General features: G+C 43.2%; 1 long non-coding RNA gene across 2 annotated transcripts; it reads right to left on the bottom strand.

The window, feature by feature from the left end:
- Positions 1–26,064: 26,064 nt before the first annotated feature.
- LOC142492132 (uncharacterized) lies at positions 26,065–86,559 on the bottom strand. Of its 2 annotated transcripts, XR_012800765.1 has the most exons (5): positions 86,428–86,559; positions 85,735–85,855; positions 38,462–38,598; positions 34,829–34,889; positions 26,065–27,187 (listed from the first exon to the last, which is right to left on the bottom strand). It is a non-coding gene; the product is annotated as an uncharacterized LOC142492132 (long non-coding RNA). The 2 variants fall into 2 exon arrangements; XR_012800766.1 differs by lacking the exon at positions 34,829–34,889.
- Between the last annotated feature and the right edge of the window lie 50,920 nt (positions 86,560–137,479).

Genomic DNA, 137,479 nt, shown 5'->3' with positions numbered 1-137,479 from the left:
TACATTGTAAAAAAAAAATTCCCCCCAAACAGAAACTTATTTGATTTAATGCAATGTTCCATTTCAACGTGGATATAATTGAACAAAAAATATTTGTTGTGCAATAACTCATTGTCTTGGCATTGAGTGTTCAAGACACAACTCCTAGAGGTAAGAAAGATCAACCAATAGTTGTTTTAGATGAAAGTTTAGCACTTGCAATGTCAACCACACAAAATGGGCAATGCAAACACAATATATGGGCAGAACATGGTAGCCATTGATGATTTTCTTCTAGGTGTGAAATTTATATTAGAAATATATAGAGACCATAGGCAGCTCTAAAGACACTTAAATCCCAGCACATGTGGAAGGGATAGTGGTTATATGAGGCAATAAACGTAGTATGAAATGGCTTGTTGTCAGCAGCCTTCACGTGCAGGGGTATTATAATGACCAGGAGACAGTGTATATAAGCGTGGCAGTCTGTATATCTCTCCGTGGAAGCGAGTAAACCTATCTCGCTCTGTACAAATTGCTGGCAAGAAAATATCTCATAGTGGGTTAATGATTTGAAATTACCTCTGTTTGTCCTGCGCGATGTTGCAATCTTTGTGTCACAGTGATCCAGGGAAAAGTGTGCCATAACACATACGCTGTATCTCCAAAGCTGTATACCAACAATGAAGCAAGAAGCCAGTCCTGCACTGCTGCTGCGGGTCCGTCCAATCAGAAAGCAGAATCAAGAACACTGTAGATGATTGGTTAGACACTCGAACAAGCCCTAAGCACTCACAACTCACCGGGTAGGAACAAAAATAAAATACATTTTATTAAACTACATAATAAAAGTGACAAACTGGGGACATACTGGGACAAAACAAACAAAACTCTCCTCCCATATGTTTCACGCTCTAACAGCGCTTTCTCCTTGAGCCGGGCTCTGGAGCTCTGCGCAATCGGGAGTGTTGGGGTGGCCATCTTGATTTGGTGCGCATGCACAGTACGGCGAGGTGTGCAGTCAGGGAGTGCGGTGGCCATTTTAGGTTTGGCTCCGCATACACTGCACAGGGACTACATGTCCCAGAATCCTTGGGAGGGAGGTCAGGTGGACGATGCAGTGAATAGGGCTATGTGAGCAGGAGAAAGAGGATATCCTCCATGCGCTGAGAGCCCACGAATCAGTTGGACGGAGGGCGGCAAGATCGCAGGTAGTGTCCAGAGAACAGTGCCTCTGGACTAGGCCTAGGCTTGCCCCTTAGGCCCCAGCTAGACCCTGAGTCACCCCAATGGAGAGTTGCATGGAAGGCCCGAGGTAGGGACTCTTCCCCTTAGCGTTATAGTAGTGCTGTTGCACCGGTGACTGGATGGCCACGCATTGCCCTGCGGCCTAGTAACAGACCACAGGAGCTAGAGACATTCTGGTGAGACACAACAGCTGGAGCTCACCCCACGAGGTGGATCCGGACACCTAAGGAGTGAGGGGATTTATGTTGGAGGCCCGCTGCGTGTGACCTGACCCAACATTGCTTCTCAAGTATTCCCTGGTCGGGCGTTGACCAGGAAGGTACCCACCATGCACCGGCACTTAACGGGATAGCGCTACCTCATATTTGGGTGTGGGTTTAGTCTGTGGACACCGGGTGGTTAGGTGCCCAGGGCATCCTCAGTACTTTGGGGGAACCACAAAGGGGTGTTGGGTATTGTACAACTGTATTGTACTATTGTTGATGTATATTTGAGTGTGGTGTACTGTATGTTCTATGCATTATAGGAAAGCACAGTTATAATTAGAGTGTGGTATTGTAATTGCTGAGAGTATTGAGTCCTGTGAGGGGTTATCCCACCCATGATTGGATCCCTCATAGGTGGAGCCGCTGCACTGCAGAGAGAGGGAGCTCACCCCAGGCTCCCAGCGGCGGAGGCTTAGGCCTCCTGAGAGCGTACAGGTATAGCCAGTATGCAAAAATGACACAGACTTAAGCATGAATTCATTTAATGTGCCATATAACCGACGTTCGGTAATAAGACACTGCCATTTTCTAGGTGAGGGCTATAATACTAAACAATCAAAGCATATTTATACCCTGGTACTCACCCCACCACGCTCCAACCGTCCATCTCCTACGACACTGACAACCCCTGGTGATGTAGATGCATCGACGTGATGCGTCGCACTGACGTCAGACATGGGAGCACCAGACCAAACATGCAAAGTTAATAAACACACAGATACTCAGCAAGCTCTAAGGAACCCCAAAAATTACCACATAATATATATGTATATGTGTCAATTGGAGTGCTAGTGGGCATGGCTATCTGTGTTTATTAACTTTGTCCAGCTGGTCTCAGCTGTTTTGGAGGTCAGTGGCCCCTCCCACCCAGGGTTTAAGTTCGCCCCTCCCCACTTTCCAAGTGAGCAGGTCTTGCAGGCAGTTGGTTGTGACAGATCCAATGCGATCATTCTTCCTCTAATTGTAGAGATAATTAAGAACTTTAATCAGTTAGTTTTAGGACCTGCTAATGGTCATGCCTTGATGTGGCTTAGCAGGCTTAGGCCTGGGTCCCGCTGCATCCGACGGCGCGCGCAGCCGCATGTGCGCCACTCACCAGCTCCCGACTTCCTCCCGAGCGGGCCCCAGTCCTTCCTCACTGCAAGGCTCACTACGCACTCTGACGCGTCAGCCAGCAGGGGATTGCAATAGGATTGTGATCCCGAGTGCTGAAGCGTCACGTGGTGTGGCATGGTGCCAATGAGGAGGGGAGATCGCCGATAGGGGGGTGGAAGTCAGAGGGAAGATGCAGGATAATCCCATTTTGCTGACGGAGTGAGTAACACACATTACATTACTGAGAAGTAAAAAAAGTTGTTATGGTACGTCAGGAGGCATTAGTAAGGGTAGGCAGCTTTCTCCTTCAGTAAAGAAAGGATACACCTGCATTTCTCTTGTTCAATATTTGTTTCAGGACAACAGAATGAAAGCTATGGCCGTGCACCCCCCCCCCCGTCAGGCCGTGCCCCCGTCATGGCCCCGCCCACCTGACCCATTTTGGCCACACCCTTGCGCCTAAAAACGGCTCCCTAAAGACAGCAGAACGCGGTGAAGTGCCGTGCACGCGCCGCCTGGATGCAGTGCGGGCGCACCGGCACGTGCAACAGGGCTTTATAATGCTTTTGCCAAAGGGTTTAACTAAATAACCCTTTTTCAAGAGATATACTGTATAGGTACTTCACTGTGTATTTTTGTCATATTGGATGTAGCTTTTGGCTTCTTTGTTTTTTGTTGTAACCATGGTATTGTCATGGGAGAGGGGGTTTGGCCCGGTATTAAAGGGGTTACACCCCATTTGGCCACCCCCTGCTCTCACCTGGGAGGCGAGGGGTTAACTGGAATGATGTCCAGTACGTAGTTATGCCCCTGCTTCAGCACCAACTGTGTATCCCCCTGTGAATATGTATTGTTCCCATTCCAGTGTCTGCACCAACACATACACTGGGATCTATGCGGGAGGGAAAGGGTTAATGCTAATTCTGTGTTTATGGCCCTTTGTCCCTTTTCCCGCCATTGCAGGCTCCATTTTGCAGTTTCTCATAGGTCGCCATTGGGGCTCAATACAATCCTATAGAGATTCCGGCGATTTGGGCCCGTTTCCATAGAAGACCTGCGGGTGGCGCTCGAGAGGAGGAGCGGCGGTTCCTCATTGTAGGTCAATTGAGCCATTCATTTCAATAGGGATTCCTCGACGCCGACCTCCAGGAACGAGTTGGCAGCCATCCAAACCGCAGACCACAGAAGCGGATACAATATCTAAAACAGAGCTTTTGATCACACTAGTTCAAGTTCAAATACAATTGGCGTGGGAAGCTTAGGTTCTAGGGCACCCAGGAATAAAATTATTTTTGCCCCTAGACCCTAGGAACCCCCACACTCGACCACCACTGGGTCCGAGAATTAAGGACCCCCGTAAAGGGTCTAATGGTAGCAAAGGTCCCATTGAATCCTATGGCGGCGCCGGCCCATGCATTTCCTATGGAGGCACCGGACATATTGATTCTAATGGAGGAAAGCCGCGTGGCTTTGAAACGGCTAAGTCCGAAAGTGTGTAAAGGTAAAACCCATATCTCTGGTTCTGTGAGTACCAGAGGGCTGGGATTTTGGTCGCATGTAGTCACTGCTCCGGCATGACTTCATTGCCATTTCCAGCCCTCTCCGATCAACCAGATGGAGTATGGGCAAATGTGAAAATTGTGATTTCCCCATTGACTTCAATGGCGGAGTTGCTCCCTTGAAAGCCTATAGCGGCGGAGCCCATTGATTTCAATGGGAGAGTGAACTGCAGTGATTTCATTTAGCTTATAGCGGAGAATCCTGCATTAAAGTTAATTTTAACTTGTTTTTAACTTGTTTTTTGTATCTCCGGTTCTGGGGGTCGTGGAAGGCTGATATTTGGCCACTATGGCAAGGGTCCTCTGGCATGAGGACCTGGCAAATTTCAGCCCGCTCAGACCCACAGAACGGATTATTTTAATATGTGTAGATATTAAAGAATATACTGTTTTGCAAGGCTGGTATAAAAGCTCGGGAAAGTTACTGGCTCTGCTTTATGTTAATGTTCAGGAGGGCGACTCTTTGTCTACAACAGCCCCCCTGATCAAAGACTTGACCACTCTGATTGTGTACAATAGGGTGGAGAAACGCAGAGCCTGAGTGGTCTGTAAGTGCCATAATTCACACCTACAGACAAACGGGTTTCCTGACTAGATACAAATCTGGTAGACTTTCAGGCGCCCAAGGTTAGGATATGGGGCTGAAACTCCATATAAACGAGTGTAAGCCCTATACCCAGTGTCTTTCGTGATGTCTTCATTTGAACTTGTATTGCTGAATGAATTGCCAATCCTGTACCTGATTGCTTCATTGTCCAACCCCTAAGTAAGTGCTATTTCTTGTCTTTTATTTGTATCATCTTGTGTGTTCTCCTTCTTTAAGGAATAAACTATATTTATTATATCTAAGTCATGTTCAATTCAACCCAGATATTTGGTGTATATTATAACCACAAGTTACCGTGACAGGTATCACCTCTACTAAATCTGTACACAAGCACTTGAACCATGTACTAGCACATTGTTTTTAATACTGTACCTAAAGTGAGAAGTACAACCAAAGATAATTAATCATTGTATATGGATCTCTGTTTACATTCCTTATTTATAAAGTAAAAGGTGCAAACCAATGTAAACGAACAAATGTAATGGCTAAACTTCTAACATTTTAATGATTGGTACATTCAAAAAGTATTTTATACAATTTTTGAAAGTATGAATGTGTATGTACAGTATAGACTCCGAGCAGGGCCGGACCGAGACAGTACCGACCCCCGGGAAGGCTAATAATTTGTCGCCCTCCTACAGCATTGCAGCATCAACATTCTTTACTTTTTGCTGCACACGCTTTGACCCTGGTGCCATCTTTAAATGTCTGAGTCCTGCGCACCCTAGTCAATATCGAGGGACATTTAAAGATGGTGCGTTGAAGCGGCGACAAGGGACATTGGCGCTCAGCCACACGGGAATGGTCCTGCGCGCCCTTTCCCATGCCGTCCCTGTCAAAATCCAGTGTGTCCAAACGTGCTCACGTCTGCTGCTCTCGCACACACCCACCACACCATCTTTAAATGTCCTTCAACATTGACGAGGCTGTTCAGGGCTTGGACATTTAGGCTACAATTATACCAGCTCCAGCTGGGCGTGGGCACATTCTCGTGACGTCATCATAATGATGCGTCCGAGCAACATGTGAACTGCAGGCAGGAGGCAGCCGAACGAGCCGGGGAGTTCATTGGCTGAACTGCTCATGTGACGCGGCCTTTGGTATAATCACAGCCTTAAAGATGCCGCCGGGGTTGGGGTCACCTCTTTTTTGTTGGTGCCCTCGGCAAGTGCCCGTTCAGCCCGCCCCTTAATCCGGCCCTGACTCCGAGGGTTATTGGTCATTATTTTTAATTCACCTCAATGTGCAGTTACTGAATCTAAACATGAGTATTCCCTGTTCAACAAGGAGAGGGGAAAGCCAATTAAGGTAAAGGAAGATAAATAAAAGGCAGAAGAGAAAGGGGGGAAAAAGCAGGTAATGCAAAATGTATACGGTCTGCAAAAACGTCCGGGACATCATTTTTTTTAATAGGCTTTAATGGCCATGTCTCTTCCTATAAAACATATCACTGCAATTCGTTCATATTGCTTTAATGGAACAGTCACACAACTACTTAAAGTAACTGGTTTTCTTGGAGCAATTAAATCACCTGTATGCTAAAACTTTCCTTTATTTGTTTCCTGTATAAAAAAAAATGTCCTTTAATTTTCTTTGAGTGCATTTAAATCTAAACTCAAGAAATTGATCAAATCTCATATGCCAGGATTCTGATATAGTGCAAAGAGATTGTGCCAACACCTATCATAAGATAAATATTATTAGCAATTGCCCTCTTGGGTACCTCACAACATATAAAACTCAGTTTTTAAATGAAGATTAAAATTGCGACTAATAAAAGATATATGATAGAATTATATGTATGATGTTTTCTTCAATCCATGTTTCTAGAAAAAGAGGGTACTCCTTAGGCCGTGTCATTGACCCCATGGATCTAAAATTGTCTGGTATGTATCAAACAAATGGTGCTTCAGTAGATCTCTGTATAGAAAGGTACACGGTCCTGTTCCTGATTATTTATCCTCCGACGAAGGTTACACGCAAAATGCGTTGTCATATCAGAAACACACAAGTACATTGTGATGTCTGAGTGCAGACACTTCCGCTTTGATGTTCAGGGAATGCAGTGTGTGCTGTCCTGTGCTGAATTAGATCTTTGATACTCTTTTTGTATCGATACAAACCCTTTTACCTACCTCCAGTGTGATCTTTTGTCTCGTTATATGTTTCTTGATGCTCCAGTGAGGAGGATTCCACGTGGGAAAGGTGGATTACCCATTTAAAAGGTGCTGCAAGGAGGAATAAGCATTTGGTTTGGAATTCATTTACTTTTTATAGAGCAGTGTGTGCAGATTGACTTGATACACAGCTCTCTGTATATGTAGATAGAACTTAATAAAACTGCTCTAAATAAATACTGTCTGATGACTTGTATATATAACCCTTACTGTATATTAAGTGATCAGTATCTCACCCAGGGCCAATGCAGGATATTGCGCCCTGATCCGAGCCATTCAAGTCAATGGCAGTTAACATTGGAATTGGATGCGATACTCTGCATCACACTCTGTGAATCCCGGCATATATATTCAGCTCCAGAGTTTTGCAGTTTACAGGTGCTCCTGCACTACCTGGGCATCCTAAGATGATGTCACAGTAGGAGACAAACCCAATGTGTGTTTCGCTCAAATTTAAAGCAGCAATCCTGTTTTTAAGCCTTTATGTTACATGATGGGACTCAAGGTCCCAAAGATCTGAACCATGCTATTTGCTGCTCTGTGGACCCCTCAGTACCAAAATACTTAAGGCTAAAATGACCCACGTTATTCCCAGAGAATTTAAATGGTTATAAAATAGGAAGCTGTGGCAAATGATGATGCGGCTTTATATTGGCTCACAGGAACTGCAATATTTCAGGAGATTTTACACTGATAACTTCATTGGTAAGAATCTCAGGAACCGGATTCACCAGAGCTGAAAATAGTGCCGCTGTGCTGCAGACGACTCCCCTGTTCCTATGAGTGCAATTAAAGCAGCAAAACATCCAAACCCCTATATGCTTTTTTTTTTTTTTTTTTTTTTTATTATTACTTAGATTTTTTTATTAACCATTTTTCAAAAGTAAGAGGGGTACAAAAAAAAAAAAAAAGGAGGGGAACAATACAACGGTATAATATTGCAAATATTCTGATTACACATTAGGAGGGGGAGAGTATGGGAAGGGGGAGGGGGACAGCATTTGAAATCATGTAACATATTAAATAACAGGTTAAATACAACATAGATCATAAATCTTAAGTCACTCTGTTCGGAATAATCTAGTCTAAATATGGGGATAGACCTGCATGTCTAAACCAAGGAGCCCATGTCTCTGAGAATTGTGAAGTGGAACCAGTTAGGTAGGCAGTGAGTTTTTCCATGTAGACTATATGCCAGATTTTGTTATTGATTTGGTTTAAGGATGGGGGAGTCGGTTGTGAATCTAGTAGCATTTAGAATTTGGGAGATAACTTTAATTTCTTTTTTGTTACAATTGGCCATTGGCTTTCCCAGTACTATATATATATATATATATATATATATATATATATATATATATATATATATATATATATATATATATATATATATATATATATACTGGGTCCTGAGGGACAGTGATGCCCAAAACCCTGTGTATTAAAGCAATCACTTCCCTCCATGTTTGCTGAATTTTTGGGCACGACCAGAATATGTGCAGTATATTCCCCATTTCGCCACAACCACGCCAACATAAAGGAGAAACACCTGGGAGAAAAGAGTTAAACCTGGTAGGAGTCATATACCATCTAAATATTAGCTTGTAAATATTCTCCTTAATCACCACACAGGAAGAATTTTTGGAGGCGGGTTCCCAAATATCTTTCCAGACATCAAGGTCCAAATTGGTATTTAACTCCTCCTCTCAGGACACCATATATTTATCAGGAGTTTGGCAATTTTTGACGGGAGTCAAACTATGGTATAGCCTGGAAGTAATGCCCTTCAGAAGAGGCTGACGCACACACCAGTCTTCATATAGTGTTAACACATGTGGTTGGTTTGGCTTGTAAATGGATTGGATATAGTGCCTAATTTGGAGAAATCTGAAAATTTCAGAGGAGGGAATGTCGTGGCTCGTTTGTAACGAGGTGAATGGAGGGACTTTAGCTTTGATGAGAATATCATTAACTCTTAGGAGTCCTTTTTGAACCCAAAGGTTAGATTGTTGGTTATTAGTGTAAAAAGGGAGGGAAGGATCTGAAATCAGGGGTTGCATGAGGGATGGGGTACCAGTAAGTTGGAACCTAACTTTAAGGGTGTCCCAAAGATTACATTTGAAAGATAGCACCGGATTTGTGTAAACCTCAGCTGGTCTGGATTTTCTATTAAGCCAGAGGAGTCTTAATTTTGAATGGGGAGCAGATCAATTCTTCTAGTTCGACCCATCTTTTTTCGGCTGGGTTTGAATGCCAACTAACTAGTTGCCCTAGTTGTGCCGCTCTATAGTACTTTTGTAGGTTTGGAAGGGCTAAGCCTCCTTCTAACTTAGATTTATAGAGGATATCTTTGCGGACTCTAGGACGTCTATTTTGCCATACAAATTTCAGAATTTTATTTTGAATATTATTGAGGTCCTTCTGACAAATCTTTACTGGGAGAGTTTGGAAGAGGTACAGTATTCTAGGTAAGATGTTCATTTTGATAGTGGCGATCCTTCCGAACCAAGAGATGATGTATGGATTCCAGGTGGACAAGTCCTTTGCAACTTGGTTGAATAAAGGTTTAAAGTTTATTTTGTATAGGGATGAGTAATCTTTTGTTATTTGAACCCCTAAATATTTAATGTGGGTCTGATTCCACTTGAAGTCAAAATTAAGTTGAAGTAATTTTACCATATCCTTGGGAATGTTTAAGCCAAGAGCCACAGATTTAGAGTGGTTAATTTTGTATCCTGAAAGGGAGCCAAACTCAAATAGAGCTTGTAAAAGGTTGGGGAGTGAGATAAGCGGATTTGAGAGCGTCAATAGGATGTCATCCGCATAGAGAGCTATCTTAAATTCCTTCTGCCCAACATTGATACCCGTGATATTGGGGTTCATTCTTATCTGGCAGGCTAATGGTTCTATTGCCAAAGCAAACCACAAGGGGGACAGTGGGCACCCCTGTCTGGTTCCGTTCGATATTGGGAAAGGGTCAGACAAGGAGTTATTTGTTTTTACTATGGCTGTCGGAGTCGAGTATAGCGTGTTTATGCTGCTTAAGATTTTGGGAGTAAATCCCATTTGTGAGAGTGTGGCGTTCATAAACTGCCAATCCAGCCGATCAAAAGCTTTTTCAGCGTCTAGTGAAAGTAATAATGATGAGCGTGTGGTTTGTTTTGCTACATGTACTAAGTTCACCGTCCTTCTTGTGTTGTCAAGGGCTTGCCTACCCAGAACAAAGCAAACCTGGTCCGGATGGATCAATCGTGGAAGAATATTGTTTAATCTAGTGGCCAGGATTTTTGCGTATAATTTTAGATCTGTATTTAACAAAGATATAGGTCTGTAGCTAGAGCACATCATGGGATCTTTTCCATCTTTTGGGATTACGACTATGGTTGCTCGTAGCATATCTCTGGGTGGGGGGAGGCCTAAAAGCATCTCATTAAATACTTTGGTTAAGTGTGGGAGGAGTATTGTGGAGAATTTTTTGTAGTAAAGGTTTGAAAATTCATCCAGACCAGGGGCCTTCCCATTTTTCAAAGATTTGATAGCCTCCAGGATTTCAGGGGGTTCTATAGTTTTTTCAGGATTTATTATATCTTCTGGTTCCAGCGTGGGGAGCCGGCATTGAGTTAGAAAGTTTGATTTTTTTTCGCTTTTTTGTTCTTAGCCGATTCTCCCACTGGGCCAGGCAGATTGTAAAGAGATGCATAATATTCCTTAAAAGCGTCACTTATAACTTTGGGGCTATGAGATATCTTTTCATTTTTAGTATAAATATTATGGATCTTAGCTTTAACCTGCTTTTGTTTTAGTTTACGTGCCAGCATCTTATCTGCCTTATTACTTTTTTCGTAGTATTTCTGTTGGGTCCATCGTATAGCTCTCTCTGCGTTTGTCACTAACAAAAAATGTAATTGCCCTCTAACTGAGTTTATTTGTCTATAGTTTTTTCGGGAGGGATTTGCTTTATGGATACTTTCTAGTTCTGATAACTTTTGTATTAATGTCACAATGTGTTCCGCTTTTTCCTTCTTTTTTCGAGAAGCCAGAGCAATCAGTTTACCTCTAAGCACAGATTTATGGGCCTCCCAATGGGTAAAAGAGGAAACGTCTGGGCTGTTATTTATATCAAAATATTGGACTAGTTCCTCTTCCAATAGTTGGAGATTTTGTGGGATCGACAATAATGATTCATTTAAAGACCACTGCCTTGTTTTGTTTTTGGTTGTGAGGCCAGCTAGTTTAGTTATGATTGTAGAGTGGTCTGACCAAGCAGAGGGGGCAATTGTTGCTGCGGAAATGTTATCGCTAACTTGTTGGTCAATTAAAATATAGTCTATGCGTGAATAACTATTATGGGGATGAGAGAAGAAGAAAAAATCTTTTCCTTATTGTTCATTAATCTCCAGGAGTCCACTACCATCAGGTCCTTGGTCATGGATACGAGACCATGAGTTGAGAGAACTATCTTTTGTGGTGGTGGAAGACTGGGAAATTTATCTAAATTTGGATCCATGATTGCGTTTAAATCCCCTGCAAGAATTAGAAAACCTTTCTGGACAGAGTTTATTAAATTTGTGAGCTCCTGGAAAAAGGATTCTTGATTTTCGTTAGGGGCATATACTGTATGTTAGCTATTGTCAGATGGGTAGAGTCTAGTAATCCTGTAACAATTAAAATTCTCCCAGCCGGGTCATTTTTAATTTTGTCTACTTTGAAATTTAGATTTTTGTGGAAAAGTGTAGCCACCCCATTTTTTTTTGTATGGGATGATGAGTGATAGATTAGAGGGTAGTCGCTACTGTACAGCAGTGATTGATCCTCCTTTTACAGATGCGTTTCTTGTAACATAATGATATCTCCTGCTAGTCTTTTAGCCTCTGAAAGGGCTATTCGTCTCTTACGGGGGGTATTGAGGCCCTTGGTGTTTGGGAAATTATATTAATCGGTATAGTGATGCTTGAAAGGTCTATGATACAGGTGAACAGAGTGATGACTTATATATAGCAGAAGAAACAGAATCTTAACTATTGTAAACAGTCTGTGTCGTGAACATACACCTTGAGAGATACACATATTAACTTTCTGCAGTAACAAATGCTTGTAGAACTGGGTGTGGTGGGAGGGTGGACAAGGTAGGATGGGGTAAAAAGAGGACCCCGGTTTCCAAACTGTGTTTGGGGGGACCAACCCTTTCATTTATTTAAAGAAAATAAGCGCATTATTAAGATCTGGGAAATGTTGGGGGCGGGTCGCAGCCCAACGGCTTAATGCCACAGTGCTCCTGTGTTTGGGAGCCAAATCTTCAGAGATCAAAAGCAAAAGCAACACCCCGGAAAGTACGGAGCGGATTGTATGTGTAGTCTTACCCATCTATTGTTTCTCAGTGTGTTTGGGATCTGTGCGAACATTTTACGCTTGTTCAACGTGATTTGAGCCAAATCTGGGAAAATGAGAAGCTGAACGTTGTCTTGTTCTATCCGTGGAGCAGATCTAGCGGCTCTCAGTATCTCCTCTTTACTACGAAAGTAGTGTAGACGTGTAATCACATCTCGTGTTTTTTTTGGGTCCAGGCCTCTAGGTCTAGGCAGTCTATGTGCTCTGTCCATCTGGAGTTTGTCTTCCGTCATTTCTGGTAACAAAGACCCGAAGAGCTGGATGAGATATGCGTCCAATTGAGCATTGTCCACTTCCTCCGGGACACCCCTGATCCGCAGATTATTGCGTCTTCACCGGTTTTCCGTATCTTCCAATTTTTCGAAAATTGTTTTAACTTGTGTTTTAAATTCGTGGATTTCTTGGGCTTGGGTCTCCTGGGCAGAGGCGGTGGTGTCCACTTTCTCCTCCAAGTCCACGATACGGTCTCCTATAGACGCTATTTCCTCTCTGACACTGTGATGAAAACTCTGCATCTCGGAGCGGAAGGAGCTTTTAATGTCTTGGACAAACAGCAGCATTTCTTTGCGAGTAAGCGGAGTATCTGTCTCTTCTTCAGAGTCTGGTTCTGGTTCTGCGTCTTCGCCTGCGATAGACGCTTCTTGATCTTTAGTTCTTGTCTTTGTTTTTTTAAAGAAGAGTGCGGCCTCCCGTGGGTTTTTTTTTGGTGTTTTGGTAGGTAGCATATTTGTTGTTATTGGTCGTTTTGATACATATAATTGAAGCTGATATTGTTTGGGTGATGTAAGTTTCGTTTTTTTCTTTTTACATTGACATAAGCCCCCTCATTCCTGAAGCACCATGATCATTCACATTTTTTTATTATTAGGATTAGGGATGGGGAGAGAGTGTGTTGGAAAACAACTCAGAGCCGTTTTTCAATTTTTCAGTTGCTGCATTTGTTTGTGTGTTCTGTGCCTTTAACTCTGGCCAGCAAGGGGGGGGGGGGGCAGGCAAGAGAAGTCTTTATTGCGTTGCTTCAGGGCAGAATGAGGACTGCTATCCACTTTATTTTCGAATGAGGACCCCTGGACTGGCTAACCTCCAGATCCTCTCTCAGGAATTCTCCCCCCAGCCGCACAACCAGGGGAGCCTGCTCCTCTAAGCTGTTGTACCTCTCTCTACAGGGCGACGGCAGCCATCTTGTTGGAGGTCCCACGCCCCGCAGTTGCTGCCCGCCGGAGCCGATCCCGATCACCGGGGAGGGGTGTGTGTGTGTGGGGGGAGGAAGGGGTGTCCTCTCGGGTGGTGTAGGCGCAAAGCTGGTAACAGAGCGGACCCCACTGCAGGAGCACTCTCCCCGCGTGTCCCCAGGAGCCCAGTCAAGATGGCCGCTCCAGTTCTTCTCCCTCGCAGCCCGGCAGCCGTGCTAGGGCAAGGCTCCGACCAGGCAGGACAGGGAGCTCCCCGCGAAGCCTCCCCAGCTCGACAGCGCTCCCAACCCGGTACAATTGTTTATTTATTTATTTTGTATTGTGTGCAGGGAGGGAGCGGAGCCCACAGCATTGATGACAGGGCTGCCTCCTTCTTACCTTGAGGTTGTTGATCTTTAGCTGGAGCTTTTAAGCTCCACTGTTTACCGCAGCTGTCCTTACGCTCAGTCCAATCCCCACCGGACTCCCGAAGTTCAGCTGTTCTTTTCTTTCTTTTAGGTGTATCGCGCGGCCCCGGCGGCCATTTACAGATTTGGAGCAGGGGGGGAAATCATCTCCGGTGCTTATGAGCCCCAAACGACCCTTTGGGGTGATAGCGAAGTCTTTTTTGCGACCAGGGGGTCTTGCTCAGTTGGTTGATTTGATTTTGAATTTCTTTTTAATCTTTGATCTGTTCTTACTATTTGTTAATGTATTCCCCTTGAAGGAGCAGAGGTGCCCTGCGACTTTCCCGCTCTGCGTCCAGGCCACGCCCCCTATATGCTTTTTTTTAAAATACATCTGTTCTGTAGTATTAGACAATACTGACTTCCTTTTCTTTTCAAACTCCTGTAATTTTTAATTTTTCTAAATGTAAGGACATCTTTTGGTTGCTATGGCAACCATTTAAAAAAAAGTCCCATTCAATTCCTCTTTTGAAACGGGCTGACACACATTTTTTAGCTATGCCCTTTGGCAACAAAGTATCACAAACAGATCTGTTGCAGTTTTTCCAGCAGCATACAGTCTATTGCCAAGCTGAAAAATCTAACAATAATGTGTTACTTGTAATATAATGTTACATTGCAGCTGTAGCATTTCACAGACAGCAGCACAGGATCAGAAGGCGGCCATTTCGATAGCACCATGAGTAGGATATATGCTGATCGATCACAGAAGGCTTGTTTTGCAGTTTAGGTAATTATTTCTCATTAACGCTTCTCACATGTTGCATAGAGTAAAAAAAAAGCAAAAAAGGTGGATGCAGGACTGCTACTTAAAATCTTCCCTCTCCTTATTTTCTTTGAAATCTAACATTATTTGACAATTATTGTTCTTTACCTTTATATCTTTGGCTAAAGACGGCAGCATAATTTGTTGACAATAAATAACAAAGGGAGTAAACTGGGGATGAACAATTTAGAAGAAAACACAAAAAACAGCTTTGGTAAAGATCATTAAACCCTCCAAAGCATTTGGTGATGACAGAGAGATTAAGGGGGTTATTTATCAAGCTCCGCAAGGTTTAAGGCCCCTTTATGGGTGATAACTCCAATTGGCTTGAATGGGAGGTAACATCCATTTGGATGCGTTAACCTGTTATAGACCTTGATGAATCTGGGGGTATGTTTAAAAGAAATAAAAATAAAGTGCAAGCATTTTAATATTTAACTGTCAATTGCTTTAATGCACCACTGCCATTAGCGCAGTCTGGTGTATTATTTTGTTTTTGCCGGGAAAGCAGGGTATTTAAAGTCCCGACGAGGCTAGCTCAGAAGGGACCTTGAGAAAGCGCCGTAAGCGCAAAACATGTCGGTCTACATGCCTATGATCTATTAAAGTTATTTTTGTATCCAAGCTACCCTCCTTCTTCATTCTTGGTGGTGTGTCACCACCTCTTCGTTTCTCTTTATCAATACACCACTGCCATTAGCGCTATTAAATGGCTACATGAAATTGATTTGGCAGACTGATTTTGTGTGGTACCCCAAGCTCAACAGGGGGGAGGGGTGTTCCTTCCCTCGGGAAGGGACAATGCGCTCCCTTGCCTTCCGTCTCTCCCTTCCCCCTGGATGCCCACGCAGGGCGGGAGATGGGCACAGGGGGGGGGGCAGGGCAGTGGCAGTGCGCCGTCGGCTGGCCTCTGGGGCGGGTGGTGGGTTTAGTGGGAGGCGAGGAGCCGCCTGCTTGGATCACCAGCCTTTTCTCTCTTCTCTTCTCCCCCCCCCCCCCCCGGTACTGTCACTCACACCCGCTGCTGCCTCTCATACTCCACTTTATGAGAGTGTGTGTGTATATGGGAGAGGGTGTGTATGTGTGGGAGAGTTTGTGCACAGGACACCAGAAGTACCGCCCCAGTCAGTCATCCCCCTGTCAGTCACCCCCCAGTCAGTCACCCCCCCCAGTCAGTCACCTCACCCAGTCAGTCAGTCACCAACTGTGGCGTGAAGGGGTACCCAGGCCAATAATAAATGTATTATGCCCGGCTGGGTGCCCTTGAGCCATATTGGGGAATTGTAGATTGCCAGCTCTGCAATCCAGTAATGGCAGTAACACTGTTATTTTATTAAAAATGTCTGTGTCTCCCACCAGGTATAAAGTGGCGGGAATAATGTCATTTCTAAATGTAATACCGTAGCAGTGTTTCCCTGTAAACCGCGCAAAGGAAAAATGGTTAAAAAACTCAGGAGCTCGCAGCATAGCAAGCGGCGTGTTGCTATCTTCTGCTAGGAAGCTCCTAGCACGCTGAGATTTGCTGTGAGCGCTGGTTGGGATAAATCATGAAAAGTTTATAGCGCAATTTTTATAAAGTTATGTAAAAAATTGATGAATGAAAGTCCTCCTATTTTAAATGTTCCAACAGTATAGGAATAAAGGAATTTTCATTCAGACAGCCGGAACAGAGGAAACACTGAATTTGTAATCACTGTACTTTAGAAATGCATAGCAGGAAATTCCTGTGAAGTAAGCGACGCATATTTAGCCTTTTAACTGGGGAGGGGTAATGCAAGTATCCCCACCATAGTAAATGTCCGGGCAAATGAGCCAGATGTCCAGCCAGCTCAGACAAAATGTAGCCAGGTAAGGTGGACGGGTCTGGTATTCCAAGCAGCAAAGGTGCAAGGTTCGCGCATGCCCTTGGCAAACTAAGAAGCCCCCTGCCAGGTTTTGCCAAGTTTGGGCAACTCTGGGATAGGTGGGAATATTTGTTCCCACAGAGAGATGGGCTGCAGAGGTTAAAGATAGGGGTTTTTACTGCATAAGAATCCCTGCAGACGATCGGGAGTCAGTTCCATCTAAGATTCATGCAACTTTGTAACAAGATTTAAAAGTTCGTAAGAATTAAGGGTTCCAGATCCAATACCACAGCGGCAGAACGAAGGAAGCAGCTCCGGCGGAGTAACAGCGGTTGCGAGAGGCACCACTGTCCAAAGACTCTATCCAGCTCTATTTGCGCACAACTCCCGCTCCTGGGAAATTGTGCCCAGAAACTCTATTTCCAAAGATTTTATTTTGGGAAGATTTTTCATTTGCCCCGTCCCAGTAAGTGTAATTGTAAAATAATGTGTGTGTGTTCATTCAGTAAATAAATCACAATTTATTTTACCTCTTCGCTTTGCTCACTTAAAGGATCCGGGTATTAAGGTGTTAAAGTGCCGGTCAAACGTGACACCCACCCACTCAGTCACCCACAGTCAGTCACCCACCCTCTCCGTCACCCTCTCTCTCCCTAACTCTCACCCTGTCTCTCTCACACTCTGGATTTGGATATCTTATTTACTATATATATATATCTTAACTGCCCTATACCTACACCGAAATAACTTGTACTGCTTTCTTCCAGATCTGACTCTCAAGCTTCACACGGGAGACATCAGAATCCCCCCAATCCAGAAGACAGACAGGGAACACCTCCCCTCCAATATATAACATTGCAGGAATGAGGGTACCTGGACATTGAGGGACTGCGGATCAGGTGAGATCCCATGCGGGATTGCTGCTTTAGAAAATTGTGAAGCGGGGGCATCCAGACACTGGTTAAGGGGTTCAAGAAACTAGTCATTCATATCTGGCTTTTTTTTTTTAGATTAGTGAGGTCTATATATATATATTAACACACAAACCCAGCAAGCTCAAACGCCCACACCCACCTAATCTTGACTATATGTAATGCCACATAGAGTGCCACTGGGCTGTGGCACATGAATACAGCAAACGACAGGGGGTGCCCAGTGCTACACCCAAATGACAAAACATACATGGTAATAATTACAAGAAATAATGCTTCAGTACTAATAATAATGCTAATACTAATAATAATAAAATATGTTTTTTTAGTTAGATATTTTGGCCAAAGCATCATAAGCCTGCACACCAAATCGTCAAGGTAAACCATAATAAGTGCAAGTCCTACACTACACTGCATTTGTTCCCCATACCTCTGTATGAGGGGGAAGAACCATAATAGATTCCTTACCTGCAGCAATATGGGATCCAACATTAAAAAGGGATATATATATATATATATATATATATATATATAAATAATCTGTACCGTGTTAGCCGAGCTTAATAATCAAAAATGAATAGACGATACCGTTCTGTGGCTAACGAAATGCTTTTATTTGTGCGAGCTTTCGAGATACACTGATCTCTTCTTCCGGCGCTGTTACAATGGATCAAGCAAGGTTTCACTTAAAAACAGTGGATCCTTGAATGTATCTGACTGAAGCCTATCCCTCTCCCCTGTGCAGTATGCGATTTATGACTTAAGGTGTTAAATGGTCCCTGAATGTTAGTGATGTAAGAGAATGTGTGTAAATATAAATGTATAAAACGCCCAGTGTATATAGTGCTTTACAAAAGATGTGTGTGGGAGTGTATACCAATGGTGTAGGTAGGTGTAGAAATGAAAGAGGTGTTGCATGACTATTAATGTGTGTAGATACTATGTGATCCCTTATTGATATATATAGGGATAGAATTACATTGTGCATATGTATGTGTAAGAGAGACAGTTGTGTCCATTCATATAGCGCAGTATGTATAGACATGGCCTTCAGCACTCATGGGAAGAATTCTCGTGTCAGGGTAGTGACTCATCAAGCTGTGGTCTCGGTTTAGGCCACTGCTAAGTGTCCCGAACAGTTGCATACATTTGTATTCATGCAACATCTCTCTTTCGGTGTTTTAAGATTACCTTTGAGAATGGCCACCTTCAGATCATTCATCTTATGGCCAGTTAGAGAAATTTTTATACTGTGGCTGGGATCTTACATGGATTTGAGTTCCAGGAGATTTGGGCTGACTCCCGGTCAGGAGGGACCAAGTTCTGAGAAGAGAATGTGGCGGTGGCGTATGGAATTTCATGCCGATTTGGGTTCCAGAAGATTTGGGGCTAAGTCTCGGTCAGGGTAAAACTCTCAAGAGTTCCCTGTACCTAGGAAAGTCTAGTTTTCAACCCCAGCCCCAAAGTGTGTCTTTTCGTCTGAATTTTGCGTTTCATGGTGTTTAAACGAATTTATGCTGAATAAATTACAATTTATTTCTCTACTTGTTTTACTCAATGAATGATCCTGGTAAAAAGGTGTAAATAACCTGGTCTCCCGAGACAGGCTTATTAACTGTGTGTATGTATGTACAGTATGATATATATATATATATATATACACATATATATTGGCATCCACTTTGCCAGCCGTCTCACCCAATGCCTGTTTTACGAATGTGTAGAATGGATATTATTTGCAGCTGCCAAGAGGCAGATATGCTCAAAGACGGCTGTGACAAAATTTCATGAGATAATATTACACAGGAAAAGAATACTGTATGTGCATTATTGTGCTCCTTTCTAATGCTCAGTTTATTATTTATTTATTTTCAAGTAAAAAAAAAAAAAAATCAGTCTATCCAGAGGATTAACGTGTTCTGGTTTTTACTATTGATTAGGATTCCTTTTGTATTTATTTATTTACCATCATTCTCAGGTGTCTCCTCCTAGTCTCTCATGCATGCAATTCCACAACATAGCACCATGAGTTCAGCTAACGACATCAGTATAAATGTATACAGACTCCAGCATGGTACACAAAACAGGTAGTCATTCTTACATTTTTCAGCAAGGGTCAAAGTGTTAAGGACTGCACTGGGACTTGCAAAGCAGAATTCATCAATATGGTCTGAACCGAACCCGATGACATTGATGGTCAAATCTTGTCTCTAGACTGTGGAAGAAAATCCGAGCATGGACCCAATGGATTTTAGACATTGACATCACCCTTTATGCTCTAAATTCCAAAGAACCGGCAGTCTTGGCTGGTCCACATAGGATCCCACGGGATTCACTCCCTCTCCATGCTCTTGTGAACCCCTTTAAACTAGCTAAGTGCACCCTCCTCCATCCTATCCCTCATATCCTTGATTCAAGAACTTTGGTATACTGTACATTCTCCTTGATGGCTCCCCAACGTCATTCTCCATGTAGTTCAATCTCAACTAAACAGTGTACTTTTATGTATTTTATTGAATAATGTAGCTTTACATAAGCTGTAATCTTCCTCCTATCCCCCAGCCCCCCATTTCTTCGTTTTTTAAAACCCCCTCCCTATTTCTTGATAAGCACAATAAAATAAAAAGGTTGGCCTTTTGATTAACAACTTTGGAACTCTCAAATTACAATGGTGTATACTAAGTAAAACAATTCTATACTGACAATATTGTGATTCATGAAGTCATTGACAATATTATACAAGCTAATTAGAGTTAATTCACAATCTGAAATTGACCTGTTGCGCAATATTCCTTTTTCGTATTTATATTTTATTTACATTTTTTTGCCAGATATGGAGAGGTCAAAAATGATATTCACTAACCCATATGGAAATCATAGCAACATACCCACTTGAGATATTAAATGCCATTAGGAAAGGTATTTAAAAATATATATATATATATCTTTATTTGTTTTTTAGCTTTACATAAACAAAAAAAAAGCAAAACCAACTCGGCAAAGTACATTTCACTTTCAAAACATTGTACCGTTTGTTACAGCTTTGGTACTCAACATTTATGAATGTGTTCTCAGTTACTTTTTTCATGTATAATTACTAATACAAGAAATATTTCTAAGCTATACATGTAAACAATTGTATCCACGTGCAGTTATCCAACAATCTTGCAATTAATACATATTTTATACTATACTATAATACTATATTATGTCAAAAAAATGTTAGGCCAGTTATGTTAAAATTGAGAATATTGATCTATCTTCCATAAAGTAACATTACTCCACCCGGGACATGCTTAATGTCAGAACTCTTACATTTCTACTCTGGCTGACAGTGGTTGAGTTCGTTCCAGAATAGGACACCACAGTATACAGTATATTCTCTATTCACCTTTTAGTCTTTGATTTAATGACACGAAAGATCTATTCTCAAGATGTTTATACGGCATTCAAACTGGTATTGACTAGAAATGTAAGCGGTAACATTCCATTCCTTCCTTTTGGCTCCTTTTCTTTGACCTCGATAGAGTTTAGTATTCTGTACCTTAAGGAACAAACAACCTGCTTTGTCCTAGCCTGTGCCACCGATGTGACAGTGTTAGCTTTATCCAACACTACTTAAAGCTGACATTTAGTACAGAAAGAGGAATGAAACAGGATTCACACTTGCAAGATGATACCTCCTGACTTTTCTCCCTTTGTTCTATCAATAGAAACGGATTAACAGTTGAATAGTATAACATTCCTGCTTATTCATAGAGAGGCTACATATATGTACAATTACATTCAGTATAACATTCCTGCTTATTCATAGAGAGGCTACATATATGTGCAATTACATTCAGTATACAATTGACATGATCCTGAAAAGTTGTTCCTGGCAAATAAATGTAACTATCAAGTTGTACATTTGTTGAGTATTATTGTATACGAGTCATATAACACAGGGTTAATTAGCAGACATATACAGTTAGGTCCGGAAATAATTTGACACTGACACCATTTTCATAATTTTGGCTCTTTACGCCACCACAATGGATTTGAAATGAAACAACCGAGATGCAATAGAAGTGCAGACTTTCAGCTTTAATTCAAGTGGTTGAACAAAAATATTATATGAAACGTTTAGGAATTGCAACCATTTTCATTACATGGTCCTCTTATTTCAGGGGCTCAAATGTAATTGGACAAATTAACACAATCATAAATAAAATGTTCATTTTAATACTTTGTCGAGAATCCTTTGCAGGCAATGACTGCTTGAAGTCTGGAACTTATGGACATCACCAAACGCTGGGTTTCCTCCTTTGTAATGCTTTGCCAGGCCTTTACTGCAGCTGTCTTCAGTTGTTGTTTCTCGTTGGTCTTTCTGCCTTACGTTTTGTATTCAGCAAGTGAAATGCATGCTTGATCGGGTTGAGATCATGTGATTGACTCGGCCATTGCAGAATATTTCACTTCTTTGCCTTAAAAAACTCCTGGGTTGCTTTCACAGTATGCTTTGGGTCATTGTCCATCTGTAAAGTGAAGCGCCATCCAATCAACTTAGCTGAATTTGGCTGAATCTGAGCAGACAATATATCCCTATACACTTCAGAATTCATCCGGCTGCTTCTGTCTTCTGTCACATCATCAATAAACACTAGTGACCCGGTGCTATTGTAAGCCATGCATGCCCATGCTATCACACTGCCTCCACCGTGTTTTACAGATTATGTGGTATGCTTTGGATCATGAGTCGTTCCAAGCCTTCTCCATACTTTTTTCTTCCCATCATTCTGGTACAGGTTGATCTTAGTTTCATCTATACAAAGAATGCTGTTCCAGAACTGGACTGGCCTTTTTAGATATTGTTTGGCAAAGTCTAATCTGGCCTTTCTACTCTTGAGGCTTATGAATGGTTTGCACCTTGTGGTGAACCCTCTGTATTTGCTCTTGTGAAGTCTTCTCTTTATGGTACACTTGGATAATGATATGCCTACCTCCTGGAGAGTATTCTTCACTTGGCTGGAGTTGTGAAGGGGTTTTTCTTTACCATGGAAAGGATCCTACGATCATCCACCACTGTTGTCTTCCGTGGACGTCCAGGCCTTTTTGTGTTGCAGAGCTAACCAGTGCGTTCTTTTTTTCTCAGAATGTACCAAACTGTTGATTTGGCCACTCCAAATGTGCCTGCTATCTGTCTGATGGATTTTCTTTTTTTTGCAGCCTAAGGATGCCCTGTTTCACTTGCATTGAGAGCTCCTTTGACTGCATGTTGTGGGGTCACAGCAACAGCTTCCAAATGCGAATGCCACACCTGGAATCAACTCCAGACCTTTTACCTTCTTAATTGCTGATAAATTAACAAAGGAATAGCCCACACCTGTCCATGAAACAGCTTTTGAGTCAATTCTCCAATTACTTTTGTTCCCTTGAAAAAGAGGGGGCTACATATGAAAGAGATGTAATTCCTAAACCCTTCCTCCAATCTGCCTGTGAATACCCTCAAATTAAAGCTGATAGACTACACTTTAAGCCTATATTCATTATTTAACTGTAACTTGAATTTATTTTAGTACACAGCCGAAATAACAAAACTTGTATCAGTGTCCAATTATTTCCGGACCTAACTGTAGTCTTTTCTATTGTTGAAGGCGTAATCGCTGTTGGTTGCAAACAAACCCCCCACAAAAAAAAAAAATCATGTTTTAAAACAAGTTGATACTGCATCATCCCTTAAGTCAATGTAGTCTTACTTAAAACAATCATTTCGTCGTTTTAGCTTCTTTGTCAACTAAGAAGAATGTCCTATTAATCTAAACCCCTGAATAGCATACTGATCTAGTCCTGTCCCTCTTAGAATGCTAATAAGGATGGAGGAGGCAAAGGAGTTTTGCTTGTACAAACTTCTTTTCAGCACAGCACAAAGGGACTTTAATTAAAATTAAACCACTCCCATATTTAAATGTTTCCAAACCTTAAAAAAATGTTTACTTGCATATCTGATTTTTGTTAAATAAAAAATGTGTCAAATGTATGCAGGACACCCTGCGCTCATGCTTGGAGAGTTGGTGAGGTCACCGCTCTCAAGCATGAGCGCTCTCAGCGGCAGCGTGGACGCAGCCTTAGAGCAAACACCTTAAAGAGGCAATCCAAGCCTGCAGTGTGAGTGAGCAAGTATATATAGAATTGAAGCAGGGGGTCTCCAGAGCTGAACCCCGTTAATCTCAGCTCTGGGGGACCACCTGCTTCCGGAGATACTTACCTTCGAATTAGGTGCCGGTAGCATCTCTCCTCGGCTACGAGAGCTCACAACATGGCCATATTTGCTCATCTTCTACTGAATTTCCCAACTTACATAAAATTCAAAATAGTGTTTGTGTGAAGAAAAGCAGTGTTCATTTTTAATATGAATATTTTATTATGATTATTACGGTGTTATTCTAGGAGCAGAGCAGCACATACGGTGACATTAATAAAATGATAATTAAACTTGAACAAATGATGTTGAGGAAAACACAAATGTCTACCATGGAGCATTACATTACATTATTTATCATTTCTGCATGTATCTTATACTATATTAGTGAAAGCACTGTATGCCTGCATGCATGCCTGCCTGGATGTCCGGTGTCCCTAGGGGCAATCTCATTGGTCCCTTGGCCCGCCCGCCCCCGCACACCTCTCATTGGCCTCACACACACACACCACCCCCTTGGCCCGCCCCCCACACCTCTCATTGGCCTGAGGCGGAGTGACGGGCCAAAGGTACACACACACACACACACACACACACACACACACACACACACACACACACACACACACACACACACACCTCTCCCCCTCCCCGCTCCAAATCACCTCTCCCCGCTCCAAATCACCTCTCCCCCCTCCCCGCTCCAAAATCACCTCTCCCCCCTCCCCGCTCCAAATCACCTCTCCCCCCTCCCCGCTCCAAATCACCTCTCCCCCCTCCCCGCTCCAAATCACCTCTCCCCCCTCCCCAGCGGCATCACCTCTCCCCCTCCCCGCTCCAAATCACCTCTCCCCCCTCCCCGCTCCAAATCACCTCTCCCCCTCCCCGCTCCAAATCACCTCTCCCCCCTCCCCAGCGGCATCACCTCTCCCCCTCCCCGCTCCAAATCACCTCTCCCCCCTCCCCGCTCCAAATCACCTCTCCCCCCTCCCCAGCGGCATCACCTCTCCCCCTCCCCGCTCCAAATCACCTCTCCCCCCTCCCCGCTCCAAATCACCTCTCCCCCTCCCCGGCGGCATCACCTCTCCCCCTCCCCAGCGGCATCACCTCTCCCCCTCCCCGCTCCAAATCACCTCTCCCCCTCCCCAGCGGCATCACCTCTCCCCCTCCCCGCTCCAAATCACCTCTCCCCCCTCCCCGCTCCAAATCACCTCTCCCCCTCCCCAGCGGCGCTCAAACTGAACTCTCCCCCTCCCCAGCGGCATCACCTCTCCCCGCTCCAAATCACCTCTCCCCGCTCCAAATCACCTCTCCCCGCTCCAAATCACCTCTCCCCGCTCCAAATCACCTCTCCCGTACCCCCGGCGGGGGAACAGGCAGCTGCCACGCGGCGCGTAAGATGGCAGACCCCCTTCCTCTCTCGCGGCGCCGAGTCAGACGGTGGCGGCGCCCGGAAGTACAGGTAGGTGTCGCTCCCTCACCTCCGGCGCCAAACGGAACTGAGAAAGGGCGCATCAACAGAGACGTGTGTGTGTGTGTGTGTGTGTGTGTGTGTGTGTGTGTGTGTGCGTGCGTGTCACTGTCCACTGCCCCCCCTCCTGTCCACTGCCCCCCCCTCCTGTTCACTGCCCCCCTCCTGTCCACTGCCCCCCCTCCTGTCCACTGCCCCCCTCCTGTCCACTGCCCCCCCTCCTGTCCACTGCCCCCCCCTCCTGTCCACCTCCCCCCCCTCCTGTCCACTGCCCCCCTTCCTGTCCACTGCCCCCTCCTGTCCACCCCCCCCCCTCCCCCTCTCCTGTCTACTGCCCCCCCTCCTGTCCACTGTCCGTCCCTCCTGTCCACTGTCCCCCCCTCCTGTCTACTGTCCGTCCCCCCCTCCTGCCCCCCCCTCCTGTCCCCCCCCTCCTGTCCAGTGTCCGTCCCTCCTGTCCACTGTCCCCCCATCCTGTCCACTGTCCGTCCCCCACCTCCTGTCCACTGTCCGTCCCCACACCCTCCTGTCCACTGTCCGTCCCCACACCCTCCTGTCCACTGTTCGTCCCTCCCCTCTGGGGAACACGGAAAAAGAGGGAGAGAGAAGGGAGCGGGAAATTTTACTCACGGGCAACGCCAGGTCTCTCTCCCCCTCGCCGCTACAACTCACCTCTCTCCCTCTCCGCCGCCGCTCCAACTGGAACAGATGGCGGCGCCCGGAAGGACCCCCTTCCTCCCTCGCGGCGCCCAGTGAGAAGATGGCGGCGCCCGGAACTACAGGTAGGTGTCGCGTGTGTCGCTCCCCCACTTCCCCCCCCCTAATTCCCCCCCCCCCACTTCTCCCCACCTCTCCCCCCTCACCCCCCCCTCCTCCCCACCTACCTCCCAGAGCACGCTCTCTACGGCTCAACATCCCCGAGGAGCAGGAGGAGGGCGGCAGGGACTTAATGCTGCTAGGTGAGGAAATGCAAGGGGAGGAATCCATGCCTTTGACGCCCCCCCCCCGCCTTTGACGCCCCTCCCCCCTGCCTTTGAGGGAGGGGGGGACTGGATTGATGTGAATGGGGGACAAACAGAGAGAGGGGGGAGGAGAGAGAGAGGAACGGGAACATTACATCCCGGGCAACGCCGGGTCTCTCAGCTAGTGTGTAATATTTTGTACTAAACAGGTAGGCAGCGCTTAACAATATTTACAAACATTACAATACAATTAAAATACAGGGAATATAATAGAGAGGAGTTAAATGCATAAAGACATAAATGAAACACTAGGAGAGACGAGTCCCTGCCCTGAAGAGCTTACATTGTAATCTTATTATTTCCACTTTTGATAGAATTTTTCAGGCGTTCAAACTTGAGTAATTACACATTCAAATGCCTTTTGAAAACTGCGAAAAGGCAAATATAGCTGATGTATCATTATTCCAAGGCACCTCCTTTCAGCTGTTGTCTAAGGCAGAGAGAGTAAACAGCCTTCTCCCAGCTTTCTGTATTTCCACAGCTGAGAGTGTAGGATGTTTACAATATCTGTCACTCAGAAGGAATGGATATCAGCCGGCCAGACCCAAGAAGAAGCAGATTGTACAGCAAAAACATACAGAAATTTAGAAGTTATTGAACATTGTTAATATCGATTAGGTGTATACTGTACATAGACATTTGCATCCTTTACCTTCCATCCCAATTACTGTCAGGTACTCACTATTTATATTTTAAAACAGCTGAAAAACACAGCTTTGCAACACACCATCTGTAAACCCCTAATTCTCTCCTACACCAATTGCACTTTTTCCTTCTTTTACTCGTACGCACATAACCCAACCTAAAATAAAGTAATCTATATCCCATTGCATACTATGCACATACTGTAGTTATATTACCTCTCCATTGGTTTTCCCCCAACTGCACACAAGAAAACAGACAATATCTTAGCTAGGTGTGGCTATGTTTCGTAGTCTTCAAATCACAGCATCCATTGTACTAGAACGGCCAAATTAATCTTCTGTTAGTCTTTCAATGGAAGCCCACATTTCCTACAAAAAAAAACAAAAAACAGAAGTGACCGTCATTTTGCTTGTTTGAAATATTGAAAATGTTTACATTAAAACATTTACAGTTAGGACACAACTCATCAGTTTGTAAACCCCTGGAAATAAAGCCAATGTTCTGACAAATAATGCATGCACTCAAATAGTAAAAAATAAAATAAAAAATTGTATATCAACAGTAAGCTTTTTAGCACAGTATTTTAACAATTGTACTTAAAATACAATTCACAGTTAGTTGCTCAAGAAAGTTTGTGGTACAAATTTACACTGAAAACGCAAGGACCAAATCGTAAGTAACCACTGTTAAAAGACTATTATCCATTAAGCATACATATATAAATGGTGCTTTTATACAGTATATAAATGGGTGCATTCACCGCTAGGCTAAATCAGAGATATAAGCCGATTGTTGCAAGTACTTGCAGAATATACTTTTTCGTTTCAAAGGCACATTCCCATTTACAATTGAAGATGACTTAGCTCTTCCCACCTTCATCAAATCCTTCAGTAATCAACACTCACAACAGAAAAAAAAAATTACAATTGCAGTCTCTCTAATAACTGATTTATAAATCAACCCAGATCACTACAACCAAAGGAGATTCCCTCAGTTCAGAGCAATCAGAAATCTTCTAAAAAAAAGAGAGTTTGATAGTGTTAGGTAATAATTATTATTCTGTGAAACAGGCCCCAAATTAGACATGGTCATCAGATCACTTTTATCCTAGGTGGCACTGACCCCATATCCTACTAAATAAAAGAATCACGGTCATTGGGTCACTTTGACCAAAGAAGAGCCTGACTGACATATTAAACAGATCCCTGTCATCAGTTCACTTTTCCCTACATGGTATTGACCTTTAATACAATAAATCGTCTCCCTTCTCAACTCTATAGATTAGGTGTGGGAGAGAGAGGGGACTCATAGTATTATGAAAATAATGAAACAATGGTCTTCCTTAAACAAAATTAGTCATACTTAAATCTGTGTGTTTGGAATTTTAGAAGAATTGTGCTTGTTAATCAAGTGTTTACTTAACCTCTAGCCCACCTTGGGAGGAGAGTGATCTATGCAAACTCCTATGCAGCATTCCTGTATCACACAAAAAAATACAAAAAAAGGAGTAGCCAACGCAAATCAAACCACTGCTGTGTCTCAACTTACCTTGATTAAAAACTTCACAAAAGTATTTTAAAATGCTTATACAGGTCTGATGGTTGAGTTACATTTTGGTTATTTACCCGTTACCGATATTGGCTGATGTTGGCCCTGGAATTATCAGGGCCTTTGAACTATTAGGAGGTTCTTGCAATCAGCAGGTGAGGTGAGATATTGTGATAAAAAAATGTCTGTATGAGTTGGTCAATGTTTTAAATACAGGCATGTGGTGCTACTAAACCCTGTGAAGGGTTTATTCATAGGGAATGGCTACTAACAATTGCGGTTAATTAGCAACCCTATTTCCAAAGTGCTCAGCAAATTCAAAGTACAGTATCTCTTGAACTTGAAAGCTCCAGGAGATAAACCAGCGACACTACAGTACTGCAATCTTAATAAAAAAATAAGTATACCCTTATTTTACTGATTTGCAGCCAGGACTCGAAACGCAATGCAAAGCGTTTCAGGCACTTCTGGCAATGAAGGGGTTAACGGGCTAAATTAGTTGATATAGAATGTGAAAGCAGACTAGAATGTGTCTCCCCTAAATTAACAAGCTATTTAACTTACTGATGGTTTTTAACAATGCATCCTTCAAATGTCCCAATACCTTGCTGAAGGTACTTACTTAAAAGTTTCATTTTATTATCTCCCCGGCATTAGCAATTACAGCACAACTTTTTCACACAGACTTAAAAAGTCACGTCACTGTTCTACAATGAATATTTTAAGGTTACACGTACTTCCAACCATACACTAGGTTTAGAGATTGGCGTATCTCATAATGCAATGTTATGTACAAAGTATGCCCAACTAATTGTGAGAGAATGGCATATTAGGGCTTTTCTGAACACATTACAATAAAGTAGAAAAGAATATGCCTTTTAACATTGTGAAGACTTTTTAGGCAGTGCATACAGTATATTAACACCAACAGAGGTACTGAACGGTGCTTCCACACAATCTACATAGAATTGTGAAGTGATAATTACACGTGATCAAATTATACTAAAATAGTTACTTGGTGAATGATTATAAATGTATATACGATTTGAGTGAAAGTGCTCAAAACCTCCGGTGAGGACCTGTTTCCAAACTGTCCTTCTCCACAAAAATCCAGAGGGAGAAGGATCAACCCAAGAATAAAACAAACAGTACAGTGCACACTATTGTGACAGGTTGGTAGGTAAGTGGGATATTGGCTCTTACAGATTTTCTACTTGCAGTGTGTAAGTGTAAATAAAGCCTGTCTCCAAACCGTGGCTGCAGGTTTTTTTCTTGTGATGTATGTAGGTTTCCCTCAGGGGTAAAGGAGGAGAGACAGACAGTGTAGGTCAAAAATAGCACATTTATAGTAAAAGTATGTACTCTGATTCTGTACATGCATTAATAGCATATAGTATACAGGCATACCCCACATTAACGTACGCAATGGGACCGGAGCATGTATGTAAAGCGAAAATGTACTTAAAGTGAAACACTACCTTTTCCCCACTTATTGATGCATGTACTGTACTGCAATCGTCATATACGTGCATACCTGATGTAAATAACGCATTTGTAACAGGCTCTATAGTCACCCCGCTTGCGCACAGCTTCGGTACAGGTAGGGAGCCGGTATTGCTGTTCAGGACGTGCTGACAGGCGCATGCGTGAGCTGCCGTTTGCCTATTGGGCGATATGTACTTACTCGCGAGTGTACTTAAAGTGAGTGTCCTTAAACCGGGGTATGCCTGTACATGAGCTACCAGGACAGGAATCTGTGGCTAAACAACCAGTGGAGATAAGCTTCAAGGGATACTACACCCAAGATGTTCAGCCACAGATCCCGGTCCTGGTAGCTCATGTATACTATATGCTATTAATACATGTACAGAATGAGAGTACCCAGAGTACATACTTTTACTATAAATGTGCTATTTTTGATCTACACTATGTCTGTCTCTCCTCCTTTACCCCTGAGTGAAACCTACATACATCACAAGAAAAAAAAGTGCAGACACGGTTTGGAGAAAGGCTTTATTTACACTTACACACTGCAAGTAGAAAATCTGTAAGAGCCAAGATCCCACTTACCTACCAACCTGTCACTATACTGTAGTGTGCACTGTACTGTTTCTTTTATTCTTGGGTTGATCCTGCTCCCTCTGGATTTTTGTGGAGAGTTGCAGTGCATATATTAGTCATACCCCCTGATGAAGCATATTTTACGTGAAATGCATTGGTTTGGTGCATGAAGAAGTGACATTACACTGCTGGCATCCAAGTTTGTGAGCTCTTTCTGGAGTGGGACTCTTACGGTGGGGAACCTGTGGAAGTCTCCCCCCTTATAACATCACCCATCATCAACTTGCCTGTGTGTGCCTACTGATGTGTCTATGTACACCATATAAATGTAATTCAAGATGCAAGTCATGTTACTATTTTTGTATAAACAATATACTTTTATACTTGTACGTCTCCCCGTTGCGCTCCTTTCTTGTTTTTTTCCAAGTGAACAAAAGCTGAAGTACCAGCTGGTCCTCTTTCAATAAGGATTTCCCATTTCAGAGGTAAATATTTTATAGTCACAGTCCAAATACATTGTGGCCTAACCTGCAACATTTGTAACAATTGTGACACGCAGATAAACATCTTCCCAGCTGTGTTTATTGCTAACTCTGCCATCCCTCGACAACTGCCATAAACTATCCTGTTATTCAGATGATAGAAAATACTTAAAACATGCTATAGATAAAATTATTATAGGCTCAACTGTATACGAGTAGTTCTTAAGAGTATTTCCAATCCACCCCCCAAAAATGAGTAGAAATCTAAAGTATTTATTTCACATTACACATCCATAAATCATTCCTACTAGGAGGCGGAAAGGGAGACACTTTAAATGTGATTAGAAACCTACAATTCTACGATATTTCCAGGATACTACAGCATAGAAAAGAAAAGGACACAATCCCTGTTAACTATATTGTAAAAATTGTGTTACAAAATATCATTTTAACAAAAATGTGATTAAAAAAAAATAGAGCAGTAAAAACTGCTCCTTAAACCTTTCCTGCCGGGAAATAAATATGGAAGACGCAAAGCTGGCGGTACACAGCCTGGATGTGTAAGAAAAAACGCGTAAGAGCATTGTCCTTCATGCAAGTCTATGCTCCAACAAAATTTTTTTGTATTGAACGGTCTTGCATCCAGCATTGTGTTCTCATCCAGGCGGTGTACTGCCAGCTTTGCTACTTCCATATTTATTTCTGTTCACCTAATGCAACTATGAATTTGTAACCATGTATCTGTCACCATAACTCTGTTCCCAGGACATACTTGAAAACGAGAGGCAACTCTCAGTGTATTACTTCCTGCTAAAACATTTTATAAATAACGAACATTTCTGAGACACAGACAGGAGCACGCCAGCGGAATGTCACAAATGGTCACATGAGTACATGATCAAACCCACTGCAGATTGATTTATTGGAGGGATTGCGGGTGTAGGAGACACCAATTTGGAAATTTAAACCCAGCCATCCTCACCATAACCCTGCCTATGGATTTTACCTAAGAAATGCAAGAAAAAAAAGAAAAATAGGTGCGCTAGGGAATCAGCACCACTGATAAGAATATCGCAATGGTCTAATACTGGAAAAATGATTACAATGATTTAGATGCCTCTAATGGTGAGGAAAGTGGGTATTGATGGGAGGTGGGTGAGGTGTGAATAGGGAACTGTGGATTTTACCCGACTATGAACTTTTAAAAAAAAATGTTTTTTAAAAACAGTGTCTCTTGGAATGTTATCTGTGCTGTTCCTTCCCCCCGGTGTGGATGTGTTTTATGGCTAGAGGTGTCAAAAGGTTACTGTGAAAGCAAGTGAAGAAAGAGTGTGTATGTGTATCAGTGTGAATAAAAATGACTCTTTTTGAGGTCAGACAATTAAGCTGGCATGTCTTTTGTCCTAAAAACTTATTTTTTTGTTGTTGTCTATTTACTAACCAAGCTATTAGCTGCTCCGATAAACACTGGCAGAGGATTAATGCCCATTTTGTCTGCCTATTGTGTTTATTTCAGGAGTATAGAAAGGTTATGCTCACTTCTTTATTTGTGCAACAGATTACACCCAACGATTCATTCATTCCCCTGAATCATTTGGCTCGGCAAATATCGAGTTTCCTGAAAAGTAGTTGTACAAGATACATTTAATAGACTTCTCAATTAAGGACTTGTGGTTTTGCAACATCTACAAGGCAAACCAACATCGGCAAAATAAAAAAGTACTGTTATTACAGCCTCTGGAAAATAAGACATTTGTAGAATTTTAAGATTCAAAAAAAAGTTGAATATTGAGAACAAAAGCTTCTGTTTACATTAACTTCTCACATGGATTCACTCACAGCAGCTTAGACAGACTGGACGTGTTACTTCATAGGAGAGGAATCTTTGATGCATGGGATATGCCACTGTAATAGCTTACCAACATAGGGCTGGTATGTAACATTATACAGCATGAAAACATACTGTACATTTTAACCACGTCTTCTAATGTACAGCATGTCATTCTGTCTGAGTCGAATGGTAGATAATGGATAAGTACTAGACAAATCGTAAACCTAATATGTGGGAAGAATGAAATAGACTAAGAAATGGTTGAAGAATTGAATTTCAAGTTAAAGACAGAAGTTCGTAATCCAACACCACAAGGATTGATGACATGCGCAGATCAAGTTCTCGCAGGAGGAATCCTCCGCTTGGCAAGTATATTTCCGTTATCCCCAAGTGTGGCGACAGAAGGTAAGTGAGGTAATGGTGTATACAAATCAATATATTTATTGACATGTGCCAACAAATCACTCACATGCAGTAATAACACAGGGTAGCTCTCGTAGCAGGTAGATGTGTCCTGCAGCAGCAGATAGCCCAGTCGCCGCGTCCGGCGGGCAGGGAGATGGAAACACTGCGTGCGGCTGCGTATGGTTGCTCTCACCAACTACGGAGGCTCCCGAACAACAGACGAAATGGAGCTACGTGTTTCGCCGAGACTTCGGCTTCCTCAGGTGAGTCTCGGCGAAACGCGTAGCTCCATTTCGTCTGTTGTTCGTGAGCCACGGGAGCCTCCGCAGTTGGTGAGAGCAGCCATACGCAGCCGCACGCAGTGTTTCCATCTCCCTGCCCGCCGGACGCGGCGACTGGGCTATCTGCTGCTGCAGGATGCATCTCCCTGCTACGAGAGCTACCCTGTGTTATTACTGCATGTGAGTGATTTGTTGGCACATGTCAATAAATATATTGATTTGTATACACCATTACCTCACTTACCTTCTGTCGCCACACTTGGGGATAACGGAAATATACTTGCCAAGCGGAGGATTCCCCCTGCGAGAACTTGATCTGCGCATGTCATCAATCCTTGTGGTGTTGGATTAAGGAGAACGGGTGGGACTCCTACAGATACCCCTCTTAGTCCCCGTACTTACACAAGGCCGTGTAAGTATTGTGTAATCTATAGTTTAGATTTCCACCCCCCCCCCCCCCACTCACTTCCTTCCAGGAGGTTTATTCCTCCCTTTGGAAGCCCATTTTTTAACTAGAATTTGGGAACTGAATTGTGTTAACCCCTTGTTTTCTGTTTCCATTTTGTTCTAAGGGTCTTGGATGGTCCCTCCTGGGGTTGCAGCAGAAGGGGTTGCTTGGAGGTCTTCCTTCATCGGCTAAGGAGACCCCTTTTCCTTTAACTTAATTGTTGGTAACTTTGAACTTGTTTCTGTATATCCACTTAGAGGTTGAGGCTAGCGCCCGGTTTTCTGCTCTCAAAAACAGAAGTTCACCTGGATTGTAATATATGAAGAATGAAAACCATCGGGTCACTTTTAAGACTCACACAGTTTCCAATTAGAAAAGTTGTTTACATTGCATTCTGGCATTGTATCCCCTAGTTGTTTCAAAATAATAGGCTGCAAAACCGTAGATTATCATTAAAAAATACACATAAATTAGATGAAGTTATAACGTTCCAATTTAACATGGACTAAGAAATATGGTCTCTGAAAAGCAAAATGGCCAATATAGAGAAGCAAAAAGACCACGAGAATAGGGCTGATGCAATAAACTGAGATTTAAAAATATCCCTGAAAAACAGTTATAGATAGGAAGAGACCTTAAGTGCTGAGGGTACTTCTCCCAGATCCCATGAGAACTCCATCCAGGAACCCGCAATGAATAACTGGGCAAGATTGCAACCACCTAGTTACCAGAGGCATCTGGCGGGAACATGGTATGCCATGGTCGGGCATTCACCCTACTCCCATCCAGAGGGAACAAGGAAACTCTTTTCCCGAGCAGAACTCCCAGATAAGATGGAGTTAAAATCTTGTTATAGTTACTTTTATTCATGGGTATCTCAAGGTAGTTTCTCCCTATCTTATTGGAAGTTATGGACAGTACATTCTTAAACATATAGATGTAGCAAAGCTTACCGTTCCCGGCGACGTGACCATGCCAATTGCGGCCAGGGAGGATTAATGATGTGGAAGGTCCCTGTAATAAAAATGGCAGGTGATATTAAGTATATTTATCAACCTAGTACTTCAGGGGTTAATGTGGTTACAGTTTGACTTAGAAATACAAATAAATTGTTTTTATGACAGGTCAAGACCCTTCCCGTGCCTGTGCAGATCTACAAAGAGGGTTTAATTGGGTGGATATCACTGATGGCCCTCGAAAACTGAAATATGTACAGTGTAGAAGGCTGTGGACGATCGCCAAATCCTGGGCTGTCGGCCTCAAAGAAAATCTTAACATTCTTGAAATATCCCCTGTGCATCACAGAGAGAGGTGACAAACAGGTCACCACTTAGTTGGAGGACTATATTAAATATAAGAAATTATGGGCCCGACAGCAATCCATAAGAGTAACTAATGTATATCGGTCACCATCGTGATTAGACAAATCAAAAACATACCACACACTACATGGATAAGCAGTGCAAAAGACAGAGAACTGTTTCTCCGGCTAAAATAAGATATTAGGCTGTCAAAATTTAGATGCAAGCGTGCATATGACGAGCACAGACGCAACATTGAAGATGGTGTCCAAGTATTAAGAAAGTAACACACACAGTCCCAGCAAGCTCAAACCCCAACACCCATCACAATATATATCAAAAGGAGTGCTACTGAGCGTGGCAAATGTATACAACAAAAGACAGGGGAGCCAAATGCTACATCCAATTGACAAAACATATATGGTAGTAAGTATAAAGTTAAATACTTCAATAATAATATTTTCATGGTTATTTAGTTAAACCCTTTGGCCAAAGCATCATAAGCCTGCATACCAATGTCAAGGTATAACCAAATTTGCAGGTCCTAACACCACACTGTGAACCTTTCCTTTAACCTCTCTATGAGGGGGAACAACCATAGTAGGTCCTGTCCATTCAGCAAAATGAAAAAACCTCCCAAGTTAAAAAGGTGGGGAGGGGTGAGCACTGGGATGATGGGGCCACTTACCTCCAAACAACTGTTGCCACACTTTAACTTGGGAAGTTTTCTCATTTTGCTGTAGGGACAGGACCTACTATGGTTGTTCCCCCTCATACAGAGGTAAAAGGGAAGGTTCACAGTGTAGTGTTAGGACCTGCAAATTTGGTTATACCTTTACATTGGTATGCAGGCTTATGATGCTTTGGAAAAAGGGTTTAACTAAATAACCATGAAAATATTATTATTGAAGTATTTAACTTTATACTTATTACCATACTAGCTGATATACCCGGCGTTGCCCGGGCGTGGAAGGGCAGGGGGCATGGAGTGGAAAGGCGGGGGGGAGGGGCGTCGAAGGGAGGGGGGGGGGGGCGCCAAGGGGAGTAGAAGGGTGGGGAGGGCAAAGGGCAGGGGGGCAAAGGGCAGGGGGGCAAAGGGCAGGGAGGGGCAAAGGGCAGGGAGGGGCGGGGGGGGCAAAGGGCAGGAAGGGGCGGGGGGGGGGGCAAAGGGCAGGGAGGAGCGGGGGGGCAAAGGGCAGGGAGGGGGGCAGGGCAAAGCGCAGGCAGGCAGGGAGGGGCAAAGGGCAGGGAGGGGCAGGGGCAAAGGGGCAAAGGTCAGGGAGGAGCGGGGCAAAGGGCAGGGAGGGGCAAAGGGCTGGGGGGGCAAGGGGCAAAGGGCTGGGCGGGCAGGTGGAGGGTGGCAGAGGACAAAGGGCAGGGGGAGGGAAGGGGGCAAAGGGCAGGGGGCAAAGGGCTGGGGGGGCAGGTGGAGGGTGGCAGGGGACAAACGGCAGGGGGAGGGAGGGCAGGGGGCAAAGGCCAGGGGGAGGGAGGGCAGGGGGCAAATGGCAGGGGAGGGTAGGGGGCAAAGGGCAGGGGGAAAGGGCAGGGGGAGGGAGGGCAGTGGGAAAAGGGCAGGGGGCAAGGGGCAGGTGGGCAGGGAGGGCAGGGAGGGTAGGGGGGGCAAAAGGCAGGGGGAGACAGGGACGCGCTTAATATCCCATTCCCCTGCGTTTACTCACCTTGCACACGGCCGCGCTCCTGTTCGTCCAGGTACCGGCCGCCCTCCTCCTCCACCTCGGGCTCCTCAGCGGAGAGGCTGAGACGCTCCGGTGAGGAGGTGCTGCGCCTTTCGCGGGGAGAGGCGGAGACAGCCGGAGGAGCGGCCTCTGGGACGGGGAGCGGCCTGTGTGAAAGGAGAGCCGCAGAGAGCGTGCTCTGTGTGTGTGTGGGTGGGGGGATAAGCAGGGGGGGGTGAGCGGGGGTGGTGAGCGGGGGGGAGAGCGGGCGGGGGGGGAGAGCGGGGGTGAGCGTGTGGGGGCTGAGGGAGAGCGTCGGGTGAGGGAGTGGCCTATGGGTGGTGAGAGCCGTGGGGAGCGCTCTCGGGGATGGTCAGCTGGGGGAGCGGCCTATGTGAGGGGAGAGCCGCAGAGAGCGTGGGGGAGGGGGGGGTGGTGTGTGTGTGTCTCTCTCCATCCCTCCTTTGGCCCGTCACTCCGCCCCAGGCCAATGAGAGGTGTGCGGGGGCGGGCGGGCCAAGGGAGCAAACTCATTGGCCTGGCCCAAGGTCCAATGGGATTGCCGCTGGGGACACAGGGAGGGACACATGGAGACACATACAGACACAGAAACATATGACGCTTTCACAAATATATAGTAAGATAGGTTTTGTCAATTGGATACGCCTGTCTTTTGTTGTATACATTTGCCACGCTCAGTAGCACTCCTTTTGACATAAATAAAAAATAAAAACATTACTTCATTTTTTTTATTTATCTCTGAAAGAAATGTTTGCACTTTGCAGAGTATTTACATTTTGCTACAATAGGTGTGTGTTAAGTGCATACTTTTTTCTTTTAATAAACAGGGACCGTAGGCCCTGGCAGATACATATTTTAAAAATTGAACTTGATGGACATGTCTTTTTTCAACCTCATCTAAGATCCTACTATGTAACTATGGTCTTAATACTATGCACATAATTCCCCCCTCTCCCCTTAAAACCCCCCACAATATTAAGATAGTAAATTGTTAGAACAATATGATGAACTGCTCTCTCCAGAAGTGTAGGGTCTGAACTGCAAGAAGCTGACAGACCAAAAAGTGTGTGGGGCTAGCTATATACAGGCATGCCCACATATTCCACTAAATCAGACTGGTTGAAAAGGACCACAATTAAATGTTGTAAGAGTCCTAGGACTCTACTGTTTGCAAAAAAAATAATAATATCTATATCTATGTATACACGCATACACATAGGGAATTACTATTCCCACCGCTGCCACAAAACACATCATTATGCAATAAGTGTCTAATATTTGTGGGCAATGTGCATATCTGACAAATACTTTTGTTTATCTGGTCACAAGGACAAGATGAGTTAATAACTATACGATGTATCAAGAATTACATACTAGCTTGAGTGGCACCAGTAGTACAGTACCTTTGAAAACCCAGTGTGTTGTCCTTCAGTGTTTTTCTTTCTCCGGTTAGCGTAACCTGAAGTGTGCCATCCCAGGTTGCACCATTGTGCTTCCCCAAATAAGTGTTGTTCACTCGTGGTGAGCCGTTTAATCCAGTGAAGGGATAACTACTGGATTATTTTTTCCCATTTGATTAACCTACCTTTCCCCTTTTTTGTTTATCCTTTTTCATCACTCTCCTCTCTTGGTCTTTTTGTCTCCCCCTTCTTTAATTGTCCTCATGAAAAGGTTGCACGGGATCAATGTGTACACAAGTTCACATGAGAATCTCATCAGGGTCTGCAAACAAAAATACAGGTCACATGGGGAAATCATATATGATGCAATTTGTTCTCATTCAGTTTATGCCTAGAAGGCTAATCTTCTTTAATGTCAAAGCTATAGTATCCCCAACTTTCATTGATAGATAATCTCTCTCTATCTAGCTATCTCTGATTTGTATTGTCTATCTATCTATCTATCTATAGCTAATGCAAAAACAAACAAACAAAACAAAAAAAAGGGTGGCGATACTTACATCTATGGCTTGTCCCTTTCATATGACTAAAGTTAAAAAAAAAAAAAAAAAAAAAAGACCAAGCCGGCAGAATCTTACTAATTTCTGGTAAACATTGAGCACTATTTAACATATATGCACAAAATAAGGATAAGGGACAATATTTTTAACAACCTATTTTCATTTACAGGCAAACATCCTGATTCCAGGCCAATCCTTTCCACCCGTAGTTATCTGATACCATTAAAGGAAGAAAACATTCAAAATCCAGTGTATTATATATACAGTATATATATTGCCTATGAGGTTCGTATATATATTATATATTGCCTATGAGGTTCGCAAGATCCTAATTTGCCAGGTCTACTCAAATAAAAGGGAATTTGGGAAGCTATGTAGCTCTTTATTCCAACAGAATAAGAGATTCATGCTAGGAAATTCGGCTACTCTACGGATCTTCACAGCGGAGAGAGCTAACATTTTTACTGATGCAGGAAAAGCAGGAAAATACATCACAACTTATCTCAAAGAGATTGAATCAGGAAAACTTCTGGAGAAATTACAACTGACCATAAGGAAATAAACATGGTGTTTCAAGATCTCTACCAAAAATTATATAGTACGAGTAATAAAGAAGAAATTTCCCAAAATAATTTCCTGGCAAAAATTAAGCCCAAAGTTTTCTAGGGAAAAGGAGCAATGCTAAACGCACCAGTCACGGATGAGGAAATAGAGAATACAATAAAAACCATTAAAAATGGGAAGGCCCCAGGGCCAGATGGATTTACAGGAGCATTTTATAAAAATAAACATTTAGAGATCAGACCACTGAAAGAAATGTTCAATGAGATGTTAGAAAAGGAGCAATATATGGAAATGGGTAAAACTGCTTTTATTAAAATAATTCATAAAGAGCGAAGAGACCCAATAGCCCCAGCGTTTTAAAGGCCAATTTCCATACTAAAATCAAGATGAAAAAATATCTAAAATATTGGCTGAGAGACTCTCAAACGTATTGCGGAAACTAATATACCCAGGCCAGACCGGTTTTGTAAAAGGCTGAGACTCTATGTCAAAAACATAAGGAAGGTGTGGACAGCCATTCATTGGACGAAATCCAATTTTCAAGATAAGAATAATATAATCATCTCTGTGGATGCCGAAAAGGCTTTCAATAATGTTGGATGGGAGTACCTATTAAATATTCTACAAAAAATGGGAATCGCAAGGACCTTTTTTGGAGCCATTAGAGCATGTACAAAGCCCCCAAAGCAAAAATAATGGGGGCAGGATTACAGCCAGATGAGATCAGTTTATTCAGAGGCACAAGACAAGGTTGCCCATTATCGCCTTTGCGGTTTAATATTGCGATTGAGCCCCATGCCGAATATTTCAGGAAAATGGAGTTTAAATGTATCAAAAATCGGAGGAAAATAAACTAAAATAGCCTTGTTTGCAGATGACCTTTTGATGATGGTGGCAAACCCTGAGGTTGCGATACAAAAGATTTACTAGACTTTTGGGGAACTTGGGACATTTTCGGGATTTAAAGTAAATGCATCCAAAACAGAAATAATACTATTGACAAGCAGAAAAAAGAGGGAGTGGGGAGCCGAGTGCCCACTCAAGATCACCACAAAGCCACTTAAATACTTGGGAGTACATATTGACCCAGAACTAAACCAGCTGTACAGAAATAATTTTAGCACAATTGTTTCCAAGGTGACGAGAGTTAGAAAATTGTCAAAACCTTCCTCTAAACCTTGCAGGCAGATTATCTTTTCCATACTGATATACCCCGTGCAGATGCTGCCGATATTACTGAAGCATTCTGATATTAAAATACTGAATAAGGCAATTAGAAAATATATTTTGAAAAAGGCAGAATAAGAATTGCTCTGAAAAAGCCACCGTTAAAGGAAATAGGTGGATTAAACCTACCAGATTTAAGGAAATATAATCTGGCCTGTATAGCGAGACAAGAGACTGGATTATGGGGTATAACAATACTCTTGTATGGAACTAGAGGAACAGACGGTGTCCCCTTGGAGTCGGAAGGGGGTGCTACATCAAACCTGGTTGGAAGTACCTACAGTATAGCGGTCAAAGATAACACCTTGAGTGGGTCGTTTAGAAAATACTCAGGAGACAGTTTTGAGTCTCCTACACATGCTCAAAATGTATTTCCATTCAAGGAGGAGAAAGAGAGAAAGAAAGAGAGAAAGAGAGAAAGAAAGGAGAGAAAGAAAGAAAGATTTGTTTGAAAGATCCGACAGACCTAATTACACTATATCTGAGCAATATAATTAGATCAGAGAGAAAAAAACTACGATAGAGAATTAAAGACAATGCTTGCTACAGTAGGTGGATTAGGGACTTCTCAGAAATAGAGGGAATTTACACAAAACTGGAAGGTATGAATTTTATCAGAAAAATAGTCTTAGGAATGGAGGTAGATGCAATACAAGATTATGCATAGGGCCTATTATGATTTTGCTAATGAATATAAAGAGATAGAGACATCTATAAACAAGTGCCCGAAATGCTTCCAGGAGAGGGCTGATTTGAAACACTGTCTTTGGGATTGTGGGGCCCTCTGTGATTTCTGGGAACGAGTTCTGCAATTTATACATGACATAACTGGGGTAACTACAGTAAAAGAGTCTATGTCTCTGATATTTGGAAATATGGAGAGGTCAATCAGGGTAAGAATATTCCAAGGGTAGCAGAAATAATTTTTCTTTTCAGCCAGATAATCTGTCAAGTGGATTAAACCTGAACCCTCCAGTTAAGACACTTAAGGATTACCGGACAAGATTAATATAACTAGACAAAATGGAGGCAGGGACAAATAAAGAGCTGAAAACGGAGAAATTCTTAAAAAATGGGAATAGTTTGACACATCAAAACAAGCATTTGAACACATATCTTGGAGCCTCTTGAGGCAATTAGCAGAAGGACACAGATAAGAGTAAGGTTAAACAATTCAGCAACATGTAACGGATTGTGCAAGGCAGAAAAAAAACTCCAGAATTTTAGCTGGTATGTGAGGATGTTGGATAATGTCCATTACCGGGGATTAGGTGGGAGGTAAAATTGTAGAAGTGATAAACCTCTTGTGGCGCTAAGGTAAGGGGTGGCCTATAGGAAAAGGTAAGGTCATGGATAAAATCCTCTTCTTTTGAATGATGACCTCAAGAGAGGGAAGACAAAACATACAATACACTGCAATAGTGCATTACCCAAGGATTATATATGGTAAATGAACAGAGCAATTTATTATAACAACAATGAAAAAAATAAAATGGCATACATAAGTATATCAAGTATAAAACATTTCGGTGCGGCTGCACCTGCATGAATAAAACTTGCTCCGCCGTGAGAAAAATTGGAATCCTACTCACCAGAGGTGGCTAGGACATGCGCATTTGGTTTTTGCTTTCTTTAGCTGGTTGACATCGTTCGTCGTGGGGTGAAGTACATCAGCAACTCGAGGAGATCCGCCTTCCGTGCTTGGAGTCAGCTGCTGCCAGAGTCTCATCGATCGGCTCCTCTGCTGACGTCACCTCCGGTATCTTGCTGCTACGGTGTCCCTGCTGTACCAAAAACGTCCAACGCGTTTCGAAACTCCTAATTGTGGGTTTCTTCGTCAGGGATACTCGTCAGTATCCCTGACGAAGAAACCCACAATTAGAAGTTTCGAAACGCGTTGGACGTTTTTGGTACAGCAGGGACACCGTAGCAGCAAGATACCGGAGGTGACGTCAGCAGAGGAGCCGATCGATGAGACTCTGGCAGCAGCTGACTCCAAGCACGGAAGGCGGATCTCCTCGAGTTGCTGATGTACTTCACCCCACGACGAACGATGTCAACCAGCTAAAGAAAGCAAAAACCAAATGCGCATGTCCTAGCCACCTCTGGTGAGTAGGATTCCAATTTTTCTCACGGCGGAGCAAGTTTTATTCATGCAGGTGCAGCCGCACCGAAATGTTTTATACTTGATATACTTATGTATGCCATTTTATTTTTTTCATTGTTGTTATAATAAATTGCTCTGTTCATTTACCATATATAGTCCATGGGTAATGCACTATTGCAGTGTTTTGTATGTTTTGTCTTCCCTCTCTTGAGGTCATCATTCAAAAGAAGAGGATTTTATCCATGACCTTACCTATTCCTATAGGCCACCCCTTACCTTAGCGCCACAAGAGGTTTATCACTTCTACATCCATTCCTGGTTGTGAGATAACCAGAGAAACTTTTTGGGCAGCTCCAGGACTCTTTTTTGGACTCCAAATCACAGGTTTATTCACGGTCACATGTTCATTTATTTATTTATATTTGTATATTAATTTAAGTTGTCACGCGAGCGCTATTTGCACTTATATTTTCACTTGTTCTGGGAGGTAAAATTGGACTGAAAATTAGCCAATTCAATTTTGTACCATATATGGAAAATGTATGCTGATATATAATTTGTTTTCTTGTAATAATGCATCTTCTTTTTATTGGGGATGTTCCATGTTAACTATGTAATATGTTTGAAAATTTTAATAAAAAGATCAATGAGAACGAAAAATAAATATCTTTGCCTTATATCACAATTTTCTTCAGGCCATCGCCTCTCTACCAAGTACCCACAGCTAGAGTTCGCTACATGAATATGGCAACTGAGACAATATATAGTAAAAATGGTGCACACCGAGATGCCCTCTTTCTCTACACCTCTTTGTACTAGTGATTCAACCACTGGCAGCCCATATCAGGCTAAATAGTGCCATAAAAGGGATTCAGATTCAAGAGACAGCGTCACTATTTGCAGACGACATCCTACTCACCATCACCAAACTGTTAACCTCATAACCAAACCTATTAAGTGTACTTAATATTTAACACTTCAGATTTATCATTATTTATTTATTTGAAATCCTGATAGATTCTGAAAAAATTATTATCCCTCAGGCCCATGTAAAAATTCTCTAAATTGTATCTTTAAGTGGAAAGCTAAAGCCCTTAAATACCTTGGAGTGTTTTCAACTACTTCCCCAGACACTGCATATTGTATGCTGCAGACTTTCCAGTATTAAGATCCCGAAAACAGACCTGGATGAGTGGTGCAGGTACCAAGCATCATGGATTGGCAGAGTTAACGCAAGAAGAATGATTTACCAAAGATTTTGTACCTGTTCGATAACCTTCCTCTCCCTATAAAAATGTACGATATACAAGACTTCGTAAGCAAATTTCTCATTTAATTTGCACTAAAAAGCCAATAGTAAAATAAGTGAACTACTATATTACCCCAAAAGCAGCCATAGGTTTCAAAACAGCTGGCATGGGCAATGCATTTTCTTGCGAGTATAACCAGAAGCGCGTCAAATCTTTACATTGGATCTTATGCTTTTACCCCTACGATTATGTCCAGCTTAGCATCGGTTGGCCATTGAAGCAATGAAGAAACAAGTATTGTTTATTTGGTCAACACTGCTGCCTCAATTTTATTAAGCCATATTGCAGCAGAACCACGGTCATGTAAACACAAAAACAGAACAGCGTTTATCAGCAGTTAAACACATAGTTTACCCTCCGTCCATTCCCCTCTGTGTGAGCCTGTGTGTGGTGTGTGCTGTGTGCCCCTGTGCCCACCCCCCTGCCGGCAATCTCCCCGCCTCATTGGCTCCATGCCACACCACGTGACGCGTCGCCGCTTGGGGGTACAATCCTATTGTAGCCCCTGCTGGCTGACGCGTCACAGCGTGTAGTGAGCCTTGCAGTAAGGAGGGACTGGGACCGGCTCGGGACAATATCAGCAGATGGTGAGTAGCGCGCACCGTCGAATGCAGCGGGACTCGGGCCTTAATGTTGCCATGGTTTAAATAGCCAAGGCAGAAAGACTTGCATGTAGTTGCTCACTTATCTCAACTTGACAGAGTTGGTAGCAACTGCACCACACAAGAACTGAAAAAGGTAATATTTCTCACAGGAGAGGTCACGTAAATTGTGCAATATAATATAACAGAAATTGTGCAATATACTATAACAGATCTATGCTGCACACCATAAAAATCACATTTCATACTGTTACCGGTGCTCCTGGCTCAGTGAATACCTGTCTGTAATCCAGTCAGTAGAAGAAGGTGAATCAGGGCACTACGGATTTTCCAAAACTAATTTATTTAGCCAAATTTGTCGACGTTTCGGCCGATGCAACTGCCAGTTATACTTCAAAAAGGCCGTTGCATTGGCCGAAACGTCGAAAAAATGGGCTCAATAAATTACTTTTGGAAAATCCGTAGTGCCCCGATTCACCTTGTACATAAATTGTGCAGCCACATACAGTAGCATACTATAGTGCATTTTTCTGTGCTTCTTAGCAGAAGGGCAATAAAGGGAGTAGTTACAGGAATTCCTTTGATAAACACACCAAATATAGACAAAAATAGAAACCGTTGCTTGGGACTAAGAAGGAACCATTATTAAATGTTTCCTTTACATTTAATTGCAAAAGCACAATTTCAAGGTAAAAATACATACAAAATATGCTTACATTTGTTGCAGGAACGCAGGCAGAAGTAGCTACGAAACCAGTATCATGTGCTTGGCTACCTCTAAATAAGTGTCAGAGCGAGTTCAACTATAGAATTGGAACTGTGGTGTTCTACTCTACTGAATTTATTCAAAACTGTAGATCTTTTCTGCAGATATCATAAATACTAAATCAGAAAATAAATATTATATTCTCCCACTGCTTATGCAAGTACATGTGTAATTGAGAAAAGGGTAGCACGGCGATACCAAAAAAATGCAGGGAGGGCACAAAGCAAATATTAAAAAGTGATACTTATTCTTATATCCAACAAATGTTCTTATTTTAATTTATTTGTACTACAGACTGGTTCAAACATTAATTTGTGATCAACAGAGAGCTGGCACATGAAGAGAATTCAGTAGCATGGTACAACATAGGTACAGATGTAGTAACATTTACTGCGTCCGTAGCCACTGACCGACGGGCTGAAATCTGCAGCAGTCTGCGGCACCCGAAAGCAGTATATTTTGCGGCCTGGGAGGATTAAAGTAGTGTTAATCGTCCAGGGCCAGAGAATCTGTAATAGCTTCTCTCTGGGACTCCTCTGCTCAGCTGTCTCTGATCTCCCGGAGCAGCTGCTACAGCAATCAAATGTTTTATTATGGTTATTTCTACATACTGTATTGAATCAGGGGGTCTGGGGAGGCGAACCCCATTAATTTCAACTCTGGGGACCTCCTGCTTCTGGAGATATAAGGCGTGACGGTAACTGCTCCAGCTAGGGGGTAAAGCTAATGCATCACGTGGGCCAAGCCGGAGCGGCTCCCAGCAGCCACTACAGAGGTCTATATCTCCAGATGCAGGGGGTTCCCAGATTTGAAATTAATGGGGGATCACCTCCAGAGACACCCTGCTTCAATATAGTACATAAAAATAATGAAACGTTTGATCACTGCAAGAGCTGCTCAGGGTGACACAGAGAGAGCTCCTCTCTGGGACTCCTCTGCGTAGCTATTAGACACGTGGCTCGCCCGGTAGGATTAACTCGCTGATGGCCCCATTCAGAAGCAGGGAGACGCGCTGAGTTAATCACCCACTTTCATGGTCGTGGCCCTGCCACGCTCTGAGGCCGCAGCCCTGCGTGCCCACAGAAGCAGTAAACCCTGCTACATCTGTAGTTTGAGAGGAGAATTAGGAAGTCCAGTTAGAGTTAAAGAAATGTAATATATTATTGCTACCGAAAAACCCATAAACTTCTACTTGAAGGATGCTTCAGGAGATGCAATTGTTAGCATGGGGCAAAAATGCAGCATTGGGGTTTCTGTTCTCCAAGCCATTGGTTTGAGGTGTGTAAACCTAAGCATTTGGGGAGGGACGCGTCACACAACATTCTTCTTATGTATTTCACAGGAGTACTCACAAGAGCATTTTCTATACAGGAAAAATGTGGAATGATGCCAAAAGACGCACCCTTCTGCCACTTGGAAGAAATTCCTTAGATAAAGCTTTTGTTGTTAAAACATGCTCTAAGGTAAAGTAAACGCTACAACCCCATTTGGTAAAAGTTGGGTTATAGGCCCCTTTTTAAAAAAAAAATTTAAAACACAAAAACGAGCTATAATAAGATAATATTGCCACATTACAACTGCTCAATAAGGTCTAGTCACCAAATTAGAGGATCTCAAACTTTGCAATACTGCGGTCCACTTCAATGTTAATAATTATTTGGAGAACCATCATACTTAAAAACAGCACAGTTTATCATATGTTTAATTTACATACACTGAATGTTTCAGATCTATGTAAAAATACTGGATCTACATTGAAAAATAATCCTTTATTGATATGGAAAATCTACAAACTGCAGGAGAGAGCTGTGTCAAGTGATTTTTTAAAGGCTTTAGTCTTTGGCGCCAAAGGTGGTTAACGGACCACTTTGGGGAACAATGCACAAATAATCTTGTAAAATTCCTAGTGATTGTCTTAACAAATAGCAACAACAGTAAATACAAATCATTCATAATAAAATTGTACTAGTTATAAAAGAGGCAATACTCTTGCTTCTCAGATGTACAGGTCAAGCTACTTGTTTCCAGAAGGGACTGGTGCAAGGAAGCTTGGTTCTTAAGAAGCCAGCACCCAGCACTTGCTACTGACATCATGGCTCATACCAGACAATGATTTAACAAAAGATCTGTAGATCCAAGATCACAGCTGCAGAGACAATCATATGTAAACAATATGAAAGTAAATATAGTTCAACAGGCAATGTAAAGGATCATTCTAACAGCCCAGCAGAGAGGTACTAGAAACGACCACGGGACACACTGCTCTTCCTGGAGCTCCATGTTATTTTATGAATTGTAAGTTTTGGAAGCTACTTGTGATCGTTGAATATATTTTTTAGAATACTTAACCCTGGTGCACTTTACCTTTCTGTTCTTCGTGTGCGTCTATATCATCTTCAGTCCTGGTCGATCCACTGCTGCATGAGGCCTTCCCAATGATCTTCCTCATATTGCGGTCACATGCATTTATTCTCCATGTTGCCAAAACAAATTTACCGATTTCATCCTCCCGTCTGATTTTTGGTCGTTGTCTTGGTCTTTTAATCTCTTGGAATCCAGTCGAGTACCATCTTTGTCCAACAATGGATGATTATACAAATATACACGTCAAAAAACTGACACCCGTGAACATTTGAGTTGACCATATTACGGTTGATTTACATGACCGTAAATACGTCGCTCATCCAAAGTGAAGCAAAATCTAATTGTTTGTTTTCACTCGTATCAGAGCTCCTCTCACATTACTTCACCATTAATACAGATACACACACTTTTCACTGTCGCAATTGTGCTTCTGCTTAGGATGGCATTTGGATGGATTGGAAAGTAAAGCATAAAAAAAAAGCCTCATGTTAACTTGAAATAGCATGACTCACGTTTAATCTGTCTTACCTAAAGGCGGCGTCCCTCCTGACTGACATATTGGTTGGGAGAAAGAATACATTTTTCATCCTTATTTAAAAATATGTTTCCATAATTTGGCAAAAATCCAACTACAAAACCAAACAGAGTTTGGAGTAGAACCAAATCACACAGAACTCCAAAACCACACCCAAAACAATAATAAAATAAAAAAACAACTATATTGAAACCCCACAAAAAAAGATGTATTCTATATTTCATGATTAGCTCATGTTGATCCACTTCTCGATGATGGTCTCCCAATAATCTTCCAGTACTGCAGTTGCAAACCTCTTCTCAATGTTGCTCCAACAAATGTTCTGATTTCATCCAACCATCTAAGGCAGGCCTGCACAACTTGTAAAGTGAGAAGGACCAAAATGCTCCAAGGAAAACAGATTTGGGCCGCACGGGTAAAACAGCATTTATTATAAAAAAATTATACATTTCTTTTTTTAAAAGCCTGTCACGGAAGATCAGCATTTGTAACACCTTTATACCTTCTTGGATCAATCCACTAGGCAGGACAACATTGTTGAATAAAATGGTGTTTATTTGGTGAGACCGCAGACATACTAAAAAATGCACAAATCATATCATCTCCGCCCAGCACCCTTCATCTCTCTCTTCTTCTCTCCTCTCCCGGTCCATGTGGTGGTCATCTATCGCCCACCTTCCTCTACTTATCCCCCTTCTGCCTTTCTCTCTCACTTTGAATCCTGGCTCTCTTTCTTTCTCTCATCAGACTCCAATGTTCTTCTCCTTGGGGACTTCAATTGCCACATTGATGACCCCTCTCTCCCTTGGGCTTCCCGCTTTCTTTCTCTAATCTCTTCTTTTGGCCTTCAACAGTGGACTGAAGCCAGCACCCACAAGGATGGACACTACCTAGACCTGGTTTTCACTAAAAACTTCTCTCTCTCCGATTTCTCCATTTCCTCTCTCTGACCATCACCTCATCTCATTTTCGCTCTCTCGCTTCTCTCCATCTCCATCTCGCCCTCGTTTTTGCAGAAACCTGCGCTCTATTAACCTACAAGCTCTTGATTCCACTTTACGCTCCTCCCTCTCCTCTCTCAGTTCTGCTTCAGACCCTGACAACCTGGTCAGGAACTACAACTCTGCCTTATCTTCCTCTCTTGATCTTCATGTCCCGCTTTCTCTCTGCCGTCCTCGCCCTTCTAACCCCAGACCCTAGCTAAACTCCCACACACGCATGCTGCGTTCCTCCACTCGTTCCTCTGAACGCCTCTGGAGGAAATCTCATACGCTTGCAGACTTCATTCACTACAAATTTATGCTATCCTGTTTCAACTCTGCCCTCTCTCAGGCTAAACAAACCTACTTTTCATCACTAATCAACACACAAGTCTAACCCACGCCATCTCTTTTCTGTCTTTGACTCTCTACTCAGACCACCCTCAGCTGCCTCCTCTTCTTCCTCCATCTCACCTCAGGACTTTGCTGACTTTTTAAAGGAAAAGGTGGAATCCATACGGCAGAACATCCCATCTGTTGCCTCCTCCCATCCCACAATGCTTCCCAACTCGCCTCCTGCCTTTCTTGACTCTTTTTCCGCAATCTCGGAGGAGGATGTGTCACTGCTGATCTCGTCTTCTCCCTCTACCACTTGCCCTCTTGATCCCATTCCCTCCCATCTCCTAAAACCTCTTGCTCCTTCTATAATCCCTATGCTCACACAGATCTTTAACTCTTCCCTCTACTCTGGTACCTTTCCATCCTCCTTCAAGCATGCAACCGTTATACCATTACTCAAAAACAGCAAGCTTGACCCTGCCTTTTGCCTCCAAACTCCTTGAACGTCTTGTATTCTCTCGATTGCTACACTTTCTCAACACCTATTCTCTCCTAGACCCTCTACAATCTGGCTTCCGCACTGCTCACTCTACTGAAACAGCCCTCACTAAAATAACTGACGACCTCCATGCTGCCAAAGACAGAGGTCATTACACTCTGCTCATATTACTCGACCTCTCTGCAGCATTCGACACCGTGGACCACCCTCTTCTCCTTCACATTCTCCATACTCTTGGTATTCGGAATAAAGCTTTATCCTGGATCTCCTCTTACCTCTCCCATCGTACTTTCAGTGTCTCTTTTGCTAACACCTCCTCCTCCTCTATTGATCTTTCTGTGGGGGTACCCCAGGGCTCTGTCCTGGGACCCCTTCTCTTTTCTCTTTACACACTCTCTCTAGGTGAACTAATCACATCTTTTGGGTTTAAACATCACCTCTATGCTGACGACACACAAATTTACCTTTCAACCCCTGACCTTACACCTGCTATACAGACCAAAGTTTCTGAATGCCTCTCTGGAATATCATCCTGGATGGCCATCCGCTGACTGAAATTTAACATGGCAAAAACAGAGCTCCTTATACTTCCTCCCAAACCTGGCCCTACTACCTCGTTCCACATTGCTTTTGGAAATACGATCATTCACCCAGTAGCCCAAGCACGCTGCCTAGGGGTTACACTTGATTCCTCTCTCTCATTCTCCTCTCATATTCAAAACGTTTCTAAAACTTGTCGCTTTTTCCTCCACAATATCACAAAGATACACCCTTTCCTCTGTTACTCAACTGCTAAAACTGACTCAGGCCCTCATTCTCTCACGTCTCGATTACTGCAACCTCCTGCTGTCCGGCCTTCCTGCCTCTCACCTGTCACCCCTACAATCTATCCTAAATGCTGCTGCCAGAATCACTCTACTCTTTCCTAAATCTGTCTCCGCATCTCCCCTCCTGAAATCCCTCTCCTGGCTTCCGATTAAATCCCGTATCTCACACTCAATTCTCCTGCTCACTTTTAAAGCTTTACATTCTTCTGCCCCTCCTTATATCTCAGCCCTAATTTCTCGCTATGCACCATCCCGACTCTTGCGTTCTTCTCAAGGATGTCTTCTTTCTACCCCCTTTGTATCTAAAGCTCTCTCCCGTCTTAAACCTTTCTCACTTTCTGCCCCACACCTCTGAAATGCCCTTCCCCTCAATACCCCACTAGCCCCCTCGCTATCCACCTTTAAGACTCACCTTAAGACACATCTGCTTAAAGAAGCATATGAATAGCACTGGATAATCATGGACACATGATACATAAAGCTTGGCCCCCTGCAGACGCACTTACTAGAATTCCCTCCTACTGTCTCTGAACGTTCTCCCTACCTACCAATTAGATTGTAAGCTCCTCGGAGCAGGGACTCCTTCCTTAATGTTACTTTTACAGTATGTCTGTAGCACTTATTCCCATGATCTGTTATTTATATTATTTATATGATATGTATTACTACTGTGAAGCGCTATGTACATTTATGGCGCTATATAAATAAAGACATACAATACAATCTCCCCCCAGCACCCTTCAGCTCTCCCCCAGCACCCTTCAGCAGCCCAACCCCCATTGCTACCTGATCGTGGCGGCGGCCCTCAGCCAGGAGGAATGGGGGGGGGGGGGCGCATCTCGGCAGCGTGTCAACTTCTGGTACTGGAGCGGGCTGGGGGGCAGGGAGCAGCGTGTCAGCACGTCATACCTGACTGGAGCGGCTAAGGGGGGGGGCGTCAGCCTTGTGCTGGGGAGCGTGTCACACAGCTGGAGCGCGCTCATTCCCTAAAAGGGGAGGGTGGTTGAGGTGGTCGTCGCAGGCCGCACAGGGAGTCCAGTTGTGCAGGCCTGATCTAAGGTGTTCCAGGTGAAAGCAAAAGCGCTGCGCTGTAGACTCTCAAACATCGAAGGCAAGAGAAACAGAAAAAAAAAAAAAAAGAAGTGTAATACGTTCCAGAAGTTTAATATTGGCCACGAATAAAAATACACTTACAAGTTGTGAATTCTTTTTCGGTTATCTCACGCCTCAGTACTGGCGCAAGCACTTCAGTCTGAAGCTCAGGTGGTGTGCGGTCGCATCTCCCAGCTGGGACAGCCAATTCTGGATCTCAGCTGTGATCTCGCACTGTGTTGCTGCTCACAGCCCTGAACTTGCCAGTTCTCCAATATCTGTATTACTTCTCCAGTGCAAAAGATCTTTAGCTGCCAGTCCTCAGTGTGAAACAAACATGAGACTTTCTCATGTTGGAGCTTCAGACTGAAATGCTTGTGCCAGTAACGAGGAGTCAGATAAGCAAAAAAGAATTCACAGCTTGTAAATGTATTTTTATGCGTAGCTAATGTAAAACTTTTTGTAATGTATTACACTATGCTTACTTTTTTTTTGTTCGCTCTTGTCTTCGATGTTTGAGAGTCTACAGAGTAGCGCATTTTCTTTCACCTGGAACACAAAGCTTTGTTGCCCACATTGGAGTACGATTTGAGAAGAAGCACTCCTGAGGATCACACTGTATCCTTTTAGATATTTACCTTATGGACAATAGATTGATATAAAACTATGATGGTTACTTAGAAATGTATGATTGATATAGATGATTGGTACACATGTATGTTTGTCACAAATGTATTCTATTATTGTAATATAGAACACTGATACACACGTTTATTCACATTTGTGCTACACTATTTAGTAATCGTGATTTTTTAGTAGCGCCATAGCTTATTACATTTTTTTTTTATCCTCCCATCTTATTTTTGGTCGCCGTCTTGGTCTTTTTATATCTCGTGGAATCCAGTAGAATTCTGTACCATCTCTGTCCAACGATGGTCCTTTCTTCTTGCGATATCTCAGGACTACTATCATTTTTATTTCTTCACCCTTGTGATGTGACAGACTTTAGTTTGGTTTCAAACTCATTCATTTTTTCCCCCTGGTATTGAGCCAAGTGGAGTTAGATTCTACATACCACACATCACTATACCGTCCCATCAGAGTAAGTTCAGAATACAGGCATACCCCGGTTTAAGTACACTCACTTTAAGTACACTCGCGAGTAAGTACATCTCGCTCGATAGGCAAACGGCAGCTCACGCATGCGCCAGTCAGCACGTCCTGAACAGCAATATCGGCTCCCTACCTGAACCGAAGCTGTGCGCATGCGGGGAGACTATAGAGCCTGATACAAATGCGTTATTTACATCAGTTATGCATGTATATGACGATTGCAGTACAGTACATGCATCGATAAGTGGAAAAAAGGTAGTGCTTCACTTTAAGTACATTTTCGCTTTACATACATGCTCCGGTCCCATTGCGTACGTTAATGTGGGGTATGCCTGTATGCATAAACTCAAAACACAATGTCGGCATATACACAATTCTAGATAGCGTTCTGTACCAAGCCCAGGCCAGGTTAAATTCAAGCAGCAAACGATCTTGCAAAAGCAGTTATGAACTACATTATACAGCAAATGAAAAAAATCACGTGAGCACATTCAGATATCTCAGACAGGTCTGCAACCCTGCTTTTCACCATTATCACCTAGCATACAGTGTTTCCACTGCAGCAAGGGATTATGGGAAATTACATGCAAATGAGCACACCGTTTCACATTTTGCTTATATTAAAAACTTCCTTAGGTGGGATTTTGACATCTTCACAGGAGTCCAACTATAAGTCATTCAATAGAATTCAACGCTTATTAGAGATCATAAACTAATATTTGCATCAAACTTATTATTTGAGCTACAACAGAGGTATATGTTATAAATGTTTTCTGTGCATCCATTTTGGAATATTAATCCAAAAATCAATAAAGTTTCATCTCTTGTCTCTGGATGGGTTCTGCTTCTCCTTCCTTGTTAGGGCCATTGCCACTGCTTACCAGTCAGGAAAGCAAGATTGAGCAGTGAAGGATTGTACAGCAAGCTTCTTCCTGATATAGAAAAAAATGCTGTTGCGATGGCGGTCACTGCCCTCCAAAAATTAGAACGAACCAAGCGCAATTAATCCAGATAAAAAATCATTTATTGGTCAAAAATAGACATACACAGAGTAGAAGTACCACAGGCTCAGTACCACAAGATTGGCGTAAAGCAGATGTGGTGCCTATATTTAAAAAGGGAGCTAGATCACAACCGGGGAATTACAGATCTGTACGTCGTACATCAATAGTGTAAGGAAAAAGCAGAGGTATTAAACAAATTCTTTGCCTCTGTGTTTACCAGGGAAGAATCAAGTTCAATAGTAGCGCCACAGGAGGAAGCCACAACCTCCATATTAATGACCAATTGGTTAACTGAGGAAGAAGTTCATAAGCGACTTGAAAAAATTAAAGTAAATAAGGCACCTGGCCCCGATTGCCTACATCCAAGAGTTCTCAAGGAGTTAAGCTCAGTAATAGCAAAACCATTATATTTAATATTCAAGGACTCCATTTCCACAGGCTCAGTACCACAAGATTGGCGTAAAGCAGATGTGGTGCCTATATTTAAAAAGGGAGCTAGATCACACCCGGGGAATTACAGACCTGTAAGCCTGACTTCAATAGTAGGGAAACAACTTGAAGGTTTAATACGGGATAATATTCAGGAATACCTAATGGAAAACAAAATTATTAGTAATAGTCAGCATGGATTTATGAAGGATAGATCTTGCCAAACTAACCTTATTTGTTACTTTGAGGAGGTAAGTGGGAATTTAGACCAGGGTAATGCAGTTGATGTGGTCTACTTAGATTTTGCAAAGGCTTTTGATACGGTTTCACACAAGAGGTTGGTGTACAAAATAAAGAAAATTGGACTCAGTAATAATATATGCACCTGGATTGAAAACTGGTTAAAGGACAGACAACAGAGGGTTGTCATAAATGGAACTTTTTCAGGTTGCGCTAAAGTCATGAGTGGAGTACCTCAAGGATCGGTACTGGGACCCCTGCTTTTTAACTTGTTTATTAATGACTTTGAGGTTGGGATCGAGAGCAAAGTCTCCATCTTTGCTGATGATACTAAATTGTGTAAGGTAATAGAATCAGAGCAGGATGTAATTTCTCTTCAGAAGGACTTGGAGATACTGGAAACGTGGGCAGGTAAATGGCAAATGAGGTTTAATACAGATAAATGTAAGGTTATGCATTTGGGATACAAGAATAAAAAGGCGACTTACAAATTAAATGGAGATATATTGGGGGAATCCATGATGGAGAAGGATTTAGGAGTGCTTGTAGACAGCAGGCTTAGCAATAGTGCCCAATGTCATGCAGTAGCTGCAAAGGCAAACAAGATCTTATCTTGCATCAAACGGGCAATGGATGGAAGGGAAGTAAACATAATTATGCTCCTTTACAAAGCATTAGTAAGACCACACCTTGAATATGGAGTACAATTTTGGGCACCAATCCTAAGAAAAGACATTATGGAACTAGAGAGAGTGCAGAGAAGAGCCACCAAATTAATAAAGGGGATGGACATTCTAACTTATGAGGAGAGACTAGCTAAATTAGATTTATTTACATTAGAAAAGAGGCGTCTAAGAGGGGATATGATAACTATATACAAATATATTCAGGGACAATACAAGGAGCTTTCAAAAGAACTATTCATCCCACGGGTAGTACAAAGGACTCGGGGCCATCCCTTAACGTTGGAGGAAAGGAAATTTCACCAGCAACAAAGGAAAGGGTTCTTTACAGTAAGGGCAGTTAAAATGTGGAATTCATTACCCATGGAGACTGTGATGGCAGATACAATAGATTTGTTCTAAAAAAGGTTGGACATCTTTTTAGATGGGAAAGGTATACAGGGATATACCAAATAAGTATACATGGGAAGGATGTTGATCCAGGGATTAATCCGATTGCCAATTCTTGGGAGTCAGGAAGGAATTAATTTTTCCCCTTAATGGGGTTTTTTGTTTGCCTTCCTCTGGATCAATAAGTAAGTATAGATATAGAATAAAGTATCTGTTGTCTAAATTTAGCATAGGTTGAACTTGATGGACGTACGTCTTTTTTCAACCTCATCTACTATTTAACTATGTAATAGTGGGGTAGCTACAGTACTTGAAGTTTTAATAAGGGATAATATTCAGGAATACCTAATGGAAAACAAAATTATTAGTAATAGTGAGCATGGATTTATGAAGGACAGGTCATGCCAAACTAACCTTATTAGTTTCTTTAAGGAGGGAACTAGGAATTTAGGCAAGGGTAATGCAGTTGATGTGGTCTACTAAGATTTTACAAAGGCTTTTGATACGGTTCCACACAAGAGGTTGTTGTACAAAATAAAGCAAATTGGACTCAGTAAAAATATTTGCACCTGGATTGGAAACTGGTTGAACTGGTAGGACAGTGAGGCAAGAGCCCCAATATAAGTGTGTGTGTATACAGATGCAGCCACCAGTATTAGAACTCTTGCCTGGGAAGTGTGTATGTGTGTATGTATATATATATTTGGGGGTCATGTTTTCTTGGGGGGTAGTGTATTTATTGTGTATTTGTAAATGATACTGTTTTGTACAGAAAAACAACAAAAACTAAATAAAGGGACTTATTGTGAGATGCATTTTATTCCCCCGCATATTTTGTCACATGTTAATTCTTATGCAACATCTGCCTATTACAGGGTGTGTAGTGCTGGGTACCTGCTGGTTCACAGATTTGCTTTCAACCGGTGGTATGGGGAAGACAGGACAGGCTTTTGGGGTGATGATTAGTCCTTCTCTCGGTGGTTCAGCTCCTCTATCCCCTGCAGGCTCCAGGAGTGCAGGAGGCAATCCCCACAGGAGAACACTGGGATTTGAGGCCTCCAGAGCCGGTCCTATGCTCTTCCCTCACCCCCTGATGGGATGAGGGTTATAGTCCTCACTCCCCTAAGGGAGGGGATGGAAGGTGACAGAGCCCTGCACACTTCTTCCGTGGGACCAGTCACGCTCAGGGGAGAGACAACACAATGTAGGAAGTGCAGCCCCTTAAGTACCCCTGGGGGAGGGTCCAAGGTCTGAGCCCAGGATTGGGCAGAACACAGGCCTTGTCCCAGCCCCTCCTGTCACTCAAGGGAGCTGCTCACTGCAGGGAAATACCCAGATTGGGCCTAACACTGCCTGCACCAATAACAGGATTTACATGTTAGGCAGGGCAGATTAGTAGCCAAAACCAGACATGGCTACACTTATACAGTATATGCCTATTAGTGTGTGTACAGTATGTGTTTGTGGGGGTGTACCATTCATGCATGTGTTGCAGCTCTCAGAATATTTTGGAGAACTAAATTTTTTATAAAATGTCTCTTCCTCCTTGAGAGATTGCAGACCCCTGAATTAGGGCAATCCTTGATGGAGGAGGATTTAGGAGTGCTTGTAGACAGCAGGCTTAGCAATAGTGCCCAAAGTCATGTAGTAGCTGTCAAGGCAAACAAGAACTTATCTTCCATTAAACGGGCAATGGATGGAAGGGAAGAAAATATAATTATGCCCCTTTATAAAGCATTGAATATGGAGTACAATTTTGGACACTCCTTAGAAAAGACATTATGGAACTAGAGAGTGAAGAGATGAGCCACCAGATTAATAAAGGGGATGGACAATCTGTTTTGAGAGAGGCTAGCTAAATTATACGCCTCTTTTCTAATGTAAATAAATCTAAGAGGGGATAAGATAACTATATACCTATACACAAAGGGCAGTACAAAGTACACAGGGTCATACCTTAAGGTTGGAGGAAAGGAGATTTCACCAGCATCAAAGGAAAGGGTTCTTTACAGTAAGGGAGGTTCAAATGTAGAATTCATTACCCACGGAGATTGTGATGGCAGATACAATAGATTTGTTCAAATAAAGGTTGGAAATCTTATTAGAAAGGAAAAGGTATCCATGGATATACCAAATAGGTAAACATGGGAAGGGTGTTGATCCAGGGAGTAACCTGATTGCCAATTACTGAAGTCAGGAAATTATCTCCCCCATCCATCATTGGATGATATATCACTGGGGGTTTTGTTTGCCTTTCTCTGGATCAATATACTGTAAGTATAGATATAGGATAAGGTATCTGTCGTCTAAATTTAGCACAGGTTGAACTTGATGAACGCAAGTCGATTTTCAACCTCATCTACTATGTAACTATGTAAGAATAGAACAAACACTGGTTTTTGTGATACAGTAGGTCATCTTAACAGAAGTTGGGTTACCCTATATTGAGCATGTGGGTTATGTTGGGATATAGATTAGGCATACCATGTAGCCTCCATATATTCCCTTCCCATGACTGCTAGGGGTCCCCCGGTTTATCTCCCTTATATTTGGTTCCCCATTCTCTACAAATCAACTACGTTTTCACTATTGTATATGCTGGCTATCTGAATCCCGGCTAGCTTATTTAAATCTTACACATTTATTTTTACTGTTTCTTTCCCAATCTTTTGAAATCTTTCTTTATAGTATACTTTTTCTCATGGGAGGATTTTTCATGGGAGAACAAAGTGTCTAATAGATTTTGAATTACATTTGTGCTGGGTTTTGGCATTTATATTTTTTATTTACAGCTGCAAATCTCTATGGGGTGACTCCTGTACACAGACTCGGGCTCTTCCAAAAAGAGCTGCTGTAAAGAAAGTGTTTACATTCAGTGTCATCATATTGCTTGCCCATAATATAAGTATTGTTACTGGTTTGTTGCTTGTGTACAAGAGATTTGATTGCAATATTAATACTGATAATCGCTCCAACGATCATGCAGGATTTGTGCTTGCTGTGTAAATAGGTCATGAGCCATTCCAAGAAGAGCTCCTGTATAGAAAGTGTTCTTACCCAGTATCATTTAGTTTATCTACAGTATTAGCAATGGTGTGTTAATAGTACTATCAACTCTTTTGTACATAAACACTGTTAATGACTTAGGATTGCTGAGTGTTATGCATTTTTTTATACAACGGGATTTATCATGCTCTACCCAGTTGCCAAATGCCTCGTGTACAGCGTTGCTTATTTACAGGTCATCGCGTCACGAGGTCTTAGCTTCACGCGCTGCAATGACATCAGATGCCGACTGGAACATGCGGGAAAGGGAACCACTCCCGAAGACAGCAGGTGGTTGGGGTTTGGTGATTAATTACCTTGAAGGGTTATTATAACAGGATTTCGTTGTGTTTAGGCACTGTTGGGTAATGGGTGCATAGGTCTGATAAGAGGGCTGAGTGCCGTGAAATGTTACATTTTGGATGTACCTGCTCTGAGAAAGTTTGGAAAATATAACAGGGTAAGCTGATTTTACTACAATTTGTTTCCTGTGTGCCCCCTACTTTGTGTTTGGGCATATACAGTATGGATCTAGCTTTTGAACGCCAGGATCAGCGAAGTCTGAGCACAAAGTCATAAAAGAACTTGGGAGTACTAGTGTGCAGCGTTTTGCTAAATGTTGGATTTACAGTACTTTTTAGAAGGTTCAATGCCATTTAGTACCCATCTACACATCTTCAGAACAAATATGAAAGATAGACCTTTTCCTAATGTATTAAATTAGATTTGAAATTATTGCAGTGTTAACAGAAATAGTATACATTTTCATTATGGTCATCTGTAACAAAGCAATATTAACATAACAACTAGAAGCGATGCGTATCTAGAATAAAAATGTTAAAAGGCGGTTTCTCGGAAAATTATACACAATAATTTTGAACACATGGAAATTATTACTGGACATGAGATTCATCACATACATGCATGTCCCCTCCCTATGGACTGCTGTAGAGTCAAGGAACAGGCAGCTTATCTAGCTGACAAACGTCATAGCCACGCATTGGAAAGCATCCAAAATAAGCTTTGTGCAGAGGATGTAGCTTTTGTAGATGCATAGATCTTGAATAGAAGCTTTTATAGCCAGCCCATCGGCCCATTTCCTGCATTGGAAGGGAGTGTCCCAAGTAATCCCCTAAGCAAACAGCAAATGTGTAGCTTGTCACTGTGCTATATTTACAGAGACAACTCAAGTGACTACACGTGTGGGAGAGGAGTCCCATCATGTAATAAGTCAACCCCATTAAATAATATTGAAGAGATTGCTTTCCTCAACATAAGTGAGACTTTTGTTATCATATACAAATTAGTAATTCGTGCCGTGGTTACAACTGCTCAATATCCATTGTATTTTGATGGATAATATCCAAATGATCATACTCTACAGTGCTTTTCAAACAGGGGAGAGGCCCTGCTAGGTTGGCCCAGGATACTTAACTCTGAGACTAGTATAGATGTGCGTTGTACGTCTTGAGGGCTGGCACCTTAGAGGTGAACGCGATCCGAACGGAAGAGGACTCTCCTCTCCCATCAGGTCACCATGATGATGTAGCAATTAGGTGATCAATCAAAAGTGATCACAATTGCAATTTGCCAGAAAGGCCATTACTGATACCATGGCCTATCCTGCACTCCAGGACTTAAAAATGGGGTATAACAAAAAAAATAAGCTCTCCATGAAGTACTCCTGGAAAATATTTTTTTTAAAAAATTTGAGTAAGGAGGACTGCAGCTTTAAAATGTTAATTTATTTTTTACAGAATCGGAAGTCTCTTTAAGCTTCTATTTTTTTTCTCCCCCACCCCCAGTTTCCAAGATATTTACCTTTTTAATGTGTCTATTTCTGTGTTTGGGAAATCAATATGGCTGCCATCCAAGCCACACTTCCATGGGCCAATAGGAAGCTGCAATGTAATCCAAGTATGACACTGCAGATTCCTATAGGAGGTTTTCGATAGCCATCTTTGATTTTACTGGCACATAAAAATGTTAATGTATCCAGCACGGTTCAGGTCCAGGGGACCCCTGATCGGATTCTGCAAAAAGATGCAATTCCAAAAATAGGGCTACATTGCTGCTCTAATGACTCGAGTGCTGAAGAGTCTAAGGTACCAGAATGCTGTAGCCTTTCCGACAAGTCGCGATGGTGCAGTAGCTCCTCAGCAATTATATGATCACTACGTTACTGCGGTGATGTGAACAGAATTCTATTCAGATCCCATTCAGCGTTCACGGGGGGCTGATCTCGTAACCTACAAAAAAGGTGGGAAACTCATGACAAATTGGCTAAGTCGTAAAGGCCTCCAGGACACTTAAAAGAGTTATAAAGTAAAAACACCTTTATTATATAATGGTGTGGGGGGAGGGGGGGAATGTAGAAATAATCATTGCTAAAATAAAAAAAATAAAACTATAATCAAAAAATAAAGGGGAGCTAGGGCTGAATGGAGAACATACAGATACAAAAATGGCAAGGACAAAAAGAAGCAGGGCTTAGCGTGACAGTGAGGCCGCGCGTATAGTGCCCGATGATAGGTAACCAAGGAACCATTGGGTATTTATGGTCAGGAATATTTCACCAAAGAATCCATGATACAACTGTGATAATCTAAAAGGAATCCCGTTGTTTACTGGTTGACTTACAAAACACATTGTTTCTCTGGTCCTTCTAGAAGAGGAATTAAATTGTGTGTGTAAGAAGAAGACACCCAATACAGTATAAAACTTTAACTCCGAAGGGGGGGGAATTATATATCTGCCAAAATGACCATGTTAGGCATTTCGGACGCATCAGCAAATTTTGAATAAGGCCCTAAAGGGTAGATCCGCAGAAGCACGTTACATTTTTAGAGTAACGTTTTCGCCGGTTTATGTATTGATTTCCATAAAGCGTATCCCCAAAGGGGTTATGATACTCGCATTAACGCAAAAAAATATTGCATCGATACATTTTAAGTGAAGATTTGCGTATGCAAATCAGACATCAATGAGCAGTTTAACAAACAGCGGAGATCCTCCGACCTCCGTTAGGGTTAGCGCACGGTAATAACGCTACGATATTTAAGACCTTCCAGTTTTTTCTGGGAAAAGCCTAAAAGCAATGTAAGGAGTATAGGACTATACCTTTTCATTACAAAAAGTTATGTCATACAAATATATATATGTAGCCCTTTTTCTGACACTCTAAAAGAGACTACGGGTAACTGCACACACCTGCGGCTCCAGGAGATCTGAGCCTCTGCTAGCTGGGAGCCTGGGGTAACACTTATTAGCGCAGCGCCTCCACTTACCCAGGATCCCCGTGATGTGAGATTCCCCTGGGCAAGAAACATATGCACACACATATATGATGCAACCAACTTTACTATAATGTACGATACCTTAGCACTCTATCATATTAACACACAGCATATAACCCAACACATAACCTATAACGCAGCTAAATGATAATGTTCTTATAACGTGAGTGGCTCGGCCACGCTCTTAATGAGTATCGTCCTGTACAGTAGTGGCTCATCCACGCTCTTAATGAGTATGTCCTTGTTCCGTCACCGCGTGCCGTACACACCGTGTCCTTGCACTAATAGAAAGGAGTGTTCCGTGTATTAGGCCTTTGGTCACTCACTGGTGTCCTCAAAGAGTTACGCCTAAGGCGGGATCAGCGCATGTTGACCGGTGTTGGTGCACTTAACGTAAATACCTTCCGGTCACGGCGGTGACCAGTAATCCTTCGAAAAGGTTCAGCTGAATCCTTGCTTGTCTATGATGTCTGCAGTGCAGCTGTCTGGTCCCAAGCAGCTCACCAGCAAACCTACTCCGCACGCTTGTCCCTAACTGACTACACAGTAAGGTGACTGATCGCTACCACTATGGGCGTCCCTGCAGCACAGCAACCTACTGTGGCTCAGGGGTTTTCCTAAGGGTCTGCGGGGTAAAGCTAGCCTATGCAGGCGGGTCACGAACCCCCGGCACGCATACACCCTCCTCCTTTACCTTCCGGATCTCCTGACTAGCGTGGTCTCTCCCCCACGCTTCCCTTTCCTCCTCCCGTAATCCTAGCCTTCTGATTGGTTCCTCAAATCAGGTGACAGCCCAGGAGCTCATGGGAGTTGTAGTTCCTCAACGGAGCCTCTCTCGTACAGGCCCGTCGTTCGCGCGCTTCCATTGCGCATGCGCGACCTTCCCACTCTCTGTGCCCTCTGCAAGATTGCGCAACAACATGGCGGCGCCCTGTACTAACGGCCGCCGCGGAACCCGCCACTCTCCCACCGAACACACATATATGGTTCCTAAAACATCCCTACATATAAATTAAGGATCATATAAATACCTGAAACACATCAAACTATATTATGTTTAAGTGATATATTTGTGTGAACTAATACAGTATATAATGTAATAATGACTGTATTAAGTATGGATGTACAATAATGCAGCGCTGCGCAAACTTTTTCAGCTGCGGCCCCCTTCCTGGGAGCCACAGCGTTTGCGCCCCCCCTCCCCCTGAAGGCACGGCTTCAAATGATGCTGCAGGTCACGTGACCCCACCGCGTCATTTGACGCCGTGCTGCCATGGCAACGCATGAGACATGGCCCCGCTGCGTCATTTGACGCCGCGTTGCCATGGCGACGCATTGCTGAAGACCCGGCTGCCAGTAGGTAAGTGAGGTTACAGAGGCCTCACGCCTCCCCTGGCATTAAATTAAATGCCTGTTGGAAGAGCGCGGGGCCTCGGTAAAAGCCCGCCTCCCCCCTGCAAATTCTCCCGCGTCCCCCAGTTTGCGCACCGCTGCAATAATGTATATCAACACCTCAACAATATTAATTCATATTTAATTTTTATTATGTACAATTAAAATAAATGAAAGACACCAATGGAAAAATGTTAACAAGTGTAAAAATATTACATTTCTCAATATTATAAGATTTGCTTTTGGTGTAACACAAGTAATGCATCCTTATTGCACGCATTAACGTTTGACCAATGTGCATGTACAGTATATTGCAAAAACGCGTGTCTGAGACATGAAAATCCCTGTTACTAGCGCTGCTATTTTTACGAATGACATTATTTTTGCATCTCATTTTCCTTGAGGATACCTGTTAAAATGAAGAAAAATAACGTCCATTCACAAAATTCGGTAATGCGTGTTAATAGCACAAAAATTACGAACTTCTGTGCATCTAACCCCAAGTGCCTAGGTGCTGATGTCGGGTTATACACAGTTCAGTTGCAGTGCCTGTCAACGCTTCAGGAGACAACCATTGGCACTTGATAAATGGTCTTTGGGAGTTTATACAAATGTACCCTCTACTAGACAGGGAAATTACAATAAGAGCAAATAATGCAACCCCTACTCAAAAATAAATTAATCTAACCATTTTAAGAGCAGAATAATATTTTCTTTTGTTGGAGGTTCCCATATTAATTTCCCTTGGAATGCTTTGACAGCTTTGCCCTTTTTCAATTAGCAGTGAAGTGTGTAGTAGGCAGAGATAAATATTAGATTGCTTGGCAGGTAAAATGGCATAATTTAAGGAAATTTGTGTAATAATCGAGGCTCAGAGTAAGGCATCACTTAATGCCATATTTCAACAATGTGCAATTGTTAAAACAGATCACTTATATTGGATGGGAGAAACAAAAACCCTGGCCCGGATCCACAAAAGGGTGCCAAGCTTTAGCACACTTTTACTCTTATTTATATGAATGGGAGCTGAGGTGTGCTAAATTTGGGCACATTTTATGGATGTGGGGACGAAAATAGCTGTAAATAAATATAAATATACTTTTGTTTTTTTAGATATACTGTATATACACATTTTAAAAAGGTGTTACGAGAATTCACCGAATAATTTTTTGGTTTATTGTGTTGGTCAGTGACATTGTGTTATGCTTGCCCCAATTTGTAGTTTTAGATGTATTACTTGTATATATGTGAGCGCAGACATATCTACCAATTCAACAGATGTGTACAAACGCACACAAAAACCTCAATGGTCAAAGTTTGGTTTAAATGAAAATAACGTTTTCCAAGTATTGTTAAATTGCCTAATTTCAAATGGATCTATGTTTAATCAACACTGGCCATTAAAGATAATTATAATGTTTTAAGCAACATTGAAAATGAAATGTTATTACAGGATTTGCTGCACTTCAAGCTGCATCGGACCTTGTTTGCAAGACATTCTGAACACTGCATTTGTGCATTGATCCTTAACTGACCTCACAGTCACTGTGTAATACAAAAAGTGTGTTCCTTTCACTAGCCAACTTTTGACCCCGAGACCTTCAGCATTACTTTATTGTAGCCCACTCTAATGAATTATATTATTTTGCTTGCTAAACCACTCCCGGCTGTTCAAAGAGAAATAAAAAGATTCAAGCAAGATAAGACATTGACTAGAGTAATAAATATAAGTTGAAATGTTATGAAATAGTAAGTTACACAGTACTGAATAAGACAAGGTCAAGAATAAATAAATAACCCTTTTATAGAAGGCAAAGACAAATGAAATAAGCCAGTCATGTTCCAAGGCTGATTTCTTATTTCCGAAGTACGATTTTGAATCTGATACAGACGATTGCTGCTTGCATTTTACCACATTTTTATTTCATTAGAGATGATAGAGATGTATAAAAATGAGAACGTCAAAAATCCAGGTACCCAGAGCAACCTTGGCAAGATAATGTAAGTTATGCATAAATGTCTTGAGTGCCTCTCATCCATATTAGTGGCCACATCATTGTAATATCTGCATTTGGCCCAAAATAATCAAGTGGTAAAATGAAGGTCCTTAGAAATTAATAATCCAAAACTGAAGATAAAACACCTAACCCAAGCCCCCATATTTTCCCAGGGAGCTATTAAATCAACTTAAATTATAATAAAGGTTTGCTATTGTTTTTATTAATTTTTCATTTGAAATCATTTTAATTTTGTGTAGATGTGAACAATAAAATAATTAACCAACTGCTAATACCACTACAATTGATGCTGTACACACTAAAAGCCAGGCACAAATAATGTGTGCCCTCTTGAACATGTTTTTCTGTGCCAGTCATTTAGTTAATCAGAAACACTGCTCAAAAAAATTAAAAAAAAAAAAATATATATATATATATATATATATATATATATATACACACACACACACATACACACACATTATATATATATATATATATATATATATATATATATATATATATATATATATATATATATATATATATATATATATATATATATATATATATATATATATATATACATACACATATACATACACACACACTATTTTTAACAAATAGGTACAGTATCCCCGTGGGATGTGCATCAAAACCCTTGCATTAAAATAAATATAACACATACACACTCCCTTGTTGATTCACTAATGAGATGTCATAGATTTTTTGTTTGGTATTCGAGCCCATTCATTCTTTTTCCTGTCTCTTCGGGTATTACCCAGCATACATCTCTCCAGACTTGTTTGCGTTGGATTATAAATGCAAAGATAATTCAGAAGCTTCTAAGTTCAACATCCGTACTGGCAGAATACACTAGTCGAAAACTTTCTTCTTGAGGCCCAGTAGACTGAAATATTGCCTTGTTTCTTTCAAATGGGCTTCATTCTCCAATTGATTTCATTACTTCAATATAAAGCATTTAGGTAACAAAAACAGACAAATTGTTAAGTACAGCTTTCCAAAAAGTATAAACCAGGACAGACGGACGGACACTCTTAGACCTGGGACATAGTGATTTTGTCCGGGCTGAGGCACGCTGAGGCTCAGGGAAAGCGGTGCTTTCCTTGGCCTTACACAGCGCGCCGTCCGTGGGCGTGTCGGGGGCGGGCCAGTGACGTCACGGAGCTGGTTCGCCCTCATTGGGCAAACCGCTCACGTGACCGGCCCTGCGCTCCGGCGAGCGCCAAATTTAAAAACTGTGTGCGACACACGCTTCCCCAAGCGTGCGGACGCGTGCGCGAGCCCCTGCTAAAGCCGCTCTCATTGCATGCAGGGGCTCAGTGCTGAGCAGCAGCGCACCTCAGCACGGGTCAGCGCATGGCCGAGGCCTTAGCTATCAATGCCTTTAATAACTTGTAAACAGCAATAGTGAAACTTCTATAGTGGGCAGCAACATTGTGTTAGATGACACAAAGGCAATGAATAATAGAAAATATTTCAGTGCAGACAAGGCTTTAGGCCAGCTGTGCGCAAAGTGGGGGGCGCGCCGGTTACAGAGGCCCCGCGCTCTTCCCCACAGCATTTAAATTAAATGCCGGGGGAGGCGTGCGGCCTCAAACTCCCTTACCTGGGCTCTGGCAACGCGACGCCATGGCAACGAGCATCAAATGATGCTGTGGGGGTCTCGTGACGTCACATGCCCTGCAATGTCATTTGATGCTGAGTCCTTAGGAGAGGGGGGGCGCGAACGCTGCGTCTCCCGGGCAGCTCGAGAAGTTTGCGCACCCGTGCTTTAGGCGACTAGAAATGTTTTTATAGCATCATTATACAATTAATCTTGCTCATTTAGGGAAATAGAATAATTGGAATTACACCGTTTCCATAAACTTGCAATACCATCTTAAAAGTGTATTATACATACTAACAATAGATTGCTTTAAATGTTTACAATTCATTTAAGGGTGGAACCTGTCTCGGAATACAGCTTTCCTGCATTTGTCCTTTGAGAAAAATACATTATACCCACATGCATATTATCATCATTTGTATGGTGCCAACATATTTCACAGCGCAGTACAATGTGGGATGGGGACAATAACATTGTATGAGAAAAATTTTAAGACGTACCAAGATTTTAGAAAGGAGGCCCCTGCTCCAAGAAGCTTAAAAACATGCAGTACACGTGTGTTTTTTGTTGATCCCAGGGTGGGGGTGGAAAGAGAGAAACATACCAGACTATGAAACCCCCAAAACTGTATAAAGTACAAGCAGATCGCTCCACTGCTAAAGCTTCAAATTAAGAAAAGGGGTCTTTGTTGAGAGAAGTATCAAAGGTTCCACTCAACATATTTTTATCAAGTACATTTAACGAAGCAATAACTGGGAAAGATTCAGCTCCAGAGCTTATCAGCTCACCACATAAAATGTGTGTACAAAATTAAATACATATGGAGCTTGGAGCTACGGATAAATTGTCGTGCAGCAAGTAATGGCGACTAGAACGAAGATCGTGCTCTTGGACAGATGTTTAACAGCAGCCCAAAACTTCACTACAGGTCAGTCCATATAAAAACGTAAACACCATTCAATTGAGTAGCCAATATTGCATACGATCAGCTACCTTGCTTTAGTGAATGACTTCTTCGTTAGAAGCAGAACCCAACCTAGAACCTCAAACTGTTTCTTTTAAAGAGATGCCCTATTAGAAAATTATTTTTCTTTCCACTTCTCTGAAACAGGAGCAAAGCACACCACCAAAATCAAAAAGGCATTGACATACGCATACGGCTACGCTTATAGCGACGTCAGGCTGCGGTCGCTAGAAAAATCAAATTGAGATGACTTCCAAGCGATCGCAACTAAGCCAACGCTCCATCACTCCATCACGTTGCGCTTACTATAAGCGCACGCGACGGCTGCAATGCATTTGTTTTGATGCAACGTCGCAATCGCCGGCACTAGAAGCGCAGCCTAAGTGAGTAGAAGCTACTGTATCATACAGCATATTTTACCCAGTTTCTCATATTAAATACATATGAACAGGCTGAAAATGTGTCATGTCCAAGCATAAAAGCACCTTCCAAAACATACAAATACAGTATATATTACTAAAAGATTCCTGAATATACAGTTCTGCAAAGTATAGGATTTCCTTGAAGCCTGTGGCAGTTGGCAGCTGCAAACATCCGACTGAAAGCCCATCAGCTGCTTCACAGCTTCCAGTCGAGGATGTTTACAGTCGCTTACTGTCAACAGCAATACGCATCTTCACTGGTGTCTAAAGGCACTAGAGAGAGTACAGGTGCCTATGGAAGGTCATCCAGTACAACAAGGACCATTTATGCCATACAGTAACACAATCTTCTAACCCCCTGAACCAAGTGTCAAAATTGTGATCTATTTGAAATATTCAAGTGCGTTAAGCAATGTTTTTCTACCATTTTCAACCATGTTAGTAGTCTACAAACTGAGATGGCGGCTCAATGCTGGCTTTTTCTGACCTTGAACCACTGCCCTAACTATAGGCAAAAAAATTAATTCTTTGGAAGGATTCATTGAGCCAGTAAAACATGTGTGACCTGCTGGGCAACCCATTTATGTTTTGCTACATGCAGTTCTATTTATTTGAGAATATAAATAAAAACCATAAAATTAGGCTATAGATTCTACAAGTATAAAATATGTGGACCTGTTTCTACTTTTTTTTAAATATATATATATATATATATATATATATATACATATATATATATATATATACACATACTGTATATATAATCGTGCATCCCATGCTAGAAAATATTAATTCCGCGAACCTCTAGTTAATAAAGCAAATCTGTTTCAATCAATCAATCACAGGCAGTCCTTAAATTATGGCGGAAAAAAAAATCAAACTTAATAAGGCCTCAAACTGCACCGCAGTGTGTGGGAATAGCTGTCAGTTACTGTGGGAGCTACTAAAATCACGCCCCATGATGCCTTGCCGCTGTGGATGCAAAGCATTGTGGGGAGTAACTTGGAAGCTCCTATTATATTTGACAGCTATAACCCCACGTCATGGTGCAGTTTGGGGCCTTACTAAGTGTGCAGTCTCCACATGGGCTCAGTATTCAGGAATCCAGTATACTGCCTGGGGCACCATTACAATTTTTTTGGTAGGGTGAACCCTTTGGTGACACTGAACTTCGGGGCAGGTATTTCCTTTCCTATTGTCTGATTTTGCTGCGCTTATGGTATTATAATTCCCTGTACTGTAATCTTTGTGACGCACCGAGTACACTTTTGGTGCCATATCAACAAAGACATACATACCCCCCTGTTGGGAATCACTGCACTAAGTGAAATTCAATGCTCTGCAGGTACTTCCTGCTCAGAATGGGTTCATTCAAATTTCCACTGACCCAAAATAATAAATGTTCTTATAAAAGTGATTTTAGTCAGTATTAGTAAGAGTGCACGTGAAGAATAGACAAGGAGGGAGCTTCACAAAGGGCTGATGCGGGATATCATTGTCTGCTATTTAAGTAATTTAAAAAGCAGCAGTCCTCCATCAACCATTTTTGTTTAACTATATACAAAGCAAGTAGCATTAACGAGAAACAATCACCTAAGCTGCTGATCGGCCAATATCCTGCTTGTGGGACTTGTCTGGATCTAAATGGCAGAAATCCGACTATTGCTTGCTGCTAGTAATAGGCCGCGGGCATGGAGCCGCGGGCATGGAGCCTCGGGCCGTGCTGAGCCGCGCTCCTGCTCAGCCTCACCTGCTCAAGCTGGTGCTTTTTTGCGTCCTGGCAAGCGAGGCAGTGAGCACGCTTTGGGGGCGGGGCAGAAGGCGGGGCTAGTCCCTCGTTCCCATTGGATATTTGCGGTCACGTGAGTGGCCCTCCGCTCCGGAAAGCACGAAAACGTAATTTTATATGTCGGCTGCAATTCAGCACGCCTCCGCACGGGCCCGCTAAAGCCACACACATACAAAATGCAGCAGGTAAGTGTGCTGGCTCAGCGCGGCTCAGCACACTATTTTTTACTATGCCCGCGGCCATAGAATACTGCATTACAACTGCAGCAGAGTATGCTGCTTGAAACACTGGCAACTAAGTATCATAAACAGAGTTTAAAAAAAAAAAGTGAGTGTTTCAAAAGAGGAAATGGATGTGGCTTTCTAAATGGTTGCTATAGCAATCAAAGGATGATCAGTACATTTAAAAAAAAAAAAAAAAAATGGCATTAGTAGTTTAACAAACAAAAATTAACTGTCAATATGATCCAATACTACAGAACTGATTTAAAAAAAAATGAGATTTTGAATGCTTTGCTGCTTTAAGTAGTTATATTACACGTTATTGTAACAGAGGCAAATAAAGCGTGATTGTGACGTAGGTGAAAGTGTAAATGACTGCACAGATTTACGGAAAGGTAAAAGGCCCAGAGGCTGCAGATATAGGGACTTTATATCTCTCTAAAATCCTACACACAAGTTATATTTGCAAAAATGAGGCTGTTGCAATGACTGTATAAGTAAGTATTTAATACCGACACGTGTCCAGCCAACTCTAATCCATGACAAATGGTGGACAGTTGTTGCCATGACAGCAACGTTTGACAGAATTAGGCCACTGAAATCACGTATCTGTCCTCACTTTCTCATTTAGCAAACACTGTACGTGTGGCCCCTTGGGCACTTATGCCCAGATTCACTAAAGAATACTACACTTGAACAAGTGTTTATTCCCCTTCAAATTAATGGAAGTTAAGGCGTGCTAAAAATAGCACCCTTTAGTGAATATGGGCCATAAAGTTGGTAAATGTAAATAACCCTAATATTGCAATAGGGGGTGAATATTTTTTCCCCTTTTAAAGGTACACTAAACCCTTATACAGGCATACCCCGCTTTAAGGACACTCACTTTAAGTACACTCACGAGTAAGGACATATCGCCCAATAGGAAAACAGCAGCTCGCGCATGCGCCTGTCAGAACGTCCTGAACAGCAATACCAGCTCCCTACCTGTACCGAAGCTGTGCGCAAGTGGGGAGACTATAAAGCCTGTTACAAATGCGTTATTTACATCAGTTATGCACGTATATGAGGCTTGCAGTACAGTACATGCATCATTAAGTGGGAAAAAGGTAGTGCTTCACTTTAAGTACATTTTCGCTTTACATACATGCTCCGGTCTCATTGCGTACGTTAATGCGGGGTATGCCTGTAGTTAGATAATCTTTATTAAAAAAAAAAAAACCTAAATACCGACAGAGCTAATAAAACTTCCTGGGGAACGGCATTTCTCAATGGGTCAAGTCACTAAGGGAACAAAGCGAACTTTATCAGAGCTGTGCAATTCTACATTCCTGACATTCTTCACACTTGGCATCAATATGAAACTTCATCAAGAGCGGGGAAGTCAATCTATTCAGCAGAATAGCTACAATGAACTTTATGAAATGTTCTATAAGGAGTCATCTTTTCCTCTTGTTTAAAGGTTTGTAGAGTTCCAATTTAGTTGGCTTTAGCATTACAAGCAAATAAAATAAATGTCATGTGCGGTCCTTTCCTATATACATACAAACACACCAAAATAAATAGAAGAACTAGAAGTAGTTTAAAAAAAAACAAAAACACTTACTATCAATGGATGGGGACCTTAATAATGAAATCAATAGGAGAATGAAGATGGGATGAGACAAGATAATCTTTCTAGGGAACCTGTGCCTCAAAAAGAAAAAAGTTTGACGGGTGTATTTCTGCATTTGCTCACGTATGAAGTTGACATTTAGGAATTTGGATCCTAAATGGAAAGAGAATTCAGACAAAACAATTACATAAAACACTCTTAAAAAGGAATAGCTCCGGAGTAATTAAAGCTATCGCCCCTGAATTGACTTTAATGGCAGATATTACCGATTTGGCCGTAATATCACAGATAACACTGACCACTCCTGGGCATTGTATTATACACTTGGTATGTGATTTATGTCTAGTAAATGAAAAGATGAGTGAAATTTCCTTTATTGCAGGTATTTTGTAACCAGAAGCAAGACAGTGCAAAAAGTAAATAGGAGTAGACGTCCCGTACAAAAGTTTATATTGTCACATACTTAAAACTATCTACCTGTTCTTTAAAAACTTTTGCTTTATACAGAGGCAATTTTGGAGCAAACAATGCGAAATGTGTCATTTTCATTTTGTTCCACTGTGGTCCAGTGCAGCAATGTCTTTGCTCCAACTTTTGTACGATGTGCATCAGCATGCAATTTGGGGAGCATTCATAGGAGGAGATTGAGAGGAATTAAATGACGCTCATGTTAGTACAGCATCAAAGTGTTTGTCTGAGTCATGTCTCCACCTACATTCTAATCTACACTATAAATTCTGCCAGTTCTAAGGTAGCAGAAACCTCCTTGTTTAACAATCTGCATCAGCTCTAAGAAACATGTACAAGCTGGTTACATACACTATGACACAGGATAGGGCATAAAATGGTGCAAGTCTGTAGAGGAAGAAAGGGGGTGGCCCGGGATTAAAGGGGTTACACCCCATTTGGCCATCCCCTGACCTCACCCGGGAGACAAAGGGTTAACTGGGCTAAGACCCAGAACGGTGATTTAACCCCTGTTATAACCTGTAAATGTGTATTCCCGTTTCCCCTGTTTTATTGTAACATCTGGTTAATCCGTGTCTGCAGCCCACACACACTGGGATCCATCCGGGAGCACAAGGGTTAATAGTTGTATAGTGATTATAGCCCTTTGTGTAATTTTCCCGCCTTTTCAGGCACCATTATGCAGGCTCCCATAGGCCGCCATTGGGACTCCATGTCTTTCAATGGCGAATCTTGCTGTTGAGTCCTGTTCCTGAGAAGACCAGCAGATGGCATCCGAGAGGGAGAGCGGCGGTTTCCCATTGAAAGTACATGGGCTCATTGACTTCAATGGAGAAATCCTCGAGAGAGCTTTCCAGGAACGAGTTGGCTGCCGTCCAAACCGCTTAACCGCAAAGCGGATACATTTTCAATAGAAGAGCTTTGATCACTTACAAGTCAAGTTCAACGACAAGTGGAGTGGGAATAAACAGTTCTAGGGCCCCTAGGAATAAAATTCTTTCTGTCCCTAGTTCCTAGACATCCCCCCACTCGACCACAACCGGGTCCCCGTATCCTGGACCCCCGATAAGGGTCGAACCGAGAAGAGTGGGCCGCGCCATAGGTTCCAATGGCGGCGGCAGAAACAGCTCAGGAAAACGGCTAAGTGTCAAATGCTGAATTTTGGTATTCCATAGCTCCGGTTCCGGAGGGCCCAGAGAGTCGGGGTTTGGGGTATCTGTAGCCACTGCTCCGGCATCGCTGCAGAACCATCCTTGACCCTCTTGGACCAACCCGACGGAGTATGGACCCCCTTGAAGGTTCGGGATTTTTCCCATAAACTCCAATGGCGGCCAAACCCCATTGACCGGCTATGGCGGAAAACTCCCATTGACTTCAACGGCGGCGGTTTGCCATTGAAAGTCTATGGCGGCGAAGCCCGTTGTTTTCAATGGGGATTTAGTGAAAAACCGTGATTTAGTTTACAGCGGAGAGTTGTGAATTAAAATGTAAAACGGTTTTAAGTGTATTTGTGTATCTCCGGTTTCCCAGGACGTAGCAGGTCGCAAATTGGACAATAGGGTGTCCCAGTTCCGGCATTGAGAACTGGGAAGTTTGGACCTGCTGGACCCAAAGGAACCGGATATTTTAATATGTTTATGTTTTATCCAACATACTGTATTCCAAGATATGGGTAAAACTAAGAGGAAATTCCTTTGCATACCAGGGTAGCATATGGCCAGAAAGGCGACCCAATGTCTAGGACCCGAGTATGTTTCAAAGGATTTTGTCACCTCCACTGTTTGCATGAGGGTGGAGACTACTCAAACCAGAGCAGTCTTCAAGTGTTCCATTTCACACCTCATAACAAAGGATTTCCTGCCAGGTACTCCATTTGGTAGACAAGCTGGCATTCCTGATATAGAGGAGGGGTTATAGAAATGGGACCCCAGAGCTCTACTGCGCATATACCAACTAGCCGGGGGCATGTGTCAAAAAGTGTTCCCACGTTAACCCCTGGCTAGAGTTAATTGAAAACCAATCCACGGTACTCAATGTTAAGGATGGGGCACAAAAGGTTTATAAACTGATGTCCACCCTGTATCCTTCGTCTTCAATTTATCATCTGAATGCTACCTGATTGCGAGAGAATTGCTATGCTATATACTGCTCATTCCCCAACCCCAAAGTAAGTGTACTTCTTGTCTGTTACTGTATTATTCGTGTGTTCACCTATCCAAAGGAATAAATATACTTTATTATATCTAAGACTCGTCCCAGTTCAGACCCAGTGATAAATACATATCATCTGTTATATAATGTGTGACTATACAGCCTGCCATAATCTCACCGTGACAAAGTCTCCCCCTCGAGTAAAAATAAAGCTGCGTGAAATGACGCTGTGGAGTCAAGTGACCCGCGGTATCATTTGTCATGTGTGACATCACGTGACCTGCGGCATCATTTGTCGTGTGTGACGTCACATGACACGCCGGCGTCACAGCCGTCTGAATCACGGTGAGTTGAGCGTTGCAGAGGCCTCATGCGATCCCCCGGCATTTAATTTAAATGCCTTGGGGGAAGAGCGTGGAGCCTCTGCAACCGCCCCCGCGCCCCCCCAGAAAAATCTCCCGCTCCCCAGTTTGTGCACCCTATAGCATCTATCCCCTACAGAATTTTTTGTACCCAGTGATATTATATATAGATGGAAAGCTCTTTGAGTATTTTTGCAGTCAGATTTTGCTTAATGTTTTACATTTTTGACAAAAAATGTTTTTTCTATCTTTACTCTCCCATCACCGAAACTATGTATATATTGCATACAAAAAAAAAGAAAGTATTGCATATTTATCAAGTGTATGACACACACACAAACTACTTGAATACTTCACTGTGAAACCCAATATTCATTTCCTATTCTAGAGAAAGATGTTAGAAATATAGCATAGCACGGGTCAGCTCCATGGGGACCTCTTGTAACAAATCATTTTTTTTTCTTTTTAAAGCACTATTATGTAGAGGAGCGCGCTTCCTTTAAGATTTTTTTTCACACAGATATAAAAAAAGAGGGTGAACAAACCAGCAGTGACTTTCATACTGTATGCTTTTCAACCTTATATCAAGGGTCCTTATTTATTGCGGATTGTGGAAAAAATAACGTTGATCTATATATTTATATTTTAGATATAAAGTCATTTATTCTTTGTTAAAACATGAGGAAAGTAAGTCAGCATTATTTCAGTCCTAAGCGTTTCAATATATTGCAAAGACCACAAGCCACCGTCATTGAATTCATCACAGCAACCAAAATAATGTGACTAGAAGGGTGACAATGTTTAAAAGGCTCAATCCCTCAGACTTCGGACACCCTTAAATGTAGCCAAGAATCACATGTTTTATATACAAGTCGCATTTGAATGCTTGTGCTGCACCCCTAGAAAATTCTTGAAAAACAGAAGGAATTGAAGCAGGCTTACCACCCAGGTTCATATTGATATGCAGGAGCCTAATATAAGAGAATAAAATCACATTGTAAAATTATTTTCACAACGTGCAAAAATAATCAGAATTCAAAAAAGAAATAAAAAAGGGTAAACAAATGATTGGCTCGAAACAGAACGGGAAGTGTAAGAAAGGGAAAGCAATCTTCAAGGTGACGGAGGACAAATATTGACATTGCCTCTAAATTCAAGAGCAACAACATTCTAATGCACTTTGAAAAGAATTCCCGAAATAAGCTACATTTGTTTTAGTTGTAAATAACTCCATGCATTTATTTATTCTTGGTCATGCAAGTATTCTTTTTTGTTTTACAGAGTAACCTTAGGTTAACAGTTTTACGGGTGTCAACCAACTTACTATATACATAAATTATCTGAATGCAAACAAAACAATGGAGACAGAGTGATGTATTTTTTAATTATTATTTTCCTCACTTGTGCACCAGAAAAGAAATGCCACTACATGTAAAACATGATAGAAACTATGAAGAGAGACCAATGAGGTTTCTAGGCTCTGTACTCAAACAGTATTACAACCCAAGGCAAAAATAAAAACCAAGAACAAAAAAAATACTGCTTCAAAGAAAATATCTCATTCTTCAACCATAATAAATGCAAAAAAGGAAAGTACTGCATGTAAACTTTCTCAAAAGAAAAAAGACCACATTGCATGTATGTAAAGTCAGCGTAATCATGGATTTAGCACAAGAAAGAGACCTCACCTGACCTTTGTTTGCTGCATAAATCATAAAGCACTTGGCATATCAACGATTGCACAACAAATCTGATAAAAGTTCTTACCAAGGTAAAACATTAACCTCCACGCCACAAAAACAACTGCGTAGTAAGTGAATGACATTTGTATTTCTTCGCACACGTTTTGTGGGTTTAAACCTCTGTAGATTTAATTTATGGCTAGATAAAAATAACAAGTTTGGTTAATTTCACTAGAGATGCGTGCATTTTTTTTCCGCCGGCATTCGAATCCGCCACGAATGTGCGACTTCCTGGTTTTCCGCAGATCAGTCCAATACAGGTACATTCACTATTTATTTTCCCCCCCCCCCCATCACTGAAAATTCGCTAAATCAATTTCAATGTATAAAAATGCCTTACTTAAAAAAAAAGGGTCCCTACCCATTCCCACACTTACCCAGGCACCAGCACGGCCTCACACATCATCTACTGTCCCTCACAACAAAACAGTAAGAAAGTGGGACGGGCTCAGCGCATGTGGATTCCAATTTTGTAAAATCAGCACGGAAAGAAACGAAAGGCAGATTCAGGAGCATCTGCCCGAATTTGTTAATGATAGTTAGATATAGATATATGAATCTGACAATAGCAAAGAAAATCCTGCCCCAGCGAGCTTACAATTAAAGTGCTATGTTGGGAAAAAGTAGGTGAGTTAATAAGTGCAGTAGGTAGCAGTGCTTGGCCACAATGGTTGTTAGTAGTGACTGTGGGTGTGGGCCAGGCTATTGGGGAAATAATTTTTTTTTTTTTTTTTTTTAAATCACAAAAAAGTCAAACAATGATTTTGTAAACGTATCATAAACAAATTCGGATTTGTAGCCAGTTCTTAAGTTCTCAGTAAGCGGTAAAAACAGATTTGAGAAGACAAAAAAGGTAGCAAACGTAGTTGTCATGGTGAGAAGTTTAAAATAAAAAACAAAAATAATAATAATTGTCAGTTGGTAGCAAATCTTGAAACAGTGAGTTTGTCCTTAAAAGTGCTGAAGGTTAATAAAAACACCGTTTTCAGAGCAATGGAAGTTTGGTTGCTATGGGACAAAGCATAACCTTCACAAAAGAAAAACGTCAAGGTTGTTCTCCTTTTGAAAATACACGAGGAAGGACAAAACTCCAAGTGAAGTAGACTGGAGAATTTCCATTACTTCCCTATTATTTCAACCACACCCTACAAAACAATTAATGACAGGAAAGCGTCCAGATTCAAAATTTTGCAACTAGACAGCTCCAGGCAAAGTAAAACTTTTCCCTAATTTCAGTAAGGAGGCTTGCTCAATAAGTAGCAATTATGCTGTACAATTGATATTCTGAGCACGACTGGATGGAAAAAAAACAGATCAGTCAAGCATTAACACTTTGAGTATGATTAACAGAATAAACTTTCAAAAGGTCAATTTAATGCCAACCCTTTTTAAAGAGACAATCTTAAGTTAAAATAATTACAATGCAACGCTAAAATATTTTATGTCAGTTAACAGGCACCAACTAAAACAAACGTACACAAAAAAAAAAACCATTATATAAGCGAAAGTTCAATTGCTAGGAAACCAATCAAATTATTAATAATGTGTATGGCTCCTCCACTAGTCCCAGTTATATGTAGACTTTTAATTGAAGACCGAAACAAGACGTATATAAACGTACTACGTATTGCAGATACCTCAAAATACTTTTAATGTTTTCATCTTAACCAAGTATTTTCAGCTGTGCTAACTTATCGTATTCTTGATCAAGTGTTGACTAACTTTAACAAATCCCCACCGTATAGTAGGATTCCTTAAAACTGCCATTCACAATGTATGGATACTATTGTACAAGATAAAGAAATCTATGTATCAGTTCAATGTGTGTTATGTTCTCTTATCAACGGGTTGGCTTTACTAATTTATAATTAAAGGTTCTCTGAACTAAGATCATATTTTTTTTGGTGTGGCAAAAAAGTATTAAAAAAAAAAACCTTCATAAAATATGTCGTAAGGATGAAGGTCGTTATGTGACTTCATTCGTTTTTTGGCACATTTCATCATGTTGGAAACCTGATTGATACCATTTTAATGTAAACAGAATTGTGTATTTTTATTGATAACTAGTACTGGTAAATATAAAGTATTAGTGTAGTATTATTTATTATGACCACACTGAAAATCTTGCTAGCCTATATAATTAAACATCAGTACTGTGTTACATTTTTTGGTGATACATAGAAACATAATTCTGCACTAACATTATAAACAGATTTAAGGGTTTACCCCAGGGTCAACATCAATTATTTGTTAGTACATACCATTTTACATCTGTGTCAAGCACATCCCATTTGCTTAAGGCACAGAAAAAGATCAGAACAGAACCTCACACAATGTCATTTGTGATTTCCGTACATCAACTTAATGCCAAAAATCCAATTTGCGATGCTTAGCACATCGGCACCTAAATGCTTAAAAAAAAAGCCAAGATCTTTATTAAAGCAAACTTTTAGTACTGTAAAAACTATACATTCTGCTTCTTTACAATCAAACACGGTAAACAAATTAACATATGGGTGAATTCTGCTTCAGTATAAAATGGTTAGTTGTGCAGCAGCAATTTCTGCGATATATTTGACAGAGTATATATTTTAGCTAAACTAGAGCTTCCTGTAAACCAGGGGAGCGCAAACTTTTTGAGCTGCGCCCCCTTGCCCCGCCCCCCTCACCTTATTTGCAGCATCAACTGACGCCGCGGGGTCACATGACCCCGTTTCTATGGAGACGGCCGTGTGACGTCACCACGCATGACACTGCGGCATTACCATGGCTACGCGCCACAGCATCTGAAACAATGTAAGTTTTTAGTGTTGCAGAGACCTCACGCGATCCCCCGGCATTTAATGAAATGCCTTGGGAAAGAGCGTGGGGCCTCTGCAAGTGCCCCCGCCCCCCAAAAAAATCCAGCGCCCCCACTATGCTCACCGCTGCTGTAAACCATTGCTTTGAAGACCACCATACTTATAATTGGCTCTTCTCATATTTACATATATGTATCACATATGGGAAAAATGTTAGACCTGTATCGTACCAAAAAAAAAAAAAAAAAAAACACAGCTTTTAGTAGTGAAAATGCAGACTGCAGGTGGCAGATGTCTGAAGGGAGCTTTGAAAGGCTTTAAGGGACCACCAGTTAATTCTTTGGATTCCAGTGGGGGTCCACCCCTATTGTGATCAAAGTTGACTCTCAAAGCACCAACGTTTGACTACCTCAGGTCTTTACAGCAGAATACTGTGTACACTGTGAGAGCTACAGAAGAATAAGACATTAATAACACTTCTAGTTTATGTATCAACTAAACAAAAAAAAAAGTGGAAATATTACGTAAAACCGAGAACGTGATAAAATGCCAAGAAGAATGCTTTAGAAATACCTGTTAAATCCAACTGGCTAAACATACGACTATTATATTGTGTTTTATTCTGCATTGTAGTAGAAAGATTAATATGTTTTGAAGATTAAATATACTTCAAAGAAGAGCACATTACAATTCAGAGTAGTTCAGGATAAACCAGCATGGGGCTGTCATATTATATGATCAACAAGTGAATAGTATGCCAAACAGTGAACTTTGATCACTACGGGGGCGGGCATGTAGCCCACAATATTCACCTAATAAAACTGGGTGATTCAATGTCACATTAATACAGTATGTTATTTTATTTTTAATTGTGTGACCCCCATAATTAACTCCTTCTCTACCACAGATGGTAGCAATGCATTGTAAGCGTTTCTGGAGGCAAATTTGTGAACAGGCTATTTCCATCCATACACCATTTAAAGAGGCAATCCAAGCGGCACTTTCTATATACCGGTATAATATATTTTTTTGTTTTGTTTTAATACATGCAGCCTTTGATTACCTTTGTTAAAAACTAATTACTTAAGCCGATGATGGTTTCGTTCTCCCGTGATCGATCAGCAAAGATCCTGCTACCCAGGGTTCACTAAATGGCTGCCTTTCAGTTTCAATCACTCCTTCAGTGTAATGCAGCTGCTACAATTTATTCTTATAATCAATAGAGGTAACATTATCTATTGTTACAGTTTGCAGCTCAAACTGCTGGGAATATTGGCAACAAATTATCACAAACAGGTTAGTGTTACTAAGATCTTGTAATGTTGGGGAGGTGGGCTTAACCCTACTACAGAAATCAAAGGATGCTCAGTATATTAAAACTCATTAAAAATGGCATCAAGATTTGAATATAAAAAATAAATAAAAACAACAAGTATCTAATACTACAGAACTTATTAAAATGTAAAAAAAATTGCTTCTTTAAACATGCATACGATGCAATAATTTGTGCTGGTGTTCTGATATTCTGCCAAATGTTCACCTTTGATTATCACAGAGGAGGACTGCATCATACAATGGTCCTATTAATGATTAAGTACAATGGAGTATATTCAAGGACATCAAGAGTCACTTAAAAATCACTGCCCAGATCCAGTGTTAAGCAGCACATGATGCATAATGGGGATACAAAAAAATGGACTTGTGGTCTCAAACTGCATGATCTTCCCCATTTTAATAATGAAAAAAAGCTTTCAGCACTTATCCACCTGTTGCTGTCAAGCTATTTATGGACATTAATATAGATTGAATTAGGACTAATACCCCATAACGGTGAGGTATTTAAAAACTTAATTTACTCACTTTGATGCACAGAAACCAATAAGGCAAAATAACTAAGGAATTGCACAGCAAATTATGTTTTATAGCAAGTTAAAAAAAATTAATTAAAAAAAAATGCACGTTGCTGTTAATTTAAGTTGCATACTAACGAGCGTGTCTGTTTCTTTAGCTTTCAATAATACTAGGATGGAAACTAAACTTATTTTAGCAAAACACATCCTGTGATTAGTCAAACATCTGGATTGTCTTTAGACAAAAGGTCAAAGCAATATTTAATCCGGAAATACTGTAACCAAGTTGCATTTTCTAAACATTTCATGAGATTTATTGTTCCCTCCTTTTCAAAAATAGCTTAGTGTAGTTTTTAGGCAATATTGCTATTAATGTGAACACATTCTCTGATGCAATTTCTTAATTTTGGTATAGAACTGTATTGCGTTGTACTGCAAGTGAAAGAGGTGCAACTGCATGAGATTATATGTGCAACTTGTGCATGGCAGAATTCAGGACACATTCTCCAAACATTGACTTTTACAGTAAATGCAAATAAAAGCATCTAACTAAATAGCGAAGAGTTTGTAGGTGCCATCACCAAAGAGTATTGAACTACCATACGACAAATATATTAATATATAAATATAGATAGATATATTTGAACAAATATAAACTGTAGAAGCGAGTTCTAATATACACCATTGCTGCATAATCCACTTTGGATATGTCCAATACATGACTTAGGCCATGGCCATGGTCAAAAAGATCATGCTGAGGCGCGCTGAGGGGAAACATTATCCCTATCAGCGTGGCTTTTGTCGGCGCTTCCGCATGCGTGCGAAATTGCAGCTGACAGGGAAATGTAAGTTTTCCCGCTGAGAGAAGCGGAGGGCGCCGTGACGTGGCACGCTAGCCCCGCCTCCCGTCCCGCCTCACACCCAGCACAAAAGCGCGCACGCTGACGCTCATGCAGGGACAGAAAAAACTCCTGCTCGAGCAGGAGAGCATGAGCGTCAGCGCTGCTCTGCGCTGTCAATGCTACCATGTCCGAGGCCTAATGCAATGCCTCTTTATACACTGCACTCAATGAAACAGACAGCGTAAGCCATAAACATGGCTCAGTTTGGCTCCATGTTTTGCAAAGGGACAGATTTACAGGGATTCATAGACAATGGCAAATTAGTAAACTCATTTACACAAAATCCCAAAATGTATCACACTGGTTCTAAAGCAACAGTCATGTAAAGAGAGGGAAATCCCCTTATGCATTGAAATATTTAAAAATGTGATCATTTAAAAACCTTCAGAGTCAGATGCAGAAAGAAAGAGAATTTGGGAAATATGCCATTATATTTAACTGATTTAAATTATATTTCCCAGGTATCTCTCTCCATGTGGATCTAGGCGACTATTTGAAGGTATACAAGTGTCAATAGGCCCGTTACTAAAAAGGGACAGACACACTCTCACTTGAATCCAAATCGTCAAAACCAGGTTCTCTTGCAAAATTCAATAATTTCACTTGCACTTTATAATTTATAAGTCCGATTGATCCATCATCCGTTTTGGAAAATTCGATTTGGGAAACAAATTTTTGTAAGTACCTCCTCTCCTACCTCTATCAAGGACTCGTACCGAACTAGCAAAAAAAAAGTGCAAAATGAGTTCTCCAGTTACAGTGATCACGCAGAAGTGATAACATTTCTAAAAATCCCTACACTGGCAATTTTCAAACTGGCTAGTACCCCCACTAACAAAAACTCCTGGAGAATTTCATAGTGAAAGAAAAAATAATCATAGATAAAAGTTCAATTGCAGCATACCATAAAATGCCCCCCCCCCCACTCACCTTTATTAACACTCACTTCCTCATCCTTTCTAACGTTCGCTGTTTGGATACCCCCTCTATAATAGGATGTTCTGAAACCCACTGACAACTTGTAACTCTTTCCCACAGCATTAATCTTTGCAATCAGATCTTATGAAGAAGTTAATAGCCGATCCTATGAATTCCCATGACATAAGAGGAAAGTTACAACCTTTCCCAGACTGCTCAGCAGGCAGTGACCTTATATAGCCTCTTTACATACAGTATGCACCACCTTCGCTTTGTGACTGTACTAAGGAATAGGGAGTACACATACTTATTTAAATTAGTAACTACAAATAAAAGTGCACATTGTCTTCCATTAGGAAACTAGGGTATGTTGCTATAGAATAAATATGGCATGTATCAGACATGTCAACTCTTCCTGATTTGGAGTCAGCCTCAACGATCTTTGGCATGAGTACGTCAATGGAGATGGATAACGATCTACAGTATACTTTCTCATTAAAATTAGATTTTTGTCACCAAATCTCGCCGAGATTATTCTTTGTAGGGCACAGCAGTAAAAATAAATAAATAAATTTTAAAAAAAGAAGGGGGAAGGAATCTTTGCATATTCAAACAAAATGAAAAAATAATAAAAAATGAAATAATATGTGTAGGTTGCTCACTGTCACAAGTCTACATGAAGCAGGCAATCAAGACAAGTTGAAGAAATTTAAACCAGATAGCACTCCTGGTCAAAAATAGAAAATAAGTCTTGTTTAATGTGAAGGGAATAATCACAAAAAGTCATGTTGTAGCAGCATTTCAGTTCCTTTGTCAGGGCTTAGGCCTTGCCCCCGCTGCCTACTACAGCGTCCCGAGAGCCCTCCCCTCAATGGCGCCGGGCCCGCTGCGAGGGGGGGGTCGCAGCGCTCGGGTGAGAGTCGCTCCTACTCTCAATAGAATTGAGAGCAGGACTCGCGTCGAGCGATTAGGCACGCCCCCCGGCGGTTCAGCCAATGAGGGCGAACCTGCCGGGTGACGTCATGGTCACGCCCCGTCACTCCCCCACCACGCCCCCCCCGGTCTCTCTTCCTGCAGTGAGCTGCAGAACGGGGAATCGGCTGAACGCGCCGCCAATCTCGCGGGCGCGCGTTACAACTGCGTTACCGGGGCCTTAGCCTTACTTTTGACTAAGAGTCATATGGTTTAAACTTTTCTACTATCCATTGGAGGATGAGAATATATATTATTTTTTCCCCTAGGAAATGGCTTTGCATCTAATCCTATGCTGTGTTTAAAAGTTATGTGAACAGCAGAGCATTTGCTTAGATGGGTTGCATGTAAATGGATTAAAGTCAAAAGGTGACATTGTGTGCTCATTTCCATGTCATTTCCCAGAAACCCTTGCTGCAGTGGAAGCACTGTATGCTAGGTGATAATGGTTGAAAGGCAGGGTTTCAGACCTGCCTACGGCTGGGCTTATAGTGCACGCAACGGCGACGTCGCTCGAAAACAAACAATTGACTCCGTCGCCAGTGCTTATAGTAAGCACGACGGAGCGGAAAAAAATTTGGTAGCTGGTTAAATTTGAATTTTCTGAGACTGTCGCCACGTGACAGGCTCTGAACCAATCACCCTGTCGCCAGCGACGTTGCCGAAAGTTAAATTATAACTTTCGCCGGTAGCGACGTCATCCGTCGCGGGCACTATACGCGTGGCTTTGGACTCCGCTGAAATCATGCAGAGTATTACTACTTTACTGCGGACATCTCAGCCTCCAAAGAATGGAATCTGTGGGATTTGGCGATTGTAAACAAAAACAAACAAACAAAAAAAATGATAGATAAAAATAGCATTTTAAAACATAAAAGTTCTGACTTTTAATCACTGAGTCTTAATTAAAAAGTCTGAGTAGTTTCATGTTACAAAATCAGTGAGACAGACTGTAAATGACCGAGTCTGCACCCTGACCAATTCTTGTACTGAAGTGTGGTTCCCGACAGGCAATCTGCAACCAAGCAGAAGAATTTAGCAGTTGGAGTTGTTTTTAGAACTATTTAGTTCTGTTAAGAAAATAAATATTAATTAAAAAAAAAAAAGCCACAGTTTTCAATCTCTAAGCAGTTTTAGTTTAACTAAACAAAATGCAATTACAAAATAATAAACAAACCGTCCACCCAAAAAACACAAACACACTGGCAGGAGACACTGGTTTCTGATTATTGCCTCTTCCTGACTCAATCACAAAATCACAACTGCAAATAAATCAAAAAGGTCACTTACCCAGGGAGACAAGTGAAGGGCGCCAATGCAGAGCAGCTGCTGGCGGAGCGGAGTCACACCCCTGTCCCTTATTCATTGAGGATTTCGGGGGAGAGAGGGGCGGGAGTGAAAAGCACAACAACTGCAGATTAAAATAAAAGAAAAAAAGTTTGTCTTAAAAAAAAAAAAAAAAAAAAGAAAGGTTTCCTGCTGGGGACACAGGACAGGGAGACCCAGCTTCTCTCGCCATGTTCTTTGTGCCAGTCCCTTGAACTCCCTCCCTCTTTAACTCTTTCAATTGCCAGGCAGATAAGGCTGGAGGCTCAGCTCTGCCATTCATCATGCAGCTGCTATCTCCAGTTTAATAATGCAGCCTTATGTTTAGTTGCTGCATCTATCCCAAGTGTAAATCTTCATCTGATTAAAATGAATGCAGTAGCTTTCATTGTTAAAAAAAAAAAAAAAAAAAGGAGGCGAAAGTGCTGCTTTTCTCCATATTTACACTATTAACTTCCCTGTTGCTGAGGCAATGCACATCTGGCACAGCAGGAGTTGAAGGCAAATGATTTGCAATGCTTTACCCATGTTACTGCCACCATCAAACACGCTACAAGAACAATAAAACATAGAATAAAGGAGGGAGAAATGCAACAATCACCCATGCAAAATGGAACAGTCTTAACTCCTGTAATAACCCAGATCCTGCAGCCTCACCTTTGTATCGCCACTTTCTTCCTCTATGTGACTGAGTCACCCGGATCTGCACAGCCCCCTTTGATGTGACCCTATGTCCCCCCTGCGCTGCTGTCAATGAACTCAGGACAGACACACCCCCTGCGCACCGGGCTGGCGTTCCAGGGACACTGACCGGAGCCAGTGAGCAGCCCTGGACTGGCAGGGAGGCTGCACATGACGGGCCAATGGCAGCAGCAAGGGGAGGCGCCTACCAGTCTGCAGGATTCCCCGTTGGATTACAATTGTGTTTCTTCACGTCTTCCCACAGAGAACTCCTATTAGTTTCATCCAGTTGCAGATTGACTTTAGTTAATGAAGGTTTCCTATCAAACTAGCTAGAAACCGAAGCTGCATGCATCATTACTCTTCATGTTTAGCAATTTACAATTTTCTCAACGATTGCACCCAAAATGTAGTAGTAAATATTGCAGGTAGATGTAGAAGTTCTATTGTTTTTTTTCATTTAATATATTACATCTAATGCAATTTTTATGCCATGAAAATTACACTGCTGTCACGTTATAATTTGTTTTCTCATGGGAAACACTACAGGTTAAACAGAGCCACCCCTGTTGAGAAACACTTGATTAGAACTTAGTGTGGGAGAGGAGGGGAGAGTGTTTGTTTAGTGGGGAATGCAACTGGACTTGGCTGTTATGCAAAAGGTCCATGTTTTTCTCCTTTTTTTTTTTTTTTACACAAATGCAAAATTACCACTATCACTGTTTTATACCAGCTTTTCTCCCAGGTATTCTTATATATAAGGCTGCGCTGGCGCTGACCGCGCTCATGCTTGAGAGCGGTGACGTCACCAGCTCTCCACACATGAGTCCCGGGTGTCCTGGCTATTTCGCAAGCACACGCGGGGGCGTTGCGGGCAAATTGAGCGCGCTGGAAAGTTACATTTTTTTGTTTACTCAAGCGCCCATATACATTTATGTAACTAAAAGCGGCAAGCACCGCACGCTCAGCGCGGTCAGTCAGTAGCGGGGCCACAGCCTAATAGGTATTGTATTTCTTGCAAAAACAAAATGGAGCGAGACTATGGATCATCCCAGGGATAGATGCGTGTCATGTAGAAGTGCGTTAAACATCATGGGTTTGGTACATAGACTAATAGACAAATACTCACTTTTTCCCAACAGCAGTCAGACCATTTTTGCTATTTGATCAACAGTAAAAGTGAAATTTGGCCTCTTACTGTCAAGTTCAGGAAGTGATTTGGGCAAGGCTTATATAAAGCAACAGAGGATATAAAGGGTTATGCATTAAACTGAGAAGATGTCGATGAGGACAGTGCCACACGGAAACTACAGTACTATTGAAGTCCAAGGGAGTTTCTGTGCAGTAGTCGTGCACCGATTTGCACTATCACATTTAATAAATAACCCATATAGAGTAGTTATAAGAGATCAAATTGTACATGTGGGGTTACTGTATATTCTTTCTCACTTTCCCCTGGGATGTCAATACAATCTGTTTGTTTTAAAGATGACATAAACCTCTCAGGCTAATAGAACTCCATGAAATGTGGGAATCTTGGACAAGTTCCTTAATTTGATGCAGCGAATAGCAGAAAGAAAATTAAGTTTGATGTAAGTCAATATGAACAGCACAAACAATACCAGCTCAACCTCTAATGATGATAGGTAGGTGTACCAGTGGAAGTATTGCATCAAAAAAGGAAATCTCCTCACCGAGGTGGAGGGGAGAAGGAAAGGAAAGTTCCCAATTATATGCGCTTTAGTCCTATGATCACATAGGTTACTCAATCTGTGAGTATGAGCCCATAAATAGGGTGGAGATGTAACCAATATAGTGTTTGATATCCCGAAGGACTGTCTGGTGACCTGGTTACTGTCACATATTAGAGCTATAACTGTAAATGTGTAATTACCACCCTAGTAAGTAAGTATTTCAATGTAGAAGTAATACAATTTTATTATTTTTTTGGTTTCTCCGGTGATTCTGGGTCAACAGACCTGACTTGCAGAAATTCACTGCTGGGCTATTAAGTCCATCTATAGGTACTATATATCACATACAGTAGAGTGCTTACTATAGGGGGAATCTTTCTGATCTTTCTTTTGATCAACACTGTTATTATAATTACCACCCTAGTAAGTAAGTAGTATGACTAGAATTTAAAATGAATCATTAATGCCAAAATATGAAATAAGCAGAGCAACAAAAGGAAACGTAGTGCTACGCTAATACAGTGAATTAAAAGACGTTCCTCCCAGAATACGGTCAGGAATGAATGTGGGAGGCAATAATCGTTGCTATTTTGACAGTTCATGCTTGAATGTTTAGCGTCTAAGGTAGCGAGGAAACTCAAGTACAGACAAAAAAAAAGCCTAATGAAGGCTAATCAATCATTCACTATAATTGGTAACGAAGTGTGAGTCGCCCATATACCGATGTATAGACTGCAAATTGCAGCAAAGTGGTAGCACTGCACTTGCTGCAGATAGCAGCAGTTAGTTGGACAGTGTCAGATTGGCTCAGATAGACAGATTGCTGCTATAGCCTCAAATTTATTGATAGGCAAAGTGTCATAACGTCAGCTAAATAAATAGCTTTTATATCCTCAAAATTAATTTATGGGCAAATCGGCAATGAGAATGATGCTCTGAACCCTATTACAGCGCCCTCCAATAGGGATGGGTATGAAGGGTGGAGTAGCGGTAGGTGAAAGGTAATCTTATAAAGAATCACTGCGCTAAACCTCACTATCGTTTAGAAGCCACTAGGACACACGTAGCCACTGAGCAGACCAGCAGCCGGCTGACCAGTTGTGCATACAGATGTGGGTGCTCACACGTTGCACAGGGTTTGATAATCTATGCCGTCCACTGAGATAAATGACACTGGCTGATAACATCAGCTGTCAGTCCTGACGTACGTATCACGTCTACACGCTTTTTCAAGGGTAAGCGCCGCCTCTTCATCTGAGGAATCTTTTATATTCTCCTACTGGGGGGAGGTGGGGGTATGGAGTGTGATAGTAACTAACCCCTTCCACACTAGAAGAGTTCTATACATAGAGAAATGAATAGAGGGGATGGTACGTCAATATGAACTATTGTGCAGCTTTAACACATTTCTCCCCTACAGACTTTTAGGACTGCAACTAAGTCTTGTTAACTGAAATCAGAATGTAGCGCTGTAAGAGACGTGTTCAGAGGTATGCAATGGAGACCGTTTAAAGTGAAACTAAAATTAGGCTTTATTGTGTCTGTCCCTTTAACACAGCAAAATATTTAAATGAAGCAAAAGAAAACCTACTCCACTTTGGAGAATATCTACACATGTAGTCCAGCACTCTCTAACTGGGTGGTTAGCTAAGCTAATTACCAGCCCCAAATATATATACATTTATACAGATATATAAGAGTCCCAAAAGAAAGTCTTATCTGTGTCTTGTAGCTGTATAGGAAGCCTCTCTGCCCTCCTGCGTCATCACCTTTGGGTGATAAGGCAATGTCTGTCCAGGTATAGAGATCTGGTCCCCTTTGTCTTGCTGCTGGCTGCAGTCTCTTTGCAGCTCAAGACATCTGTCCTTCCTTTGTTCAGCCCCCAATTGTGAGACTCGGGAATCCTCTTCCTGTGTCTCAGAACAGTCTTTATCACACAGAGTTCTGATTAGGCAGGTGGGGTTGGTTGATAGCATGTGTGTAATTAACCAGCACTGCTGGATTAGAGGCACGTTTCTTAACGGGGGGTAAGTTCCTGTTACAAGCGCCTTCTTTTGGGACTAGTAGTTCTATAAGGGGTTAACGGTCTTATTGGGTTAACTGGATGGGCTCACTATGATATTGCCCCTCCCCTGTATGTCTTGTGACCCGTGATGTTACTATAGGGAGGGTATATATAGCTCCTTCCTATTTTCTTGAAGCAGGTTCTTAAGAGTTCTGACCGTGGTCCTCACTGTGAGTCCTCTAAATCGTTTTATGTAAAGTCATGTGTATTAAGAAGTGTCCTGTCACCGTTTGTTGTTTTTAATTAGGTAATATGCCCTCACCTAAGTAAGCGCCAGTAGTAAAGGCCCTCAATTGTTCTCGTTATTGATAAGAGTCCATGGAGTATGTTTGGACCGGCCCAACCGGAAGGTTCCTTGTGCATTCCTGATTACATAAGGAGGAGAAAGTATATAATACAGCGTGTTGCTAACTCAGGAGCCCAGCGTATATGCCTTAACGGCCCACTAGATAAGTGGTGGAGCATTATTAATCCCATGCAAGAGACTACCAATTTATCTTTTACTATGGGTAACAAGTGTAAGTACCTCACCAGCATAGGCATGAGAGCTTCAAGGTTATGAAGTCCAGAGTAATATGTCTTGCCACGACTTTCTGTCAAGTACGATGTATGTAGATATCTGTGGAGTATTATAGACGGCTGTCCAAAAAAACACCTTTTTGTTTGATAAAAGTTCCTGGCGCCCATCCTTTTAATTTCTTCTTATTCACACCCAGCCGGCACCAATCCAGCGCCCTACAAAGCCTGAGATACTGAAAACTGCCAATGTGTATAATTAATCTGAAGTGACCTTCTTTAGAGCCGGGTAAGGAGGGTAACGAGATTAACTAAAAGCAACAGGTCTTTAACTGAAAGACTGATATGGACGAGGATTCCTCCTGAGTAGGAGTGAGCTGATTCACCTTGACATCCCTAGTTAAGCAGATATGAAGCGCTGATCTCAAGGCACCTGTAACAGGGGAGTTATCCCTGTTCAGGTAATGTGCCTCTAATCCAGCAGTATGGTGGTTAACTGCTGGTAGTCGATTATCCAACACCACCTGCCTGATTAGCTTCTAAGAAAAGCCTGTCTTTTGAGACAGGAAGGGAGATTGTTCCTAAATCTCACACAACTTGTGAGACTGACATGGGGACAGCTGTCTTGAGCATGCCAGAAGAAACGGCAGTGCTGCTTTCAAGACACAGGGGAATCTTCAAAACCTGAATGCTGACAGAACCTGAGGAGAAGGTAGCAACCCAGGAAGACTTTCCCTCCAACAACAAGGAACAGATAAGACTTTCATTTATAAGACTTTTTATACCTGTTCATTACATAATATATGTTTGGGGCTGGGAGACATGCTTATCTAAAGGGAGTTGTGGACTGCACTAGAAATACTCCCAAGTGAATAGAAGCTTTGTTTACCCCTTGTTTGGATGGTTTCCTGATGTTAAGGAAACAGGTGCAATAAAAGCCTTATTTAATTTCACCATAACAGTCTCCCTTGCATACCTCTGTGAGCGTCCGACTACAACACCTTTGAGAGGTAAAAACAGCCAGACGCAACATAGGGGTCTAGGCACTAAGGAAATTTTGTTGCGAAATTGGCATACATTGCGTTGTTATTGTGTTGGCCCCCTTTGCGTCAATTTATCAAGGACTGTTTTTGTGCCATGAGTGGCAGCTTGTTTTTTGGGGAACTTACAAAAGAGGAGAGGGAGAAGTTACATGACACACAGATTATAATAGGTCATCCCACTCCAAAAGCAACTGACAAACTGAAAACTGTACAATACTAACTCATTTGAAGCCGCGCTCCTCCATATAGAAGTTTGCTGCTGGTAAAAAGATAGGCCTTATTGTACATATAGAAAAACAAAAAAGAATGATTCCTGCGCTCCTACCAACTAGGCTAAAATAAAATAGTGATCTCATGAATAAAGGTTATTTTGTTCAAGCCTTGGGTCAAAGCATTATAAGCCTGCAGCCACGACAAGGCATAACCGTATGCAGGTACCTACACTGAATATATGTAATAATTGTCCCATGGACTGGTGAAAAAATGTGTGAAAGCCCTGAAGGGGTTAAATAAAGCATATGCTTTTGTGAGTGGTGCAATTAAAAGCTGGCCAAGGCCAGTATCATAGTACCTTACTGTAGAGGTAAACTGTGGGTGCACAAATTACCTGGGGTGAATATAATAAAACTTACACAAGTGGCTTACTTACACATGGCTTGCAGGCTTATAACGCTTTTGACAAAGGGTTTAACAAAATAACCCTTATTCATGAGATCACTATTTTACTTTAGCCTAATTGGCAGGAGCGCAGGAATCGTTCCTTTAGTTTTTCTACATTTGAAGCCAGGGGGATGTTCTGTTGCTTTCTGATTTTGCTATGGCTTGCACAATCTTACATAGACAGTATGCATGTAAAGGAGCACTCGTGGTACTGCCATGACTGCCATGGGTGCACTTCCAGTAAGCTGTATGCAGACTCCATATACCAGTGATTTTCAACCGGGGTTCCGCGGCTGCCAGGGAAGAGAGCTGGGACAACTCTCCCAGCTGTCCCATGCCGGGTGTCGCGACGGCTCCTCCACGCAGCAGTGACCCAGCGACTCCGGAGCTCAGCAGAAGCAGCCACCCGGTCACTGCGATCCTTCCTCTCCCTCCTGTCTGCGCCGGAAGTCACGTTCAACTTCTGGCTGACAGAAGGAGAGAGCTGCGGACCGGCGCAGGCTCAAAGAGAATTAGGGGCCAGAGAGAGCAAGTGTGTGTGTGTGTGTGTCTAAGGCTCAAAGAGAGCTAGGTGGGAGAGTGTGTGTGTGTGTGTCTGTCTCAGACTCAAAAAGAGCTAGGGGGCGATGTGTGTAGAGTGGTGGGGAGAGTGGTGGGGAGAGTGTAAGGGGACAAGGGGGGTGGAAGGGTAAGGGGAGAAGAGAGATTGGAAGATTGTTAGGGGGCAAGAGTGGGGGAGAGTGTAAGGGGGTAAGAGAGGGGGTAGAGTGTAAGGGGGCAAGAGAGGGGGGTTGAGTGTAAGGGGGTAAGAGAAGGGAGAGTAAGGGGGCAAGAGAGGGGGAGAGTGTAAGGGAGCAAGAGAGAGGGGGGAAAAGAGGGGAGAGTAAGGGGGCAAGAGAGGGGGAGAGTGTAAGGGGAGCAAGAGGAGGGGGTTGAGTGTAAGGTGGCAAGAGAGATGGGGAGAGTGTAAGGGGGCAAGAGGGGAGAGTAAGGGCGCAAGAGAGGGGGAAAAGGGGAGAGTAAGGGGGCAAGAGAGGGGGAGAGTGTGAAAGGGAGAGTGTAAGGGGGCAAGAGGAGGGGGTAGAGTGTAAAGGGGCAAGAGAGGGGGTAGGCTGTAAGGGGCAAGAGAGGGGTAGAGTGTAATGGGGCAAGAGAGATGGGGAGAGTGTAAAGGGGCAAGAGAGATGGGGAGAGTGTAAAGGGGCAAGAGGGGAGAGTGTAATGGAGCAAGAGAGAGGGGGAAAGAGAGGGGAGAGTGTAAGGGGGCAAGAGAGGGGGGAGCATGTAAGGGGGTAAGAGAGGGGTAGTGGGTAAGGGGGCAAGAGAAGGGGTAGAGTGTAAGGTGGCAAGAGAGGGGGAGAGTGTAAGAGGCAAGAGAGGGGGAGAGTGTAAGGAGGCAAGAGGGGGAGAGTGTAAGGGAGCAAGAGAGAGGGGAGAGTAAGGGGGCAAGAGAGGGGAGAGTAAGGGGGCAAGAGAGGGGACTGTAAGGGGGCAAGAGATGGGGAGTGTGTAAGGAGGGCAAGAGAGGGGGCTGAGTAAGGGGGCAAGACAGGGGGATAGTGTAAGGGGAGAAGAGAGGAGGAGGAGAGTGAGGGGAGAAGAAAGGGGGAAGAGGTAGAGAGTGAAGGCGAGAACGTAAGGGGGGGAGCATATGGGAGAGGGAGAGAGCGTAAGGTGGGAGAGCGAGAGCATATGGGGGGAGAGCGTAAGGGGAAAAGAGGGAGGGAATGTAATGGGGGAACAGACGGAAGAGGGCAGAGTGAGGGATGGACGGGGGGGAGGGTGAGGTGTAGAGGGTTGGGGGTTTAAATAAGAGAGGAAAGCAATGTTGTGCAGAGGGGATGAAGCGGGGCATTGTGGTGCAGATGGAAGAGATTGAAGCAATGAGGTACAGATGGTAGAAATAGACGCAATGGGGTACATATGCTAGAGAGAGATGGGAAATGGAGTTGCTGGGTTGTAAAAGACAAAGATGGGGAAAAAACAGACAACACAGAGGTATTTGCAACCATTTATTCATGTAAAGTAGTTTTTGTAAGTAAAAAATAATAATTTTGCCTATCTAGTGCAAGTTCTGACAGCGAGAATATTTTTCCAGCCCTGACTATTAGTTTGCTAGAATTATTATAACTTACTGTACAAAGCTTTCTATTAGAAATGACTCTTGGCATAAGGTACTATCATTTACTTAAAGTACAGGGAAACCTGATACGGAGATGAAGGTTGAAGTCTTTGGATATAAACATTATAAACAAAAAGCTTTCTTTATGCAGCGTCTAAGAAAACTTTCAAAAGAGATCAAATGAACACATTTACTTCTGAGGATCTAGTCTCGGAGGCCCCAATAGAGGTAAGATTTTATCAAGAGAATGTTTACGCACACGTAAGGAAAATGGTCAATTATTGCTTACATTTTTACCAGGAAGCAAAGGTTGTGAAAAGTGTGTTATGGGACAAATTGACACTACCATGTGCCAGAATAGTAGCCCACAGCTTCAGCACAAAGGTGTCGACATTCTGGTGAAATAAGTGTCGAAGTGATTAGTAGCCATGGCCTGCTATGATTAACTACTAAGCTTGTTCCTAGGGTTTAGGTCAATGTGGCGAGTGTTCTGATTGGTTTGGATTTCAGGCAAAAAGCAACACATTGTGTGCTCATGTGCATATCATTTCCCAGAATCCCTTGCTGCAGTGGGAGCACTGTTTGCTACGTGATAATGGTTGTAAGGCAGGGTTGCAGACCTGTCTTAGACATGTGAATATGCTCCCAAGTGATATGCTATACTGTTTATATATATATATATATATATATATATATATATATATATATATATATTGTGACAAACGCCCCTCTTTTGTAGTGCTGACGTCTGTCTGGGTTCTTCCCGACACAGTCTTCTAGGGTTATTTAATACAAAAACAGGATCATGCAAAGTATTAAGCTGCTTAACTCAGGCTTCTGCCTGCTTTATTTTCATCCAAGTAAGGTACTGCAGCTTTAACATGTGTAGGTTAGAGGTACTCAGATACTTTCATTCAGCAGTTCACTCATTTCATTGTTACAGTATTTCCCACACTGTTATTTCAAGTAAAAAGAAACCAAATTATATAAACAAAATCCTATCCCTTTCAGGGATCTAACTACACATAGAATCAGTCTCTCTAACAGCTGCTGGCCAACTAACCTGGTTCCCCAGCTTAAAACAATGCTCTCTCATTTAGGGTCACTTAGATACAGCACAGTCTTTTAGCAACAGCAGTAAACATTTGTTTGGTCTTATCTGTTCGTGGTGGGAACTCGGTCCCGTGTCCAGGCAAATCCTCTGGTACTGTGATACGTGGAGGGGCCGTCAACCCCGATACTGGATGCAGGGGAGCAGCGATACCCCCAGCCTCCAGGCTCCAAGGAGAGAGAGAGAGAAATGCAAAAACCTCTCTGCTCTAAATACCTGTGCATGTGATTAGAAGAGCAGGTGAGGGAGAACTAGAGCCATGGTAATCTGTGGTCTGGATTTTCCATCCAGCTGCCTGAGTTAATGGGAAGCTGTGGAACGGATCATTTGTAACTATTCCTGCACTTTCTGCTCTAAAATGGGGCAGAAAGCTGCCTAACATCTTTGGACTATGTCACATATATATATATATATATATATATATATATATATATATATATATATATATATATATATATATATATACATACATACATATACACACACACACACACACACACACACACACACACACACACACACACACACACACACACACACACACACACACACACACACACAGCCACAAGTATTAGAACTTTTGCTTTGGAAATTCTGGAGCAGTCTCACAGTAAATGCCTCAACATTTCTGTGAGATTCTTAATGGCCCATCCGATTAACACAGCGGGGGGGGGGGGGGGAGGGGGGGGAGTTCTCTGCAGTTCCATTCAAACTGAATGGGACTGTAGGGACCCCTGCTGTGTTAATCAATGGGCCATTAGGAATCTCACAGAAATGTTGAGGCATTTACTGTGAGACTGCTCCAGAATTTCCCAGACTTTCCCAGGTACAAGTGTACTAATACTGGTGGCTGCATCTGTATATATACACACACACGCTAAAAATAAGGTTTAAGATGAATTTTGTTATGGTTTTAACTTATTATATGCGGATTTTTTTCTCTCCATATAAGTAATTTTCTCACATAATAATCCTCTCAGGGCAGGGCATTAAATGGCTATTAATGACCAGCGTGGAAAAGTTGCTTTAACCCACCCAGGCATTCATGGTCAGATCATGCCGTGTGTGTGTGCCGCTTCCTCCTCCCCCAGTTTATCAATGGCATGTCACTCTCCTGCTCCACTCACTGTACACTTACCTTCCCCCATCTCCTCTCAGCCTCAGCACACGCTTTTCCGCTCAGCCCTCGCTCCTCCTGAAACACTTCTGGACCACAGACAGACCTCCCTCCCGAATCAGCTTGTAAGTAAAGAAATCACTGCTCTCCGATTGGACCAGGTGCCAGTAATTCCGGGCATTACTGGACTAATGACCAGAATTTTGACCAACCAGAGAACAGGGGTTTCAATAACGCTCAGAATTTCTACCCATTTGGCCTTTAATTATTATTAAAAGAAATGCAGCATACTGTCACAGCATGGCGGCGTCACACCTCCAGGTTTTTTCCCGGTATATTTGTATATACATGTCTGGGGTGTTTGGGCAGGTAATGCTGGAGTGTGGCTGAGAGGCAGCTCTTGGTTCTTACTTACCCGTTGGTTTATTTATCTATATTCAGTCAGATAATTATAATTACTCCTCTTAGCTGGAATGTAGGAGGTGGCGTGTGTAGTAGTAGAAACTCTTTAACTCCTATTTAAATGCTTATTTAACAAGGTCCTATGTGGCCAAGCACATAAAGGCTTTATGCGCCGCCCCTCCTTTGTGACGCTAAACCAAATAATGGAGACCACACAATGTTGGAAGAAAAGGTCACAGCTTTATTTTAACATCCGCTGTTAAAATCCTACTAGCCTGCTCGCCAGCCAAGCATGCTCCATGCAAAATGGGGGGGGAGATCCTTGCCCAGCGGCCAGCGATTGGCCGCGCTCCCTCCCCCCGCCCGTAGCATGTGAATGGGGGGGGGAGATCCTTGCCCAGAGGACAGCAATTGGCCCGCTCCCTCCCCCCGCCCGAAGCATGTGAATGGGGGGGGGAGATCCTGAATGCGGGGGGAGATCCTTGCCAAGCGACCAGCAATTGGCCCGCTCCCTCCCCCCGCCCAAAGCATTGTAAAATGGGAGGGGGAGATCCTTATCAGCCGCTGTTGGGCTGCATTACCTCCCCCTCCCGCCCCTAGGGTCAGCTTAGGCCCAGCCCTAAATCTGGGGCCCAGCCTTTTACCAGCTTTGATTGGGCATAGGCCGGCCCGGCCCTAAAGCCGGCGCCTCCAGCCTGCCGAGCTGTTCTAGGGGCTCCAGCTGAGGGATGGACCCTAAAGTCCTCACCCTTTCTCCGTCTCCTGAGCTTGGTTGGCGCAGCAGCTCTGATGTGACGATGACACAAACTGCTCCTGTGTGATACAAAATCATGTTAATATAACATTGCAACAGCTCAATACAATAGCAAAACATTGGGGATGGGTGGGTGGGAATTCCGTTAGCTCTGTCCCTCTCCCCTGGGGGCCCACTCTTTATACCCTCTCCCCCCTCCCCCTGCATGGGAGGGGACAAGCAGCCTTCCCAACTCCGAGGGGGAAGGGGGGGGTTGGCCGAACCCCCCAGCTCATGCCAATCAGGACGTCGCAGCCCTTAAGGAGCCTACGACCCCATGCTGGGGCCTCTGCCTCTTCATTGCAATCAAGCACAAACTGCCATTCAAGTTAATCGTGGTATAATCAGCCACTTTAAATCTTACTAAATAGGGGCTTTAGGCTGAGTCCATGGTGACTGCAGCCGTGCGGAGGCGCGCTGTGGCTGAGGGAAAGCGGATGCTTTCCCTGGCCTTAGTTCGCGCGCCGTCGGGGGGCTGCCAGTGACGTCACGGAGCTGGTTCGCCCTCATTGGGCGAACCGCTCACGTGACCGCAAAAAAATAAAAATTTGGTAAGACCTACGCCTCCGTGAGCCCCTGCTAAAGCCGCTCTCATTACGGCTGCAGGGGCTCACTGGACTCAGCCTTAGGGAGCTAAGCTGATTGCGTAATATCACTGGTTTATGGCTAGTAAGAGTCTGCAGGAATTTTTTTTACTATTATTACACCTATCTCCATCATAACATTAAAGCAGCAATCCCGGCTGCTCGTTTTTTAAATGAATTATTTTACAATATTCTAACATAGGGGTGCGCAAACTTTTCTGTTTGTGCCCCCCTGTCTTCTCTTCAAACCCACCCCCTCCACCCCCCCGCTCTCTGGCATTGGCGGCGTCATATGACGTTGCATTTTCATGGCGACACGTCACTGAAGAGCCGGCTGAGAGCAGGTAAGAGGGAGTTACAGATTCCTCACACCTCCCGCGGCATTTGATTTAAATGTTGTAGGGAAGAGCGCAGGGCCTCTGCAAACGCCGCACCCCCGAGTTTTTGCACCCCTGTTCTAACCGACGGATACAGCTTTAGGTACTGGTGTTCTCTTTTGGGAACTCAAAATGGCCACCATCCCGCAGGCTAGTAGAAAGCCGCAACAGATGACATAAAAATATGAATTTCCGTTTTGGGTGGTATTGCTGCTTTAAACTGAAAATCCCACAAGTACTGCCTGAGAAGTCCGGAAGGCGGACCAGCATTCCTGAGGGCCCTGGGTTTGATGCACAAACAGCCTGAGGAGGCTCAATTAAATCGAAATAGCCACGAACAGAGGCGGAGAAAAATAGGCCCTTCTGGAGACCGCCAGACACCGGTGGTGCCTTTGGAGGATTCGGCTGAGGTCTAGAAGTTAATCCTCTGGTCTGGATTCCCACTCAGTGTTTCCCTCCATCGTTCCAAAAGAGAACAAGGCCATATAAAAGTCCCCTGACTGAAGACTCCTGTTGAGGCAGATACATCTGAAGGATGACATCGTTGGTTCACGGTCGGGACCTGGAGGGGCCTCATTGGGGGGACTAACGACCAGACGTTTTTGAGAGTATTGTATTGTTGTTATTCATAGTGGTTTTAAATAAGGAAAAGGTGTTAAAAGAAAAGGATAGATCAAAATAAATAAATAAATAAATAAATAAATATATATATATATATATATATATATATATATATATATATATATATATATATATATATATATATATATATATATATATGATAAGATAAGTTATTGTTAAATTATTTGGTTATAAGCTGATGAATTACTTGCTGTGCATTAATTCTGTAGTTCTCTGCCACGGCCGGGTTGTTCCGACCCTCCCTGATATCCGGCCGTGCTCCACCGAGAGGTTGATGCCCCTAAGTGCAAGCTCCTCTATTCAATCCTTGGTATTCCATTCATCCGTTTTATCCAAGGGCAATCGAGCTACAGGACATAATTGTCCCTAAAAGCTCTACATTTCCTCCCCCCCCCTTTTTTTTTTCTTCTCTCCTCCCCCCCCCCCTTTCCATATAATAGAGTACTACCCTATCATATTCAGAACAGAGTGATTTCCTCCTCGCTAATCATCCAATTTACTAATAACCCCACTGAGAGATAAGATAAATTTGCTTTCCATATAAATGGCAATAGTAATTATATCACATAATGTCAAGGGTCTTAACGAACCCTGTAAAAGGAAAATGGCCATGACAGAATATAAGAGATATAAGAGCGATGTAATCCTCCTTCAAGAGACGCACTTTAAGAAGAACAATATCCCTTCATTCATTGATAAACAATACAAACAGGTTTTTCATTCAACTGCACCAGCAAAAAAAAGAGGAGTTACGATTCTATTTAATAACAAAATTCCTTTTAAAGTTACCCGATCTAAATCAGATGGAGATGGAAGATATCTAATCCTAGCAGGATCACTATACGGTCAAGACCTGACCTTCGCCAATGTTTATGCCCCTAATGAAACCAGTGTCAAATTCTTCACTAAATTCTTCTGTACCCTAAAAAAAGTAGCTAGAGGTAGGATTGTAATTGGAGGTGATTTTAACTTAGCCATGGACCCAAACACTGATAGGACTGGGCCTGTAACCATTCGAACAAAGGTAGATCGTAGGACCCTGATCAAAGGTCTGGAGGAACTCCATTTGGCAGATGGATGGAGAGAACTTAATCCAACAAACAGGGAATTAACTTTCTATTCTCCTCCTCATGGTTCACATTCCCGTATAGACTATATTTTTTATTTCCTCTAGAGCAATACCATACTGTGCATATTCAAGAATACGTGCTGTGGCCTGGTTGGATCGTGCCCAGGTGGAGATGAGATGCTCACATCTTAACATGCCGCCACATTCAGCCCAATGGAAAATAAATGAGTCCTCACTCAAAATACCTGAGATTAAAAAAATACTGGATGAAGTACTAGAGTTCTTTTTCAAAACCAATACAGGCTCTGTATCATCCCCCTTTGTTCTCGGTTAGGCCCATAAGGTCACCCTTAGACGAAAGCTAATCAGTATTGCAGGAAATAGAAAGAAAGAAAGGGAAGCCAATATAAAGAGGGCCCAAACAAAAGTGGAAGAAATAACAAAATTACACCAAAGAGGGAATCAACATGTAGATCTAAATAAAGTAAAGGAGGCCAAAACTGAACTGAATCTCCTTCTCATGGCTAAGGCAGAACAATCCCTCACCTTTACTAAAGCTAAATTTTTTGAGAAATCAAATAAACCTGATAAATTGCTGGCCGCTAGACTTAGATCAGTTCCAACAAACCGTAATATCCACGCAATCAGACAACAATCAGGTATTCTCTCAACTAACCCGACATTTATAATTAAGGAATTCCAGGACTTCTATTCCAAATTATATGACGGTAATAAGACTAAACAAAGCAAACAATTGACAACCCAAATGGAAAACTTCCTAGATTCAGCTAATCTCCCCATAATTACTCCAGACGATAAAGACAAATTAGCCCAAAATTTCACACTCGAAGAAGTTCTCAGGGTTATTAAAGATCTCAAACCGGCTAAGGCTCTGGGGCCCGATGGCTTCTCGAACCTATACTATAAAAAAATTCTCTAATATCCTCGCTCTAGTACTATTAAATATGTTCAACTCTATACTAATAGACTCCCAATTTCCCAACAGTATGCTCCAGGCAACCATAACACTAATCCATAAAGATGGAAAAGACCCTACAGACTGTAAGAACTACAGACCAATTTCTTTAATAAACTCTCACTTAAAAATATTCTCCAAAATATTAGCTAATAGATTAAATAAAGTTCTCCCATCACTGGTTCATCCGGACCAGGTGGGTTTTATCCCTGGAAGACAAGGTGCGGACAATACCAGACGCATTATTGAGTTGGTGTCATTAGCTACCAAAAATAAAAAACCATTGATGGTCCTGAGCCTTGACACCGAAAAGGCGTTTGACTGAATCGACTGGAAATACATGTCAAAAACATTGCAGGCATTTGGAGTGGAAGGCCCTTTCCTTAGAGCCATCGAGTCTTTATACACTACACCATCGGCAAAAATATACTCCCAAGGTTTCTCCTCTGAGACTTTTCCTATAAAAAATGGAACCAGACAGGGATGTCCCTTATCTCCGCTGCTATTCGCCCTCTGTATGGAGCCACTAGCTGCAAACATAAGAAACAACCCAAATGTAACAGGAGTTCAGGTGAAGAGTCAGATATACAAAATCGCACTTATGCAGATGATGTGATCCTTACAATAACCAAACCTCAAACTTCACTTCCAAATTTATACTCCACTCTGTCTTCTTTTAAGGATATCTCAGGTTTCAAAATCAATAGTAACAAATCTGAGGCACTAAATATAAATCTGCCTAAAGATCAAATTAAATTGATTGCTTTAAACTTTGATTTTAAGTGGCAACCGAATACGATCAAATACCTAGGGATATTTATCACAAAAAACTATAGTAATCTGTATAGGGAGAATTACCCAAAGGTCTTGAGAGCACTTAAGTCTGATATTGGGAAGTGGTCCGGCCACGCTATATCATGGATAGGCAGAATACACAGTATAAAAATGAACATATTGCCCCGTCTCCTGTATCTTTTCCAAACTCTACCCATTCCATTGGTATTGGAGGAAATTAAAACTCTACTGTCTATTATAAACAAATTTATCTAGAAAAATAAAACATCAAGAATTGGTAAGAAAATCTTAAATATACCAAACAAGACAGGAGGGCTGGGTCTACCATGCCTTATGTCCTATTACAAGGCAGCCCAAACAAGCCAACTAATACTATGGCACTCTAATCCAGTCCACAGACGCTGGGTATCATTGGAAACGGATTTAGTTGCCCCAGTTGAATTAAGTAATCTTCTATGGTCCCCAGTGAGAAAGAGACCCGAAATATTCAAATCCAGCCAAATTATAGCCCACTCACTCAAATTATGGAACTCAGTTGCAAATCGACTCTTCCTTATGTAACGGGTATTCCACCCCACCCAATCGCATATATAGTGTGGGTGAGTAGAACATGTAGTGTTACCGGTGTGGTGCGTATACCTGCAGGCTCACAGGAGATCTGAGCCTCCGCTAATGAGAGCCTGGGGTGAATCCTCTGGAACGGATCTTCTTTCAGCGCCTCCACCTATGTAGGATTCTAGGGAAGTGTAGAATGACCCTACATAGGAACCCAATCAGAAACCACACTCACAGTGATTATATAATAACTAAGGACTTTACTTATGAACATAGAACATACGTGCATACTACATTAGTAACCTGTGTCCCTCTCTAGAGGAAACACCTATTGCGTCGCGCAGGACGCTTCCCAAACATCAGTGAACCCACCCATTGTCCAAAACCCCACCCAATGTTCCACACTGCCCCAGAGAGGCAATGGGTGACTGCGCAGTCACAGTTAGCTAAGGGCCCGGTGGTGCACTTATATATTGATACCTTCCGAGCACTCCAGTACTCGGGTCGGCAACGATCTTCTCAAAGGGTCAATCGACGAGGACTCCTCCAACCGAACTCCTGCACTTGTGGACCGCTAGGGCGGTCCCCTCGGGAACACAGTCTCTGTGGACCCCAACGTGGGTCCAGCAACCGCCGCTCTTTCCCTATCTATTTACAGAGCACTAACTTGACAGGAACCCTAACCTAGGGCCTGTCCCTGTTGTACCGCAACCTGAGGTGACTTGGGGAAAACTCCTAGGGCCTGCGGGGGTTAATAACCTACCCCCCTCCCCTACTACCCCAAGTCCAGAAACCTCACTAACCACTAGCTAACTCACTAATCCTAACGCGCCTGCAGCCGACACACAGCTCTCACAGTCAGCCTGCAGACAGTAACACACGCTGCACACACACTGCACTCAGTACATGCAGCGTCACATGCAACACTCAACACAGCAACCTGCAACCCGCAGCAATAACCCACTGCACACACTCAGCATCCGCTGTACACCCGGTACCTATTTGTCAGTGCTCACAGCACTACCCGCTGTGGCACTGCCAAACCTGCACCCTACCTACACCTAAGGGTGACCTTCCCTATCTAGGGCCGTCCCTTATAAATTACCCACTAACCTGGTGGGGAGTTGGGGCCTACCTGGAGTGTGGGTACCTATCTGGATGCAGGAGCTGCACTCACTCCCCGCACCCTTCCTTCCCCTTCAGCTCCGCTGCTCCAACTGACTCATGCAAAGCCCGGGAAATGTATCTCTTTTCCCGGGCTGAGCTTCCTCCAGCCCTATTGGCCACTATGAGGCACCTGGTGCCTGTCTCCCTATGCCTACTGGGAGTTGTAGTTCCCAGGAGGCTGCTATAGCGTTGGGGCCACGTGTGCGCTTCTCCTGCGCATGCGCGAACTACTAATGGCCGCCTCAACCTCTCCTGCTCTGTCCCTGCCTTCCCGGCTAGCCCTGCACATGCGCGAGTCTGTCGGGCCGCCGGGGACCTACTGCGCATGCGCAACTTGAAGCGCAATGGCGGCGCCCTTACAACCCGGCTCCGAGAGCGCCGGGAGCCCTGTAACGCGCGTGCGGCCTTGGCAACCGGCCGCACGCGTCCCCGGCAACCCTCGAGCCGGGACCTGACCTCCCTCACCCGCGCGACTGTCCCGCGGGGCCGCCCTGTGACTCGGCGGCACCCGCAATCGCGCACCAGGGGAGGGGGGTGCTGGGGTGCTGGAGTGCTGGGGAGACATGGCTACACTCTCCCCCTGGTGGAAATTCCAACGTCCTCGCTTGGAGAACGCCATACCCTGACATAAGGTTTATACAATTAATATGCATGGCACAGAACATACAACACGTGTCGAATTTACACTTCAGGTTACATTGCACTTCACACCAATTAACCGAAGCGTGCTGAGACCATTTGTGGGGTGCCCCGAACTGAACATGTGGGGGTACCTCACTTTTGCGTCCGTGAGCCTCCCCTAGAAAAATTTCTTGGAGAGCACACTCTAAAGCGACAGTTACTGGCTCTTCGCTACTTCCTCCCCCTGGTGGAAGGAGTAGCACAGTGTCTCTGAAGCAGACCTTTACCCGGTCATCTGCGGCAGGGATGCGGTAGACCAGGAGGCCAGGACCTTTCTCGCGGTCCACTACCCGAGGAATGGGGCGCTCCTTTTTGGGCTTGAAGGAGGCAGCTTCCCCTGAATCTCTCTCCACACAGTCTTTGTCCCCATATTTTTGCGAGGCTTCCACTGAGAAGCGAGCACTGGACAATGTCTCGGTTTCACCTGGCAGGGGGGAAAAAGTAGACACCTTACCCCTGCGGTGATTCACGGTGGCCAACAGGTCCTCGGGGACGCTGTCAGTTCCCACCTTGGCGGTATCGGGACCTGTCCCCAACTCTTCTGGGACAGGCCGCTCACTGACTCGAACTTCGGGAGCGTTGGATCCCAGTCCTGGGACCACTTGTGTCGGAGCACACGGGCTCACACTCCGCTCAGGAACCGTAGCTTTGGCCTTCTTCACGGCCACCTCCATCGGAGTCTGTGGGGAACAAGGGGGTTCCTTACCACTCGGCTGGCTGACGATGGGCTTCTCTTCTTCCGGAAGGATCGGCGGTAGACACTGGTCCACTCTCTTCTCTGGACAGCTACCTTCTAATGAGGACACCTCCACAAGGACGCGATGTAGAGGGGAGCCCTTCGCCCGGGCGACCAGACTTAAGGAGCCATCGTGCTCCGCGGTCACCTGGATGCTCACCCCCAACACCCCTGTGGCAGTCGACTCACCCTTGTCGTCTGTAGGTACTGGTCCCAAGCCTAGGACCGATGGTACCTCTGTAGTAGGTCGGACTGACCATCGTAGGGCACACGGGCCCACAGCAGAGTCCGCAACATCGGGATACACCTCTTCCAGGGTACACGGACCCACAGCAGACTCTGTATCCTCTGCATCACCGCTGGGGTGGTTCGCCGGTAGGCGCATCGCCACCGATGGGACTTTAACCTCTTCCCCGGAAGATATCATGATCGAATCCTCCGCAAGGTAGTCACCAGATTCTTCTGTAATACAGCCAGTGGGTGTTGGTACGAAGCTGGCGTGCTCCGGTACCTCCACTGCGGTCGCGCTCTTCTCCGCCAAGGGTTCACTTGGCTCCTTAGCTGGCTCTGTAGGCTGGGGTACAATAGGCATCAAGAAAATTGCACCGCAACAATCACATCTGGGCTCCCACGCCAGTGCTCCCCTAGAACAGTCACAGGTGGGGCTAAAGCACTGTGTACACGGCTCCCCATCTACCTCGGTGATCCTGAAGTCTAGTGGCACTTGGGACATGACGGCTCCCTCGTCATAGGCTTCTTGCAAGCAGGGGCACAGTAGCATAAGGAGATCTATTCCTGGCACTCGCCAGGGCACATACACATTAGGGTGTATCCCCTGACAGTCTATCTCATCCTCATGCATCATCTCATCCTCAGAGATCAGAGTGTCTATCACAGCGTCCACGTATGGTTGAAGATAACCGTGCTTGCTCCCCCTGGTGGAATCTAAAGGAAGGGCACTTTTTACAAGGGATTGGTTTTCGCTCTGCACTGAGTCACTCACATCACGGGGAGGGGCTCTGATTTTCGCGCCAAACCCGGACAGAATGTTGCGACATCTTTCTGTGCAGGCTTGCAGTCAGCAGCACGTGCGCTCTCCTGATTTGGCGGGAGACGCCATTTTGCTGGGTCGGCATAGACTAGGGGGTAACCTTCTGAGGGGCCCCCGGGCATGAACAGTGCGGACGGTGCCTCTGCCAGGCATATATCCTCGGTGTGAGTTACACCAAACAGAATGGTTTTCCATGTGGACGTGGGATCTTGTTCCTCCTCTAAGACACATGTCCACGGCCACCCAGGAACTTTACACATATACTCCCGGACTTTAACCGCGGGTATAAGAGCGGGAATGCCTCCTACCGCCACTACCTGGCCAGGTTCTAGATATTGCCTCAAAGCCCAGGCAAGGACCTCGTGTCCGGACTTCACAAACATGGTGACAAAAATAGGAACGGGACAATTTGGAAAAAAATGGAACAGGGCACCCCAGGTGGTATCTCAGCAGCGCCTCCAAATGTAACGGGTATTCCACCCCACCCAATCGCATATATAGTGTGGGTGAGTAGAACATGTAGTGTTACCGGTGTGGTGCGTATACCTGCAGGCTCACAGGAGGTCTGAGACTCCGCTAATGAGAGCCTGGGGTGAATCCTCTGGAACGGATCTTCTTTCAGCGCCTCCACCTATGTAGGATTCTAGGGAAGTGTAGAATGACCCTACATAGGAACCCAATCAGAAACCACACTCACAGTGATTATATAATAACTAAGGACTTTACTTATGAACATAGAACATACGTGCATACTACATTAGTAACCTGTGTCCCTCTCTAGAGGAAACACCTATTGCGTCGCGCAGGACGCTTCCCAAACATCAGTGAACCCACCCATTGTCCAAAACCCCACCCAATGTTCCACACTCCCCCAGAGAGGCAATGGGTGACTGCGCAGTCACAGTTAGCTAAGGGCCCGGTGGTGCACTTATATATTGATACCTTCCGAGCACTCCAGTACTCGGGTCGGCAACGATCTTCTCAAAGGGTCAATCGACGAGGACTCCTCCAACCGAACTCCTGCACTTGTGGACCGCTAGGGCGGTCCCCTCGGGAACACAGTCTCTGTGGACCCCAACGTGGGTCCAACCGCTTTCCAGGAACAGCAACCGCCGCTCTTTCCCTATCTATTTACAGAGCACTAACTTGACAGGAACCCTAACCTAGGGCCTGTCCCTGTTGTACCGCAACCTGAGGTGACTTGGGGAAAACTCCTAGGGCCTGCAGGGGTTAATAACCTACCCCAAGTCCAGAAACCTCACTAACCACTAGCTAACTCACTAATCCTAACGCGCCTGCAGCCGACACACAGCTCTCACAGTCAGCCTGCAGACAGTAACACACGCTGCACACACACTGCACTCAGTACATGCAGCGTCACATGCAACACTCAACACAGCAACCTGGAACCCGCAGCAATAACCCACTGCACACACTCAGCATCCGCTGTACACCCGGTACCTATTTGTCAGTGCTCACAGCACTACCCGCTGTGGCACTGCCAAACCTGCACCCTACCTACACCTAAGGGTGACCTTCCCTATCTAGGGCCGTCCCTTATAAATTACCCACTAACCTGGTGGGGAGTTGGGGCCTACCTGGAGTGTGGGTACCTATCTGGATGCAGGAGCTGCACTCACTCCCCGCACCCTTCCTTCCCCTTCAGCTCCGCTGCTCCAACTGACTCATGCAAAGCCCGGGAAATGTATCTCTTTTCCCGGGCTGAGCTTCCTCCAGCCCTATTGGCCACTATGAGGCACCTGGTGCCTGTCTCCCTATGCCTCCTGGGAGTTGTAGTTCCCAGGAGGCTGCTATAGCGTTGGGGCCGCGTGCGCGCTTCTCCTGCGCATGCGCGAACTACTAATGGCCGCCTCAACCTCTCCTGCTCTGTCCCTGCCTTCCCGGCTAGCCCTGCGCATGCGCGAGTCTGTCGGGCTGCCGGGGACCTACTGCGCATGCGCAACTTGAAGCGCAATGGCGGCGCCCTTACAACCCGGCTCCGAGAGCGCCGGGAGCCCTGTAACGCGCGTGCGGCCTTGGCAACCGGCCGCACGCGTCCCCGGCAACCCCCGAGCCGGGACCTGACCTCCCTCACCCGCACGACTGACCCGCGGGGCCGCCCTGTGACTCGGCGGCACCCGCGATCGCGCACCAGGGGAGGGGGGTGCTGGAGTGCTGGGGAGACCTGGCTACACTTACAACACGGAATACACTTATGACACCACTATATCATAACCCAGAATTTGGTCCAGGAATGGGCCGTAATAGGTTTATAGACTGGAAAATAGCAGGTGTCACAAGATTAAAAGATGTAGGTTCAGAGGGATTTCCCAGACCCTTTGAATATTTCCACAAAGAAAAGGCTATCCCAACCAATCAATTCCTCCAATACCTTCAATTGAAAGCCTTTTATAACAAAATCCGGCCCCCCGAATTGCTAACTAGATTTGAGTCACTTTGTCTAGCAGATAGTAACACATCTGTACTGATATCTAAACTGTATGGGTACTTTGTTAGCCCTCCTCCGCATATGAATCAAAAACTGAAATATATGCTACAATGGGAGGATGATCTGGGGGAGGTATTAGACCTGGAAGACTGGAATGATATTTTTCAGAAGGTTGCCACATCCTCAATGTGTATCACAATCAGAGAAAATGCCTATAAAGTTATGATGAGGTGGTATTTAACCCCCATGAGACTAGCTAAATTCATCCCAGAGTACCCAACTATATGTCCGAAAGGATGTGGAGTACAAGCCACATTTATACATATGTGGTGGGGGTGCCCATTCATAGCAGCTTATTGGCTGGAAATCAAAATGTGGTCACAAAGGTTTTTCGGTTTGGACCTACCAATGGATCCCTGGTTATTTCTTTTAAACAAACCATATTACCCCCTCACGAGACATGAAAATAAATTACTGTGCCACAAATCTTCAGCCGCAAGACCCGAAATAGCGGCAGTATGGAAACAAACAATTATTCCCTCAATCTCCAAAGTTAAAAATAAAGTCTGGCAGATTTGCTACATGGAAAAAATGGTTAGTCTTAATAACGACACCTACACAGATTTTCAGAAGGTGTGGTTACCTTGTATTCTGAGTGAAAGTCAACCAGAAATTAATACCCACTTAATTTTGTTGTAAAAAAAAAAGAAAAAAAGTTGATATTTATATTAACTGTGTGATAGAATATTTTAAGATGTCTTGTTAGGTAAAATTTTAAATGAATGTGTTCTTTCTTCCATCTCTATTTTTTGTACCCTTCCCTCCCCCCCCCATTTTTTATTTTCTTCATTTCCCCATCTCCCTAAAAAAAATTAATAAAAATTAAGTTTAAAAAAATAAAAATCCCACAAGTACAGACACGGGAATAAAAGAGATTATAGGGTCTCAACAATACCTCACAGTTAAGATAATTAAGTGTTTATTATAGAGACAGACACAAGGATAGACAAGCTGAGACACAAGTAAGCAAGTTCTAAATGAATACAAAAGTTACTGCAGGAAGCCACGCATGTTATATTTATCTGAATAAAATAACCAAAAAAAAAGCACATTTTCTAATAGAAATAAAGTAAACATAATAAATGGGAAAGCATTCAGTAATTGAAAGGACTGCAGTAAGAATATATAAACTATTTACACTATAGGCATTCAAGTGCCTCATAATTTATAAACGTTTCCTAAACCTTAAGCGATAATTACAGTAGGTTGTTCGCTTGCTGTAAATGCATTAGCATCATAAGAACTAGATTAGGAAAGCAGAGAGTCTGTTCTTTGACAGTTAGCACCTCATTCAAAGGTTTGCCTAATCTTTCATTTGCAGTGTGCTTTTGACCATCTGACTGTCACAAGAGAAAATATATTACATTATATAAAGTTTGGTTTAAAACAAAAAAAAAAATCTTGCGTCAATGGATTATACATGATTGGCTGTATGAAATAAAAACAGACAATGTTGAAAGCTGGAATTATTTTTGAACTTAAATAACACATACAGGTGCAACTGCCTGTTGTCGACCGAATCACGGGACAAAACCTCGGCCAATTCTCCAAATACCCCGCAGCTAGTGATGTACCGAGTACCCGGAATTAACCGGTACAGCCGGCTGTCCAATAGGAACGCTTCTGCTCCTGCTCCGGTCACGTGGTTCCCCAGCTCACACTGCTATGGAGTCCTGCAGCTCCCGCGCCGCCTGAACACACACTTCTGATGCTGCCACCGCCACAGGACCGCTGCTGACCTTCCTAGATGTTGCCGCCGTCTTCCTCCACCCCCAGGTGAGTGCCAACCGGGTAGCCAGGTACCCGGCCGGGTAGATCATTTAATTTTGGCTGGGTACCCGTTACCCATTTTTTTTTTTTTAAAGTAGGACCCGGTCCAACACTACCAGCAGCAGACTTAATGGCCCATCGTTTGAATGGCACTCGTGCTGTGTGAATCCTACCGGGTTTCACCTGTCAGTAAGAGATGCGCAGTCAGAGATAGACTGAATTAGTCACTCTTCCTGTGCGCCTCTAGGAGGCGAACGCGGGGCTTTTATTTTAATACAGTATTGTAGCAGGTCGTCTACGGAGATGAACCGCATTGATTTCAGGTCCGCGGACCACCTGCTTCCTGAGTTACAGGCCCCGTTATGGTGTGCCGGTATCCCGGCAGCCTTGTTTAAATTCTCCCATTTCACAGCCCACGTGATCGGGGTTAAACAAACCAGAGGGATACCGGCACTCCATAATGGGGCCTGTAACTCGGGAAGCAGGGGGTTAATGGACCTGAAATCAATGTGGTTCATCTCCGGAGTCCCCCTGCTACAATACTGTGATATTAAATCGAAATAAAAGTCCCACGATCGCCCGTTAGAGGCGCGCAGGTACAGCGAATTATTGTCTATCTCCGACTGTGCGTCTCTTACAGACAGGTGAAACCCGGTAGGATTCACACAGCAGGGGCCCACACTGTGTTTATCCGATGAGCCATTAGTCTGGCCCCTGGAATCTCGCGAGATGCTGGAGGTTTCCGTGCAAAACACGCACAGCAAGTGGTCGACAACAGGCAGTTGCACCTGTACTTTATTAGGTGATTGATATTTCTCTGTCAATTCCATACAATGTGTAGTGAGAAAAACATTTTTGAACTTAAATAGGAGTTTAGAGTTAGTGCTTCCTAATTTAGTTTTATGGGACACAAAAACAGGGGACAGTTTTGACACTGCTCATTTACGTCACAGTTAAAGCTGCTTGAGTTTCATTTTTTTTTTTTTTAAAAGCTTACCTGAACCTTATTGCTGCTACGCAGTTCCTGACGTCCGGGAAGCCCCATGTTTCTGCAGTCTGGCACCCAGCAAAACTGGGCCCGCTAGGCAGTAAACGTCCCTGCAGACAAGGCTTCCTCCAGTGACCACTAGAAAGCCACAATGTCATCAGGAGCTGACATTGTGGCTTTCTATTGGTGAGCGTGGCGGCCATCTTTGTACAAAACATTGAAGCCCAGATTAACTAAAAGGTGCTAAGCCTCAGCACACCATAACTGCCAGTCATTGGAATGCGAGTTAAGACGCGCTAAAGCTTGGTACCCTTTAGTGAATGTGGACCTATTGGGAACAGTCAGGGGATGAACTCCAGTTCAGCAAAGTGTTTATTTTTTATTATTATTATTATTATTATTATTATTATTATTATCCTTTTTGGAGGATCTCCTGCTTTAGGAACTTGGTGGTGCACATACTTAGAAGTTGGAAAATCGGAATTCCTGTGATGTATAATTCTCAGCCATACAGTAATTGGCTATAGATAATTAAGCACCTGATGTTGTATTGCCAGTCCAGAGCCATTGTGAATAATGTGTCATATTAAATCATGGCAGTGATTTATTACATATTTAGCCCTGGGTAGTTTTGGGGCAATAGTTCTTTCTCCTCCTGTGCAGTAATCCCTGGTAAGGGCAGGTTTGCCAGGAGTAATCATGGGTTTCCCCACACATCCATGCTGTGCAGTGAGGCAGTGAAGATAGTGTCATCAGGCTCTGTGTCCAATCACAGTGACACAGGGGTGGTGCCTATTGGAACTATTTATTGCACAGCACTTCCTGAATTTAGTAGTTCCTCTCCCCCTTGAGAGAGGATAGCTGCCAGGGCTCTTGGCAGGCTTTGTGGCCCTCCCTCTGGGAGAGGTGGGAGACTATTCCTTTTACTCCACCAGGGAGTAAGAGAAGAGCTAGGACAGCTTCTAGGGCCCTGACTAGGAGTGATTGTCCAGGGACTTCCTTTGGGTGACAACCCACTGATGTGCGGCTGAGTGACCTGGCTGCAAGATGGGCATTCTGCCAGGTGGAGAAATAAAGTATGTCCTTGATATAGAAACCTTCTTGCCTGAGCCTGGAATCATTCAGGGATAAGTTACAGAGAGAAGTTCTCCTTCAGAGATTCCTCCCTACCAGTCTGGGGATCTGTTGGAGATGGAGGCGCTGTACCAGTGAGTATTACTCAGCTCTACCTCAAAAGCCTGTCCTGATATCCCCCATACCACCGTGGGAGAGTCAGGTCCCCCTGTTGCCAGCAGGTTTGCACCATCTTAGACACAGTAACCAGGAAACCATTTCCCCTGGGGTACCCGACATGAGATTGGGGGGGAGGGAGGGGGAACAGGGTTACACATATAAACTTTCACCCTACAGTATGTTTTGTGAACACCGCACCTGTTGGGAGTGCCAGTAACGTAACTCCTGCAATGCACTGATTCCCTTTGATAGAAACCATTATGCTGATAAAAACCTGAAATATTCCAAACGCATACACCTTTGCCATATGGCGAAGGCCCCTCTTACAGGGCGGGGGTCTAAAGAGTATACAGGTGGAAAACATGGCCCATTTCAGGAGCAAATACCTCTTGTGGACTAAAATGCATTTACATTAATGAGATATTACTGCGGCAAATAAATGGTGACACTACTGAGCCACTAATTGAGCCAGCTGTGCTGAAGTAAGGATATCCTGAAAACCTGGCCTGTTGGCGGCCCTTGAGGACTGGAGTTGGACATCCCTGCATTAGATGTTGTAGAAATATCCAATATTTCTCTATTTATATAAACACACAGAAACCAGCCCAGTAATGCTACCACATGTATGTACTGTATGTAGGAAGAAGGGAAACTATTTATTCACAGAGCTGTTCTAGTCATTTTACAGTGACACAGCTACAATAATAAAAAGACAGGTGTTTAGTACGTTTGTCTTAAAATGTATCATTGACCATGAGTAGGAGTGAATGCAATGTCAGTTGTTTAAATCTTTGGAATTCCTGGGTATTTGTAGATATTTGCGGGCTGGAGTTTAAACATACACCAGCATATGGAGTCACTCTGAGTCCGGAATCACAATGGAAAATGTGCCATCGATATACAGTATACTAAATCCTAATCTACAATTTGGTATTCCTGCTCCACATGAGACTTTTTTCTGTTCTCTCAATACCTCCCACTGGGTGATATAGCAGAAATATAAAATGCATTATACAAGTATAGGTACCACTGCTTTTGATTTGATATAAAACATGGTTCTGATGGATTCTACTATGTAAGATCATTGTGCTTTAATAACTAAATGTAACAGGGGTTCCACCCCACCCAATCGCATATATATATATGTGTAACGGGTATTCCCCCACCCAATCGCAGATTATAGTGTGGGTGCGAAGGACATACAGTGTTACCAGGGTGTGGTGCTTTACCTGGTGGCTCACAGGAGGGCTGAGCTTCCGCCACGGGAGACCTGGGGCAATATATTAAGAATAACAGTACTCTCGTCCTGGGTGCATCGCCTCCACCTGCGATGGTTCCTAGCAGAGCAGGAATTGTTCCTCGCAGGACATCACACAATAAACACATAGACTGTATGTATAATAACCAATACCGTTTACTTAGGAACATAGAAACATACGTGCATACCACATTAACCTGTGTCCCTCCCTAGAGGAGACACTAACCACGGCGTCTCGTAAGACGCTAACGCTATCTTGCGCCACGGCGGACGTCAACACTTTATGCGCCACGGCGGACGTCAACACTTTATGCGCCACGGCGGACGCCAATACTTTATGCGCCCCCTCCCACGGAAGGATCCCACCCCGTGTCCAGTAACTCCAATGTCCCACACTACCAAGTCATATACATGTGCGTGTGTGACTGCGCAGTCACTATGTCTGGTGATAGGCCTTGTTGGTGCACTTGATGTTTTGGATTACCTGCCGAGCACTCCAGTGCTCGGACCTGCAACGGGCTTCACAAAGGATCAAGGCGAGCTCCTACACGATATCCGTGATCCACCACAGGATGATCCCTCAGGGGCGATCCCCCTCTGGAAATAGTCCAGCTCTCTCCCAGCAAACAAGCAATGTTCTTTGTTCCCTACTAACAAATAGATAATGGGACAGAGTCCCTAAGCTAGGGCCTGTCCCTACAACACTTAGCTAGGGTGACTCAGGGCTATCTGGGGCCTAGGGGATTGCTGGCCTAGTGCAGGGAGCCACTGACTCCTGCACCTTACCTCCTTCCCCTAGCTGCTCCGTTCATCCACTGCCTGTCTGCAAAACCCCGCGAATTGTATCTCTTTTAGGACTGCAGGGCAATCCTTCAGCCCTATTGGCTCCCTGGCGTCACATGTGGTCCCCTAAGGCTCATGGGACCTGTATTCCCTGACTAAAACCTTCCCTGGTAGGCTAGGGCTTCGCGGGCTGTCTCTCTCTGGGGCTGCCGCAACCTTCGCGCGTCTTCTCCCTGGCTCTCAGACTTCCTTGTGCAATGCGCGATTACTGCGCATGCGTGAGTATCCGGGCAATGGCGGCGCCCTCCCTGTCCGAATCCGGGAGCACCGGGAGCCCGGTGACGCGATCGCGGCCTTAGCAACCGGCCGCACACGTCCCCGGCAACCCCCGAGCCGGAGCCTGACCGCCCTGAGACTCGGCGGTACCCGCAATCGCGCTCGAGGTGAGGGGGTACTGATAAAAAAAGGAGACCTAGCTACATATGAATGTAAAAGGGACCTACATGTTACCAGGTGTGGTGCGTTATACCTGTCAGGCTCACAGGAGGTTGAGCCTCCGCCAGTGAGAGCCTGGGGTGAATCCTCTGGGTCGTTCTCGGTTTCAGTGCCTCCACCTGCGTAGGGTTCTAGGGATATAGAAGTTTGTCTACACAGGACCCACATATACAATAACCACGTACTCAGGGATATATATATAACCAGTTTACTGTAACGCAGAATATATATGAAGGCAATAACACAATCTTATAACGTACACCACTAACACTCCCCCCGAGGGGGTATCTCCACCATGTAACTCAGTCCTCTCAGTGTCTCTTACTCCACTAGGAGTATACCCGCCCGCCACCGTGTATCCCCACACCGTGTCCACAGCCTACCCCCTTTTGTCCCGTGGTCAGCGCTGCCACTATGTGAATAGGTAATGTGAGAATGGTATAGGTTGGTGCACTTATGAGGTACCTGCCGAGCGCTCCTGCACTCGGGCCAGCAAACAACTTCGCAAAGGATCAGTCACTTGGTGATGCTTTCTGATCCCGGGTCTCCTCGCACGGGGTCCGCCAGGGGCGATCCCACCCTGGAAATAGTCTCTGTCTCTGGGGTGTAGGCCTGAGCCCAAGCCTCCGTTCAGGGAGCGCAGCGTCCGCTGTGTCCCTATCTATCACTGACACTAATGGGATAGTCCCTAACTTAGGGCCAGTCCCTATGCACCACAAGCTGGGGGAGTTCAGGACCTATCTGGGGCCTAGGGGGTGTTCTGGCCTATTGCAGTGGTTCACAGACCCCTGCACTCACCTCCTTCCCCTAGCTCTCCCGGTCCAGCACTCACTAGCGTGGCTCAGCGCGCGAAAAGTATCAATTCCCTGCAAGCAGGGAGCTCCTGCAGCCCTATTGGCTCCCTGGTGTCATGGGGCCGCTCCCGAGGCTCATGGGACTTGTAGTCCCTTCCAAGAGCCTTCCCTGGTAGGCTAGCGTTCGAGCGCTTGTCCTGCGCAAACTTCCCTGCCAGTTCCCCGAGCTGAAATCTTCACTGCGCATGTGTGCGCAATTCGCTATGGCGGCGCCCTGCACCGGGACCCGCCGAAGCCCTAGCAACGCTACCGCAAGCTTCCCTGGCAACCTGCACTCCTCGATAATGGCGCTCTATGCTAGCTCATGCTCCCACACCTCTCCACGAGCGTGGCTAACCTCCTAACCACCACGGTGAGTACCCAGAGGGGGGGGGGGGGCAGCAATGCAGAGGGGGACCTGGCTACATAAATATAATTTTATACTCGCTAACCTCAAAAAGGGAAATTCATGAGGGTGCTTGTACAGTTCATGCACATTTTTAAAAAGGTCCTGCGATGCGTGATCGAAGTATGAAATAAATATATAGTACATGCATTTTTAGGCAGTAATGCAGCCTGTCAATGGGTTTTATATTGATGATTTAGGTAGGAGTCCAACAACACACACACAGAGTAGGTGGTTAATGACCTTCTCTGCCAGTCTCTGAAACCTTCCATGTAATAAAACACAACATAAAGTATGTACTTATTGATTTACTGTAAATCATTAGTAGTGACTGGGCACATGGTAAACTTGAACTTCTTCCTCTTCTAACACAGTTACTGAATATTAACTTCCACATACTGTAAGGGGCTGCTATTAACATCACCAGCTTTACAAATAGGCAATATGTATATTTCCAAAACACAAGGGTGATTTTCCACACGGGTGCATCTGCTTAATATCTTTTTAAAATACGCTCCTACATTTACACAATGCACCCGGACAGACTTTATTAGTTACAGTGAAAAAAAAAAAATAAGTCAGCAGTTCAGATAATACAGTAAAACTTCATACAGGCATACCCCGTTTTAAGTACACCGCTTTACGTACACTCGCAAGTACATACATTTATTTTTAATTGCACCATACCCCTATGTACGTATGTGTGCTTCGCGAGTACGGACACCAGGGGGCGGCGTGCGCACGCGGCATGCGCACCTCAACAATACCGCAACCTCCTTCATTCTTGTCCCTAAGGGAGTGGGAGTGCAGGGGGAAGGGGGAACAGGGACAGATGCTGCTCAGTTTGACAGAAAAATCCCTAAAGTAAAGAGCCATTCTAATGGATATGACCTCCGCTAAGTGCACATAAAAAGTCCATCACAGAGTGCTCTGCTACCTCATATCACATGCAGGCATGTTTTGTTACTGTAGGTAACTATTCAGATTTAGCCATGAAACACAAGGGAGATTCACTAAGGTGCGAAAAGGTTATCACACTGATATCCCAGTTTAATTGCCATTCAAGTGAATGCAGAATTGCGGTGCAATAAACCAAATGATGTCTTTAAAAAACAGAAACATCAGCAATAACATTTTTGTTGCACTTATTTGGCAAACGCCTCACTAAGCTTGAGTTTAAAACATTTGCAGCATTCAAGTTTTTCAGCCCAATAAACTGCAGTAGAAGGGGAGTGTTTAAGATACATTTTAAATCTCCATACCTGTGTTGACTATTAATGCAGCTGCAAGTTTGGAAAATGATACAAACCATGCCAATGATGTATCTGGAAACTATAAGACCATAGACTATAGGACCAGACACAGTGATAATGAAAAATAATGCAAATAATATTATTACAGTAAGCACTGACGAAGCACACAAGTAGATGTTATCCATAGGTTTCATTTCTGAGTAAGGGACTCTGATCTGCCATTTTATTAGTCTTTAGCATAATGCATGAAATATTTTTATATCTTTTTGGGGGGAGGGGAGGGGAATTAAAACAGAGGAAATTACTATGAACTCGGAACACTCAAGTTACGTCATTTAATGAATTGCTTTATATTTCTCTTCAACCCACAACATTTCTTCCTACTGTAAATGATTGTGTCTGTAGTCTCTAGATGTTCTTGTAGCCGCTTTAATCTTTGCCTAAAAGGACAATTCTTCTGATCAATACGAACCTTTCTGCACCAAAAACTATCCATATAAATCCTTCCCTGCCAGAGATGCAGGCAATGCATTGGGACAGCCTATTTTATCCTTCCCTGCCAGAGATGCAGGCAATGCATTGGGACAGCCTATTTTATCCTTCCCTGCCAGAGATGCAGGCAATGCATTGGGACAGCCTATTTTATCCTTCCCTGCCAGAGATGCAGGCAATGCATTGGGACAGCCTATTTTATCCTTCCCTGCCAGAGATGCAGGCAATGCATTGGGATAGCCTATTTTATCCTTCCCTGCCAGAGATGCAGGCAATGCATTGGGACAGCCTATTTTATCCTTCCCTGCCAGAGATGCAGGCAATGCATTGGGACAGCCTATTTTATCCTTCCCTGCCAGAGATGCAGGCAATGCATTGGGACAGCCTATTTTATCCTTCCCTGCCAGAGATGCAGGCAATGCATTGGGATAGCCTATTTTATCCTTCCCTGCCAGAGATGCAGGCAATGCATTGGGACAGCCTATTTTATCCTTCCCTGCCAGAGATGCAGGCAATGCATTGGGACAGCCTATTTTATCCTTCCCTGCCAGAGATGCAGGCAATGCATTGGGACAGCCTATTTTATCCTTCCCTGCCAGAGATGCAGGCAATGCATTGGGACAGCCTATTTTATCCTTCCCTGCCAGAGATGCAGGCTATGCATTGGGACAGCCTATTTTATCCTTCCCTGTCAGAGATGCAGGCAATGCATTGGGATAGCCTATTTTATCCTTCCCTGCCAGAGATGCAGGCTATGCATTGGGACAGCCTATTTTATCCTTCCCTGCCAGAGATGCAGGCAATGCATTGGGACAGCCTATTTTATCCTTCCCTGCCAGAGATGCAGGCAATGCATTGGGACAGCCTATTTTATCCTTCCCTGCCAGAGATGCAGGCAATGCATTGGGACAGCCTATTTTATCCTTCCCTGCCAGAGATGCAGGCAATGCATTGGGACAGCCTATTTTATCCTTCCCTGCCAGAGATGCAGGCAATGCATTGGGACAGCCTATTTTATCCTTCCCTGCCAGAGATGCAGGCAATGCATTGGGACAGCCTATTTTATCCTTCCCTGCCAGAGATGCAAGCAATGCATTGGGACAGCCTATTTTATCCTTCCCTGCCAGAGATGCAGGCAATGCATTGGGACAGCCTATTTTATCCTTCCCTGCCAGAGATGCAGGCAATGCATTGGGACAGCCTATTTTATCCTTCCCTGCCAGAGATGCAGGCAATGCATTGGGACAGCCTATTTTATCCTTCCCTGCCAGAGATGCAGGCAATGCATTGGGACAGCCTATTTTATCCTTCCCTGCCAGAGATGCATGCAATGCATTGGGACAGCCTATTTTATCCTTCCCTGCCAGAGATGCAGGCAATGCATTGGGATAGCCTATTTTATCCTTCCCTGCCAGAGATGCAGGCAATGCATTGGGACAGCCTATTTTATCCTTCCCTGCCAGAGATGCAGGCAATGCATTGGGACAGCCTATTTTATCCTTCCCTGCCAGAGATGCAGGCAATGCATTGGGACAGCCTATTTTATCCTTCCCTGCCAGAGATGCAGGCAATGCATTGGGACAGCCTATTTTATCCTTCCCTGCCAGAGATGCAGGCAATGCATTGGGACAGCCTATTTTATCCTTCCCTGCCAGAGATGCAGGCAATGCATTGGGACAGCCTATTTTATCCTTCCCTGCCAGAGATGCAGGCAATGCATTGGGACAGCCTATTTTATCCTTCCCTGCCAGAGATGCAGGCAATGCATTGGGACAGCCTATTTTATCCTTCCCTGCCAGAGATGCAGGCAATGCATTGGGACAGCCTATTTTATCCTTCCCTGCCAGAGATGCAGGCAATGCATTGGGACAGCCTATTTTATCCTTCCCTGCCAGAGATGCAGGCAATGCATTGGGATAGCCTATTTTATCCTTCCCTGCCAGAGATGCAGGCAATGCATTGGGATAGCCTATTTTATTTTTTTGTAGAAGGCAAAAGTGCAAAATCTATCCAGGGCCACTGACGTTTCATCCGTAAATATTACATCCTGAAACATTCCCCCACTATCGATCCAAGCTTGCGCTTGCACTACTCTCTTAATCTTGTTTGGCTCCCTTATCATTGGATACACTGTAATGAAAATATATAACTGTACAGGCACAGTCTGGACAATTGGGCATACTGAACAACACTAGCGCATGATACAATATTATAATAGTACAGTAAAACACTTTATTTGACACGTCTATACTTCCATCCCAATCCGTGTCTCATTCTCTTTATGCTGGATTCAGACATTGTCAGGTTATGATCCTTCAGCAGAAACTCTCTAACATCTGTCGCACAACGTTCATCATTTGCATTGCTAAGGTCATCCACAACCCGCTTTGCCGCCCTATGGTAATAACAAAATGTCAATGATTAACGAGTACTGTCAATTAAGTACAGTACTACGGTCATTTTTTTTTAACATGATTGAGACCACTGCCTGTACATACCCATGCATAGAAGACTGCCAGTGCACATATATACCCATGCATAGAAGACTGCCTGTGCACATACATACCCATGCATAGAAGACTGCCTGTGCACATACATACCCATGCATAGAAGACTGCCTGTGCACATAATGTACATACATACCCATGCATAGAAGACTGCCTGTACACATAATGTACATACATACCCATGCATAGAAGACTGCCTGTGCACATACTGTACATATATACCCATGCATAGAAGACAGCCTGTTCACATACTGTACATATATACCCATGCATAGAAGACAGCCTGTTCACATACTGTACATATATACCCATGCATAGAAGACAGCCTGTTCACATACTGTACATATATACCCATGCATAGAAGACAGCCTGTGCACATACTGTACATACATACCTATGCATAGAAGACTGCCTGTGCACATACTTTACATACATACCCATGCATAGAAGACTGCCTGTGCACATACATACCCATGCATAGAAGACTGCCTGTGCACATAATGTACATACATACCCATGCATAGAAGACTGCCTGTACACATAATGTACATACATACCCATGCATAGAAGACTGCCTGTGCACATACTGTACATATATACCCATGCATAGAAGACAGCCTGTTCACATACTGTACATATATACCCATGCATAGAAGACAGCCTGTTCACATACTGTACATATATACCCATGCATAGAAGACAGCCTGTTCACATACTGTACATATATACCCATGCATAGAAGACAGCCTGTGCACATACTGTACATACATACCTATGCATAGAAGACTGCCTGTGCACATACTTTACATACATACCCATGCATAGAAGACTGCCTGTGCACATATATACCCATGCATAGAAGACAGCCTGTTCACATACACCCATGCATAGAAGACAGCCTGTGCACATACATACCCATGCATAGAAGACTGCCTGTGCACATGCTATACATACCCATGCATAGAAGACTGCCTGTGCACATGCTGTACATACATACCCATGCATAGAAGACTGCCTGTGCACATGCTGTACATACATACCCATGCTTAGAAGACAGCCTGTGCATATACTGTACATACATACCTATGCATAGAAGACAGCCTGTGCATATACTTTTAGTCTTTCCATAGGCATGAAAGCAGACAACTTTATGAGATACCTCGATGTTCGAGCGAGCTAACAGGCATGGAAATGCATTATTCGGTATCCGTTCGTGTACATCTCCCGAATTCTCTGGCCGAGTTCTTTTTAAATAACTTTTTTTGGCATGGCTGCTTTAGAAAATAAAAGAAGCACAGTTACTGTATGCAAGCTACTGTACTTTACGGTATTTATAATGTATCAAGTACTGCACTTTAGCGTTAAAGTTTACGCCCTCGTTTTACACCTGTACTGTGCCATCAGGTCTGGGATTCTGTGCATGAAATGGCACCGAAATTGCATAGGCTCCCACACGTACAGTGTACAGTATCTTAATCTGAACCAACTGCTGTCAAGAGACTGTATTGTGCTTTATACTGTATTCTGCCATGAATCATACCCGATTCTACAAATGCAGCAAACATCTTGGTGCTGCTGTCCCGGCCGTGACAAAGAGAAAGGTGGCAGCTGTTTCCCAGCGAAATGCAACGGCACAGAAAGCTCCCAAGGCAAACAATCCTGGGCCGGGCTATACGAAGAACAAACTGGGGGAAGTCATACAAAGGAAAATTAGATACACCAAGGGCAAAAGGTGCATGCCTCGCCCAACCGAAGCAGAACAAGAAGTACCTCGCCCCCTTAATACCGAAGCAGAATGCCCACTCGCGACCAAAGCAGAGGATAAACAAAGTGAATCCCACCCCATTAATGCCCAAGGAGAAGGCCCACCAAGGACCAAAGGCCAGGAACCGGAGGATGAACTAGGTGCATCCCACCCCATTCATTCCAAAGGAGAAGGCCCACCAAGGACCGAAGGCGAGGAACCGGAGTATGAAAAAGGCGAATCACACAATGTTCATGCTCAAGCAGATGGGGCCCCTCCCATCACCAGGCAACTTAGAGGCACACAAGATGAAAACCTGACACCTTTGATCAGCGCCAGCTCCATTGGGCGCATACTAGAAGGGATAAGGGCTCAGAAAATACAGGTACCTTGAAACCGCACACTGCAATAAGGGACAGAATGGAGGCCAAGGTGGATCTTCTTTTGGAGAGGAAGGAGAGGGGCATGTGTGCTCGCATGGCCAACATTGACAGTAACATCACGGAGCTTTATTATTCGCTTGCTGTACCTGCCCCCGTAGGGCAGATAGCGGTGGGTGATCAGGATGGACAGCACCCTCGCATCACCAGAATTGACCTGCATGCCCCCAAGACAATCCACACCACCACCGGAGTACACCCGCCCACCCGAGTAGATGACAATCTCGGTAAGAGCACAGGTATGCCCTAAGGAAAGCATCCTCCCTGACAGTCTACCCTCACCGACAGCCAGAAGCACACCCACTGCACCATGGAGAATAAAGTTGTAAATGACACCAGAGATGACAATCAGCACAGTGCAAGTACCCTCACCCACTCACATAAGCACCCACGCTCCACCACCCGCTGCACCCAGCATTGTCCAGCTGCAAATGGCACAGGAGACACGACCTGAGCCGGTCGTGATCCCAGACATCACGTTAACTGACCTCCCGCAAAGCATACAGGAGAAATACTTAAGGAGATGTGATGGAAAGGTGGCCAGATTTGCACTTCTTATTCTGAAACACCACATCAATTTTAGGTTGTACAATCAGTGGGTCAAAGCAATGAAGTATGATGGCAAGAAGGGAAAGACAGTGCTCCCTTGAATTTACGGAAAATAATTATGGACGAAATCAAAGCTCATTACATTCTGGACTCGCTAATAGTCAAATCGGTGAAAAACAACATAAATGTTTTTTGAGGCATACAAGGGTACTTCCCTGGATCCACCACAGCTATGGGGATGAGTATACAGTATGTTTACTTAATTTAAACATAAAAATGCACCCGGTAATGAACTGTAATCCACGCACCAGTCTTCCCCCCCCCCCCCCACCAAAAACCGCCCCAAAAATCCAGTTTTAATAATGTGTAGTAGTAAATGTATTCCCAAAAGGATTAATCTTTATGTAATCGTGGTGGTGTTCAGGTCAATATTTAATATTGTCTCTATCTTTTACAGAAAAAAACATCGAAGAACAGGCTAGGCAGAAGAAAATAAAATGTACCGGAAAGAAGAGAGAGACATCTTGTATTTTTGTATTAATGTTTATTTTTTTTATTATTCTCTTGAAAAGAATTATTTTTTTATAAATACGTTTTGGTGTTTTCGAATTTTATAGGTATACACACACACACACACACACGCACACGCGTATAAAAAATAAAAAAATACAATATTAAGAAAGTGTTAATGTAACCCTTATTCTATCTCAAGGTGGAGTATGTTAGCACCGTATAAATGATAATGTAAAGTAGAAACATGGGGTTAGACAAAATGAGATTGGAAACTACAGTATACGGAAAGAACTAACCTCTGATTGACTTTTGCTCCCTAATAGTAAAAACTCTTGTACTTGAACAATTGTTGTTTCAGTGTCTTAGCTAATCATTGGCTTGGACCTCTTGACCTTACCTCCTAATGCCTATTCCCATGGCAACAGAAATACTCAAAAGCCAAATATGTTTTTATGGGAGTTGCTATGTCTACCACCATAATCTAAGATATCTCTTTGATAGTGCCATTCTTTTTCCAGAAGACTTGGCATTGTGCATTTAGCATAGCAGGTGCCATATTTTTGTGAACCAGGTAATCATCAATAAATTACACATACAAGCAGGAAATTGTCAAATACAATGTTTGGATCCTTCAGTAGAGTAGAAGGTTTTTTTTTTTTAAATGTTACTTTGAAATGGTGCACTGTCAAAGTAATTACCATAATTAGTCTATTTATTCCCTAACAGTCACTTGTCGTTATATCCACCTCTACAAAATGATTATGCATGATCATGATAAAGAACTTTCATAAAGTGCTCTTCATCCAGACAGTACCACAATGGGAGAGATTCACTTGACTAAGCACAAAAGCGAGGTATTGCACCTTGATCAGGCGTTACTACCATTCGAGTTTTAATACAAAAATGTCTAAAACCACGGAGGTATTACTGTATTTTAAAATATATACACATACACGAATTCCATGAAACTGATCGCTCGCACACTAAAAACTGGAAACTTCACTTCCCCCGTGTATATTCAGTGGTAAATAAGGTGTGTTATTTGAGGTCTATTAAGAACGGAACAAGCTTCTTGCAGGACACACACATACGGTACATTTAATAGGATCTGGAAGCCAAGGTGCCCTTACAATAATGTATCTATATTCTCTGAGCCCTCTTCTAATCACACTGGGCACCACTAGACACCTTAAATCTTTGTTCCTAAAATCAAGGGTGCTGAATCTTGAAACAGCAGCTTTTGAGAAATCCCAACCAATGTTCATATATTCCTACTGAATATTCTTCCCGCCTGTCCCCTCATCTGTTTAACCCTCATGTTTTTTCCCTTTTTCTTTTTTACTGTTAATGTATCTCTTTTGTAAGATAAAATGATACTCAAACCTAAAGGGGCCTATTCACAAAGCAGTGATAAGTGGTTTTAAGTGCGATAAATGCCCTTATAGCGTGATACTGCCTGCTCTGCTATTCACGATAACAGTGCAGTATCGCGCTATAATGAATTTTTATCACCCATAAACAGTCATTGGAAAAAAAGATGTACAATAGGCCCCAAAATGGCAAATCCGCCGTTTTTTGCCAGTAACTGTTATTCACAAAGCAGTGATAACTTTATCGTACTTTTAAAGCTCGCCTTTTTTTCATCAGCTAAAGGCTGACGCAAAAGCGATGGACATATACAAAAAAGCATTTTTTTTCTTCTGCACAGCATTAATACAAGAGGCCGACAGAGGTCTCCGGGTGTTCCCCGCAGAGGGCCCAGCGGGGGTCCTCGGGTGATCCCCGCGGGTGTCTGGGGGCCTCCAGGTGGTCCCCGCAGGTGTCCAGTGGTCCTCGGATTGTGTCCGGGGGCCTCCTTGTGGTCCCGTGGATGACTGGGAGGCCACACGAGTCCAGGGGTCCACGGGTGGTCCTCACGGGTGTCTGGGGTTCTCGTGTGGTTCCCCCGGGTGTCAAGGGGCCCCACAGAGATCCAGTGGTCCTCGGATGGTCCCCGCAGGTGTCCGAGGGTCCCCTCTAGCCTGCAGTACCAATCCTGTGCCGAAAAAGTAAAAAGAGCAATACATTGCTATAAAGACACCCCCCCCCCCCCCCAATACATACTGTACAGTAATGGTCAAAATTACTATTATCCAGATATAGATAATAGTGCATTTACTCATTTCAAATAAAACATCAACCAGCAGCATTAAGTATATAAAACTTGCACATACCCCTGCCAGGATGAAGGCTGTCCTCATCCTCATCACTGTCCTTGTCCTCCGTTGCCAGAAACAATGCAATAAAAAATACAATTTAATGGCCCCAACCCCTTAATCACCGTAGCGGTTAGTAACCACTATAGTAATTAAGGGGTTAACCCACCCTCCCCCGCTACCCGGGGACACCACCCACACCCTCCACCCCCACTTCCCATTGATTGGCAGCATATAATATGGGCATACTTTGCCACTATAGCAATAAATGGGGAAGAAAATAAAAACAGGCCCAAAATCAAATACATTACATAGAAAAATCAACACATTAGAATTGCCAATAAACCAATTGATTGGCAAGTGGTACATCATGCCCATATGCTTTAACACTATGGCAGTCAATGGTCAACCTAAAAAATAAACAACCACCAACAATATCCAATTCAATCAAAACAATCACCAAATAAAACAATAAACAAGTAAACACAACTAAATTACCATCAATCAATAAAGCAACTACCAAATAAACGCCAGAATTACAAATTAAAACACCCCAAACAAACATCAATACATAAAAGAAAACTCCAAATAAACACCATTATTAAAAATGAAAAGACCAAAAACAAACCACAATTAAAAAGCAAACACCAAAAAAAAACAGAAATAAACAATTGAAAACACAACAAAAAATGCCATAATTCAAAATCAAAACACAAAATAAATAGCATAATATTTAAAAGCAAAGAACTAAAATACATTTAAAATAAATAAAAGCAAGCATTTGCCAAAAAAAGCATTGTTTGTCACTGTATGTATGTATAGCCCATACATAAATACATTGGAAATCAATGGTCAATGAAAAAATTAAAATAAAAAATACAATGAAAAACCATGTAAAAGAAAAACAACATACATTCAATGTTTTTTCTTACCTTTAGATGTCTTCACCCTCCGATTCCCATGGTCTCAGCAAGCTCTCAAACAAATCCACGATCCAAAACAGCAACGGGCGTCAGATAAAGTCCAAAGTCCTTTTCTTCTTTCTTTATCTTCATCTTTTTATTGTAATCCATTTGATGGTTCTTCTTCTTGTGGTTCTTCTTCTTCTTGTGGTTCTTCTTGTGGTTCTTCTTCTTCCTCCTCCTATTGGGGAGGAGGTATTCATTCTACAGCTTCTTGGCATCAAATGAGGCTGCACAAGATTTTATACAGCCTGTGACGTCACATTTGAGTGGTAAATAGTTTCCATGCAATCTGATTGGCTGGGTTAACCATGTGATAACTTTTTTTTTTTTTTTTTTTTAGACTGACATCATGTAAAGGGAGGGAAGCCAGCCAATCAGAAAGGCGGTGCTTCCTTTCCCTTTAACATGACGTCACCAAACCCACATGGCCACAGACACATGTTATTTCAGCCAATTAGATTGTGAGATGTATATCTCCAATCTGATTGGTTGTAGTAGACCATGTGACGCCCTTTGGATGACATCATATCCTTTCCAAAAATTGACTTTGTCGCATGGTTTACTACAACCAATCAGATTGGGGCTATGCATCTCACAATTTGATTGTCTGAAATAACATGAACGGTGATGACGGCCTTCATCGTGGCAGGCTGGCAGGGGTGAATGCAAGTTTTATTTACTATATTTCTGCTGGTTAATGTTTTATTTTAAATGGGAAAATGCACTATTATCCATATCTGGATAATAATAATTTTGCCCATGACTATACTGTATGTATTGGGGGGGATGTATTTATTTGAATGTATAATTTTTTTTTTTTAGGCACAGGATACCACAGGCCAGTGGGGACCCCTGGACACCCACGGATACCACCGGAGGACCCCCGGACACCTGCAGGAACCACCCGAGGACCCCCGGACACCTGCAGGAACCACCCGAGGACCCCCAGACACCCGCAGGACCCCCAGACACCCACAGGGACCACCAGAGGCCCCCCAGACACCCACAGGGACCACATGAGGATCCCTGGATACCCGCAGGGACCACCCGAGGACCCCCAGACACCAGCAGGGACCACCTCTGGTATCATTATTGTGCATAAAAACAAAAAATTGCTTTTATGTGTTTTGGAGGGGGTATAGGGGTTTTGGGGGGCACGGGGTGGGTGGGTTGTGTATTGGTGGGTAGTACATATTGCAATGTTTATTGGGGACAATTGCCCCAAATAAACCTGCTATTGTGCCTTAACCCCTTCATTGCCTTAGCGGCTATCCGCTAAGGTAATGAAGATGCTTTAATGTAAATTTTATTAATAGTGTGCGGGAGCAGGGGGTCTTCTGAGCTGAACCGCTTTGATTTCTGCTTCAGGGACCCCTTGCTTCCTGAGTTACAGGCCCCGGTATGGGACATCGGGTGCCAAAATAGCCACCATTTTTAAATCGTCCGCGTCATGTGACCGTGGGATTTAAATACTGGAGGAGATACCCGCACCCCATATCTGGGCCTGTAACTCGGGAAGCAGGGGGTTCCCGAGGCTGAAATCAATGCGGTTCATCTCAGGTGACCCCGTGCTCCCACACACTATTAATAAAATTTAAATTAAAGCTGCTTCATTACCATAGTGGATAGCCACTACGGTAATGTTTTTTTTTTAATTGTTATTGGGGTTTTGATATTAGTGTACATGAGCAGGGGGGTCTCCTGAGCAGAACCGCATTGGTTTCAACCCCGACCCACTACTTCCTGAGATATACGCCCCGTTATGGGGTGACGGTATCCCCCTGCAGGATTTAAACCCATGGTCATGTGAGGTGGGAGATTTAAAAGCACAGGGGGTTACTGTCACCTCATAACAGGGCCTGTATCTCTGGAAGTAGGGGGTCCCCGCGGCTGAAACCAATGCGGTTCAGCTCAGGAGACCCCCTGCTCATGTACACTAATATTAAAATCAATCTTTTTACTGCACAATCGCATATAAGAGCCGTGCATGGAGACGCAACGTCTCCATGCAGCTCTTACAGGCTGCAGTATTTTCTATCAGCTATCTCGCTATAGAATTTATAGCACGGCAGCACTGATACTAAAAACAGGTTGGACGATAGTGCTTTTTTTTTTTATCGGCCTTAAAAAAATGGCCTTCACTTCTTAGTGAATCCCGCTTTCTGCTTCATGTCTTAAAGCGCGATAAAAAAAAAAATGCATCGTCGGATGCAAAATCACTGATTTTATCACTGGTTTGTGAATAGGCCCCAATGTGCTTTAAAAATAAATGTAAAAAAAACTTGCATTTTTGGAATGTGCATAGCAGCCTCAACAGCAAGATTGAAGGAGGATACCATGACTTTATTCAGGAGACTCATGGTGATCATTGAGTTATATCATAACGCTTTACATTGGATATTAATAATTAGGACTGGCCCTGTGTTTGAAGATAATAACAGGTACAGTAAAACATGTTATAAACAGAAATAAAAGGATAAAAACCATTGAAAACGTAGCACCTGCTGTACTCAGGAAGTAACTGTCTATCCCTATCAAAGGCAAACATGTTCTCATACTGTATATACAAACCCAGTTAGTTTGGAATTCGAAGTCACTTTGAGTGATGGATGTGCACCATGTTGGGATAACATTAGCTCTGATTATAAAAACGTGTGAGAGGTGAGTGGAAACTTGGAAATGGTGCTGAATTGGATGTTTTGAACATTTCCTCCCTGAGGAAGTTCAGTTTATTCTTCTCTATTTTATGTACGTATTTTTAATCACATTTCAGTTCAACAGATTAAGGGGTCACCTGGAAAGTAAACATTGATTGAAATTCCTACACCCCTTTAAAATCAGGGGTAGCCAACTCCAGTCCTCAAGGGCCACCAACAGGTCAGGTTTTCAGGATATCCCTGCTTCAGCACATGTGGCACAATCGAAGATATCCTGAAAACTTGACCTGTTTGTGGCCCTTGAGGACAGGCGTTGTCTAGCCCTACCATAAAGCATGCAATACCAGTGGCTTGATGATCACATAACACTTCTTATTTGAACAGTACACACCTGCTTTATGATATAAAACATACATATTTAGGGGTGTAATAGGAATCAATTCTAATCAGCCAGAGCTACTGATCACTGCAACAAGACAAATTGCTTTTCAGATTCTTTAGCTTTAAGCTCATTCTGTGCCAGTTTTTGTTCTTCCTGGTTCCTTGAATCTATTTTGACATTGTCATGCTTAGGAAATGAAGTATTTACACTTCATACTGCATTCTTTCACGCTAATGCCATATATAGGGGAAGGATCATCTGGCTCTGTGGTGGTCGGCAGCAACGCAAGGCGTATGGGCGGGAGGACGCGATGACAGCACGGCTGATGTCACGGCGGAGAGTCCGCAAGGAAACCGACTCCTTCACAGGTCTGAGCGCACAGGTAACCCTACGCGTTTCATCCGATAGTTCGGACTTCATCTGCCGATCACCACGAAGCCAGATGATCCTTCCCCAATTGCTGGATAACTGAAGGAACCGGTCCGTGACGTCAGCCGCCGCCCAAATGCGGAAGCAGAGGACGTGCTGTAGCTGATTGGAACCATACCTAGCTGCGTCTGAACCCTGAGTGGTTAAACTGCTTTTATTTGATCTGGAGCATGTGAGTTTATTGGAGCTCCTTGCTCGAGTATTTTATATTAATTAAAACGGTGTTGCACTATATTTTTTCTTTTTCTTCCCACATATGCTGCCCACATCGGTTTGAGATTCCATGTGATTTTTCCACCCTGGAGAGGAAGTTTTTGCGCTTTGTGTCCTCCCCCAGATGTTACTTTGAGAGATTGAGAAATCTCTCACACCAGCTGCATCTCATCTTGGTGATATTCATTTGTTGTTTTTTGCTTATTTATTAATGTATTATTAAGGTTTGCGCTTACTTTCCTTGCATCACTAATGCCATATATGAAATATAATAACAAGACGTGTGGCACCACATCTTTGTATAGCAAAGTGATTTTACCCCAACAATTTTGGCCAGAAATGTTTCAATCCTCCTCTCAGCCTTTCACTTGCCCCATTTTTATTTTTCAAATCTGCTGCTCCTTTCAAGAGATATAAGCGTTTGAAATATTAAGTATCTTGGAGGTCAGTATCTTGGAGGTCAAAATGGCGTCTACCCTGAGCCCATTGAAGTGTGAGGTTACCATGGTAACCTCAGATGCCAGAGTTTAATGGTCATGATTGTTATCACTAGAAAACATGAAATTCTTAAAAAGAGCAGGGAATGCTCAAAGGGCAAAATACTAACTTCATATTAATCTTCTGCATATACAAGGCAGTAGTCCCTCCTCTTTAATTTCACAATGGAATAAAAAGTAACTTACAATTAAGTAAGGATTCGTGGGTTCTTACTGTTTAAGATGCACAATGCTCCTCAGGTTCCCCTCACCTCTAACTTTATACTGTAAGAGTTAAACTCATATAGGCTTCATGGACGATTGTTGCCTTAGTAGAGTCTTTTGTTATGCTTTTAAAAAGCTGCAACTCTTCCATTTATAATGTTGACTTTGGGAATCCTGGCATAGTTCCCACGGTGGTACAAGCAACCAGCACAACACAACATACTTGTGAAATCTTTATTCTTAAGGGGAAGTCTCTCCTAGGACCAAAGTGAACTAAGGACAGTGGTACAGTATGTCTAAGAAGGTAAATACAGTATAACTTATACTATAGATGTAACAACACATTCCAATGGCAAAGAGAGTGAACTTGTAATCATTTATGGGGTCTATTAACTAAGTTCTCCTGGCTGCAAAAGCAGGGCAAAAGACAGAGCCATATTCATCCAAGAAAAGGAATGGGAGTTTTTCCTTTGATAAATCTGGTGCAATTCTTTTGCACAGACTTTTCCCCAGTTTTGCAGCTGGGAGACTTTAGTAAATAACTCCCTATAGCTAATGTGTGTGGATGATATTGGCAATCTTCAAATTTAATAGGTAAAGTGTTGTTTTTGCCTGTAAAGTAATTATGCAGCCATCGTTAGTCAAACAGATAATTCGCTGATAGGCATGAATTCGGCTGACTTGAAGAAAAGGAGCAATCCCCCCATCTCAAATTCTTTTGACATGGCTGGGAAGCAGAGGGTCTCTGGAGCTGAACTGCGTTTCATTTTAGCTTTGGGGCCCCCTGGTTCCCGAGATACAAATCTGTAAAGCGAACGCCCTCCAGGGGAAAGAAAATGCCGGTTTAAATCAGGGGTGGCCAACTCCAGTCCTCAAGAGCTACCAAAAGGTCAGGGTTTTAGGATATCCCTGCTTCAGCGCAGGTGATGCAATCGAAGACTGAGACACTGATTGAGCCACCTGTCCTGAAGCAGGGAAATCCTTAAAACCTGACCTGTTGGTAGCTCTTGAGGACTGGAGTTGGATATCCCTGGTTTAAATCCCCTGAATTGTGCAGGCCAATAGGAATCTTATCATCCCTTACAGCTTATTATAGGCCCGCATGCCAAGGGGGATTTGTGGAAGTACCAGCGCTACCTTTAAGAGTCTATCTTGTAAACCAGGGGGTCCCAGGAGTTTAAATTAACGTGGCTCAGCTCCAGCTACCTCTTGTTTTTCAACGATTAAAAAAAAGGGGATGGGGGGGTGAGAGGGTTAAGGGGGTCTGCCTGTTTATGACTGCAGCGCAATAATTGTAACAAGTTGCAACTAAGACTGTACTGCAGTTACAAATTGCAACTTTTGAATGCAAGAAGTATTCATCCACATTTTGCAGAAGAGATCTACTTTGGCCTATGATCTTTATATGTAACCGTTGTTTTTTTCCGCCTTCCCCAGACCAACTGAATTATTCTGTGAAATGGTTTCATAACTCAGGTCCAACAACTTCTCTTTCAGTTAATACTTAATGAAAACAAAACACAAGATTAGCCAGCCATGACTGCTGTGCTTTGAGATTTGTGATTAACAGAATGAACTTTCAAAGGTCAGCTCAATGTCAGCACTTGAATTGCTTTAATATAATCTAAGGTATTTCATTAGGCTACACAGTGGATTTTTGGATGAAGACAAGCCTCAACTGTTAATTATTATGCACTACATATTTCTTTTTTTGTTAAATATCATGAAATGTGTTTTACGGCATATTCTCTTCTACTCACACATTCTTGTAAAGATAGAATATAACAACCTATGAGTATTGTATAAACAATTTGTCTTCACTACAGTTGTTCTATGTGAATAAACAATGAATGTTGAAGATTAACCTCCTGAGTTTGCAAGTTTTATGTTCTGGGCTAGAGCCACTAAACTGATATTTTCTTGAAAGATTTAGCCCAAAATATATATTCTAACTTAAGATATTTTTCATGAAACATTGTTAATTGTTTACCGTCTGCACCCCAATTCCTGTAAATCACACCTAAATAAGAAATTCTACAATTCTGTTGTGTGCATAAAAATCAATAATAATAATAATAAAAACATCCCTATCGATTTTGACATTACACTTACAACTTCCAGGGAGAATAAAAGTGTATGCATTAAAAATAATACATTTACCAAACAATATGGGTGTACTATACCAAATGGGTTCACCAGTGGAGTGCAGAAAATGTAGAGGAATTTCGAGGGGTTGTAATGTTCACTGGGGAGGAAAATGTGCTGCTTATGAATCTGCTGCTCTCATTGGAAAATTAGACAAAATTACCTTTATCTTCTCCAACAATCACCTCTGGAGAACATACTCAGACAACATTTCAGCCGTGGCTATAACCCAGAAAAGCAGGGAGTTTATTAAAGAGCGGTGGTCTAATTTGAAGAAGCATGATGAAGAAAATAATGCAAGGATCATAACCATGCCAGAAGAACTAGATTTTCCAATGTCAGCGAGAAGTGCAAGGTTGTTAAAAGAGGAGCTTAGCAATTCCTTGTAAAACATGTAGGGCCTATGCTGTAAGCGTTCATAAGCCACTTAGAGAGCAATTATCGGCCAAAATGCCTACTGCGATTCTGTAAGCGTCGATAAGTGGGCGATAAAAGACTGAATCGCCAACATTTTGAGCCTTCAAAAAAAAAAAAAAAAAAAAAAAATCAGAGTGAGCGGCGATAAGCCACTTATCGGCAGGTTCTAAAACCCGTGCAATTCTAGTATCCGCAATTAGGTTATTGAGGCCTATCGCGGCGCTAAAATGGTAAGTTTCTCCCGAAATCCTCAAGCCAGAAAAAGTTGTCGTGAGGCTGGTGAGAAGCTGCTGAGAAGCAGCGAGACTTAGAAAAAAAAATGCATTTTTCCTGCATCAGACTATGCCAGGAGTCTCCGGAGCCGATATCCATTCATATCAGCACCGGAGACCCCCGCCATGAATCACATGCAATACAAATGCATTTACAGGCAACTTCATTACCTTAGCGGCTAACCGCTAAGGCAATGAAGGGGTTAACCCCTCCCGCTACCCACCAAGGGCCAAATACCACCTTCACCCACCCCCGCTACCCACAATAAACACTAATATCCAAATCCTCTACCTCCACATGATTGATACCAGAGGCTGCGGGTTCTCAAGTGGTCCTTGTGGGTGTCTGTGGGCCCACGGGTGGTTCCCACGGATGTCCCGGAGTCCTCAGGTGATAACCTCTGGGTGTTTGTGGGCCCTTGGGTGGTCCCCATGGGTCCTCAGGTGGTCCCTGCAGGTGTCCGGGGGCCTCCGGGTGGTCCCCACGGGTCCTCTGGTGGTCTCCGTGGGTGTCTCGGGGCCCTCGGGTCTGCAGCAATTTTTTTTGCTAACATTTAAATAAATACACCCCCCTCCTCCTCCCCCCAACACATACAGTACAGTAATGGGCAAAATAACTATTATCCAGATATGGATAATAGCTCATTTGCCCATTATTAAATAAAACATTAGCCAGCCTGTATAAATAAAGTAAATAAATCTTTCTACTTACCCTGCCATCATGAAGGGCGTCCTCGTCAGCATACTCCTGGTCCATGTCCTCAGATGCCAGCAAGAATACATGAAAAAATACAATCTAATGGCCCCTAACCACTTAATCACCTTAGTGGTTACTAACCGGTATAATAATTAAGAGGTTAACCCCCGTCAGCCACCCGGAGGCCTCACCACTCACCCGGGACCAAAATACCCACCCTGTACCCATTGATTGGCATGGTGGTACAACATACCCAAATAATATGGGCATGATAAGGCACTATAGCAGCCAATGGTCACCCTAATCAAAAAGCAAGAAGGCCAAAAATACATAATAATAAAACCTAAACACAAGCACCTAAACACCCCAATTCAAGAAATAAAAGCACTAGCCAACCAATTAAATAAAAGCACTAGCCAACCAATCAATGTAATAAATAAAAGCCTTAACCAACAAATCAATTAATTAATAAACCCGCTAGCCAACACATCAATTAAAACCAGTAGCCAACAAAAGAAATTTGTCCCCGGAGCTCAAATCAACTCAGTTCTGCTCATCTACACTAGTATTTTTTTATTTTTATGAACGCTTATAGCAGCATAGGCCCCGTATTCTTTTGGGCACTAATCAGTGTCAGAAAAAGAACTGTTAATACAGGTGGATTTGTGCACTTAGTGCTAGATATACTAAGGTCCGTTAAATCAGTGAAAATAACGTGACATTTCCTAAAACAGGAACAGCGGTTATTTTCTGATTCACTAAGCTAGTCGTATGATAAAATAAAGGCCATAATTCAGGTATTAGCAAAAGTTTTAAAGCAATATTATTTCAAGATAAGAAGTCTTGTCATTAGCCCCAAGCAGACCCGTACCGTAACCGGTACTCCACATGGTGAGGCAAAAGACACCTGGAAATATGAAAATATTAAATATATCAAATACTTTTTTCCTAGCTATCTCATGTGTGTTCTCAGGTATCTCTCTCTGGGATGATTATCATTTGAGCTGCAAATAATATGCATGTAAAAGCTCACTTACATTTCATTTAGAATAACGGTCGTTAAAATAACACTAGGCTTTTTACAGGAGTAAAACCAGATTAACGCAATTTAATTAATTTTTTTAGTAAATACAGCGTTGTAACTAATGGCAAACTTGGGTTAACATCACATTAAGAAAGCTAACAGAGCTTATTGAAGGTAGGCCTTAACGCTTGAACGCTCTGTAGCAACTATAGCTATAAAGAACTTGTATGTGTGTTCACGTAAAAGTATTACAACCATGAAAAAAAAATGTACTTTTCCAATACCAGAATGAGCTACAATTAATTTACATTAAACACATGTACGGTACATCATTAAACAAATAATATCAGAAATAGCAGATTCGGCACCAGCAGAAGAATTCCTAAAGTATGTAAAGGAAACAAAGAAGTCCATATCTAACAGCATTCTGGGATACTAAAGCATCAATAAACGCAAGGTCACCTCATTCAAACGCATATGGAATAGATATACCACGGCAATAAATATACTACAGATGTTATTGTTTGCAATAGTATGCAGTAAGGTGTTTTCTACATCGCCAGGCCTTTTTCCAGTCGACAAAAAAAAAAAAGCGCTGTTGCACGTGTAGCGCACTGTCCCCCACCCCCTGGGAGATATGTGACTACGGTAGGTTTGGTGCGTTATCTGCGGCTCACAGGAGGCCTGATCCTCCGCTGCTGGGAGCCTGGGGTGTACTTGATTCGTTGGGTGACAATGCCTCCACCTGCACGTGATCCTAACAATGTGGGATAACCCCGTGCAGGACAATATAAGGAATACACACTGATATGATTTAACACTTTTACTGCACACATGAATAATAGTAATAGACAAAACGACTCAGGCCTCGCAGGGCCGTACCTCCTCAATGTCCTCCAACCAATGTCCCCACCTGATGGGTTATACCCCCAACATACTGAGGGGCCCTTGGGCACCCAACCACCCTGGTGTCCACAAGTAACAACCCACCCAAATGTGTGA

This window comes from Ascaphus truei, chromosome 4 (assembly GCF_040206685.1).
Source record: "Ascaphus truei isolate aAscTru1 chromosome 4, aAscTru1.hap1, whole genome shotgun sequence".
In the NCBI taxonomy this organism is placed as follows: domain Eukaryota; kingdom Metazoa; phylum Chordata; class Amphibia; order Anura; family Ascaphidae; genus Ascaphus; species Ascaphus truei.
The sequence above is the reverse complement of the archived record's forward strand: the minus strand, read 5'-3'. Positions and strand labels throughout refer to the sequence as shown.